Source organism: Phocoena sinus, chromosome 20 (assembly GCF_008692025.1).
Source record: "Phocoena sinus isolate mPhoSin1 chromosome 20, mPhoSin1.pri, whole genome shotgun sequence".
Lineage (NCBI taxonomy): Eukaryota > Metazoa > Chordata > Mammalia > Artiodactyla > Phocoenidae > Phocoena > Phocoena sinus.
In genome coordinates, this window is record NC_045782.1 from 35,286,098 (window position 1) to 35,417,726 (window position 131,629).

The window sequence follows — 131,629 nt, forward strand, 5'->3', positions numbered from 1 at the left end:
TTCAGCATGAACTGGGGCAAAGGTCAACAAAGTTCAAGCTTTACTTGATTGAAGTCGGGAGGGTCAACATCTTCACTCACTCCATCCTCCACCTGGGCAGGGGCCTTAGCTCCTACAGAACTCAAAGATATGTATCAGATTGTCATGCAGATCCCTTGAGGAGGATCCAGGACTCTGTTTTATAGCTGAGCTATTGTTTCTTGACGGCTTTTCCTTTTTTCCTGCATTCCCTCACTTTCCTTAAACTCATGAATTACTGAGACCTGTTAACGATAAGCACCGTGGCCTGGATCAGATCACAAAATGGCTTAGGTCAAAAACGGCCTCTCTCATGTCAAGAAAGCCATGCCTGATCTCTTTCTCCAGGGACCCCCTACATTTACAGCACCTACTACGCGCTCTGTTAGCACACACGTGATCAGTATAATAAAAGGAAGTGCAGGATGTGTAACAGGGCAAGAGATGATGTCCAGGCTGAACTTGCTCAGCAAATGGGGTGGGTGTGGTCCTGAGAAGGAAAGGGCCCCCTGCAGGGGAGCAGGAGGAAAGGGTGAGGCGTGAAGACAGGGCTGTGAGATGAAGTGGAGCAGCAAACCAGTTGAAGGAGCTGGGGCACTGGGAGTTACTGGCAAGGGTTTTAAGGGTCAGGTTTGCAGATTTAAAGCCTTGCTTCCCCTTTGTATATATGGAAACATGGCACACGTTTGCCCTATTCATCAATGTACCCCTAGCCCCTGGCACAGAGATTAGGGTACTTCCTGGCTGACCCTCGCTCCCTCTCTGGTTTCCAGTCCCACTGGCCTCCAGGTCACTCAGGGCCTTTGCATTTGTGCCCTCTCTTCTCCCAGGAGTGGAGCCAGGGAGACTAGCCCCAGGCCTGGGGCTGCCCACCTTCTCCCCACCCACACAGCCCCTTTGTGACCCCCCATGAGTTAGGTGTGCCTGGGTTTGAACTCAATTTTTCCTGCTGTCAACATTCAACCATAAGTGCTGCGATCTAGTACGATACCCAGCTCATAGTATGTTCTCAGTAAATAAGTTTCTTTCCTCTCTAAACATAATCTTCTCTCCTCCTCACCACCAGGGTGGGAGGGCATAAGGGTGGGGTGGGTGTGGCTAGGAAAGGACTCAGCGAGCGAGGAGAAAGTGGGTTTTTTATTTACCACACTACTTGCAAAGGGGCAGAGAGTTTGGTCCCCAACTTAGTGTTTACAGGGTAGGGGAGTGGGAAAGTCGGCAACTCCCTGTGACCTGTAACGGGAGCAAGGGTCCCAAGGAGCGGGGCGCAGTGACTCCGCCTGGAGGGCAGAGGGCACCTAGCTATGCGCACGTGGGAGAGGAATTGCTTTTCCTCGGCGGGGTCAACCGATCCCTGCTCTCGGGCTTAGGAGAGCAGAACGGAATAAGGGCTGGAGATGGTGGTGCATTTCTGCAAATCTCCGGGATCAGAGCTCTGGAGGCGGCGGTGGAGAAAGTCCACAGCCCGGGCACTTGCAGGTGTGTGCTCGGGACTTACGTAGAGGCCCGCAGCCGCTCTAATGAGGGTGCCCCCCACCCACGCCCCTCTGAAGGGACGCGTTCCACCTCCACTCTCCTACCCTTCCCCGCAGCTCCCAATTCCACCTTCGCTTGCGCTCCGGGAGCCTCCGGGGCAGCCGGGAGGCGTGGCCTGCGGCGGCCCGCCCCCTTAATGTTCTCCGGCGCCACTGTGATTGGACAGCCCCTTGTGACGTCAGGGGACTGCGGTGGGCCAGGGTGCTGCGGCAGCCGCAGCGCCAACCGCGGCTTGGGCTCCGGCTCAGGCTCCCGGGTATTGAAAGGGGACGCGACGGCGGCCCGGGGTGGGGATGGGGGGCAAGTGGAGAGAGCGGTCCAGATGCACATCACCCATGGCCCCTCGGGAGTGGAGGGACTCGTGAGAGCCGGAGCCCAAGAAATCCGGGGGCGGATAAGACACCGCGTCCCCTTCAATTCCGTAAGCACCCCCTTACTCCATCCTGCGCCCAAAATACCTCAGCTAGCCCCTCTCCCCACTCTTTACACCTCCAAACTCAGCCGGGACAGACGTCTGCAGCCACCGCTCCCCACGTGAGTCCTGGTTTCCCGAGGTGGGGAGTGCTGGGGTCCCAGTGTGGGGTGGCGGCTGCGCTGAGTCTGAGAGCGCTCTTTCACGCGCGTGTCATTGGGGGAGTCTCCGGGGCGGAGGAATGAGTCCCCCTTCTCCTACCCCAGGAACGGGCTGTCCGGGTTTAGGTCCGTCCCCGACTCGGACAAGGCTTAGGAATCCGTGCTCCCTTGCTCCCTGCCACCCACGAGTCCCCTCGACTCCCGGGCTGCCCGCCCGCCGCCCCTCACTGGAGCGAAGCACCCGCCAGCTGGGGGTGTGCCAGAGTGCCTGCTTTCCAGCCACCTCTAAAAATATCTCTCCCCCCACTCCACCGTCAGCTGCCACCTCCTTGCCCATTGAGGATCCCCCTCCTAGCTTGTCCACCCAGGCAGGGCGAGACCAGAGGTGACTCAGGGTCTCAGCTTCCTCACTGGCACGAGAGCTCCAGGACTTCAACCCAGCTAGTCAGGACTGCAAGCTCACAACCCAGGGGGGCAATAGGGAAAGTTCTGGCTGCAGTTTTCCCAAGAGGCAGTAGAGACCCCTGAGTTCTAATCTTGATTCTGATGCTGTGTGACCCAGGATGTTAGCTTGACCTCTCTGGGCCTTTCCTATTCACTGCTGGTCGTGGTGAGCAAGGAATAGACCATGATGAAGTTGGGAGTGCTGTCTGGGGGAGGGAGAGAATTCCATCCTAGTGGTGGCATCCGGTTTCTAGTGGTTGATACTAAGAGGATGCGTTACTATAGTATCTCTGGGGTCCTGGCCCCCACCGCATCCTTATCCTGCACGTTTCTCGTAGAAAACCGTTTAAAGCTGCTAAAGCTCCATCCGTCCATAAGAGGGGCCTTTCAAACTTAGGGCCTATTCTTGTTTCCCTCCCCCATCCCCAGGTGTCCTCCCACCCTATTCCCATAGATGTAATGTAGCAGCACTTGTGTAAAAAAGGTGAACGGGGTGGGTGGGGAGGGGGCAGGGGGGAGGAGAGAAGCAGTGCTTTTAGGTAGGACTAGAACGTGGACTCCCTGCCAGCCTGATGAAACCCTTCTCTCTCTACTCTAGCCTGCAGGAGAAGCTCAGAGGTCCTGTCCCCCTTTCCTCTGAGGGACGCTTTTTGGTGACCACAAAAGGTTTTGATCACTCAGGACAAAGCTAGCAGAGGTGAGTGCCTTTTTGAATGTCACGGGAGGCAGATCCAAGCGGGGCCTGGGGTCCCTCTGACTACTCTGGGGTAGGGGTGGGTATCACAGCATGGCCGCCTCAGTTTCGAGGGGAGAAACCCAGGATGCCTGGCTTTCTGCTGTGGGGACTAAAACAAGGGCAACTCACCAAATAAATGTTTAACTGATTTCCCTAAATACTAGTATTAGATGAAAAAAATGTAACTGTTTCTTTTGCTATGAGAAGTTTTGAACATGATTAAAACCCAGTAGACTATTCCACCAAATTTAAAAAAGAAAAAGAACCAAGGGCAGTGAAAGTTGGCTTCTGGGTGGCTCCTGGAGACCCTTTTTTATCTTTGTATCTGCCCGGCACATGTCTGTCCATGTTTGCTTTTACAAGGGGAGTGGCATCCCTTGACCTTTTCTCTTTGGATTTGCCTGGCCCCTGGGGAACATGTGATATCAGCCAGGATTCTGGAAGGCTGAAACTCCCTCTAGATGGGGCCTGGGGACAGCCCTCCCACCTCTAACCCCCCTAAACGTGCCCTTCCTTCACCTCACATGCCTCCCTCCCCTTCTCTCCCATTTTCTTTTTCTTTTCTTTTCTTTTTTTTTTTTTTTGCGGTACACGGGCCTCTCACTGTTGTGGCCTCTCCCGTTGCGGAGCACAGGCTCCGGACGCGCAGGCTCAGCGGCCATGGCTCATGGGCCTAGCCGCTCTGCAGCAAGTGGGATCTTCCCGGACCGGGGCACGAACCCGTGTCCCCTGCATCGGCAGGCGGACTCTCAACTACTGCGCCACCAGGGAAGCCCTCTCCCATCTTCTTGAACTGTGTCTCTTCAATTCCTAGATTACAAGTTCTTAGGGAAAAGGCTGAAACCCACATCCCATCCCTATCGAAAGGGTTTAACGCATGTGTGGTCAGGGAGTGGGGAGGGATGGGGTACCTCAAGATGGAGAGCGAGAGAGCCCCTCCCTCCTGGGATATCCCAGTCTCTGTCTTGAGGGCTACAGCTTCTCCATGCTGTCCTGGGATGCTCTGGGGAGAGTCAACTTGACAAAGTCAGAGGGGTACCCAGTGTCACCCACTCTCACCACCAGAGGGAAGCAGCCAGCCAGACCTTTGCTCCTTTGCTCCTTAGCCTGTCTAGTCTCCTGGCTCACAGTAGCTTTCCAGACCTGTCCCAGCTGCATCTAGTCTCTCATTTAACCCCAGGATGGAGGGGAGGCACTGGAGTTGTGGGTTTGCAGCTGCACTGGTGAAGCCCCCCACGAAGCCAAACCCTGTCCCCAAAGTTACATAGCAAAGTCCGGCAGAAATTTCAACCCGACTCCTGCTGACTGCCAGCCTCTAGAAGCACCAGGGAGGAAGACAGTCCCAGATCCTGTGGTGCCCAGGGGTCCCGGCCCTCCAGCTGTGGTGCAGTGAGCCTGGTCATCTGCCCCTTCCCCTTTGAGGGCAGAGGGCAGGCAAGGCTGTGGCCAGGTTTTCATGAACCAGGCTCTGTGCCATGGAACCATCATAGCCTTGGGCAAGTTATTTAACCTCTGAGCCCTTCTCATCTGCTGAGTTCATGGGATTGTGATGAGCAGGGAGAGAATGTGAGTGAAGATGATTTGTAAACTATGATGCACCATACACAAGAATGGGGCAATGACCATACAGAGAAAAAAGCACTGGTCTCAGACTGAGATCTGGTTTTGAGATCTCTCTCTGCCACATACAGTGGGTGATGTCTGCACAAGTTGGTTAAACTTTCTAGGTCTCCAATAATATCATCTGTAACCCTTCCAGCATCGTAGGGGATTGTTAAGAGGGTGCCCAGCGAGGGCTTTGTGGTCCTTAGCCTATCTGAGGGGCTGTTTTTACTGAGTGGTTCCTGGGGCTCAGGAGAGGGGTTAGGACAAGGAACAAAGCCACCTGACTGGGACCCTCAAACGGACCTTGTGTGGTTGTTAGGAGCTCTGGACGACAGCTGGAGGCCAACAGTCCCTACAGGTGGTGCCCAGGGTGATGTACTGACAATGAGCGGGTGTTTCCCAGTTGCTGGCCTCCGATGCCTATCTAGGGTAAGTGGGTCCCTCCAGGGGTCTCTTAGGATGAGGCCTCAGATCCCATGTTCCCATCATGGGGAGGGAGGAGCCCTATCCAGCCCCTTTTAAGCCTGCCCTCACCTCTACTGCACCTCCACTAATCCCTGGAAGCTTCCATCCCAGGGGTGGGGCCCTGATGCTTTACATCCTCCACTCCAGGGATCGTGGGCCACTGAAACTCACAGATAGATGTTGGTGAGACCAGAGAGTGACTCTAGGGATGGAAGTCAAAGGGACAATTCTCTTAGGGAGGCAGATAGCAGGTTCAAATCCCAGTTTGGAAATCAGGAGCTTGGCCTTCTGTTTACAGGATGTACCAGGCCATAAACATCACAGGAATATTGGAAAGGGAGTTAGGAAGAAACCAGAAAGAGGAGTGGCTCTGTCTCAACTAACTGGGGTTGGGGGTTGAGAGGCAGAAAGGCAGCATGGTGGATATTCTGAAGCTGTACGTAATCTGCTCGCTGCCCCTCTGTCACATAAAGCTGCTGGCAGGCAGAGAGGCAGGGCCAGGCTGCAGAGGGCTTCTGCTCTCCATTTGCTTGCCTTCGCGCCCTCATACTTGCCTTGTCGCCTCCCATCCTCTCCCTTGTGTTTCCCACCCGCCCCCCACAACATGGTTAACCCAGGGTCTTGACTTCTCCCTTTGTGGTTTCCCACCCCCCCCCACAACATGTTAACCCAGGGTCTTGACTTCCTGTTTTCCTTCCTCCCCGTGGCCCCAGCATGACTTCCTCCTCTAGCCCTCTTCTTCCCCACTCCTGCCTCATTCCCCCCCCCCCACCCATGTCCCCACTACCTGCTCCCTCCTCTGCCTTTTCAGCCACTGCTGCTCTCTTTCCTCTTCCTTACCTGTCTCCCAGGTATGTCGTGGCCTGGTGTGGGAGGCTCCGACTTCCCCAAGCCCCACTGCTTCTCCTGCTGCCCGCTTGCTTCGGACTCTCGCAGAAACCCCACCTGCTGACAAGTTCCTCCCGGGGAATTGGCAAGTGATTAGTGATGAGCTGTCAGCACAGGGCCCTAAAACTCCCCCGAGAAGTTGTGTCCCATCCTCGGATCCCTGCCCAGTGCCACTGGCTGGAGGCAGCTCACAGAGAGCCTGCCTGGATTTGGGATAGTCAGTCCACCTACCTGGCTCTTCCAAGAGCTAAAATCCAATTCTCTGGCCAGTGCAGAAGCCCAGGCCCCTAACTCTCTAGGCCTGGCACTGATCGCCCACATGCTTTGGGTGGTGCCAGCAAGTCTTCCCTGGCTCCTCCTGTCCACCAGTCCCACAAGCCATCGGATGTGCATGGCCAAAAAGGGGAACGAGGAGGCTGCTGCATTTGGATGAATGGGTGGTTTCCCTTAACTATGTTAAGGAAGAGGGAGTAGAGAGTCCCTCCCACCCTCCCTGTATCCAATGGACAGCTGGGGTCACTGGAAGTCTCCAGAATACTCTAGTCCAGAAACCTCACCAAAGGAGCGCCTCCTTGGAAGCCGCTCTGCCACTCTTTTAAACTGACCCTCGTTAAGCCCCCATAGCCCCAGATGAGAGTAAAAGAAGCAGGTGCCAAAGAAGCCCTTCTGGGTTCACGAGGAGGACGGTCCCCTGAGGATAAACCCCAGCGCAGTTAACCGAGAGGTGCAAGGGGGTGGGCGGGGAAGGCTGGGGGTGGGGACGGCGTTGCTTAACCAGCCTTGGGTCCTCCTCAGGTCTTGGATGTGCCAGCGCCTCTGGCCGAGGCCCGCTAACCAGCCTCTCCCTGGCCGGCTCCCGCCGCGCCCCCTCTCGCTTGCCCTCCTCCTCTCCCCTGCTCCCAGGACGGCGGGATGGCTGCGCAGGGCGCACCACGCTTCCTCCTGACCTTCGACTTTGACGAGACTATCGTGGATGAAAACAGCGATGACTCCATCGTGCGCGCCGCGCCGGGCCAGCGGCTGCCTGAGAGCCTGCGTGCCACCTACCGCGAGGGCTTCTACAACGAGTACATGCAGCGCGTCTTCCAGTACCTGGGCGAGCAGGGCGTGCGGCCCCGGGACCTGCGCGCCATCTACGAGGCCATCCCCCTGTCGCCCGGCATGGGCGAGCTGCTGCAGTTTGTGGCCAAGCAGGGCGCCTGCTTTGAGGTTATTCTTATCTCAGACGCCAACACCTTTGGCGTGGAGAGTGCGCTGCGCGCCGCCGGCCACCACGGCCTGTTCCGCCGCATCTTCAGCAACCCGTCGGGGCCCGACGCTCGGGGGCTGCTGGCGCTGCGGCCCTTCCACGCGCACAGCTGCGCTCGCTGCCCCGCCAACATGTGCAAGCACAAGGTGCTCAGCGACTACCTGCGCGAGCGGGCCCACGACGGCGTGCACTTCGAGCGCCTTTTCTACGTGGGCGACGGCGCCAACGACTTCTGCCCCATGGGGGTGCTGGCAGGAGGCGACGTGGCCTTCCCGCGCCGGGGCTACCCCATGCACCGCCTTATCCAGGAGGCGCAGAAGGCCGAGCCCAGCTCCTTCTGCGCCAGGGTGGTGCCCTGGGAAACCGCCACCGAAGTGCGCCTCCATCTGCAACAGGTGCTGAAGACGTGTTGAGGACGTGGCCTGCAGGGGGCACCCGGGCGGGGAGGGGGTGAGGGGGTGGGGGTCGGGAAAGACAAACCTAGCTTTATTACCCCCTTTCCCTTTCGCTTTGTTACGATCCTCCGGGAATTTCCGGAATCCTAGTTTCGTCCATCTGGGGACTGAAAGAGGGGTTCGGAGCTGTCCCCGCCTATGCAGTTAACCCAACTCTGCTGCCTCCCCCAGTTCCACTACAAGCAAATTCCGGAGTCCGCCCCACCCGGGTGGTGCGCATACCTAAGCAGGCAGCAGCGTTTCCAAAAACCTGGTCCTCCCAGCTGGGAGGAAGGGGGTCCCTGGCGGGGTAGAACATCTCCCGCTGCATTGGTTTAGTTAAACCAACTAAACCTTTAACTAAAGGTTTAGTTAAACCTTGGGCTGCATGACCTCCCACCCCCAGTCTTCTGTCAAGGGGACCCAGGCCCTGCACTCTCCACCACCCCTCCCCCGCACCGGACTCCCCGCGGAGCGGGGTGGCGCTCTCTGCCGACGGTCCCAGGCCTAGATCTTGTTTTACCTACTGCGACCCTACACTGTACTCCTGGCCTCCCTTCCCCCCGCCCCCGCAACCGTGTCAGCATCCCCACAGGAAAAAAAGCCAGAGGGCACAGACACCTCCTTGTGGTCGAATGAGGTAGCACACTGTCCGGGGCTCGGGTCTGGCCAGCCAGGGACCTCACAGACCCCGAAGATATCTCCTCGCACCCCAGCCTCGTCTATGCAGCAAGAAACCAGGAACTTAACCAAAGTTGCCCCGCCGACTGGGCCCTCTGAGTCCCCCTTCCCCCGTATGGAACAGAAAGCCATGATGTTTTAAAGCAGAGCCAGCGGAAACCCAGGCCCTCCTCCCTCTTTTGGTGTTCAGAGCTATAAGGAGGTGAAGGGGCTTCCCTGGTGGTGCAGTGGTTGAGAGTCCGCCTGCCGATGCAGGGAACGTGGGTTCGTGCCCTGGTCCGGGAAGATCCCACATGCCGCTGAGCGGCTAGGCCCGTGAGCCATGGCCGCTGAGCCTGCGCGTCCGGAGCACAGAGAAGTCACAACAGTGAGAGGCCCGCATACCGCAAAAAAAAAGAAAAAAAAAAAGAGAGGAGGTGAAGGTGGCTGAGATCTCTTGCGCCGCCAACTGAGGGATGAGGGCGAGGTGATCTCTGCTCTCAGAGAGCCCCACTTAAGTGAGGGAGCTGGTCCCCACTCTTGGGAGGAGTGCCCAGCTTGGGGAACCAAGACTAAATACATAACAAAGCAAGCAACAGGCAAAAGAGCAGGGTGCAGCCCATCTCTGCCGAGGGGCACAGGGGTCGAGTGCAGAGGGCTCAGTGAGCACCGAGGAGATGGGGGATACTGCTGCTTAGGGCAGGCAGGGGGGGCCCAATTAGCAGGAGCCTTACAATGGGTTTGCCTTTCAGTCCCTCGGTTCCCCAGCCCTGCAGGGCAATCAGGTCATCAGAGTTTTATTCAAAGTTGGCACTTGCGGCTGGAGACCCTGTCATGCATGGCGTAAGGGTCCCCTGTGGATAAGGTCACCAAACTCCTTGGTTTCCAGTTCTTTCCTGTCTCCAGCAGGCCTCTGGAGAAGGAACAGACACAGCTCACAGCCCAGGAGGTGTGCAGGCCTGGTCCAGTCTTGACTGTGGAGCTGGCTTCGGTGTGGGACTCAAAAAGAGGCTCACTCAAGGCTGTGCTTGGGTCAGCATCCCAGAGAGCCCAGACTGTCAGCAGCTGGGTTCCACATAGTTCCCGGGGAAGAATCCAGACCCCTCTGAGCAGACACCCTCACACCAGCCATCGGAGTAGCGGCGGGTGATGCAGATAACGGTGCCCTCAGAGAAGGAGAGTTCGTTGTCCTTCTGGCGGGTGTATGGGTACAGCGTCACCACTGCAGGGCGGGAGGAGAAGGTGCCATGAGATGTGCCTCCTGCCCTGCCACAGGGATGCTGGTGCCCACATACTGGACCCTAGGGAGCAACGTGGGGAGTGGAGCAGGAAATGCCTTCTCCAAAGCCCCGGGACTCCTCCCCAGCTGAGATAATATTCAATATCAGGCCGGCTGCTTCTCTTCTCTATGGGGGTGTGGGCAACAACAGGCTCACCCCTTTGCAGCTGGAGGGGAGAATGGCTCTGGGCTAGAAGAGCGGGCAATCCTGACCCCAGGATCTGGCGCCTTTCAGTCCCAGGAGTCACGTACCTTTCTCCAAGTATGCATCAGGGACCCAGCTGGGTTCTTCAGGCCCAAAGCCTGGTGGTGGCGGAGGTGGTAGCCCCAAATCATCTACATCCAAGGGTGGAGGAGGGGGCAGGTCCAGGGGCATGGGCAGCTCTGGGGCTGGGAGGGAAAGCAGAAAGGCTGCAAGTGTCACACAGGCAACCCCCTCCAGGCCAAGAAACTTCAGTGTTGGAGAGCAGGGCCCCAGGATCTACCCATTTTTTGCAATCTGCTTTCAGCCCCCGTTCATCCTGGTCCTCCCACAATGCCTCTAGCAGGTAGTAGGTGCTCAGTAAATACGGTTAACATTGAACAGTTGTGGGGCTGTCAGACTCTGCCACTTGGCTGAGTGAGCCAATGCACTTAGTTTAACCTCTCAGGCTCAGCTTCATCTATTAAATGGGAGTGTGAAGATCCTAGGAGGTTAAGTAAAAGTGAGAAAATGGATGAGAAGCTTTGACCCTGGGGTCTGGTATAAAGCGGGGGCTAAATTATGTTAGTTCATTCCCTCCGCCTCCTTTCTTCCCGTTACTCCTGCCTTGGACAAAGTGGTCACTGACATAGACCCAGTTGGACCCAACAAGGGTGAGGGTGGGGAGAAGTATTGGGAGGTGAGAACGACCCCAAAGTTGAGCTAGGAGGAGAGGGCAGAGCTCCTTACCTGTTGGGGGCAGGCACAGTTTCCCCAGCGGAGGGGGCGACAGGAAACCTTCGGAGGCAGCAGGTGGAGGGGGTGGGGGTGGGGGTACTGCCTGCTCCTGGGTCGTGGAGACCCCACCGACACCTTCGGCGCTGCTGAAGACCAGAGAAAGCGGGCGCTCGGCTAGATTGGGGGCGGGGGGGACACCTTCCTAACTCAGCACCCAACTGGCCCCGCCCCCTTCCGTCATAAGCCCCGCCCCCGTGACCCTGAGTCCTCTTAAGCCCCCGCCCTTCGCGACCACCCCCAACCTGGACCTGTGCAGCTCACCCGGCCGAGGCCAGGGAGGAGGCAGAGGAGGCGGCGGAGAGTTTGCCGTCCAGCACCACGGGGAGCTGCACTGGCTCGGGGATCCGGGGCGCTCTCCTGGGGGTGGGCAGAGAGAAGGGGTGTCGTCAAGGGGAAGGCATCAGGCGGGCAGGCGGTCGGTGCGGGGAGGAGGTGGCAACTGGAGGAGGAGGAAGATTGGCGCCCGGCTTGAAGGGGGCTGTGGAGGAGTAGGGTTTCTGGATGGGGCGGCGCAGGTGTGAATTGCGGGGAGGCCTCACCCCAGGGTGGCGGAGCCGGGTGTGGCAGGCGCCTTGATGCTCTTTCGAGACAGGGTGCCGGTCCGCGACAGCTGTGTGCTCAGATCCTGCGGGGGAACAGGGGGCGGGGCTGACAGCGGGGTGGGGGGGGGCCTGCAATAGCCCCCTCATCCCAGAGAGGAAATGCGGGAGGGGCAGACGAGAACTGGGAGGGAGAGCGCGGACACAGCAAGTTCCCGGTTCCACTTCCCAGCCCCCCTCTCCCACCCCGCCCCACCCACTCTTGATCGCTGCCTGGATCCCAGGCCTCAAGTCTGCCTAGGCTCAGACAGGCACGGTCAGAAGGCCACTTCCTCTGCATAGCCTCAGCGGCTGAGCCCCACCCGCTCGCAAAAGCATCTCAGCGCTCAGCTTGGTGGTCCCTGACTCTGAGAAACCCCAACGCCAGTGCGCGGTTGAGGAGGTAGAGGTTGACTTAGAAATGTCCCACCTGTCATTTTCGCAGGCCTGGGGAACTGGCTTTGGGGAGTTTGGGGCAGAGAGGAGCAGAACATTTAGAGTGTACCAGTGACAAGGTGCAAACCCACATGCAAGAGAGCACCTCTGTTAGTGACAGGGTTTCCCCTACCTAGAGTGGGTGCATGGGGGATGATGTCCTCTGCTATCCTTCACAAGGGACAAGACAAAAAGGGACTCGAGCTCAAGCATAAAGAATTTAAGTTGGACAGAAGGAAGAACTTACTGGTGAGGCCTGGTGACTGAAGGAGGGAGTGTGCTTTCTCTTTCTGGGGGGAGATGGCGTGTTAATGATATCAAGGGGCCATTTAGATACAGGGGAACATCCAATCTAATCTGGAATGTTGGAGTGTGGGGACAAATAAACAACAAAATGTGATGGGGGGGTGTCCTCTCCCACCTCTCAGAAGGACATGGGTTGTCAAGAAAATGCCAGAGTCGTTCACCGTGTCCTCCTTTGAGTGGCTGCGTCCCAGCCCCTTCCCACCCAACAGCAGCCCTGGGGTGACTGTTCAGTGCAGTGACCTCAAACCTCCAGACAGAGGAAGTTGCCGATCTCATGTGGCTGGCCCGCCATTCTCATGCACACCCTGACATTCTCCCTCCCCCCTCTTCCCTTTCACACACACCCGCCACCCACAAGGAGGGGTGGGGTACCCAGATGTCGCAGCAGATCGTGTGATACAGAGTAAAGGTCAGTCATGAAGAGAGGGGTCATGAAGAATTTTTAAGGAAGAAGGGGGTGAAGGGACTCCTCTAAGGAGGCCTTGTGGAGTAAGGTAGCCACTTAGGGTGGTGGCTTCAGGGAGTGAGGACGGAAAGGGACTGCAGCTTGGGACAAGGACATGGTTGTGGAAGAAAACTGAGGGTCTAGAGAGAAGAGAGCCGTGAGGCAGAAGAGGGTGGGGGGACTTCCCTGGCGGTCCAGCGGTTAAGACTCCGCACTTCCACTGGTCAGGGAACTAAGATCCCGCGTGCTGCGTGGCACAGCCAAAAAAAAAAAAGAGAAGAGGGTGGGCTCTGGAGAAAGAGGAGGAGCCCCTCTCTCTACCTTGACTCCGTGACCGATGTCATCCAGGCAACCGAAGTTGAGGGGTCTCCTGTAGTAGGGCGTGAGGGGAGGCAGGCTCTCAGGGGCGATAATTTTCTGGCTGGGGGGCAGCCGCTGGACGGTGGCTAAGGTGCCAATCTCCCTTCGGGCCACCTTCTCCATGTGCATGTTCACCATCTGCAAAGACGGGGTTGGAGACGACAGTGGGGTAGCCTCTGCACAGCACCCTTCCCCTTAAGACTTTGGGGTGGGAGGAGGGACCATCGGAGGCAGGGAAGTCCGGAGAAAGAGTGAGTTTTGTCCCCAAGGGCAGGCAGCATTTGGGGAAAGGGTTGCCAGTTGAGAATGGAACCACTCTGGAGCAACTTCCTGGTGGAAGAGAACAAGGGTTATTATTAGCTGAGCAGGAACCGAGGAAGAGAAAACACAACACCCCTGGGGATGCTGGGAAGAGACTGGGCTGGCTTGGGAGCAGAAGGAGATAAAGTGGAGGTGGCTGAGAATTGTGGCTGGATCAGCTCTTCCTTTGGGGGGACAATAATATAAGTGAATTAACTTCCTCTTGGAATGTACTGTGGAGAAACCTACAGCACTGAGAGGGCGGGAACTCCGATCTGCTGGGGTGAGAGGAAAAGACACACCCACACCGAACATGTGAGTGATACACAGTCCAGACCAACGTGTAGCTGGATCTGTGCGTGTGGTTTATGCGGCAATTCCTTGGCCAAGGATCCAGGAAGGAAGGGGGAGGGTGCGTATGCTAGATGGGCTGGGGTTGCTGTGTGGTGGTGGCAGTGCTTCCAGGGCTGAGGATGACCTTGCCAAGCAAGCACTCTGAGTCTGGGATATTTATAAAATCACCACCCGTGTTTATATGGAAACAGGGTCCATTTTCCTCTTTCCTGTCCTATGCAGCCACCGTGATAGGGAGAGCCTGCTTTCTACCATGTAGGATAGAAGTCAGAGAAAGATGAAGTTCTGCCATCAGGGAGTTCCTGGTCCGATGGGGCAGCAAGGCTCACCCCTGAGACACAGCCACAAAGACGAGAAGGCTCAAAAAGTCTGGGGAGTGCCAGCCTTCTGTGATACAGGTGGGCATTTGGACATGGAGGGAGGCAAGAAAGAAACTTTGCTGCAGAAGGTGTCCAGGTGGGGCTGAAGAGTTGGGGTCTGAGGCGAGCAGCCTTCCCACAGCCCTTACCTGGCCCAGCGTGCTCACACGGGCTTCCACCTGCCTCAGGGCGGACGCCTGAAGGTCCAACATACGCAGAGTGTGTCCAGCCAGGTTGCCCACCTGGTAGGCCACACTGGCCAGGGCCTGGGTGGTGAAGGCCATGGTCTCCTCCAGCGCCTTCCGTTTGTCTGTGGCCTGAAATACACACAGCCCTGGCCTGAGGCCAGCATATTCCACTGGGGCCGCGGCTGGGTGGGCTGGGATGGGATGGGGTATAGGAAAGGTGGGGGCTGAGTTGGGAGGAAGTGGCAACCCTCAGATGTTTGAGGAGGTTTCTATAAGAATGATGTGGTAGGAAGGACTCAGGGGACATCAGGAGAGTGAATCTGCAGCCCTGAGGACTGGGTGCAAGGGAAGGAAAAGGCACCCTGCTCAAATAGTCACACAGGATTGGCTCCACCATCCTCCTGAAGATATATTTTGAGGGGGGGCGGCGGGAGCTAAAGGGTGAATGGTAGAAAGGAAAGAGGAAGTCAATACTGGCTGGAAGAGATATTCTCAGACTTGAAAACCAAACAGCCAACCTCATGCCCCCATCCCAGACCTTCTAACCAGAATCCCCTGGGCGCGAGACCAATGAATCTGTACCTCTAAAAGTTTCTCAGGCGACTCCTGTGCTCCTGGTTTATCTCCAGTCTTCAAGCTGGTGTTTGGGAAGCAATAATCTGATCCATTTTATAGATAAGAAACTGAAGCCCAGGAAGGGTGACTTCAATCATTCATTCCCTCCAACAGCTTCCCAACACACTGAGAATAAAGCAACTTCTAACCGTGGCCTATATAGGGCCTCACAAGGCTGACTCCTGCTTTCTCTCTCACCCTCATTGCCTTCCACTCTCCCTCACTCACGCCCCTCAAGCCACACTGGCCATTGGGTCTCTCTTCCTGATCAAGCTAAGATTGTTTCTACCTTAGGCCTTCTTTTTTTTGGCTGCGTTGGATCTTTGTTGCTGCGTGCAGGCTTTCTCTAGTTGCAGCGAGCAGGGGCTACTCTTCACTGCGGTGCACGGACTTCTAGTTGCGGTGGCTTCTCTTGTTGCGGAGCACGGGCTCTAGGTGTGCAGGCTTCAGTATTTGTGGCACACGGCCTCAGTAGTCGTGGCACACGGCCTCAGTAGTCATGGCACGTGGGCTCTAGAGCACAGGTTCAGTAGTTGTGGCACACGGGCTTAGCTGCTCCGTGGCATATGGGATCCTCCCGGATCAGGGATCGAACCTATCTCCCCTGCATCGGCAGGCGGGCTCTTAACCACTGTGCCACCAGGGAAGTTCCTCTACCTCAGGACTTTGCACTGGCTGTATTTCTTTCTAGAATCCTTATTAAATCTCAGCGCTTCAGAGACACCTTCCCTCACCACCCTAAGATCTCCTCCAGCCCACTTCTGTATTGACTCACTATCAGATTTACTCTGTTCTCTTTTCTTCATAACACTTACCACGATCAGAAATTATTTATCTATGTACTTTATTATCTATACTCACACACACACACACACACACACACACACACACACACACACACACACAAATGTAAGCATTGTGAGGGCAGGGAGCGCATCTGTTATATTCTGTATCCTGTCCTGGAATAGTGCCCAACACACAGACGGTACTTAATGAATATGTGTCTGTGAGTTACTCAGCGGATTGAATGCAAACCCAGACACTTGCTGGGCATCTTCCTGCTGCGTGCCCGGCACTGTGCCAGGTGCTGGCCAGGGCCACACTTCCAGTCAGTGGCGGTGGGGTGGGCAGGGAGTGGCTGAAGACAGAAGAGGGCTTTTTTTTCCGTCCCAGATCGGACTGTGCGGGTTGGGACAAAGCTTCTCCGGTCATTTGCTTCCCCAGACAGCTTCCTCATCTCAGGTCAGGGACATGGAGGGTAGTGGGCCAATCCATGGCAAGTCTGGGGAGGGGCCAGCGGAGTGACCAGCAAGGCTGCACGCTGAGGTCTCCTTGCTAAGGGCTCTCAGGTACTCCTCTGGGCCTGCAGTGGAGAACAGACCTAGAACCTGTCCGAGAAGGGTGCTGAGAGAGACCTGGGTGCCTCCAGTGTAGCCCAAGCCAGGCTTGAGCCAAAGGGCAGGCCTAGAACCTTCTGGACAGCGCACACACACACACACACACACACACACACCCCCTCCATGCTTTTCCCCTCAGGTGCTCCTCCCTGCCTTTCTGTTCCAACTGAGGGAAAGAGCTGCTCGTTTGCATCTAATTTACATCTCATCAACATATGTAACCAAATGCCTTGAAAAGGCAAAGAAATCAAACCAGAAAGCATAGCAGGTCTTATTCTAGTCCAAGACCTTCCTTTAGTAGGCAAGGAAATGGACAAAGGCCCAGAATGGAGCAGTGACTACTTCTCTGGTCTTAGCTGGCCTCGCCTGTACTGTCCCCTCCCTGGACTGGCATATGGAATTCATCACTGGATTTTTCCTGTCAGTCCAAACAGGAAAAATGTCTGCTTGGGCCCAGCTCTGGGAGGCTAGAGCCTGGATGCCTACTGACCCCTGGCTTTGGTCTTAATCGAAAGTGAGGTCTGGAGAGACAAAGGTCTGGGATCCATCTTCATGGCTGACTGCTTATTCATCATGCAAATCACCCTGTCTACAAATCCAGTGGACCCTGACGGAGAACTCTGCAGTTCACCCCAGCCTGCCCTCCCCCATGCCCCATGGGTTTCCTGACACCTGGTTGGGGTGGAGGGAGGGGTGAGGGAGGGAGGGTGTGGGAACCAGGCTTTGTTTAAGACCAGTTCTGAGAAGTCATCCAAACCCTTCCTTAGCACTTGCTCCCCAGACAAAGATCGTCAGAGAAGTCAGGAAAGGTAACTGGTTGTGCGGTCTAGTGGTTAGTGTTCTGCATGGAGACATAAATCTACAGATTCTGACCTGGGTCAGGGCTTCCGATGCCCTGAGTGTTTTTGCAAGGGCTGCTTCACCTCACTAGAATTGACGTATCTATATGTGTCTTCCATCCTTCTGATGAAAGATGGTGAACAGGTGATGACGGTAACAGCTGCCATTTATCCTGCCCTTAAGGAGGAGGCGCTGGGCTAAATGCTTTAATACATTATTACATTTAACCCATATGACCACTGTGAAGGAGGGTATAAGAATCAGAGAGGAGGGCTTCCCTGGTGGTGCAGTGGTCGAGAGTCCGCCCGCCGATGCAGGGGACACGGGTTCGTGCCCCGGTCCGGGAAGATCCCACATGCCGCGGAGCGGCTAGGCCCGTGAGCCACGGCCGCTGAGCCTGCACGTCCGGAGCCTGTGCTCCGCAACGGGAGAGAGGCCACAACAGTGAAGGCCCGCGTACCGCAAAAAAAAAAAAAAAAAAACAGAATCAGAGGGGAAACTTGTCTCAGGTCCAGGAGTGGAAATTGAACTCAGCTCTTTGCGACCTCAATTCCGTGTGTACACTGTGTGCAAACGAGAACCCATCTGGAAGTGCTTTGATATGCGCAGAAGACACTGAAGGAATGGGAAGGCCAGCCTCCATCCCAGTCCATAGAAGGAACATGCCTTCCAGTGCTTGGAGAAGAGAGCTGGTTTACAAACCACATTCCAGCTCATCTGCAGTAGCTACAATCAGCCACTCAATACCTACACGCGGGGTAACATTTTCAACTAGAGGTTTGGGGGTGCTGCTCTGGAGTCAGAGTTGCCGGTTCGAATCCAGATTCTACCACTAGCTTAGAGACCTTGGGAAAGTGAGTTAAATTCTCCAAAGCTCAGCCTCCTGGTTGTGAAGTAGGAGTGGTCCTCACCTCACAGACTGGGGTGAGGACTGAAGGAGGCAATGAGAGCAGTTTGGGTGCAGAGCAAAGCAGCTTAATTTTTGTTACCATTGACTCTCTTTAATCTGCCATTTTCCCATAAGCACTTGCTCCTTATATTATTATTTTTTTCCACACTCCTACCGAGCCGGGAGGTCCCAGTGCAAATAACTGTCTTAAAATCATACAGCATGTCAGGGAGGGGAAGGCAGGGAGGAGAGGGCTCATCGTCAGAAGTCAGGAGTCCTGGGCTGATGCCCGCTCTACCGTTGCCAAGCTGTATGACTTGGACAAGTCACCTCACCTCCCTGAACTGTTGTTTCCTCATCTATGAAATTGGAATAATGATGCTGTCTCACAAGGTGGTTAAGAAGGTCAATGAGGGCTTCCCTGGTGGCGCAGTGGTTGAGAGTCCGCCTGCCGATGCAGGGGACACGGGTTCGTGCCCCGGTCCGGGAAGATCCCATGTGCCGCGGAGCAGCTGGACCCGTGAGCCATGGCCGCTGGGCCTGCGCGTCCGGAGCCTGTGCTCCGCAACGGGAGAGGCCACAACAGTGAGAGGCCCGCGTACCGCAAAAAAAAAAAAGGTTAATGAAATAACAGAGGTGCTCGATCGTTGTTAAGTTTCCCGTACTCCAGACTTGCGGTCCTGGGACAACCCCACAATTTAGAAAGCTATTCTAAAATGCCACCATCCTTATCTTTTGCCGGTAGCCTGTTCCCGGCAGTCTTATTGTCCATCTCCCTGCCTCTGAGTCAGACCCCATCTTTTTAACCTAGCGTAGTCTGACATCTCTCGGCTCTCCCTCAGATCTCAGGAGCAGAACTTTCCCTCAACCATCTCAAGCTCATGACAATGGGAAGTTCTTATGAAGTCTCACCCAGAGCCAGCCTGTACATGGAATGATGGCACCAACAGGTGTGTGAGGACAAGTCTTTGGGCCTCTGGATCTGAGTGAAAGGCTAGGAGGGAGATGAGCCTAGGATGAGGCCTGTAGCAGGACGGGGTAGCGCTGCCTGCCGGGCATGTCTGAGGCTCTGGAAGAGAGAAGGGGCACAGTGGGGGCTTGGAGAGCGTGAGTCAGCGTTAGAGTTCGCGGGACTGGGATGAAGCCGACCTGGAATGGGAGGATAGATCAGCCAAGGCCCAGGCCGAGCACCTGTCAGGATGGCGTCCGGGCCCCTGGAGGGGCTGGGCCGCCGGGGCTGCGCCTGCTCTGCTTACCTGCACGTAGTTGTCCTCGCAGTAGTCTGCGACTCGCAGCAGGGAGCTGTAGTTGCCCTGCAGGGCCTCCCGGCCCGTGGGGATCTCAAACTCCTGCAGCTGCTGCAGCTCCGCCATGGCCCCCCGCCTCTGCCTGGCTCCCCGGGGAGCCGCTGGTTTTGCGCCTCACCCTGCCCTTGACTGGTCGCCCCGCCTTCCCTCCCTCTCACTGCTTTTGGTTTCCTCTGCTTGAGAGACCCAAACCCACTTGCAAAGGGCAGACACGCTCATTCCGGCACAAGAGGAAGTTAGTCCCCGCTCCCTGGGCCTGTGCTTCTCTGTCCCCTGCCCAGGGGAAGGGGGAAGCTGGGGGCCCCTTGCAGGGGCCCAGCCCCCCAATCCCTCCCAGCAGAGGAAGCCAAGGTCGGGGCGCCTGTGATTGCTCCCTGGGCCTGGAGAGGAAACTGCAGCGGGGGCTGGGATGGGAGACAGGAGGAAGGGGGCCGGCCTGCTCTGGGGGTGGAGATGGATTTTCCACTCATGGAAGGGGAGGAAAGGGCAGAGGGTGGGGGCTTCCTTGGGAAGCTCGGGGATGAGTCACCAAGAGACAGGGGACTGGAGGGTGGAGAGGATATGGAGACCGGTTGTGCTGGGGGCCCTAGGGCAGTGGTGCCGCAACAATGGAAAACAGCCGATGCAGCAGCCAGGGAAACCATGCTAGACACCGGGAAGATACAGCCAGAGGTCCCCTGAGAATCATTATCAAGTCTCCGAAGGGTTACCTGCAATGAAGATCTGGTGTACGTACATGCTCCGTACCTGATAGCGGCAGGACAAGATGAAATTGACTAAGCGTAGAACAAGGGCCTCAGATGGGACAACAGGAAGGACTTGGCTTTGAGAAGCACTAAGTTTAAATTCCAGATTAACAGGCCGGTCTTAGGAGGCAGCGGTGGCTGGAGCCCTGAGCCCGCCTCAGGACGTCTGTGCTCCAGTTCCTGCATTCACGGGAGGAGACTCAGACAGGATGACCTCCGGGGTCCTGTCCTGATCTCAATTTCTTAGTGCTCAGAGCTGTGAGTGGGACTTGGATCCTGGAGCAGGGGAAGTTAGGATGGACTCCGGGCCTCCTCCCGGCCCCTCCCACTGGGGAGTCTGTCATTCATTCTAGAGTCAGGAGAAAGAAGAGGATCCCTCACTGACCACATCGGTCCCTTAACATCTGCTCCTTGAGAGGGTTTCCTGTCATTGGACGGGCGTCAGCCTGAGCAGGAGCTCGGTGACTATTAAATGGCACAGCCCTTGGGTGGTCCTGGGAGGAGACCAAGAGAGAGATCGGGACGTGGGCCCTGAGCTCGGGGACTGCTGAGGGAGACCCACACATGGGGCTCAAGGGGAGGCATGGAGGCAAAAACGTGTGGACACAGGTGTTAGAGGTGTGGCCATGGGCCCAAGTGCTGACAGGCACAGCATCCTAAGTGAGTACATTTTTACTGAATGAGTGAATGAAGATTGAGCCGGGAGAACCTTGTAAGGTGAAATGGTGGGGCTCGAAATGGGGACACAAGGCTTCTCTGGTGAGGGAAGTTAGGAGCTGGTCTAGGAATTGCCTCATTGGGAAGAAGAGCCTCAGAGCAGGCTCAGAGGTAGGGGAGGAGAGGGCTTGGGAGAGAAGGCCGGGGAAGGGGAGCAATCAGGGCCGGAGGGTGAGAACAGGGAAGCGGGCTGTAAGCCAGAGGGGTCACTACAGGAGGGGGGCCGACGCAGGGGGCAGGGGGCCTGCAGTGGTGGCAGTCTTGGAGGCTCAGGCTGCTGGATGGGCTTAGAACCTTGAGCCTATGATCAGCTTAGGCATCAGAGGTCTGGGCTTCCAAACCATCTGCTTTATCCAAAGACTTTCAGCTGCTGAGGAGCTAGGAGGCTCAAACTCCATCTCGTCTGGGTTGGGGACAAGATTTGAAGTGCACGTTCTTTCTTGGCAGGTAAGAGGGGCTAAGGTTGCACTGGGCTGGGAGCTAGCCTTAGAGTTATTGGGTTAGGCACTGGGCAGGCCTTCCTGATAACCCTGTAGTAGTGATGGTGATGATGATGGTGACGATAAATGTATTGCGTTCATTATGTGCCAGGCAGCGTGTTAAAATATTTTACATGCATTATTTTCTTAGTACTCACAATAATCCTATAAGGTAGGTAGCATTATTATACCCATTTTGCAGATGGGGAAACTAAGGCTCAAGGAGGATGAGCAACTTGCCTAAGGCCACACAACTTGGAAGCAGCAGAGTCACGATCAGAGTTGGAGTCTGGCAGATTCCAGAGTCTTTCTCTTAGTCCCTAAACTACTCTCTCTTCTGACAGGACCTGGAGTTTCCTGAAAACTTCTACCTGTGTCGTTAGGTGGAACAATAACTTTGCTTCCCAAATCTGCCTCACCGAGAGAAACTCTTCTCTCCCTTCTCCATGCTCTGATTCCCTTTTCCTCCATAGACAGGTCTTATCTAAAGGGCAAGGATTGTCTGCGCCTCCCCCATGAGGCTGGGAGCATCCTCTCCTCCAGAGGCTAGACTCATAATGGGATGGGGGTGGGGGTGCAGTGAATCTATGGTGAGTAATGAGAATATACGGTGAGCAGGGAAGAGGGTAGAAGTTGAGGTGTGGGGAGTACAGAGGAGGGAGCTGGGGGAGCCCAGGGGATTTGCAATCCCAGCTGTGGAATCCTTTCCAGGACCTGGTCTCTCCAGGGCAGGATGGCCCAGGAGCTCAGTGAGAAGGAGCTTTTAAAGATGGAGGTGGAGCAACTGAAGAAGGAAGTGAAGAACCCAAGAGCTCCGGTGAGCCTCCTATTCCCTTCCATGCTTCCTCTTCTCCATCCCCTTCTGGTCCTCATGGAGCCGGGACACGAAGGAGGAAGTGATGGACAGCCTGGTTGTGGGCCTTCTCCAGGACAGTAGAAAGAGCAGGAGGTGCCTCTGGAATGGGATGGGAAGTGGAAGGAGGTCAGGGTTTGATCCCACAAAGGTGTGTAAGAGATAACCTCAGAGCCTCGAGGGCTCAATGTGTCCGGCCCTGTCCCTGGGCTGGGCCTGGCCAAAAAGTCCCTCAGGGTAAGAGTCAGGCTTTGCGGTTCTGGTCAAGGAATTCACACCTGCCTGTGCCTCTCATCTTTCTCCTCTCCGGCCTCTATCCCCACCCTGCCCAGAAGCCTGCTTTCTTGGGACTGAACAAATCATGAATCCCGAGCAACAGACAAGGGCTAGAAGCACACTTTACTTTCTCGCAGATTTCTAAGACAGGAAAGGAAATCAAGGATTACGTGGAGGCCGAAGCAGGAAACGACCCTCTCCTCAAAGGCATCCCTGAGGACAAGAATCCCTTCAAGGAAAAAGGCGGTCTGTATGATAAGCTGATTGGCACTGGAGCCCCTCATCCTGAATGCCTGCCCCTCCTCAGCCCCCCTCCTATCAGAATCAAGTATCCTGGGACGCCCGGGGAACCAGTGGATGTTCACCTTCTCTTAGTCACAGAATGAGTAAAGATGCCTGGCTGCATGCATCACGAATCCGTCCCCAGTCCTGCTTTGAGCTCTTCTCTCCCGTTACCACTGCCTGGTCACTGCTGACCCCCACTGGAAAACACTCCCAGGAAAGCTTCCCTGTGCCTCAGCAGTTGACACCTAAACTTTTGGGTCTGAAAGACTGCAGTTCCCTGAGACCTGGGACAGTCCTTGGGAAAACAGTTACTCCTCCCATTTCCCCCCTCCACCGTCTGCCTAGGAACCAGAACTCCCATTCAGAGCTTTTCGGGTGAGGACTGGAGCTGGGGCGTCCTTTCCCCCACCTCATGTCCGGTCCTGTGGAAGTCCCCCTGGTCATTTGGGTCTCCCCAGATGGCCTGGTGACAAAAAGAGCTCGTGAAGTCATGATGTCATGATTTATTGAATGTTATTGAGTGCCTGTTCCATGCTGGGCTAGGATAGAAAAGTGAGCTAAATTCAAATGGCTCTTATTTTCATGGAATTTAGCATAGAAGGCATGAAACAGGGATACAGTTTAATCAGTAAGTGCTGCTGTGGGGAAAAGAAAGTCAAGGGTGGTGCAGGAACACACAGCAGGTGGACAGTCAGGGCAATGTGAACTGTCAAAGTGAACTGTCGCAGGCAAGTGGGGGCGTGGGGGGTGAGGACAGACCTGGGAGGGGTGAAACATGGGGCTGGAGAGGAAGATGAGCTCAAGTCTAAAGGATCTCGCTGTGAGCTCAGGTAAGAACTTTCTTTTTGACCCTCATTGCAATAGGAAGCTGCTGAGGGTATTTAAGCCGCAGAAGGCTAGGTTTTGATCAGCATAAGGGAGGCTGGATCCTGCTAAGGTCGGGAAGACTAATTCCTAGGCCTTGTTAGCAAGATTACTGTCTAAAGGGGCCACAGACAGACGTTCATGATGCAATGCGTTCAGTGCAATGTCAGAGGGGTCTGCGTGAAGTATGAGGGGGACACATAGAAGGGCTATCAAATCCAGCTGAGTGGCTGCGTTGCATCCCGGGAGGGAGGACAGGAAAGGCCTTGAAAAGTAGGTGATACTTGGAGCTGAGTCCTAAGGGGTTAAGTTGTAAAGGGTGGATGGGTGGCAAATCTGGTTGAAGGGGCAGTTATGAACAGAGGAATAGATAAACGAGGAAGAAAAAAAGAACATGGGTTTGTACGCAAACACTCATCAGATCAGTTGTTGGAATGTCAAGAGAAAGGCCTGGATTTTTAGGATCTGCTGCTAGAGAGGTGGGGTTGGAGACCATCAGAAGGTCTTGTTTGCAGTACTAAACCACTAAATCTGCTGGGAGTGGGCTGGTAATGTTTGCATTTAGAAGGGAATAGCTTTTGACAAGATGGAAAGGAGAAAGAGTGGAGGCAGAGAGGGAGTTAAAGAGATGATTGTGAGCTCAGGGGAGAGGTGGGTTAGGGCAGTGGCTATAAGTCTAGAGGGGGAGTTCTTTGCGAAATAAAGTTTTCAGATCTTGACATCTCATTGAGAGGCGAGGGACAGGGGGTGGTCAAGGATGCTGACGAGTTTCTGGCTTGGAAGGTGAGAGAGAGAATTGAAAGCAAGTATCTGAAAACAAACCTAACATAATACATTGATCTGAAAACAAACCTAAAATAATACATTGATCTGAAAACAAACCTAACATAATACATTGAGCTGCAAACTCCCTCAGCCCCTCCCCAGTGGGCCACAGCCCTACGGTGTGTCCTGCTCCTACAGGTGAGGTCATGGGCCACTGGTCAGAATCCAGGATCTCCCGGGAACCGTCCACTCCTTTCCCAATTCCATAGTAACCCCACTATGCCATTCTGTGACCTCAATAATAAATTCAGCCACCCCAATATACTCTGCTTAAGAGCAGGAAAAGAAGAGGAAACATTTAAATATAATACTTTTTTTTTTTTAATGGGGAAGTGTTAATATTTCATATGCCTCCATCAGTAAGAAAGGAAAAACAGATGGGGGCTACAGTCACACGGGTGTAGGTCATGGGCTATGGCTTCCTTCTTGGTTGGAGTTCTTGGTCCAGGGGTGGACTCCCACCTTCTTTCCTCAGGACTCTGAACCCTTATCAGGGCTCCAGGTAGAGCAGTGGTTTCTTCTGCTCACCTTTGTTACCTGAAAAACCCAGTCTGCCTCCTGGTGGGTTTCAAGCTAAAAGACACAACCAAGGCAAAGAGTGGGAGAAGGATTTATTACTTACAACAAGTAAGGAGAACACCAGGGATCTTTCCCCAAACAATAAAATTGGGGAAGTTTTAAGCTAAGGATACGTGCATACTCATGAAGGGTCCACAGGAGTCCAAGCTTGAGCTGATTGAAGTCATGAGGGTCAGAAAAGGTCCCCATCATTATCCCTTAGGTTCTAGCTGATCTGGTGGTTGAGTCCTTCAGGCTAATCTACCAGTGAGGCAAAACTGGGCGTCTTTACAACTGATATATTATCTTTGATATAGTACAATAACTTCTCTTGCCTGATAACAGTTGTTTGCTTTTGCATTCTTTTGTTCCCTTAAGATCTTTAATTACTGAGACCTGTTCAAGGGCAAGCATTGTGGCCAGGCTTACATCACCAAATGGCTTAGGCCAAAAATGGCCTCTCTTATGTCAAGAAAGTCATGCCTGGTTCTCTTTCTCCAGGGACCCCTTACCTTATCTACTTACACCTTTACTCAGGGCACAGTGCCCCAGAGGTTCTCTAGGCTCCACCTGTACCCGCCTAGTCCCCCTAAGATGTGGTGACCATCATAGGACCTCAAGATCAGTGGTGGGCCCAACAGCTTGACTCCCTTTTCTGTCTGTTTTCCTAGTGCCAGGGTAGCCTTCAGTGACCAAAGGCAATCTCAGCTTCCATTTCAAAGGAATTAGTATTTTGTGCCCGGGTGACAACATTCCTTCCTTCACATTAGCAAGTTCAGAGGAGGAGAATGAGGGTGGGTCATTGAAGTCATCTGAGCCACCCTTCTCCACCTCCCCCCACCCCCACACAGACCTCTGAGCCTTTTGCCATGAAAGGAAAGCACCAGATGGTTGTTGTTACTGGTTCAGGTCAGAGCACGTCCAGCAGGCTCTTCACAGCGCCTCATCTTTGGAACATGGTATCTCCTCGCTGGCACCAAACTGGGGCTCCACCAGGCCGGTGCTCACTCTGTAAGGCCACCAACGTCCAGATGATGGACCAGATTGACAAACCCCCAGGGACTTTTGCTTTACTGGGATGGAGGAAGAGGGCCGTGAAAAGACCAAGCAGAGAGGGTCAGAGGTGTGAGGACACCAAGCAAAGACACGGTCATTGAAATTCTGATGACCCTGAGCAGTAAAATGATGCCAAGCCAGGAAAAGGGAGGAAGGTGGGTGGGATGCCCTCGAACTTCTGACTTCCTGGTCAGCTAACATCCAGCTGAATACTTTCCAAGTTTCACATTCTCTAGCACCTTCCTTCCACACCGCACGTTCACCGGAGACTCCCAGGATGAAATTCCCAGGCATGAGAAGGAGGAGAGGGGAAGAGGAGACAGCTAACTTAGTTAATTCCAGGCTCAGCTGCAGGGCTGGCTGCAGCTTGAAATCCTGCCTAGTGGGTCAGGTAGCTTCGCCTCCACCCCTGCAGCCCTAGGGAGTGGAGTCGGGGGTGCCCCCCCCCCCCCCCCCCCCCCCCCCCCCCCGGTCTTATCTGCTCAGCATGTCGGTGCCCCAGGCAGAGGGCAATTACCCAACCCTGACCCCAGGGTCTCTGGGAAAGTTAGTCAGAGCCCCCAGCCGCCTGCCACCCATTCCCCAGCTGAGCTTGAGGCCTGGAGACTTAGATCAGCTTTGTGGGTGTATTCCACCTGTGCCGTCACACGGGGCCCCCTGCTTAGAAGGGCCCTGTGCTTCGTTTAACACTCTGTTGCTTCCATCTTGAAATTCTCAGTTTTTGAACATGGGTCCCACACTTTCATTTTGTCCTGGGCCAACACGTGTCTGGTCCTGTGTAGGGAGACAGAGGCCCTGGCCTGCTGGACAAGGCAGGGTGCTTATCCAGGAGCAGGGTTTAAAGTGGGGTTCAAAATAGCATCGAAAGGCTCGTACTCCCTGCCCCCCTCCACCATTTCTGAGGGTTAGAAGCTGGGGTCGGTGCGGGGGGGAATGACTCTGCAGTAGTGTCTCAATGTCCCCCTGGTCCCTCTGACTTTTCTCTATGGGTGAAGGGGGTGACATCACCTGCAACATCGGAGCTGAGGAAACAAACCAGCGGGGCCAGGAGAGGAGAAAAAGGCCAAGAAGAGATGAGGACTCTGCCCACTGCCCCATGCCGTCTGATCAGATGCAAATTCCTCAAGACTCTACCTTCTACCCTGCTCACACACTCATCTGTCTGTCCCTTTGTTCCAACGGCCTCGCACTGAGCTCCCCTCATCTGGCCCCTCTGCTCCCACCCCCAACGCCTTGGCTGCAGTGTTTCTCTGTGGCTCCCTTGCTTACCTCCTGTAAGACCAAGTCAAGACTTGTGGGTTTAGCACCAAGGCCCTTCCCACACCACGGGTAAGGGTCCTGCTTACCCCTGAGGCCTCAGCTCTCCCCACTGCTCACCCCTCCTGCCCCCAGGGCTCCATCAGTGGAGCTTTTCTTAATTCCTCCACCAGCTCGTGCTGGGCTTGAGACACCTTCTGTATCCAGCTAATTCATGTAGAGTCACAACTAGGCTGAAGCATCCCTTCTAGGAAAGCTTTCCCAGATCCTCTCCTTTATGACTGAATGAATAGGTCATTCAAAATTAGGTAGTTCAGAATTTAAGAAAGAAGTGTAAAACGGCATACCATGAACAGTGCCTCCCTCCTCTTCTCCTATATCCCTCCCTGGAGAAACCAATGTTAACTGTTTCTCACATGAGCTCTCAGAGATGTTTTATGCAGATACAAGTCAACACATATAAACATTCTCCCTCTTTTTACACAAATGGTAGCGCTTCATGCCGTTCTGAGCTTTTGTCTGGATTTCTTTTTTTTAACCTTACCTAGCTGGACTTCACTTACCTTTGGTGTCTACATGTACTCCTGAGCCTATAACATTTCATTTTAAACTCTCCTTTAGTCTTCCATTTATTAGTCAAGTTTCAAGCTCCTTGAGGGCGGGGGGAAAATCTTTGATTTTTGTATTTCCAGCACCTAGAACATAGTAGGTGCTCAACAAATGGGTGTGGAATGACTGAGTGATTCCTCTTTATAGGCTTACTATGCGCCAGGCATTGTGTATTGAATATACACTGTGTCATGTACAAATGAATAAACCAAAGATAATGAATGGACAGCCCTGGGAATCTAGCATAATGGAGGGGCCAGGCTAGGCACAGACCCGGCTTCCCTGGAGGTCCTGGTGTTCTGCCCTCTGCTGGTCACTCCAGGCAAGGACAACATCCTGCAGGCGCTACCTTCCCGACAATGTTGTCCCTGGGGGCCCTTCTGTGAAATAAACCCATGGGAGGGGCTCCTCAGACTGCTGGCAAGGAGGAGAGAGAGGTTCTCCCCTCAGCTACTGGGGATGGAAAAGGGAGGAAAGGTGGTGGTGGTGGGGTCTCAGAGAGAGAAGTCTCAGAGAAGCTGAGCTAGGAGGGGAAGGAAGAGGGGGTGATAGTGGGTTCAGAAATATTAGTGAGCAGTTGTGAAATCACTTTAGTAGTTGTGACCAGATTTATTTCTCTTTAGTATTTATTTATTTATTTATTCTTTATTTATATTTATTTTGGCTGCGCCAGGCCTTAGTTGCAGCACACAGGATCTTGGTTGCGGCTCATGGGATCTTTAGTTGTGGCAGGCAGGATCTTTAGTTGCGGTGCGCAAACTCTTAGTTGCGGCATGCATGCAGGATCTAGTTCCCGAACAGGGATCAAACCTGGGCCCCGTGCATTGGGAGCGTGGAGTCTTACCCACTGGACCACCAGGGAAGTCCCGAGACCAGCTTTAAAAAAATAAAAACATAGAAAATATCAGAGTGCAATTTACATAGAATAAAGGTGAATATTGTTTCTCAAACTTTTATTTCAGTTTTGTGTATGTGTGGACTGGTTTGTGATGTAAAACAGATATCTTACTGAGGATCTTTGTACAAACAAACAAGCAAAACATGGTGAAAGCCACTGGAGACATGATGAGAAAGGTCCTGGGGAGTAAGTCCTCAGTGGGCATGAGGATTCCCAGCAGAATCAAAGCTCAGAGAAAACCATAATTCAAAAAGACACATGCACCCCAATGTTCATTGCAGCACTATTTACAATAGCCAGGTCATGGAAGCAACCTAAATGCCCATCAACAGACGAATGGATAAAGAAGATGTGGTACCTATATACATTGGAATATTACTCAGCCATAAAAAGGAACGAAATTGGGTCATTTGTAGAGACGTGGTTGGATCTAGAGACTGTCATACAGAGTGAAGTAAGTCAGAAAGAGAAAAACAAATATCATATATTAACGCATATATGTGGAACCTAGAAAAATGGTACAGATGAACCGGTTTGCAGGGCAGAAATTGAGACACAGATGTAGAGAACAAACGTATGGATACCAAGGGGGGAAAGTGGCAGGGGGGTGGGGATGGTGGTGCGATGAATTGGGTGATTGGGATTGACATGTATACACTGATGTGTATAAAATTGATGACTAATAAGGTCCTGCTGTATAAAAAATAAATAAAATAAAATTCAGATATTCAATAAAAATAAAAATCAAAGCTCAGGGCGAAAGGCAGGGCAACTTTTGTGGAGCTCAACCTCTATCTCAGTGCAGAAATCTTCCTACACCCCATGTGACAAAGACCTTTGAGCTCCCTGACTCCAGACTTCCAGGCACCAGAAGCTCAAAATTTCTCAAGCCTGTTTCATTGATGGACAGCTCAGACTGTTAGAAAGTTCTTCCCATTTGCCCCTCTAACTTCCACTCATGAGTCCTCATTCTCTGCCTCTGTTGCAACCAAGACTAGGAACAACTAGGCAAATAAATTGACAACTAACAAGTGCTCTATAAGTTTTCTTTTCCTTCCCATATAAGCATTTGTTTTTTTCTCAAGAATCTAACTTTCCATAGTCTTTATTATTCTGGTTATCTTTCTAGCAGTTAACATTATTGAGCCTATCATGGATGGGACACAGAGAAAAGGACTTTTTGCTTACTATATTATTAAGTCTTAGAGCACTGCCGTGCAAAAGGGACCGTTAATGTCATTTTACAGATGAGGCGCAGAATTTTTTTTCCAGCGTTATTGAGATGTAATTGACATATAACATTGTATAAGTTTTAGGTGTACAACATAATGATTTGATATACACGTATACATTGCCAAATGATTACCACAGTAAGTATAGTTAACACATCCATCACCTCACATAGTTACAATTTCAGAACATTTAAATTGCTTACCCAAATGCACCCACCCAGTAATTGGCAGGATGAAATTTATCAGTGTCTTTGTGTGATCCCTAGAATTGAACCTGATCCTCTGAATGTGGTTCAGCTGGCTCAGAATAGAGGATCTTTATCCTGACTCCCTCTCTGTGGACAGCTTTTGATCTCGGATTTCTCATCTGTGACCACGGCAGAAACATGTCTCTAGGCAGGTACTTTTTGACTTTTGTTTGTTTGTTTTCTTTTGTGGTTTTTTTGTTTTGTTTTTTGTTTTTTTGCGGTACGCGGGCCTCTCACTGCTGTGGCCTCTCCCGTCGCGGAGCACAGGCTCCGGACGCGCAGGCTCAGTGGCCATGGCTCATGGGCCCAGCCGCTCCGCGGCATGTGGGATCTTCCCGGACCGGGGCACGAACCCGCGTCCCCTGCATCGGCAGGTGGACTCTCACCCACTGAGACACCAGGAAAGCCCCCTGTTTTGTTTTTTAACTTATTGAAGTATAGTTGATTTACAATGTTGTGTTAATTTCTGCTGTATAGCAAAGCGATTCAGTTACACATACATATATATACATTCCTTTTCGTATTCTTTTTCATTATGGTTTATCACAGGATATTAAATATAGTTCCCTGGGCTATACAGTAGGACCTTGTTATCACTTTTTGACTTTTTAGATTGACATTCAGAATAGTGCATACAACATAATGTACACTTTAACAAAATTTTGTAAAGTGAAGAATCAATGTAACCTCCACCCAAGGACAAGAAATACAATAGTATCAGTACCCCTGGAAGACTGTTGCTGGCCCCTTTCCAATCATGGCCCTCTCTCTTCCCCAAAGTATTCCATATCCTCACTTATACGTGAATTACTCCTTTGCTTTGCTGATAATTTTACCATCTAAGTTTGCAGCTCTAGACAATATACAGTAGTTAATTTTGCCTGTTTAGAAATTTTATTTATTTATTTTTGGCTGCTTTGGGTCTTCATTGCTAAGTGCAGGCTTTCTCTAGTTGCAGCGGTGGGGGGGGGGGCTAATCTTTGTTGCGGTGTGCGGGCTTCTCATTGTGGTGGCTTCTCTTGTTGCGGAGAACGGGCTCTAGGTGCGCGGGCTTCAGTAGTTGTGGCTCACGGGCTCTAGAGCATAGGCTCAGTAGTTGTGGCTCTCTGCGGCCTGTGGGATGTGGGATCTTCCCGGACCAGGGCTCAAAGCTGTGACCCCTGCATTGGCAGGCAGATTCCTAACCACTGTGCCACCAGGGAAGTCTCAAGAAACTTTATACAAATGGAATAATTTATCATTTATCCTTTTGTATCTACCTTCTTCTGTTCAATACTTAAAAAGAAATTCACCCATTTCGTTGCATGTAGTTGTCCATTTGTTTTGTTGCTGTGTAATATTCCATTGTGTGGCCTTACTGCAAATTATTTATCCATTCTACTGTAGGTGGACATTTGAGTTCCAATTTTTGGCTATTATGTTGCCCAAAACTCTTACACGTGCCTCTAAGTGCACAAAAGTACACATTTCTGTGGGTATATGTACAAGAGTGAAATTGCTAGATCATAGGGTATGATATCTTCAACTTTAGTAGATATTAAACTGCTTTCCACCAATGTACTCTCCTTTGAGAATTCACATTATTCCATATTCTCAATAACATTCAGCACTGTCATTCTGGTGAGTGGTATCTCAATGGCATCTCATTGAGCTTTTAATTTGCATTTTCCTGATGACTGATGTGTTGCATCTTTTCGTGTGTACCGGTTGTTTTGGATTTCCTTTTTTTTTATGAAGTGCCAGTCCAAGCCTTTTGTTATTTTCCATTAGGTTGTTTGTCTTTTTTCTTACTGAATTTTAGGAGCTTTTAATATACTCTGGATACAAGTTGTCAGTTATGCATTACAAATATCTTTTCCTATTCTATGGCTTACTTTTCACTTCCTTTTTGGCGTCTTTTGAGAAGAAAAACATAGAATATCATATTAATATGGTGACATATATCAAACTTTCAGAACCTTTTGTGTCTTGCTTAAGAAGACTTTCCCTACCCTGAGGTCATGAAGATATTCTATGTTGTCTTCCAAAGCTTTATTGCTCTCTTTTTTCTTTTTTTCACATAAAGGTCTATAATTCACATGCAGTGTATTGCTGTGTTAGTGAAAACTGGGAGGAATTTAATTTCATATTTTTCCATATGGACACTCAATTGTCCCAGAATAATTTATTGAAAAAAGGTCCTTTTCCCCACTGTTCTGTTGTGCTATATTTGTCATAAATCACTGGTGCAAGTATGTGTGCAGCTCTATCTGGGCTCTCTATTCTGTTCCATTGGTATGTTTGTCTTTCTTTTCACCAGTACCACACTGTCTTAATTCCTATAGTTAATAGTTGATAATAAGCTTTAATATCTGTTAGTGCAAGTCCTCCCACGTCTCATGTTTAGGTATTTTTTAAGCTGGGATCGCTCATACTCACAAATTCATTCAAATGTTTAAGGAGTGTGTGGGGTGGGGTGGGGAGGAAGGGTGCTCAGGAGAGAGTTGGGGAGAGCAGAGCGAGGGTTCTGTTTCCACGGCACCCTCCCAAGGCGCGGGGCCGTATAACCACAGTGCCAGTCACCCTGTAGGGGGATCAGAAATGCGTGAGCGGGCTCCCTCGTCACTTGTCCCCGAGAGACAGACAGCTCTCAAAACCCAGATACCAATCCAAAGAAGACAATACTCCGTGTACGTCTCTTCCCCGCTACCCCAGAGGTAGAGCCTTTCCTGCAAATCACGTGCGCTTGGTCAGCACCCAAATCAGCGACCCTGGATAAATTCGCCAAAAGAGATTCGCTCAGCCCTGCGGGTGAACCCCATAGAGATTCCTATCGTCTGCTCGGGAGAAATAGCCCATCGATACGGCGGGAAACCGTCGCCAGAGATACCCTGACCGGCTGAAACGAATTGAAGAGTGGATTCCTTGACTAAGGGATTTTTTTTTTCCAACTGAAAGACAACCTCGCAGTCTACTGCCCGAGTACCGGACAACCCAGACAGACACACTTCAGTATCTGGCCGACTTCCGGGCGGACGGACCCCCAAACACACGCCCTCCTCCGCAATCGGTTATTCCCTCCCGCTCCCCTCGGCTCCCTTTGGCTATTTCGTTCGCTGTTTCCAGAGCAGAAGTGTTTGGCCCTTCTGCATGTTAGCCAATGGGGAGAAGCATTCCCGGCAGCTTGCGGGGCGGGGGTGGGGGTGGCGGTGGCGGTGGCGGTGGCGTTTCCTAGACCAGAAGGCTGCCACTGTTCCCCGCCCGAAGCGGAATCCTCGGGACCCCTCGGGCACCTTCGGCCGTCCCCGGCAAGCTAAAGTCACGCTCCAGCTCCCACAGACACTTACTTTTCCGCCCCGAGTCTCGCGCATGCGCACCGCGACCTTCAAGCAGGCTCTGAAATGAAAGCATCTTGAGAAAGAGGGAGGGACCCTAAATCGCGGTCAGGTAGGTCACGCGGGGGGCGCCGGCACAGCCTGAGATGGCCACTGCCGCCAGGGGCCTCCAAAATAGGAATTGTAGAACCAAAAGGTTTTAGAGAGGTCCCACCGAGATTTGAACTCGGATCGCTGGATTCAAAGTCCAGAGTGCTAACCATTACACCATGGGACCTGCTCGCTACTTCACGCGGCCGGGAGCCTCCTCAAGGCACATAGCGGGCGCGCCGGGCTGCCTTTCGAAAACGGCAGTGGATGCCGGGTTTACCGGCTCTGGGTCCTGGGCTCTGGTCCCCAAGCCGAACTGGCGGGCAGGAGCGGAGCAACGAGGGCTTCAGCGTCCCCGGCGTCCTATACGATCCCGGTCCCAGGGTGTCATTTCTTGCTGCCTCTCTCCCTGCTCTCCTCCAGGGGTCCTCACCGGGTTTGAGGAAGCCCGGTGGTGGTGGGGGGGGCGGCAGGCTGGAGGGGTCGGCCTTAGCGGGGCTAGGCCCGCGATGTTGGACCGGAGAAGGCCGGCTCCGACCCATAGACCCCGAGCAGGAGGCTCGGCGCTCGCATCCTGGGCTTCGTATTGTTTATTTATTTACTTACACAGCGACGACCCCGGGTAGGTTATTTTGGTCGAGCGGGGAGGAAAGCTGACTGGCACGTCGAGGGACAGCCGTTCAAGGCCCAGGTGCCCCAAGCGCGAATCGCCGCTAGGAAGTGCGCCCCACCTGATTCCTTGGCGTTACACATAGCCAGAGCCACCGAGAAATCTGCACAGAAAGTTCCGCTTCCATTTCCCCTCTCCTACTTTAAACGCTACTTGGGGGCATGGTTCCTTTTAACGTGTAGATTAGAATCAGATCAGTGAAAGAGACAATCCCTTTTGGACTTTCTCATAAGTTTTAGTGAAGGTGTAAAAGGATAATGTTTCTTCAGGTCAATCTGGCGACAGATAAAATTTTATATGCCATTTGCTCAGCAATTGCACTTTTGGAAATTTATCCCAAGGGACTACTAGGACGAGTGCCAGTTAGTCAAGGATGTTCTCAGCTGTGTGGTTTTTAATAGTAAAGAATAAAAATAAATGTCCATTGAGTGAAACTTGATTAAATAAATACTGACAATATCTATACAATAAATACTGTGGAGGAATTTAGGGGGGAATTTATTGTATTGGCATGAAAAGATATACTGTCCTAAAGAAACAAAACAAAAACAAAAATCTACTTGCCAATTAGTGTGTATAATAAAATCCAACTTATACACAAACAGAAAAGCTGAATGAATACACATGTAATGAATATTTGCCATTTATTTGCCCTCGGCCATCTGATTGACTCCGTTTCTTGAGAGACTCAACATTGCATGGGACTGGGTGACAGCAGAACTGTGCCCCAAGGTAGACACGCTCACTCTCCAGGCTTCTGGCAGCCAGAGTGAAAATGTGTGTCCTTAACTTGGCCAATTGGATTTAGAATCCAGAAGCAGGAACGTTTTAGAACTTAGTTGGCTGCCGGTGGTGGCTGTGCCATCCAGAGCCTCAGGGGCAGTGATGGCAGCCGTGCCATGTCCACTGGCAGCAGAAGTGGCATCCTAACTAGACTGTCCAGGATCCTGACCTTGGCTGGGTTCCTGGTTGCCTAGTTCCCCTTCATTCTTGTCCATCTTTCTGAGTTTGCTTTCCCTCTGGTGCTGTGAACTCTATAACGTCCTCCTAATAAGTTCCTTTTCTATGTAAGGTACCCAGAGTCCCTTTCTGTTGCATATAGTCAAGAACCTGCTTAGCCCAAATCCGAAAAGATCTGTTGATGACATTTATCTCCTGGGAGTAAACTTATGACGTCCTGTTTTTTTGTATTGCTTGAAATAATCGTTTATAATTCTTGTATATTGTCCGAAGAAACATTAATGATTTTCCATTTTGAAGAATGAACCAAATTCCCCTTCAGCTCCTATGAGATAAGGGTGTCCCTCTCTTAAGGCTGGAGTGACTTAATATCAAATTGACTTAACATCAAATGACATTAGCAGCTCTGGACCTCAGCTTTCCCATCTATTTCCTTCTCACAAGGGTTCTGTACTGGCTAGAGGGTATTGAAATTAAGTTTTCAAAAGCTACTGTAGAAAGCTACTAAAGGGTGATGATTGTATCCTTTGAAAGTGTATGATAGTTTCTCTGTCCGGTGTGAGGAGAAGGAATGACTGCCCTCCTATTCCCACTCTCCCTACTCCACTCCCTAGTTCTTTGCAGTTCCCTCCACTTTCTTTCTCAGCTTGAAAAAAATCTTACCAGCCCAAATGAAATCCTCCACTTGCTCCTTCCTCAAGGAACGTAAAAGGATCATCTCCCTTACTGCTTTTGTCATGACTCACTGGAATTATAAGGAATTGTGTTCTGTGGCTCAGTCTCTCCCATCTTCCCGCTCTCTTGCCCTTGGTTGGGCTGTGAATTCCTTGGGACTTGCTTATCTTTATGTGTGGCTAGTGCCTTAACAGACACGTCCCCTGAACCCCCTTAGAGGGCACAGGAGAACTTAGGAGGAAGAAACAACATTCTAATTTTGTGTTCAGAGACCCTTTATAGCATCATATTCTATATATATATATATTTAATGATAACAGAGAAAACGGAGACAATATGTAATCTCCCTGCCCCAGTGTGACTAGGTTCTTTTAATATAAATCCACTGCACGTGACATCCCAAAGATGGCATCCCATGACGTCTTTGAGAACAGACTCTCAAGCTTCCACACAAGGTGGCTCCTGAAGCTGGGGGAGCCCCGGGCTCTGCTGGAGGTGGGTATATTGTGGCTTCAGCTGTGGCATCCTAGCTGAGGGCTGAACTGGGGCAGAGTGTACCCCAGAAAGTACAATGAGGCCAAGGGTTAAGAAAAGAGGGCTGAAATCCAGGATTAGGGGCTTTAAAGATATTTTCCCAAGTTTCTTATGAGCCTGTAAATATATAGACAATGGAGTAGGGACAATAATGCTTTGAGGAGTCAACATGAAAAGTATTCATATTCACTCTCAAGGCTGCGTTCAGACAGTTTCCTGTATCCATGCTAGGCTGCTCACAGCTGGGATACAATGGGCCTTGCTCTGTGTCCTCGCCATTCAGGATAAGTGAGATCTGCCACAAGCCCCTACTTTGCCTTGGGAGCCCTGGTTTTGCCAGACAAGCCACCACTTTGTGCAGGGTGACAGCTTGCCCCTACCCAACCCCTCCGGGCCAGGCCCCCGCTCTGGGCCTGGCATTCCCCAGGCTCTGATGGGGAAATCTGACCGCTTAGTTGTTTGTTTGTTTTTTTTTAATTGAAGTATAGTTGATTTACAGTGTTGTGTTAGTTTCACGTGTACAGCAAAGTGATCAGTTATATATAATATATACATATATATATTCTTTTTCAGATTCTTTTCCCTTATAGGTTATTACAAGATATTGAATATAGTTCCCCGTGCTATACAGTAGGTCCTTGTTGTTTATCTATTTTATACATAGCAGTGTATATCTGTTAATCCCAAACTCCTAATGTATCCCTCCCAGGCCACTTACTTTTTTTGAACAACAGAAAAAAGCAGCATTCACCTTTTATCCTTTTCTTTCATGTTTTTACTTTCTCTTTTTAAAATAACTATCTTGGGACTTCCCTGGTGGCACAGTGGTTAAGAATCTGCCTGCCAATGCAGGGGAAACAGGCTTGATCCCTGGTCCAGGAAGATCACAAGTGCCGCGGAGCAACCAAGCCAGTGTGCCACAACTACAGAGCCTGTGCTTTAGAGCCCGTGAGCCACAACTACTGAGCCCACAAGCCACAACTACTGAGCCCGCGAGCTACAACTACTGAGCTCACGTGCCACAACTACTGGAGCCCGTGCTCCACAACAAGAGAAGCCACTGCAATGAAGATGGAAGGCAGCCAAAAATAAATTAATTAATTAAAAAATAATAATAATTATCTTTTCAGATTACAAAGGTAAAATATTTATGGAAAATGTAGAAAATACAGTCAAGTAGAAGGAAGATTTTTAAATAACTGCCATTCCAACAAGCACTTTTACATTTGATATTTCATCTCCTTTTTTTTTTTTTTCATCTCCTTTTTTAAAATGCATTTTTACAGTCTCGCTGTATATATAATTTTATGTTCTGCTTTTGCACTTAACATAATTAAAATGTTAAAAAATATTTAAATGGATAATACATGAGCATAATACAAAATTCAAAAGGTATAAAAGGAAAACACAGATAAATAAAACTTCCTGACTATAATTTTTTTCTGTTCTCCGAGGCAACTTCTGATATGGTCCTTCTAGAGATATTTCATTCTTACGCGGATATACATGCATATGCATAATCCATTTCTAGAAAAAGAAATCAAAACATTGTTCTGCACCTGGTTTTATTTATTTAGCACCATATCTTGAGCATTGTTCCACAACAGTACATATGAAATATACCTCCCTTTTTTAAAGGCATTTTATTTTGAGATATTCTTTACATTAAGGAAAATGCACAAATCTTAACGGAATCAATTATTTTTTGCAAATGTATACACTTGTGTAATCATCACCTAGATCAAGATATAGGGCATTTCCATCACTCCAGAAAGTTCCCTGGTGCCTTTTTCCAGTTTTTACCGAAATCACTACTCTGGTTTCTATCACCAGAAATTAGTTTTGCCTATTATTATAGTATACGTATACTGTTTTGCAGTATCTATCGCGTGTGGCTTCTTTTGCTAAACGTGTTTTCGAGATTCATTCATGTCACTTTATATATCAGCAGTATGTTTTTCATTGCTGAGAATATACCACAATTCGTTGGTCCATTCTTCAGCTGACGGACATTTGGGTTGTTTCCAATTTGGGCCTAATACAAGTAAAGCTACTATGACCATTCCTTTACAAACCTTTTTCGGTCTTGGGTATATAACTAGGAATGGAATTGCTGGGTCGTAGGGTAAGTGTACATTTAAGTTTATTAGGAACAGCCAAAGAGCTTTCCAAAGTGCTTGTACTATTTTACACTCCCACCAGCAGTGTATGAGAGAGTTCCAGTTGCTTCACATCTTAGCTAACAAGTGGTATTATTAGTCGCTTAAATTTAGCCATTCCTTTTGCTTTTAATTTGCACTTCCCTAATGGTTAATGACGTTGAACGTATTTTTTTACATGCTCACTAGCCGTTTGAATATCTTCTTTTCTAAGTGCTTCAAGTATTTTGCCCATTTAGAAAAAAAATACCTGTCTTTATCTTATTGATTTATAAGAATTATATATTTATACATACTTATATATATATATGGATCCATTATGGATATATATATGATAATTACATATATGGATCCTTTATCAAATATTTGTACTGCAGATATTTTCTTCCAGTCTGTGGCTTGTCTTTTCACTTTCTTTCTTTTTTTTTAGTTTTGCTAATTTAAAAAAGTATGTTTATTTATTTGGTTGTACTGGGTCTTAGTTGTGGTAGGCGGGCGCCTTCGTTGCGGCATACGTGCGGGATCTAGTTCCCCGACCAGGGAACAAACCCGGGACCCCTACATTGGGAGGGCAGAGTCTTAACCACTGTACCACCAGAGAAGTTTCTTCACTTTCTTAATAGTGTCTTTTGATGAGCGGGTTTTAATTTCAATCAAGTGAAATTTATCTTTTTTTTTTCCTTTTATGATTAATGCCCCTATGTTCTTGCATGCAGAGATCTGGGATATTTCCAAGCACACAGGATAGAAGAGGGGCTTGTGCAGTTAATACAGATTACTCAATTATACAATGAAAACTTTGATAATCTCTTGGTAAAATTTCAAGAGAGAGGTAGGCTTTATTTTTATTTTTTTTGTTTGTTTTATTTATTTTTTAAATTATTTTTATTTATTTATACAGCTGGTTCTTATGGGATGTAGGTTTTACATGGGAGAGTTGTCTGAAACTGGAGCAGGGAGGCTGAAGGGCAGAAAGGTAGCTGGAGGACCCAGGCAAAAGATTAAGAAAAAGAGCTGTATATAGACATGAATACTGTGAAGGTCATTAGATGTAGGTTTGAGCAGAAGAAATGGGGTAGAGAGCAGAGACTTCCTGGGAAGCTGGTGATCCTGATGTTGTTACTGGTGTCTGAAGCACAAACTATGGGCCTATCAAGACTGTAGAATATCAAGAATGGGAAATGGGAGGAAAGAATCAGGATATTGGCATGTGTTAGTCTTCATGTTGGTCCTATGAGAGGTAAGCTTTAGGCTGAGGCAGCCTGTTTTTTATTTTTGAGGTACGCGGGCCTCTCTCTGTTGTGGCCTCTCCCGTTGCGGAGCACAGGCTCCGGACGTGCAAGCTCAGAGGCCATGGCTCACAGGCCCAGCTGCTCCGCAGCATGTGGGATTTTCCCGGACCCGGGTACGAACCCGTGTTCCCTACATCTGCAGACAGACTCTCAACCACTGTGCCACCAGGGAAGCCCGAGGCAATTTGTTTTAAAGCAGGTGTAGTATGGTTTTGCTGAGAGTATCTTGCAATCCAAGTTTACTGGATGTCCTATAACTTGGAGCCTTGTAGGCCTAGAAAAGCTAAAATCTCCAACCCAAGAGAAAGCACCGGCAGAGACAGAAGACTTCGCAGGAGACCAATTTGAGTAAAAGACCAGCCTACTACACTGCAATGCTTTAAACATTTTCTGCCCATTAAGAGGAAAAACCTGGGGGCAAAGAGCAAATTGTAGATGGTCCTTCTGTACCTTAGATGACTGTTTTGAAGAGCATTAAGGCAGAGGCCAGGTGCAGAGAGACCTGTGGGCTTGGAATCCCTATTACATATTTCTGTCGGTCATAGGACACCTGTGCTCTGCCCCACCTCTGGGCTTCAACCTATATATGATAGTTTAAGACAGTTTGGGTCAAGTTTCTGGTACTTGCAGACAAATGCATTCTCATAGATACACTTGGTAGCGGCTTGTATATGTTGTTGGTCTATCAACAATCAAAAAACAGCTGGGGAGGTACCTTCCTGAGTCAGGGAGAGACAGTATCCAGAATGAGGCGGACCCCAGTCCCATTTCCACTTCAGCCACAGGAAATGGACACGCCCATGCACGCAAAAAAAGGCCACTAGCCCAGTAGCCAATAGGATCCCTCCTTTCTGAAAGTCTTAGGAATTTTCCTTTTCTGAGCAGGAGAGTGGGACTAAGTAGAGGGGAAACAGAGAGAGTGGACTTGAGCTCCCCCTGGAGGCCCACACGATTATTTGCACCAAGTTGTCCAGGAATTAGGAGTTGAGCCGCAAGTATCAGAGGCCCTTCACTGTCCTGGAAGGATACCTTTGTCATTGGTTTGGTCCAGGCTGCTCAGTTGTGTCTGAAATTGAAGGTTGGAGGGAGGCCTGTGCGGCGGTTATTTTCTGTGATCTGATTTTTACTTCCAAACCACGCAAATAAAAACCACCTTTTATTTACGCCTTTCTGTTTTGAAAACACACAGAATGGTTGTATTATTTAGGACACTTTGCTTATAAGTCACAGGAGCCAACTCAAATTTGATTAAGCAAAAAAGGAGAATTATAAGGGTATAGTGTTTCACAAAACCCCAGGGAAGGAGTATAGCCAGACCTCAGGAAAGAACCAGAAGGCCGTCAGGAGTCTCTCATTTCAGCTCCTTTTTGTGCTTATGTCGAATTCTTTTCTCACTGCACACTGGCTTTCTCGGCTCCCCGGTCTGCACAGTAAGGGGCTGCCCCACTGCTCCGGAGTGTGACGCCTGCCATCCAGCCACCCATAAAGCCCCACTGGGTATTCTCAGGCCCAATTCAAATTCCAGGAAAGACAATCTGCTTGGCTATTGGTACAGCTTCTCTTAATCCAATATATTTTGACTAGGGAATGGAGGCACACACTCTCTGGGTAGCTGATCTATTCCTGGAGAAGAATTCTTGGAGAACTGGCTCACAGTTTAGGCAAACACCCTCCACTTTAAGAACTCCTCCCTGCTGGAGTAGAAGGTTCCAGTTCTTGGGACAGGGAAGAGGATTTTCCTGGAACCTACCGATGGTAGCCACAGCACATCACAACAGTCCCTGCTGGGGGATGTTTTAGGATGCTACAATTGCCATGAAAACACACACCTCTATCTCCCTGTCTCAAGAATGCAAGAAATTCACCAGGAAGGCAGACATTTTTTTTTGGAACCAGGCATGGGACAAATTAAATGTTTGTCTAAATATTTAATTTACATTTTAGCTATGTTTATATATTTAACTATTTAAAAGCTATAAAAACTGAAGCTAGCAAATTGTTAAAATAAATGTTCTATCCTCTTACCTTGACAAATATATCTTTAAAAAGGAAAACTCCAAATTATTGTAAAGCTGTGATTTTTGTAGTTATTTTATTATCCCCCCTTTTAAAAAAAAATTTTTTTTTTTGGCCGTGCCCTGCGGCATGTGGTATCTTAGTGCCCCAGCCAGGGATTGAACCTGGGCCCCCTTCACTGGGAGCGTGGAGTGTTAACCCCTGGACCACCAGGGAAGTCCCTTTTGTAGTTACTTTAATTTTTAAAAACTTAAGCCATTAAGTGTTTTTATAAAAATAATTACAGTTTTTGCATTCAATAACCACTTAATTCCCAGCGTAAAGAATTGGTATTGGGACTTCCCTGGTGGCACAGTGGTTAAGAATCCACCTGCCAATGCAAGGGACATGGGTTCGTGCCCTGGTACGGGAAGATCCCACATGCTGCGGAGCAACTAAGCCTGTGCGCCACAACTACTGAGCCTGCGCTCTCACCCTGCGCACCTAGAGCCTGTGCTCCACAAGAGAAACCACCTCAATAAGAAGAGCGCGTACCGCAATGAAGAGCAGCCCCCGCCCCCCACCCCCACCGCAAGTAGAGAAAGCCCACGCGCAGCAACTAAGACCCAATGCAGCCAAAAATAAATAAATAAATAAAAAAGAATTGGTATCACACTTCAAGCATGATACATCTAGAACTACATGTATAAAAATTAGAGTAATAAAAATTGCTTCTATTTTATTTATTTTTTAAAACTATCCAATTTAGAATGTTTATTTTTGGCATGAGGCATTGAGGACTCTTTTACATTAAAAATTAAGGTAAGATCTTACTCCAATAAAGATCTATTAAAAAAAAACCAAAACAAAAGAAAATGTCTCATAGTATCTTGTTCAAAGATCTTTGCTTACTCTTTTTAAATGTTCTTAAGCCACACGTGCAATTGTTGTGAACAGCACACTAATTTTCTAGTACTTTTGGAACCATGAATTGAAAGGCAAGAAAATAGACACTAGGTAGTGGGCAAGACTCTATTGCTATTTATGTTATCTGAGAGGAAGAATTTGACAAATTTAAAAATGTGTCTTTTTCTTTTACCTAAGCACTTAGCTGCTCAAATATTACCAGCATTCCAAAGCACTGTCCACAGACTTGCAGGGCGTTTACACGCAGTCGCCTTTTGTTTTGAGAACATAGGGCAAAAGGAATGGAGAGGGCTTCCCTGGTGGCGCAGTGGTTCAGAATCCGCCTGCCAACTCGGGGTACATGGGTTCGAGCCCTGGCCCGGGAAGATCCCACATGCTGCGGAGCAACTAGCCTGTGCACCAGAACTACGTGAGCCCACGTGCTACAGCTACTGAAGCCCACATGCCACAACTACTGAAGCCCACACGCCTAGAGCCCGTGCTCCGCAACAAGAGAAGCCACTGCCATTAGAAGCCCGTGCACTGAAATGAGGAGTAGCCCCCGCTCGCCGCAACTAGAGAAAGCCCGTGTGCAGCAACAAACACCCAATGCAGCCAAAGATAAATTAAAATAAATAGATTTATTTTCTTAAAAAAAGGAACAGAGAAACATTTCTCTAGAGCCTGAACAGTGTTTAGTCCCAAGAGGGGATATTTAGGGAAACAGGTTATGCTGTCCCGGCGCTAAGCACTAGATCCTGAGTGACAGAGATGCCCAAATGTTCATCAGTAAATACATGTGTTTGTTCTTTTCCTCCAGTTTTATTGAGATATAATTGACCGACAGCACTGTATAGTTTAAGTAGAGCATAAATGATTTGTCTTAGCATACATCATGAAATGATTATCACTGTAAGTTTAGTGAAAATCTATCATCTCACATAGGTACAAAATTAAAGAAATAGAAAAATAATATTTTTTTCTGCGATGAGAACTCTTAGGATTTATTCTCTTAACCACTTTCATATATTACACACGGCAGTGTTCATTATATTTATCATGTGGTACGTTATGTCCCTAGTACTTATTTATCTTATAACTGGAAGTTTGTACCTTCTGACCACCTTCATCCAACTTTGCCTTCCCCCACCCCCTGCCTCTGGTAACCACAAATCTGATCTCTTCTGTGAGTTTGTTTGTTTTATTTATTTGGTTGCGCTGGGTCTTAGTTGAGGCAGGCGGGCTCCTTAGTTGCGGCTCACTGGCTCCTTAGTTGTGGCATGTGAACTCTTAGTTGCAGCACGCATGTGGGATCTAGTTCCCTGACCAGGAACCGAACCTGGGCCCCCTGCATTGGGAGCACGGAGTCTTAACCACTGTGCCAACAAGGAAGTCCCTGTTTGTTTGTTTTTAACATCTTTATTAGAGTATAATTGCTTTACAATGGTGTGTTAGTTTCTGCTTTATAACAAAGTGAATCAGTTATACATATACATGTGTCCCCATATCTCTTCCCTCTTGCATCTCCCTCCCTCCCACCCTCCCTATCCCAGCCCTGTTTGTTTCTTGTGGATTTTTTTTTGCAGTACACGGGCCTCTCACTGTTGTGGCCTCTCCCGTTGCGGAGCACAGGCTCCGGACGTGCAGGCTCAGCGGCCATGGCTCACGGGCCCAGCCACTCTGCGGCATGCGGGATCTTCCCGGACCGGGGCACCAACCCACGTCCCTTGCATCGGCAGGCGGACTCTCAACCACTGCACCACCAGGGAAGCCCTGTTTGTTTGTTTTTGAAGTAAATACATGTGTCTGTGATATGCAGGGTTCTCTAAAGCACAGGATCCAGGTAGGGGCTCGTCTTGCCTGGGTCTAAGGACAGTACTGAATGGAGCGATCCAACATTGTCCCCCTATATAGCTATGGTGTTGTACATAAAATACATACTATTGAGCTAAATGATCATGCGTGCTAAAGTTATAAAAACTTTATAACTATGTTTATGACATACACAATGGAATGAGGTATGTACTTTATTCCTGTTTGGGAGAATAAACAATGATTGCCAGTCTGTATTTGTATCTGAGAAACGCTAAATTGAAGTTAAGCCAATTTCTTTACAGCAGGACTTCTCAGAACCTTGAATATACTAATGTGAATTGCGACTGTCCAAGAGGGAGACAAAGCATGCAGTATTTTTCAAAATTATTTGACCACCAAAACATTTTTCATGAAGTTTTATTAATATCTCACAGACACATTTTCAGAGATCCTGAACTACCCTTGGCCGTCTTCAGTAGGAAAGAGTAGAAACCAAAAGGCAGAGCCAGTGCAACACTGGGAGACTCTCCTGACTCCCAAGATAACCGAGACAGCCTGCCTCATCATGACGGGTCCACTCTGCAGATGACATGGGTCCTGAGTGGTCAGCAACTGATCTCAAGGCCCTGGAATCTAGTGGCTTGGCCACTGCACTTAACACTGTTTATCATGGCACCTCAGCACAGGGTCCAAGTTCAATCCCAGGAATTATGGAATCTGTCTTTATGATAGGGAGTCTGATGCCAGGGAAACCTTTATTCCAGCAGTGAGCGGACTACCCCAGTGATCTCATCCCTCCAACTGCCTGCGTCCCATCCGTGTGCCGGACTCCAGGTGAGCTGACTCCCTCCTCGCCTGCCTGGTCCGCCTCTCATCATCTGATCCGATTCCACTAGTGGACTGAACTGAACCAGGCTTCCACCTTCTCCAGGCAAGGACCCTGGGTTATTCATATTATTTGAGTCCACAAGGTAGCACCAAAAAATTTGTGGATGGCAATGATGCTGGAGATGATCTGTGATATAATTTCCAGCAAATAACCCTCAAGGACCCAGCAGCCATCTTTTTGACTGAGGATACCAACCCATCATATACTCTTTCGTGTGAGATGAAATGAGATAATGTGAGATACTATATGTACAAATGTTTCATAAACGGTAAGACATCATACAAACAATAATGAATACAGTCTCCATTGCCCTGATCAGTGATTGGTCCATTTCTAATGATCCTCAGCTTTTGATTAATATTTCCAGTACCTGAGCCAGACCCATCTGCCCTGTCAGTCTTATCTAGAGTTCAAATTTTGATAGCCCATCCACCAGTTCCTCTGTTTTAGATACCTGCAACCGGTCAGCATAGCATTTTTCCAGTGCCCGGACAACCTTTACGTGGCACATTGGAGATGGTTCTTGAAGTAGTGGAGAGCCAACTTGAACTGGATCTGAGCTTTGGTGTTGGTCCGGTATACGTTGTAGCTCTTCTCCAGGGCTGCCAGCTCTGGGTCCGCCACTGGAGAACGGGGCTGGTGACCTACAATCACATTTGAGCAGGACCCCACAAGCAGGCTTCCGAGCCCATCAATAAAGAACTCTGCCAAGAGAGGGAAAGTGCGAGAAGGAAATGTGAGCTTCCGCCAGAGACCCAGGGCCACACTGCAGGTCTGGGAGGAGAGTCAGGGGGAGGGGACACAGTTTATACCCCTGGGGAGCTTCCGCCCCTGTGAAGTCACCTGCCCAGGCTACTGAGTTGGAAGGACAGACAATGATATGGGTAGAGAGACACAGATTGGCTTCCAACTGGACGGAACTGTGGACTCCAGGACTGAGAGGAATGAGAGGGGAAGGTCACCAGCTGCAGTTTCATAGGAGAGGATGTCTGGAAAAGAAGCAGCAGCAGCCAGGTGGGAAAAGAGGGAGGGACCAGAGCTGTAGGCAAAGGAAGGGGAAGGGCGTCTGGAGAAGCAGAACAGCCTGGGGGAGACAAGAAGGCAGAGAGGGTGGGGGGAGGCAAGAGAGACCACGAGGGACTTCCCTGGTTGTCCAGTGGCTAAGACTCTGAGTTCCCAATGCAGGGGGCCTGGGTTCGATCCCTAGCCAGGGACCTAGATCCCACATGCCGCAACTAAGAGTTCACGTGCCACAACTAAAGACCCTGCATGCTGCAACAAAGATCCTGCACATGGCAATGAAGATCCGGTGTGCCGCAACGAAGACCCAGTGCAGCCAAGTAAATAAATAAATATTCTAAAAAAAAAGAGAGACCACGAGCTCTCCATTTTAGGGAGAAAGGGTGAGCTCCCCATTTTGGGGAGAAAGGACAAGCTCCCCTGAGCAGTGGCACACGGCCCTCCCTCCTTGGGAAAAAACAGGCTTCTGAGATCTGTCCACAGCACAGCTCCCTTCCTCACTCTTCCAGCCTCCCCACCTGAATGAGCCACTCGCTGCAGGCGGGGGTCGAAGCCCACTCTTTGGAGCCGCTCTGTGTGGGCCAGGAAGAAGTTGACAACACCACTCGTCACCACGCAGCTGGGGAAGCCGTCCAGGGGCCGGAACGATCCTGACCGCCGGTGAAGACAGTCCCCATTCTCACTGTGCTCCAGGAACAGCTTAAACTGGAACACGTTTCCAAGCACACTGCCGCCTACCTAGCCGGTGGGCAGAGAAATCCACATTAGAGCATAGACTCAATATCCATGTAGCCGCTGTCAAGAAGCCTTCCTGGACTGAACCTCAGTTATGGCAAGAATCACACCCTTTATCTACCCTTCATACTACACTTACACCGAGTCCAAAGGGCAGACAACTCTGCTCCGTTTACCCTCCAGCAGGCTCACTCTTTCCAGAAGGTGACTCATTCCCTTCCAGTACAAGGAGTGCTGTTTAGGTGCAAGCAAGAGTCAGCCTGCTCGTGCAGGGGTCCCTGTGTGGACTTCCTGCAGCCAGTAGTTTGTCTCAAGCTGCCTTCGTTCCGTTCTCTGCTCCCGGCTCACCTCTCTGTGCTGCCCGTCCCTGCACTCGTGGGAGATGCATGCATCTAGCTGTTGGAGCCTGAGCAAAACAGGACAAGCAATTATATCTATTCCTGAACCATCATAATCACCCAGGGTGGCACAGAAGTCTGATTGTCTGCCATCACCTGTTCTTTCCCTCCCCCCTTAGTAAATGAACCCTCTTGAGTTTTAACTGGACTAAATTAAAGTCTAGCCAATTAACCCAATAAAGATGAAATTTTCCCACTTCCCTTGCAAGGTCTGACCATGTGTCTAAGTCCCGGCTGAAAGGATGTGATCCAGAACAGATGTCTGCAGCTTTTATAAAGATCTCAATCTTAAAAGAGGACTTCTTGTCCTTCACTTCCCCTCTCCCCATTTCTTCCGACCATGCAGCTGAGGACCACGAAGATGGACAAACAATGGGGAGGGAAGCTGGTCCAGGATGACCCTGGAAGAAGAGTCGAGTGCCAGCTTGCATTCTTACACGGGTGGGAACTGCACCTTCTATGTCATTTACGCTATTGTGATTGGGTCTCTAGAGACATCTTAGTCAAGTCAGATGCTTTGGGGACTGTCCACCTGGAGTATGAAGTAACTGTGGTCACTGTGCTACTTCTTATACATTTTCTTTCTTTTTAACAGCTTTATTGAGATATCTTTGACATATTAAAATTGTATATATTTAAGGTGTACAGCTTGATGTTTTGATATATGTATACGTTGTGAAAAGATCACCACTCAAGCTAATTAACAAATCCATCACCTCTACCTAGTAATCTCTGCAAATTTCAAGAATACAATGCAGCATTATTAATTATTGTCACCTTTTTCTTCTCTTTTCTATATGTGACTTGACTTTTGATGTTTTAGTTATTTTTTTAATGTCTTTAAGGCCACATAGTCTTTTATAGCCTTGTGCCATTTTCATTTTTGTAACGGTGTGTGACAGCACCAGAGTCCCGCTCACTTTCTCCGGCCACTCCAGGGAGGAGGAAGGTAGAAGTAATAAACACACCATTTTAAAAACAGAACAACGGTGAGTTTTAGGCGCGGGTGTTGGTGTAATTTGCTCAAAGAAAAGTAAGAACAGAGGCAGAAGCAGAACTCGTGGGTCTGATTCCCACGTGATGGTCTCAACCCCAGAGCTGTGTTGCATCACCTCCTGCACCGGGCCCTCCCCCGCCCCTTCAGCCCTCCCTTCTCTCTTTCCCTCCTCTTCTTTCGCATACTTTCCTCTCTTCCTTTCTCCTCCCCTTCCCCTCTCACTTGTCAGATTGCAATGGGGTAGAACCAGCAACTCTCCCTTACCACGTCCAGTTCCATCTTCTCTAGGACATCCACCAGCACCTCAATCTTGGTCTTGTCGTTGAAGAGAAAGTCATCGTCCACCCAGAGAACGTATTTGGTGGTGACCTGAGATATGGCCAGGTTCCTACCAGCAAACCAACCCTGTGAGTAGAGTGAGGTTAGATGGTGGTTGCCTGCCCTGCTACATATCAGCGTCACCTGGGAGCTTTCTCAGCTCCCAACAAGCAGGCTGCACCACAAACACTGGCTGAGAACCTCTGGGTTGAAGGGAGTCCATGTCTCAGAGACACTGGGAGAGGGACAGGGGCTCTCTGGATCAAAGACTGAGACAAAGGCAGAAAGTTCTTCCTTGGCCCTGTGGCTAATATGGACCGATGGAAGTCCCCTTTCACCCGAGAGAGTCTCTGTGGCTCTCCCGCCCTTTCCCCTCATGCAGCCTGGAAGCTGTTGGAGGGGGGGACACTCTGGTACGTATAATATCCACTATCCACTTCCTCCTGTGTGTGCTTGAAAGATGGTGCATGGGGGAGAGAGACGCTCCAGCGAGGGGGGAATTATAGGGATGAGAGGTTTCTCTGCTGTTGGACCTGCATGTCAGGAAACCTTAGACTGTCAGACACCTCAAGCCACTTAGAAAGCCCTCAATCAATTTCCACACCAAGTGTGAGGAGAGGCAGATTAACTACCCTGTTAATGCAGAAAAGGGAGAGTGGCCTGATTTCTCTGTGAATTTGAAATCAGCAAGGGGACTCCCCTCCCATGCCAGGACCCTGCTGCCTTGGGAGGGCCACTGAAGCAGCCCCATTCAGGGCAGAACCTGACTGTGGGCCCTCTTGTCCCGGGATCCAGGTGTCTCCCCATCTGGGAGGGACATACCTTCCCATAAGGCATGGTGTAATACTCCACGTGGCTGTCATTAATTTTCAGGGGCTCCTTGCTGTCATCAGCCACGATCACGGTCAAATCTGGGTAATACACACGAATACTCTGGAGCATGGTCATGAGCTTGTGGGGACGGAGGAAAGTTTTGGTGGCAATGGTCACCAGGTCTCTGAGCTTCCTCTCTGAGCAAGAAAGGGTAGATGTCAGAGCTCTGTCTTCAGGAAGCCTCACTGTCCTGACTTGCATCATTCTGGGGGCACGTGGGTCGTCTGGTGAGGTGGGGTCAGCTGAAGTTAACGCATGCTGAAAGCTACACCCTCACCTATTGTTTGTGGGTGAACGCAACAGAACCCAACTGCAGAGCCACTTTTCAGAATGACAGAAATCAGAAATCACTCTATAAACCCTTTTCACTACATGCGGCGGCATCACCCAGCTTCTCCTGGGTCTGTGGGAGTGAGTGGAAACGAGACAGGGAGACAAGAGTACAGCCATTTTGGAAAAAGACCAGTCTTGGGTAAACAAGCCTTGCAAACTAAAGAACAAAGGTGCTGCGGGCCCGAGTCCCAGAGGAAAAAAACCAGACTCACAGGAATAAAAGAGTAACTTTATCTCTGTGCCACTAAGAGTATACCTAGTTGCCACAAGACAAGAAGCTCAACTGCAAATTTTCACCTAATCTGCTCGTGGGCTTTGCTTACAGAACATTCTCGCGCCCTTCTTCCCCCTCACAGAAGGGCTCCCTACTCAGGACAGCCACCACGGAGCCACCTGCCGCTGACCAAAGAAGTTGGATGATTTCTGGAAATTATCCGTGCTCATGAGACAAACCTCCCTTTTGTTATAAAAGCAACTCTCCCCTTCTACTCGAGGAGTTGGCACTCTTTTCCCACCTTCTCTCTCTCTCTTTTAAAAAATTTTTGAATTTTATTTTATTTTATTTTTTATACAGAAGGTTCTTATTAGTTATCCATTTTATACGTATTAGTGTATACACGTCAAACCCAATCTCCCCATTCATTCCACCACCACCACCACCCCGCCACTTGGTGTCCATACGTTCGTTCTCTACATCTGTGTCTCTATTTCTGCCCTGCAAACTGATTCATCTGTACCATTCTTCTAGGTTCCACATATATGCATTAATATACGATATCTGTTTTTCTCTTTCTGACTTACTTCACTCTGTATGACAGTCTCTAGATCCATCCACATCTCTACAAATGACCCAATTTCGTTCCTTTTTATGGCTGAGTAATATTCCATTGTGTATATGTACCACATCTTCTTTATCTATTCGTCTGTCGATGGACACTTAGGTTGCTTCCATGTCCTCGCTATTGTAAATAGAGCTGCAATGAACATTGTGGTACATGACTCTTTTTGAATTATGGTTTTCTCAGGGTATATGCCCAGTAGTGGGATTGCTGGGTTGTATGGTAGTTCTATTTTTAGTTTTTTAAGGAACCTCCATACTGTTCTCCATAGTGGCTGTATCAATTTACATTCCCACCAACAGTGCAAGAGGGTTCCCTTTTCTCCACACCCTCTCCAGCATTTGCTGTTTGTAGATTTTTTGATGATACCCATTCTAACTGGTGTGAGGTGATACCTCATTGTAGTTTTGATTTGCATTCCTCCAATAATTAGTGATGTTGAGCAGCTTTTCATGTGCCTCTTGGCCATCTGTATGTCTTCTTTGGAGAAATGTCTATTCAGGTCTTCTGCCCATTTTTGGATTGGGTTGTTTGTTTTTTTAATATTGAGCTGCATGAGCTATTTATATATTTTGGAGATTAATCCTTTGTCTGTTGATTCATTTTGCAAATATTTTCTCCCATTCTGAGGGTTGTCTTTTCCTCTTGTTTATGGTTTCCTTTGCTGTGCAAAAGCTTTTAAGTTTCATTAGGTCCCATTTGTTTATTTTTGTTTTTATTTCCATTACTCTAGGAGGTGAGTCAAAAAAGATCTTGCTGTGATTTATGTCAAACAGTGTTCTTCCTATGTTTGCCTCTAAGAGTTTTATAGTGTCCAGTATTACATTTAGGTCTCTAATGTATTTTGAGTTTATTTCTGTGTATGGTGTTAGGGAGGGTTCTAATTTCATTCTTTTACATGTAGCTGTCCAGTTTTCCCAGCACCACTTATTGAAGAGACTGTCTTTTCCATTGTATATCCTTGCCTCCTTTGTCATAGATTAGTTGACCATAGGTGTGTGGGTTTGTCTCTGGGCTTTCTATCCTGTTCCATTGATCTATATTTCTGTTTTTGTGCCAGTACCATATTATCTTGATTACTGTAGCTTTGTAGTATAGTCTGAAGTCAGGGAGTCTGATTCCTCCAGCTCCATTTTCTTCCCTCAAGACCGCTTTGGCTATTTGGGGCCTTTTATGTCTCCGTACAAATTTTAAGATTTTTTGTTCTAGTTCTGTAAAAAATGCCATTGGTAATTTGACAGGGATTGCATTGAATCTGTTGATTGCTTTGGGTAGTATAGTCATTTTCACAATACTGATTCTCCCAATCCAAGAACACGGTATATCTTTTCATCTGTTTGTATCACCTTTAATTTCTCTCATCAGTATCTTATAGTTTTCTGCATACAGGTCTTTTGTCTCCATAGGTAGGTTTATTCCTAGGTATTTTATTCTTTTTGTTGCAATGGTAAAAGGGAGTGTTTCCTTAATTTCTCTTTCAGATTTTTCATCATTAGTGTATAGGAATGCAAGAGATTTCTGTGCATTAATTTTGTATCCTGCAACTTTACCAAATTCATTGATTAGCTCTAGTAGTTTTCTGGTGGCATCTTTAGGATTCTCTGTGTATAGTATCATGTCGTCTGTAAACAGTGACAGTTTTACTTCTTCTTTTCCACCTTGAATTCCTTTTATTTCTTTTTCTTCTCTGATTGCCATGGCTAGGACTTCAAAAATTATGTTGAATAATAGTGGTGAGAGTGGACATCCTTGTCTTGTTCCTGATCTTAGAGGAAATGCTTTCAGTTTTTCACCATTGAGAATGATGTTTGCTGTGGGTTTGTTGTATATGGCTTTTATTATGTAGAGGTAGGTTCCCTCTATGCCCACTTTCTGGAGAGTTTTTATCACAACTGGGTGTTGAATTTTGTCAAAAGCTTATTCTGCATCTATTGAGATGATCATATGGTTTTTCTTCTTCAATTTGTTAATATGGTGTATCACATTGATTGATTTGCATATATTGAAGAATCCTTGCATCCCTGGGATTAATCCCACTTGATCATGGTGTACGATCCTTTTAATGTGTTGTTGGATTCTGTTTGCTAGTATTTTGTTGAGGACTTTTGCATCTATATTCATCAGTGATATTGGTCTGTAATTTTCTTTTTTTGTAGTATCTTTGGTTTTGGTATCAGGGTGATGGTGGCCTCATAGAATGAGTTTGGGAGTGTTCCTTCCTCTGCAATTTTTTGGAAGAGCTTGAGAAGGATGGGTATTAGCTCTTCTCTAAATGTTTGATAGAATTCACCTGTGAAGCCATCTGGTCCTGGTCTTTTGTTTGTTGGAAGATTTTTAATCACAGTTTCAATTTCATTACTTGTGATTGGTCTATTCATATTTTCCATTTCTTCCTGGTTCGGTCTTGGAAGGTTATACCTTTCTAAGAATTTGTCCATTTCTTCCAGGTTGTCCATTTTATTGGCATACAGTTGGTTGTTGTAGTCTCTGAGGATGCTTTGTATTTCTGCAGTGTCTGTTGTAACTTCTCCTTTTTCATTTTTAATTTTATTGATTTGAGTCCTCTCCCTCTTTTTCTTGATGAGTCTGGCTAATGGTTTACCAATTTGGTTTATCTTCTCAAAGAACCAGCTTTTAGTTTTATTGATCTTTGCTATTGTCTTCTTTGTTTGTATTTCATTTATTTCTGCTCTGATCTTTATGATTTCTTTCCTTCTACTAACTTGCATTTTGTTTGTTCTTCTTTCTCTAGTTGCTTTAAGTGTAAGGTTAGATTGTTTATTTGAGATTTTTCTTGTTTCCTGAGGTAGGCTTGTATTGCTATAACCTTCCCTCTTAGAACTGCTTTTGCTTCATCCCATAGGTTTTGGATCGTCATGTTTTTGTTGTCATTTGTCTGTAGGTATTTTTTGATCTCCTCTTTGATTTCTTCAGTGATCTCTTGGTTATTTAGTAACATATTGTTTAGCCTCCATGTGTGTGTTTTTTTTTTTATGTTTTTTCCCTGTAATTGATTTCTAATCTCATAGCGTTGTGGTCAGAAAAGATGCTTGATATGATTTCAGTTTTCTTAAATTTACTGAGGCTTGATTTGTGACCCAAGATGTGATCTATCCTGGAGAATGTTCCGTGTGCACTTGAGAAGAAAGTGTAATCTGCTGTTTTTGGATGGAATGTCTTATAAATATCAATTAAATCTATCTGGTCTGTTATGTCATTTAAAACTTGTGTTTCCTTATTAATTTTCTGTCTGGATGATCTGTCCGTTGGTGTAAGTGAGGTGTTAAAGTTCCCCACTATTATTGTGTAACTGTCGATTTCCTCTTTTATAGCTGTTAGCAGTTGCCTTATGTATTGAGGTGAGCCTATGTTGGGTGCATATATATTTATAATTGTTACATCATCTTCTTGGATCGATCCCTTGACCATTATGTAGTGTCCTTCCTTGTCTCTTGTAACATTCTTTATTTTAAAGTCTATTTTATCTGATAGGAGTATTGCTACTCCAGCTTTCTTTTGATTTCCATTTGCATGGAATATCTTTTTCCATCCCCTCACTTTCAGTCTGCATGTGTCCCTAGGTCTGAGGTGGGTCTCTTGTAGACAGCATATATATGGGTCTTGTGTTTGTATCCATTCAGTGAGCCTGTGTCTTTTGCTTGGAGCATTTAAGCCATTCATATTTAAGGTAATTATCGATATGTATGTTCCTATGACCATTTTCTTAACTGTTATGGGCTTGTTTTTGTAGGTCCTTTTCTTCTCTTGTGTTTCCCACTTAGAGAAGTTCCTTTAGCATTTGTTGTAGAGCTGGTTTGGTGGTGCTGAATTCTCTTAGCTTTTGCATGTCTGTAAAGCTTTTGATTTCTCTGTCGAATCTGAATGAGATCCTTGCTGGGTAGAGTAATCTTGGTTGTAGGTTCTTCCCTTTCATCACTTTAAATGTATCATGCCACTCCCTTCTGGCTTATAGAGTTTCTGCTGAGAATCAGATGTTAACCTTATGGGAGTTCCCTTATATGTTATTTGTCATTTTTCCCTTACTGCTTTCAATAGTTTTTCTTTGTCTTTAATTTTTGTCAATTTGATTACTATGTGTCTCAGCATGTTTCTCCTTGGGTTTATCCTGTATGGGACTCTCTGCACTTCCTGGACTTGGGTGGCTATTTCCTTTTCCATGTTAGGGAAGTTTTCGACTATAATCTCTTCAAATATTTTCTCGGGTCCTTTCTCTCTCTCTTCTCCTTCTGAGTCCCTTATAATGAGAATGTTGTTGCATTTAGTGTTGTCCCAGAGGTCTCTTAGGCTGTCTTCATTTCTTTTCATTCTTTTTTCCTTATTCTGTTCTGCAGCAGTGAATTCCACCAGTCTGTCTTCCAGGTCATGTGTCCGTTCTTCTGCCTCTGTTATCCTGCTATTGACTCCTTCTAGTGTATTTTTCATTTCAGTTATTGTACTGTTCATCTCTGTTTGTTTGCTCTTTAATTCTTCTAGGTGCTTGTTAAACATTTCTTGCATCTTCTCAATCTTTGCCACCATTCTTTTTCCAAGGCCCTGGATCATCTTCACTATCATTATTCTGAATTCTTTTTCTGGAAGGTTGCCTATCTCCACTTCATTTAGTTGTTTTTCTGGTGTTTTATCTTGTTCCTTCATCTGGTACTTAGTCCTCTGCCTTTTCATTTTGTCTATCTTTCTGTGAATGTGGTTTTCATTCCACAGGCTACAGGATTGTAGTTCTTCTTGCTTCTGCTGTCTGCCCTCTGGTGGATGAGGCTGTCCGAGAGGCTTGTCTCCTGCCTTCTCTCTTGTGCACAAACTATCTCTTTTAATAAAAAGCTCTGTGTGCCTAAGAGTCTTGCAGAAGCGATATTCATTTCTATGGTATTGCTGCTGCCCAAGAATCTGGAAAGGGCTCAGTAACAGAAAGCGTCAAGTAAATCATGTTCAAGAGCATGGCAAATGAATCCTCACCTACGTTTTCTCTTCTCAGGCCACATGATAAGTTTGGTTCTTTTGTTATAGTAAAGAGAGAATCAGAGGCCTGAATTACCATAGGAGGTGGTCAACGTAGGGGACTCCCAGCCAAGTTGGTGGTATAGAATTTTGCTTTGAAATTCCATATTGTTCCAAACACATAGCAATGATAAAGGAAAATGCAGACATAGCTGTGCTCAAAAATAGACAACATTTCTTCCAAGAACAGATATCAACAGCTGTGAGCAGAGCTGGAGCTGGGCTTGCAGCAATCTGAGGTCAGAACAGCAGAGGAGGCTGGGAGGCCGAGTCTGAGTGTTTTAATGGAATAAAAGTGTCTCATAAGGTATGTGGGTCCATAGCCAGGCTTTTTGCTAGAAGCCATGGACTTAAGCCAGGCTGCACTCCCTCCATCTCTCACCACATACTACCTGCTGGGCAAGGAACCCCAAACATCCATCATCCCTGTACACAACTCTGGGTGCAGAGATGACACCACATCACAGCCAAGCCCTGTGCCAAGCCACCCTCAGGCCCAGCAACTGGCACTTCAGTGACACCAATATCACTAGGGGACAAGGACCCCAACACTCCAGTATGAAATGATGGACTAGGAATCTTGGGCTACTGGGAATAGAAGCAATTGTAAAGCTGTGAGATGGGAACAAATCAGGAGAGAGAGAGAGAGAAAAGAGGGAGAAAGAAGGAGAGAGGAGAAAACGAAACAACAAGCAAAAGCCTCCTACTCAAGATGAGCCACCAGCAAAAATTCCAAGACACTCAAAGAAAACTACAGCCAGCAAATCTACCCTGCACAGTGTGTATCTACCACTCTAGATAGACACAATAATAGAGGAAGCTGAAAAGGATTTAAAATGAGAATGTTTAAAATCTTTAAAGTGACAAATCACAGAATCACCTATATGAAAAAGAAAATATGGAACAAAAACAGGCATAAATGAAACGAGAATATTTAGATATGAAACCAACTTAAAATTACTGAAGATAAATGTAAAGAACCAAAAGGGAGACCTGACTTCAGATATTTAAAAATTTTTAACAAACATAAGAGAATGCTATGAACAGCTCTATGACAGAAAAAAAATGGCAATTTACATCAAATTTAAGACAACTTTACAGAAACATTTAAAAAATTGACTCAATGTACATACAGATCAACAACCATTAAAGAAACAGAACTGATAGTTTTAAATTTCTTCCCTTTCTCTCACTCCTTCCCATCCACATTCCCATCCTTAACCACCTTCCCCAAAACTTGGACCAAAAAAAAAGACATAAGGATCAGATAAGTTGTAATAAAACTCCAAGAGGTGTATTATTCCTATTTTATTACAATTCACTTCAGCAAACTGAAAAAAGGAAAGCTATCCAACTTGTCTTACGAAACTTGTATAATATTGATAACAAAACTGGGCAAGGACATTACAGGAAAAACTAGTCTCAGTTTTGAATACAGGTGCAAAAATCCTATATAAAATTGCATCAAATTTAATTCAGCATTTAATCAACTAATACATTGCAATCAAGATGGGTTTATTCCAGAAATACAGGAACAATTTCAACAGCAGAAAATCAATAATGCAGAAAATCAATAATGTAAGTCACTACATAAACCCAATTAAAGGAGAAAAATTATTTCAATGGGTACAGACAATTTATCTGATAAAATTCAACACTCATTCATATAAAAACTCTCTGCAAGGAAATAGAAAGTAGAAATAGAAAAATTCTTAGCAGCAGTAATAGAAGGAAAGGAACTTCCCTGGTGGTCCAGAGGTTAAGACTTCGCCTTCCAATGCAAGGGGTGCAGGTTCAATCCCTAGTCGAGGAGCTAAGACCCCACATGCCTCGCAGTCAAAAAAACAAAACATAAAACAGAAGCAATATTGTAACAAATTCAATAAAGACTTTAAAAAAATGGTCCACATCAGAAATAGAAGGAAAGAAGGAAACTTTCTTACCCTGACACATCTACCACACTCCTACCCAGCAAACATGAACGGTAGAGCATTCGAATGTTCTTAAACTCAGGAACAAGCAAAAGTGCCTGCTACCACTGCTATCATTCAACACTGTACCGGAGATTTTAGCAAAATGCAGTAAGAAAAGAAAACTAAACAAATGATAAGAACTGGAAAAGAAGAGACAAAAATTATTATTTGTTCAAGAGACTCCATGTTAAAAACAATCACTAATATGAGTGCAAGAACGATGCTGCTTGTGTAAGTTCAACATTCAAAAATCACTAATGTCCTATATACCAACGGCAACCAATTAAAATGTAGAAGAAAAAGATCCAATTTATAAAAGCAATAAGAAATATAAAGTACCTAAGACTAAATCCAATGAAGTGTGCCATTCCTCTACAAATAAAACTAGAAAATAAATTATTGAAGAACCTATGAAGAGACTATGACATGGAGATTATAACGTGGAGAGGTATACCAGATTCATGGTTGGGAATATTCAACTTCATAAAACTGTCAATTCATCTCTAATTAAGCTACAAATTCTATGAAATTCTCATCAAAATCTCAAGGGATTTTGGAGGATCTTGATGAGCTGATGCCAAAACGCTAATGAAAAAGTAAAAGACCAAGAAGGGCTGAGAAAATTTTGCTAAATGAAATACAGTCATCCTGAAGTACAGAATTTATCCCCACTAGATACAAAACCTGTTATAAAGTGTATGGAAACGTTGTGGAATGAGAGCCCAAGGATAAATAGATCGATGTGACCTAAAAAAGGTTCAGACCCCTGCATGCATGAAAGCGGGTATGTGAGGGGCCGGCTGTACGAGCAGTAGGCAGCTGCACCACTAGGTCTGTGGTGGTGGGACAACAGGCTCTCCATACACAAAAAATTAGGTCCTCTTCACATGCCACACGTAAGTATCTAAATGTAAGAACCAAACATGTGCAACTTTTGAAAAAAATAGGAGAGTATCTTTATGGCTCCAACGTAGGGAAGAATTTCTTGAATAAGGCACAAAAAGCAAAAGGTAGAAAACAACGAATCAATTTTATTAAAGGATAAAGCTTTTAATAACAAAAGACCCTGAAGCAAAATCAAAAGACAAGCCATGGACTGACAAAAGGTCAGAAACTAGAACTTCATGCCATACAATGTAACTTTTATGAGAAGTTCAAAAATGCATTGTACCACACTGTATATGCTGTGTGTGTGTGTGTGTGTGTGTGTACACATCTGTAAGAATAGAAATCTACATATTAAAATGTACAAAAACAGGGGGCTTCCCTGGTGGCGCAGTGGTTGAGAGTCTGCCTGCTGATGCAGGGGACACGGGTTCGTGCCCCGGTCCGGGAAAATCCCACATGCCACGGAGCGGCTGGGCCCGTGAGCCATGGCCGTTGAGCCTGCGCGTCCGGAGCCTGTGCTCCGCAACGGGAGAGGCCAAAACAGTGAGAGGCCCACATACCGGAAAAAAAAAAAAAATGTACAAAAACAGGGAAAAGAAAGATCATGACTGCTGGAAGAAGGGAGGGGAAGAAGATTGTGGTGATTTCCATTTTATTGGTAACACTTTATCTTTAAAACAAATCTGAAGCCAGAAAGGGATTTTTGTGAACTCCTTGTACTTATTTCTTTTATTTTTGAGATAGTTATGATGTTAAGCCCATACTTTAAATCCCTCTCCACAGATATTTAATACTATTACTTTAAAATAACAATTTATATTTTGAAAAGAATCTATTTGAATAGATTACATTTTGAATATATAGGTAATACAGTTAAAAAAAAAGTCAACTGTTCAAAATTCTAAATGTATTGAAAGTTATACCATGAAAATACTTCTTCCCATCCCTGTTCCCAACTACTTGGTTTCTTCCCAGGAGTTTACCAGTATTACTAATTTCTTGTTTATTTTTCTGTAATCAAGCAGTTATGTCTTCTTTCCCCCTTTCTTTTTACAGAAAAGGTAGCTTACTCTTTACTCTTTTCTGTACATCTTGGAAAGCATTTTGTATCAGAATAAAAACCTCCCTGCTCCTGTTTTCCTCCTCCGTCCTTCTGAATGGCACTGCGTGGCATTTCATTATACCAATGGACCACACTTGATTTAACCAGTGCCTCCCACTTTTAAGGTTTTTGGCATTGCAAACAATGCTGCAATAAATACCTTCAAACAAATGTCATTTCACACAGATGTAAGCATCTTAGGATAATTTCTAGAAGCCACACGATAAGCGGCTGGACCAAAGCACACATACGTTTAAAATGCTGACAGGACTTCCCTGGCGGTGCAGTGGTTAAGAATCTGCACTTCCACTGCAGGGGGCGCGGGTTCCATCCCTGGTCAGGGAACTAAGATACCGCTCACAGTTTATGTTTCCCTACTCTTCCAACACAATATGAATGTAGTTTTCATTTGCACTTTTCTTAGCATGAAATTGAGCATGTATTTTAATGGCTAAAAGTATTCTTGAATTTAACTTTTTGTGAATTGGCTTATTCTTTTCTTATTGTTCTTTTCTTATTCATGTTCTTTTCTTATTGATTCACAAGTGCTCTTAAGTAAAATTAGACCTTTGACTTTAATGTGTGTTGAAGATACTTTTTCCCAATTTGTCCTTTGTCATTTGACTTTGCATATGGTAAGTTTCTGTCATAAAAATATTAAAAATTGTTATGTATTTTATGTTTTTAGTCTTTTCCTTATGGCCTGTGGGGTTTGTGTCATATTTAGAAAAGCCTTATACACCAAAGTTTTATTTATTTATTTATTTATTTATTTGGCTGTGCCACACGGCATGCGGGATCTTAGTTTCCGGACCAGGGATTGAACTCATGCTCCCTGCAGTGGAAACACGGAGTCCTAACCACTGGACTGCCAGGGAAGTCCCTCCAAAGTTATTTTTAAACTCCATGTTTTTTTCTAGTACTTCCAAAAAAATAGATACTTGCCTATTTGGAATTTATCTTGGTATGAGCTGTGAGATAGATTCAACTTGTTCTTTTCCACATAGTTACACAGTTATCCTGCATGTTTTCTTGAATAATCCATCTTTTCTCCCTTTAATTTGAAAAGCTATCTTTATCACATGGTAAACTATCAACATGTCTATTTCTAGATTTCTAATTTGATTCCATTGATGTACATATTCCTGCTCTAGAACCACTCTATCTTTATAATTATTCTTCTCCTCCATCTAAGATGGGATCCCTTCTGAATCTCACCAATATTCTATAGGACCCACCATGAAGCCCCAGAGACAAGGGCCTTACCTGGTCCAGGATCATATAACTTGGGCATAACAGGAAGGTGGATGGCCACTGGAAACTTGGCCACTGAGGACTTGGACTCCAGACTCACTGGAGAGAGAAATAAGGTCAGGTTGGGTGCACTGTGTCTGGGTCACTCCCCCCGCTGCCCGGGAAGCCGACGGGATGCAGGAGTGCACTGGTGGAATGAGACTGAGGACCGCATAGTCTATGGCAGCATGGCTCATGACCTGCTGCGCATCCCTGGGGCAACCTGTTGATCACCTCCAAAACTCACATTTCCTCCCTGTAAGAATCTGTTGGGTAAAGTGGGCTTGGAATCAGAGGGATGGATTAAATTTGACTTTGCCTTGTTATCTGAAATTCCTTGGGTAAATCACTTCACCTCCTTCTCCATCTACAAAACCAAGATAATACTACCTGCCCCATTTTATACCTCACAGGGTCATTTTGTGATAAAAAAATGTTTGAAAATCTGAAGTGAAGAGAACTTTGCCTCTAGTTTGTGCTCATGGGAAATCTGTCCCACACTTCATTTTTTCTGTTGGTGTCCTGGGAATGCATCCTGTGTAGCTGCTCAAAATGGGAACGGGTGCCTTGAATTCAACCAGAAAGAAACTGGGGCTGCCCTGCCGGCGGCAGGAGTTGTTCTCCCAGGAATTCTGGGGATGGGAACGGGGACTGGGATGGGAGGAGGAAGACAAAGCCACTGACCTGGGGGCTTCTAGTTCCCCACATCCCTCTTTCCTGTTAGTGCCCAGGACAAGATACTGATGCATAGACTGCCCCCCATCTACTGCAGCCAACATCTTCAGGTTTGCTTGCTACTGAGAATGAGAAACAGAACTGGATGGTTTCTAGGGACACAGCATGAATGATCTGTCTTCGTGGAGAGTCGGGCAGGCATTTTGCCTGTCCTTTCCTTCGAGTCACTCTATGTGGTCAATGGCAACGTGGGGGATAGCACTGGGTACAGTAATTGGGAAATTAGGTGTTTAGAGTTAGAAACAGGAGCTAGAGAGGCAGGCTTCCTGGAGGAGGAAGACTTTGAGGGCCTGATGGTGTTTTTCTGGGTCCCTAAGCATTTTGGACAGGTCCCTAAGCATCCAAGGACAGCCTCTCACCTACATCCACCCTGCAGCGCTGATACTCTGTGCTTGTGTATGTCACGTGCTGGAGTATGAAATTCAAAAGCTTCCGGTTACTGGTCGAAATGTTCAGCTGCTTCTGGCCTCTGCCCTGTACCACACTGTCTGGGATGTCAGCGAGGGTGTTCAGTGTCCCCAGAGAAGCTGTCAGGGTGACCTAGGGTAGATGAGATAGAAAGACGAGGTGCAAAGAACAGCATATACCCAGAATGGCCAGCAGGGAGCAGAGTGCATAAACACGAGAGAAGAATGATCACGGGTGCCCCTGAAACCTAGGGTCTGGCTCTGCGGTTGCTGCCCCAGCCCCAGTAAAGAAGAATCAAGTCCTAGGACCTGGTGTGTTCAAGGGCCATTTCTGAAGCATTCTTAACTCTTGCCTTGCAGGATACCATTCTTAAAGATTTCTTCCTACCCTTTCCTACCCGGCTGCTCATATATCTATCTATCTATCTCTCCCTCTCTCTCTCCCTCTCTCTCTCTCTCTCTCTCTCTCTCTCTCTCATTTATTTATTTATTAAAATTTATTTATTTATGGCTGCGTTGGGTCTTCGTTGCTGCGCACGGGCTTTCTCTAGTTGTGGCAAGGGGGAGCTACTCTTCATTGCAGCGCGCAGGCTTCTCATTTCTCATTTCAGTGGCTTCTTTTGTTGCTGAGCATGGGCTCTAGGCATGCAGGCTTCAGTAGTTGCGGCACATGGGCTCAGTAGTTGTGCCGCACGGGCTTAGTTGCTCCACGGCATATGGGATCTTCCCAGACCAGGGATTGAACCTGTGCCCCCTGCATTGGCAGGCAGATTCTTAACCACTGCGCCACCAGGGAAGCCCCATGGCTGCTCCTTTTGAATTCCGTTTGCCGACTCCTTGTCTATCTGACCTCCAAAGAGAGTTTTTCAGGGTTTGGTTCTGCATCCTCTTCCCTTCTTAATCTACCGCTTCTCACTAGAGGAGGCAGCAGCTTTAAATACTATTCATATGCTGATGGTTTAAAAATGTACATCTTCAGGGACTTCCCTGCTGGTGCAGTGGTTAAGAATACGCCTGCCCGCAGTGGTTGAGAGTCCGCCTGCCGATGCAGGGGACACAGGTTCGTGCCCAGGTCTGGGAAGATCCCACATGCCTCGGAGTGGCTAGGCCAGTGAGCCATGGCCTTTGAGCCTGTGCGTCCGGAGCCTCTGCTCTGCAACAGGAGAAGCCACAACAGTGAGAGGCCCATGTACCACAAAAAAAAAAAAAAAAAAAAGAATACGCCTGCCAATTCAGGGGACAAGGATTCGATCCCTGGTCTGGAAGATCCCACATGCTGTGGAGCAACTAAGCCCGTGCGCCGCAACTACTGAGCCTGTGCTCTAGAGCCTGTGAGCCACAACTACTGAGCCCACGCGCCATAACTACTGAAGCCCGCGCACCTAGAGCCTGTGATCTGCAACAAGGGAAGCCACCACAATGAGATGCCTGCGCACCGCAATGAAGAGTAGCCCCCGCTCACCGCAACTAGAGAAAGCCTGCATGCAGCAATGAAGACCCAATGCAGCCAAAAATAAATAAATAAAGTAAATAAATAATTTTTTTTTAAGTACATCTTCAGCTCCTATCTTTCTGAAATCCAGCTGCTTTGTTGGTTGCTCTGCTAGGAAGTTTCACAAGCAGCTCAAACTGATATCTTCAAAACTGAACTATGTTTTTTTCTCGATAAACCTGTTTTCCACCCCGTCCCTGGCTCTCCTTGCCTTGTGAATGGCACCTCCACCCACTCAGCTGTTCCAGTCCCCAAATGAAGTCATTCTTGTCCTGCTCTTTCCCCAACGCCTACAGCCAATCCATGAGTGAGTCCTGCCCGGTCCACCTTCAACATGTAGCTAGAAGCCATCTGCTTCTCTCCATCCCCACTGCTACTCTTTCCCTTGCCTTCTTGTCTTTTGCGACAGCCAGTTATCTTTAGGAAAAGTAACCTAGATTATGTCATTCCTGCTGAAAATACTTTAGTCATTCGAGAGATACTTTCTGAGATCCAAACTACAGGCACTGGGAAAAGAGCAGTGAATAAGACAGACTCCCTGCCTTCAAGAAGCTTATAGTCTAGTGAGGAAGAGTGGCAATAAGCATATCATGACACATATAAAGTAATTCAGGTATGATAAGTGCCATGAAGAAGGTAACACAGAGTAGAGACAAAGCGACAAAGGTGTAGGGGGCAGCGGCGGTGAGGGGAGTTGCGGGGAAGGTGTCCAGAGGCGCCCTCTGGAGGACAGAGCAGCTTTGCTCAATCACCACCTATTACAGCCTCGTGTGGCATGCAGGAGGAAAACTAAAACTATATTTCCCAGACTCCTTTTCAGTTAGGGTCTGGATGTGATTTACATCCCACCCCTTAGACATACTTGCATAGACCTTGATTTGGAGCTATCTTAAATGGGAAAGAAGGGCAGGCCACAGAGCATCCACCTTGCTGGCGCTGACCCGAACAGGGGCAACACAGCCCGGCTGTGGCGGCAGCTTCCTTGTAGCTGAAGGCAGCAGGACCCTTGGTGGCCCAGTCCTCTGGAAGTCCTCCCTGGAACTCCAGCTACCCCACGGCTGGAAAATTCATGACTTCTATAGGCACCCTTCCCCCTCTCCCCACCATGGACTCACGTCTAATATTTAATCAGGATAGAGACTCTGTCAAAATCTGAAACCGGCTACCATGGGGGGAAGAGGGCACAGGCAGTGAGCAAAGGACAGGATGCCAAGTGCAAAAGGGAGCTGGGAAGGTGACCCTTGCCTCATAGATGGGAGCATCTGGTCCTTCAAACTGGAGACCTGGAGAACACAGGAAAAAGGACAAAAAACAACATTTGAGAGGATGCCAAGGACTCCCTGATGCTCTCACCTTCCCGGTCCACTCCTACACATCCCTCCAGAGTCCCTTTAAGTGTCACCTATCCAGGGAGTTTGCTGACCACTCCCCTCTCCCCAGGGCTTTATTAGATGGTGTCCCATGGTCCTTCTCAAATTCCAGCAGTTCTAAAGCCTCCAATGCCCACCCTCAGTTTTGGATGGGCGCTGTGAATTAATCCAGTCCCTTCCAGGTATCTCTGTTACTGAAGGGAAGGAAGCAATAGATAAATAATGAATCATCTTTATATGAGTTTCCTGGAATGGTCAAATTCATAGAGACAGAAAATAGAATGGTGGTTGCCAGGGACTGGGGGGAAGAGGGAGTTACTGTTAAATGGGTGCAGAGTTTCAGTTGGAAAGATGAAAAAGTTCTAGAGGTGGTTGCTGGTGATGGTTGCAAAACAATGTGAATGTACTTAATGCCACAGAATTAGACACTTAAAAATGGTTAAAATGGTAAATTTTATGTTATGTATGTTTTACCACAATAAAAAAAGAACTATCCAAAGTGGCAAATCATTTTTTAAATGACTTTTCAAAAACACTAGCAATTCATCCCAAATGATTTTATTTTAGAATCTATCTCTGTTCTTATAATATGATCAATTCAAGCTCTAATTCAGACATATTCTTCTTATGTGGCCTTAGATAACTCTGTGAAGTTGGCAAAATAATATTTACCTCACAGGGATGTGGTGCTGAACTAAGAGTGTGTAAAATTCCCTCGTAGAGGGGAGTTTTAACTGGCATAAATATTCTTTGCCATATGCACTCCCTGGAGATGGGCTCATGCTTTGCCTGCTCCCGTGATGCTGGAGGCCACCAAAAAGCCAATTATGTCCCAAGATTCCTCGATGCACATAGATTTCTGTCCTCTTCTATGTTATCTCGGATACCCAGGGAGGTCACAGCTACTAAGGGCGGTTCCCAGTGGTGGAAAGAGTGAGGCTAATGAAATGGTTTCATTTCATTAAATGAAACCATGTCAAGCTTCATTGTGCTGGGTACACAGCAGGTACCCTATGAATGACTGTTCCCTTCTGCTTCCTCCTTTTGCTTAAGAAGGAATAAGAAAGTTGCTCGGGTCTTTTCTGAACGGAGATGTACCTACCTGGGATGGGAACTGTGTGCAGGGGCATCACTTCCACCCCGTGGACAGGGTACCCAAAGGGCAGGTTGGGCTGAGCCAGCAGGGGCGGTGGGCGAGGCAGCCCTTCTCTGCAGAGAAACAAAACCATTGGCAGCTGCTTTGACGCCTGTCCCTAGTTAGTTCTTAAAGTGATGTTTGTACCCAGAGCTTTGTGCTGCCAATGGTGAGAAATTGAAAGTAGACTGGCCCGATCTGCCCTCCATTTTCTCTCCTCCTTTATTCCTGCCCCTCCGTCCAGCCTCTAATTCCGCAAAGGAATTGAAGCAGATTACAACAAAGCACATTCAAAATCAAAATCACGGGCTTCCCTGGTGGCGCAGTGGTTGAGAGTCTGCCTGCCAAGGCAGGGGACACGGGTTCAAGCCCTGGTCTGTGAAGATCCCACGTGCCACGGAGCAGCTGGGCCCGTGAGCTACAAATACTGAGCTCTGCGCGTCTGGAGCCTGTGCTCCGCAGCAAGAGAGGCCGCGACAGTGAGAGGCCCGCGCACCGCGATGAAGAGTGGCCCCCGCTTGCCACAACTAGAGAAAGCCCTCGCACAGAAACGAAGACCCAACACAGCCAAAAATAAATAAATGAATAAATAAAAACAAAAAAATCAAAATCACAACCAGCAAAACAGAAGAAACAAAATAATCAGACCATATCGGCCAACCCAGCAGCAGTTGCTAAACACCAAAGACACATCTGAACTTCCTGGTAGGCAAGGTACAAAGTAATTGACAACCAATACGCTGGACAAAGGGCAAAGCAGACCAACTCCTGAACGGTGGTAAAACTTTTCTTGTCACTGAACAAATATATAAAACTTTATCTAGGAGTGGATGTTGTCTCAATATTTTTAGAGCAACCACAGTGACCATTTCCAGGTGGCTTTGTTGTTGTAACAACCTTCAGTCAAACGCATAACACAATCCAGTGATATTTTGACTGTTTGAGGGACTAAAGGTAATACGGTTGTTAGGTAGGCTTCAGGGATCCGCTTAACCATGGAAATCATTTAGATTACCTGGAAGAAAGATTAGACTCCTGAAGTATTCACAGGAACATGAAAAGGACAAAATTTTTAAATGGAAAGGTACAGAAATAGGCAATTAACAGAAGAGGAAATACAAATGGCTAATAAATATATGGAACACGCTCAGCTGCAATATTAATCAGGGAAATGCAACTTTAAAAACAATGCAAAAAACAATGATACCTTTTCCTTGAAGCTTTAAAATTTTATGATAGCCAGTGTTGATCAGGTAGAGAGTATGTAAATAAGGTACTACACGTCCCGACTCTTCATGAAAGTGTGAATTAATATTGGTCCTCTTGAAGGCAATCTGGCCACATTTATTAAAAGCAGAAATAAGCATATCCTACGACTCAGTAATTCAGATGCTAGGTAAGGGGAGAAACTTGTGGTTGTCAACAGTAGCACATGCATAAGGAGGTTTGTTTCAACATTGCCTGAAGTGAACATCCTTATACACATCTTAATAAATGAATGAAAGAATGTAAGTATAATGTAATATTATTACAAATTATGTAAATGCAATAATGAAAATTTTGCAAAAATCTGAATATCTTTCAATAGGGGAATGGCTTAATAAAATTCATTGCATTCATATTCATAGTTGTATAGCAATTAAAAGGAATGAGCTGGATGTATCGAACGCTCTTAAAAATGTATCATTGAGGCTCCTGGTGTTGCTTGAGTGCTCATTTGGTGCACACCTGGTACCTCTTTTGTGAAACGGCAGCTGAGGAGACTCCCGGCGCTCGGATGACGGACAAAAAGCCCAAGAGTTTGTGCATCTGAGTATAGTTTATCCAGAGTGTAATTACAACTGGGGGTGGGGGGCGTCCCTCAGACCGCAGGGGAAAATGTGAGGATCTTGAGCCCTTGAAGGGTTGAGGTGAGGAGAAAGCCCCAAGCAGGATCTTCTTTCCTGAGCATGGGGGACTGACTAGCAGAAAAATTTCCCAGAGCCGGGCCTCTTGGATACCCCTAAATTAGTAGACAGCGTATCAGCCATTGAAAGCAGGTGCCTCAATGACTTGGCCCAGCCCGCTGTCCCCTGGAAAGCTTGGACACTTTGTGTGAAAGGGGCTTGTAAGGCAAAATCTTGCTTACTCGCTTGCCTGCCGCCAAGGGACACACAGCCATTGATATTCATGTATAATAGTGGCGCGTGAGATCTGGTTGTACTGACGCAGGAGAGTCAATTGTTGAATTTTCAGGAGCTTTGAAAGCCAGCTTTTAAACACAGCCAGTAATAAAAATTAAATTATATACAATTAAAATTAAATACAATGGGAACACAGGTAATAAATACTCAAAACTCTCCACTTCCAAATTATTTTACTACATTTTCCTATTATTCTGCTCTTGAGGTTATTTTTGTCTATTGTATCTGTATGGTGGAGATGTTTTATAACTGGGATTCAGTGATGTCTTGTCTGTAGCTTGAAATCAGCCACAGTGTGATTGAAACCACAGAAGTTGGCAGACACTACAAGCCACTATCAAAAGCCCATTGTTAAACATTTACACCACTGTTCATACTCCCCACCCCCAACATACATAAACACACCTCCACACACGCACGCAACACACAAACGTCCACCCCTCTTCTAAAAACACAAACTAATACACTGTACAAACTTTCTGCACCTTGATGCGGAAAGGTGCAGATCTACTTCACCTTCTAAAGGTACAGCGGGATCTACTTCATTCCTTTTTAATGCCTGAAGCTTCATCCTCCAAACTGCTTCTCTTCCCTTAGGAAGTGAATCACACCCAGAGCTCTGTCCAGAGTCACACATCACCCTATGCCTCTTATTCATTCATTTCTTGACTTGCCTGGCACAGTGCTAAACTGAGGACAAAGAGATCAATCAAGTCCCTTTCCTGGAAGGGTGAGAACCCAGAGCCAGACTCCAAAAGCTAGAATACAAAGTCATCTGTTCAGTTACAGAGGTCAGGCCAGCTCTGAATGTCACCTTTTTCTTGAAGTTCCTTTTTCAATTCTCAGAGCTAGATGCTGTTCTCCCTCTGAAAACCTACCACATCCCTCCCTCTGACTGCTATTACAACATTGAGCTTGGGATTGAACTCTTGAGTTCCATGCAATTTGCTGAAAACACTCCCTGGGCCACAGACTGCTCGTGTGCTCTGTGATGATGGTGGCGCAGGGAGGATGTGGTGGGGAGAGTGGCCACTTGACCCCGGGGGGAGGGCACAGTCTGTATCCCTCTGTTATACTGTACCCTCATTGAGAGATGTTGTCTAGATCAGATTGATCTTTTTTTTTTTTTTTTCGGTACGCGGGCCTCTCACCGTTGTGGCCTCTCCCGTTGCGGAGCACAGGCTCTAGATGCGCAGGCTCAGAGGCCATGGCTCACGGGCCCAGCCGCTCCACGGCATGTGGGATCTTCCCGGACCGGGGCACGAACCCGTGTCCCCTGAATCGGCAGGCGGACTCTCAACCACTGCGCCACCAGGGGAGCCCGCATTCCCAAGTTTTATAAATCTTTATTGAAGGACTATTTCCTCAATTCTCTTTACTTGGTTTATTCCTAATAGTTCCTTCCAGGGACCCTGCAAGAGCAGGAGTGCCTTCCTTCTCTCCCTGGACCCACACCCTCAGGAGACAGTAGGGAGAGCTTCTGTTCCACCTCAGGGCCCAAGAGCCCTTATAGTCTGCATTACCTCCTCTGAAAGTGTTCAAATTCAGCCTGTCTCCTCACTTTCACCGCCGGGAGGTCACTCTGGCCATAGGCGTCCTCAAAGTTATAGCTTCCCTGATGTCCCGAGGCTTCACATTTGCACTGGTTTTTCGGGAAGAGCCTAGAACAAGATGAGGACTAAGGTCACGGATTGGGTGGGTGGGCTGGTGGGTAAGGCGGGGCCTGAAGCCTAACCCAGTGTGTTGTTCCCCTCAGACTCTCCTTTCCCATAGCCACCGTCCGGGTTGGGTTGAGACTCTAGAATGTCAGCAGTGGCTGTTCCCAAAGACACAGGGAGGGGAAGGAAGGGGAAAGGGCAAGAAGGCCCTTCTCTCAAAACCAACGTATGGCTACCAAAGGGGAAACGTGGGGGGAAGGGATAAATTAGGAGCTTGGGATTAACATAGACACCCTACTATAGATAAAATAGATAACCAACAAGGACCTACTGCATAGCACAGGGAACTCTACACAATATTCTGTATATAACGGAATCACTTTGCTGTACACCTGAAACTAACACAACATTGTAAATCAACTAGACTCCAATAAAATAATAAAAAATAAATTTTATAATCCAAAAAAAGGCCCCCTCTCGAGTCATCTCCTGCACCAAACTTCTGCCACACTGCGCGGCTTGTGAGATCTTAGTTCCCCGACCAGGGATCGAGCCCAGGCCCGGCAGTGAAAGCTCAGAGTCCTAACCACTGGACAGCCAGGGAATTCCCCAAGCTTCTTTAAATTTGAGAGTCGTAGGAATGTCAGTGGCATCTCAGCAACCCCGACCAGAAGAGGAAGCCAGAGGGAAAGAAAGGCAGCATCTTTCCTGTGGTTTGGGTTAAACAGGCCCTCCAAAATCGTAAGGGACTTCGCTGGGAACAGAGTCCGTGCCCTGCAGACCAAGCCTTTTCCTGGTTCCGTGGTTTGGAATCACGTTCGCAATCAACACAGGTGCAGGAAGGTAGGGAACTGGCTGTAAAGTGGGCACAACAGGACACTGTGAGCCACAGGAAGGAAAGGTCAGACCAAGGTGGAATAACTTGTTATCTCACCAGATTCCATCATAGGCAAAGAGGCTCCTGACATGTTCCTCAGGTAGAAGCTTCAGCATCCCGGCAGCCGGAGCAGGGTGAGAGAGCCGTGGTTTGTGGTTACTGGACTGTGTATAAAGGTATACACTTCTGAACATAAATAACACAGTGCCCAGGGTCAAGAGTGAGACCGACATCTTGAGCATCCACAGACATCTACAGCTGTTGCGACACAAAAGAGCAAAGGCTGTTAAAGTTATTTTTCTTGATTATGTAAACAAAAAAGACTTGATTGTGTAATATAGACGGGAACAGTAACTGGAGGAAAAACGTCAGTTAAACCTGTATCTTACACTACTTAGCAAGATTGATTTCTGTTAAATAGAAGAGTAAAGAATCAATTTGCAACAGAGAGACTCAATAAAAAATCAGAAATAAAAGAATAGGCGGGGGCTTCCTTGGTGGCGCAGTGGTTGAGAGTCCGCCTGCCGATGCAGGGGACATGGGTTCGTGCCCCGGTCCGGGAAGATCCCACGTGCCGCAGAGCGGCTGGGTCCGTGAGCCATGGCCGCTGAGCCTGCGTGTCCGGAACCTGTGCTCCGCAACGGGAGAGGCCACAGCAGTGAGAGGCCCATGTACCGCAAAAAAAAAAAAAAAAAAAAAGAATAGGCAAAAAGAGCCCAAGGGGAAATAAAGAGTAAGGTTTGCAATATTAATGTCAACACAGTTGAATTCGAGGCAAAAAAATTAAGTGGGACCAAAAGGATCACTTATCATGATCACATGAATGATCCACAAAACAGATGTAGAGGTCATGAACTTTATCCATTAAATAATAGCATTAAAGCACACAGAGCAAAGAATGGCAGGATATGGAAGGAGAAGGATTACAAATACGAAGATAGTCATAGATTCTAACATTCTCACATCTAACACTCTAAAATCTCAGTCCTTAACGGATCAAGTCTCAAAAATATATAAAGCAATAGAGCAACTAAATTATAGAGCTCATATTCTGTTAAAAAGCTTTTAGAACATTTACAAAAATGGGCCACTTATTTGAACACAAAGAAAACCATAATAAAAAAAAAAAAAAAGAAAACCATAATAAAGTAGAAATCGTTCAGATTATACACTCCACACTCTGACAAGTACAATCAAAATGAAACCTATAATAATAAGCCCCCTCTCCCAACAATGTGGAAAAAAATTTTTAAAGCTTTCCAAAGCAAGTGTTTGAATCAAGGACAACATTAGAACAAAAATATAAAACTAATGGAGGTACTATACTACATACAAAACTGTGGAACACACTAAAACTATACTGAGTGGAAAATTTGAAGCTTTAAATACAAATTTCTGATCACAAGACATAAAATAAATTAAACAATCAAATAGGAAGTTTGAAAATAGATAACAAAATGAATCTAAGAAAAGCAGAAACAAGAACTTAATAACAATGCAAATGGAAAGTGGCAAGTTAGAAAAAATCCTGAAATGAAATAATTGCTAAATCTAAGCACTGAGGAGAAAAATTTTGAGATACCTGCCTACTTTATAACCTCCCTGCTCTAAGACTCTTCTCCTGACCCACAGAGGTGACACCTATGAGTCTAGTTGTACCACACGATGCTCCCCTGGCCATGGCTGATTGGACCAAGGGTGGACACCTCTGACCTGGGCTGATCAGCCAGAACTTCTTCCCAGGAATCGGGAAGCAGAGATATTGATCAGTTAAACCTGGTCCCCTGAACTGAGAATAGAGGGGAGGAGAGAAGGGAGAGAAGATAGAAGATGAGCGACACAAGAAGCCTAGATCTTGAATAGCTAGATGAAAGAGATGACTTTCCAGAAAACCACAAATAACCTAAACAGATCTGTAAAAGTGAAAAAAAATTGAGGAAGTTGTCAAAGGCCTATGTACTCAATAAAGTCCCAAATCCATGTTTCATAAGTAAACAACTCAATGCCGATTTATAAAAACCAGTTTTAGGGACTTCCCTGTTGGTGCAGTGGTTAGGACTCATGCTCCCAATGCAGGGGGCCCGGGTTCAATCCCTGGTCAGAGAACTAGATCCCACGTGCATGCCGCAACCAAGAGTTCGCATGCCACAACTAAGGAGCCAGCAAGCCGCAACTAAGGAGCACACGTGCCACAACTAAGGAGCCAGCGAGCCACAACTAAGACCCAGCACAACCAAATAAATAAATTAAATAATAATTAATAAAATAAATTAAATAAATAAATTAATTAAATAAATATTAAAAGTTTTACAACGATGCAAATGTAGGTGTAGATGAATAATGATGTAAATATGCTAAACAAATATTAGCAAATACAGTACAGTGGTATCCTAAATGAAAGATTCACCATTAACAAATGGAGTTTTCTCTAGGAGAGCAAGGATGTCTCAGTGCTATAGTGTGGCTGAACCACTCTGACTCCATTTTGTCAGCTTATCTTAGGCCCACAGTCCTACTCGCTCCCCTTTCTTTTCTTTTCTTTTTTTAAAGAATGACAGCGTCATCAAATTCATTACACAATTTTCAACCTAACAAAAAGAAACAAATCACCGACAACAGAGGAACGTGGTCTTGACCTTTTTGAGGGTTGGGTTTTTTTCCTTTTGCCGTCAGGAAATAAAACTAAGAATTATGTCACTGAGTACAAACGAAAGTGGGGAGAAAAAAATTCTCCAGGTAAATGGCTTTTCTGGTATTCTATAGTTTTTTTCTCCTTAAACTGTTACCTGCTCCCTTTTCCATGTCATTGAGCCTACTCACAAGGAATGTGCCCAAGAAAGGTAAGTTTCCTATCAACTTTTCCCCTGGCCTTTTCAGCCCTGGAAGGACGCCTTTTGTTGACGCAGATGGTTAATGGTCATGAGACTCCCAAGGGGAGGGGAAAATAACCCGGTTCCCATCAATATGGACATGATTCTCCCTAGTAGTCAGATTCTATTTTTAGCTTTGGCCCTTTAAATCCCCCTGTACCCTTTTCTGCAGCACAGTGCAGCTTTGAATGTCTATGGATCAAATGCCTCTGGGTCCTCTGCCAGATCCAGCCCATAAGTAAGTTACCCACAATAAACTTTATAACTGCACCTCATGGAGTTGCCTGCTTCGTTTTCCGGTATCAAAGTTCATTCTCAGTTAGAAGGATATTATTCGATGTCTCTGCCTCCCAACAATCACATAATTTATTAATAAATTTCACCAAGAGAAAATTCAGGTCAGGAGAAAACCCAATATGATTATTTTGACAGATGATTTTTTTTTAATAAATTTATTTATTTTTGGCTGCGTTGGGTCTTCGTTGCTGCACACAGGCTTCTCATTGCAGTGGCTTCTCGTTGCAGAGCACAGGCTCTAGGCACGCAGGCTTCAGTAGCTGTGGCTCGCGGTCTTTAGAGCGCAGGCTTAGTAGTTGTGGCGCACAGACTTAGTTGCTCCGTGGCATGTGGAATCTTCCCTGACCAGGGATAGAACCCGTGTCCCTTGCACTAGCAGGCAGATTCTTAACCACTGCGCCACAAGGGAAGCCCTTGACAGATGATTTTAAAAGTATTTAATAAAATCCAACATCCATTCTTAATTTGTTAAACATCCCTCATTTAAGAAAGGACCAAAAACAGTCTCCCAAGGCAATAGAAAAGCAAAAATAAACAAATGGAATCTAATCAAACTTACAAGCTTTTGCACAACAAAGGAAACCATAAACAAAACAAAAAGACAACCTATGGACTGGGAGAAAATATTTGCAAATAATGTGACTGACAAGGGCTTAATTTCCAAAACATACAAACATACAATTCAATAACAAAAAAACAAACAACTCAATCAAAAATGGGAGAAGACCTAAATAGACATTTCTCCAGAGAAGACATACAGATGGCCAAGAGGCATATGAAAAGATGCTCATCATCGCTAATTATTAGAGAAATGCAAATCAAAACTACAACGAGGTACCACGTCACACCAGTCAGAATGGCCATCACTAAAAAGTCTACGAATAATAAATGTTGGAGAGGGTGTGGAGAAAGGGAACTCTCCTACACTGCTGCTAGGAATGTAAATTGGTGCAGCCACTATGGAGAAACTAAATCAGAGCTACCATATGATCCAGCAATCCCACTCCTGGGCATATACCCAGACAAAACTATAATTCGAAAAGATACATGCACCCCTATGTCCATAGCAGTACTATTTACAATAGCCAGACCCCCTGGAAACAGCCTAAATGTCCGTTGTCAGATGAATGGATAAAGAAGATGTGGTGTGTGTGTATATATATATTATATATATATATATAAAATATATACACACACACACACACACACACACACACACACACAAAATGGAATATTACTCAGCCATAAAAAATAAAATAATAATATCATTTGCAGCAACATGGGTGGACCTGGAGATTACTGAGCAAAGTAAGTCAGAAAGAGAAAGACGAATACCATATGATATCACTTATATGTGAAATCTAAAATATGACACAAATGAACATATCTATAAAATTGAAACAGACTCACAGACATAGAGAACAGACTTGTGGTTGCCAAGGGAGAAGTGGGAGTGGGGGAGTGAAGGACTGGGAGTTTGGGATTAGCCGATGCAAACTGTTATATAGAGAATGGGTAAACAACACGGTCCTACTGCATAGCACAGGGAACTATATTCAATATCCTGTGATAAACCATAATGAAAAGATATGAAAAAGAATATATATGTACAACTGAGTCACTTTGCTGTACAGCAGAAATTCACACATTGTACATCAACTATAATAAAAAATTTTTAAAAAGAAATGACGCCACACTAGTAACATGGGCACACCTAACATCTGGATCTTGGTTCCCATGCAGTATGTTCCCTTCTAAAGGAAATCAGAGCCCCCTGGAGAAATGGTTGATTCTGGCTTTGGGGCAAGGAAAACTCAAAGCAAGTCTGGAATATCCTGTGGTGTCAGAAAGGAAGGAAGCTATCTAAGAAGACCACAGTTATGTCCAAAGAAAAAGAAGCCAGTTTAGGGTCTTCTACCAGCCATATTTTGGGACAATTGATACATCAACAAGAACAATGGCTATAATTAACTATAACACATTGAATAAAATTAAATAAAACCCATGAGGCTTCCCTGGTGGCACAGTGGTTGAGAGTCCGCCTGCCGATGTAGGGGGACACGGGTTCGTGCCCCGGGCCGGGAGGATCCCACATGCCGCGGAGCGGCTGGGCCCATGAGCCATGGCCACTGAGCCTGCGCGTCCAGAGCCTGTGCTCCGCAACGGGAGAGGCCGCAGCAGTGAGAGGCCCGCGTACCGTAAATAAATAAATAAATAAATAAAACCCATGAAGCTAATGATACCCAAGGGGAAAAAATGCAAGGGGTGAGTGGGGTACTTAAAAAAAAAAAAATTTTAATTATAGAAAAAAATCCAAGTAAATACAAAAAATAAAGAGAAAAATAAAATAAATTTTACTGTACCCATTACCCACCTTCTACTCCTGTACAAAATGGATTTATCTATTTCTTTACCTATTTTCCTCACTTCTCAAATCATTTTGAAGAAAATCTTGACATCATATCATTTCATCAGCAAATATTCTATCTCTGAAGGGTAATGTGGTAGTTTTGTACTCAAATGAACCGAGCTGGAACCATGTTTCCTTGAATTCCCTTCCCTGTGTAACGCCAGGTTAGTGATGGCCACAAGAGAAATTTGCATGAAATTTAGAGGCACTGCAGGTACTGGCAAGTTCCATCCACTTGATCCTCTTTCCCTCGACTCTGGGTCCAGCACTCCTTCCCAACTACTGGTCCTGCTGACCAGCTACCCCAGGTTCACTATCAGAACTTCCTCTGAGAATTCACAGTAGTGGTAACCGTGAGGGACAAGCTTTCATATACTACTCCAGCAACTCTGTTTGTGGCTGTACTCCAGATGCTTCTGAATTCTTTCTTTTTTTCTTTTTTAAAATTTATTTATTTCTTAAAATTTTGGCTGCATTGGGCCTTTGTGGCTGCGCACAAAAAAAACTTTCTCTAGTTGCGGCGAACGGGGTCTACTCTTCGTTGTGGTGCGCAGGCTTCTCATTGCGGTGGCTTCTCTTGTTGCAGAGCGTGGGCTCTAGGTGTGTGGGCTCAGTAGTTGTGGCACACGGGTTTAGTTTCTCCGCGGCATGTGGGATCTTCCCAGACCAGGGCTCAAGCCCAGGCTTGTCTGCTCACCCGCCGGGGCGGGCGGGGCTGGGAGCTGAGGCTCGGGCTTCGATTGGAGCACAGGGAGAGGACTGGGGTTGGCGACTTGAACATAGCCTGAAGGAGTTAGTGCACCACGGCTAGCCCGGAGGGAGTCCGGGAAAAAGTCTGGACCTGCCGAAGAGGCAAGAGACTTTTTCTTACCTCTTTGTTTCCTGGTGCGCAAGGAGAGGGTATTGAGAGCGCTGCTTAAAGGAGCTCCAGAGACGGGCGCGAGTCGCGGCTAAAAGCGCGGACCCCAGAGACAGACATGAGACGCTAAGGCTGCTGCTGCCGCCACCAAGAAGCCTGTGTGCGAGCACAGGTCACTCTCCACACCCCCCTTCCAGGGAGCCTGTGCAGCCCGCCACTGCCAGGGTCCCGGGATCCAGGGACGACTTCCCCGGGAGAACGCACGGCGCGCCTCAGGCTGGTGCAACGTCACGCCGGCCTCTGCCGCCGCAGGCCCGCCCCGCACTCCGTGCCCCTCCCTCCCCCCCGGCCTGAGTGAGCCAGAGCCCCCGGATTAGCTGCTCCTTTAACCCCGTCCTGTCTCAGCGAAGAACAGTTGCCCTCAGGCGACCTACACGCACAGGCGGGGCCAAATCCAAAGCTGAGCCCCAGGAGCTGTGCGAGCAAAGAGAAAGGGAAATCTCTCCCAGCAGCCTCAGAAGCAGCGGATTAAAGCTCCACAATCAACTTGATGTACCTGCACCTGTGGAATACATGAATAGACAACGAATCTTCCCAAATTGAGGAGGTGGACTTTGGGAGCAAGATATATTATTTTTTTCCCCTTTTCCCCTTTTTGTGAGTGTGTATGTATATGCTTCTGTGTGAGATTTTGTCTGTATAGCTTTGCTTTCACCATTTGTCCTAGGGTTCTGACCATCCAGTTTTTTATCTTTTTTTTTTTTTTTTACTTTTTAAAACTTTTTTCTTAATAATTATTTTTTATTTTAATAACTTTATTTTATTTTATCTTACTTATTTTATCCTCTTTCTTTCTTTCTATTTTTTCTCCCTTTTATTCTGAGCCGTGTGGAGGACAGGCTCTTGGTGCGCCAGCCAGGCGTCAGGACTGTGCCACTGAGGTGGGAGAGCCAGGTTCAGGATACTGGTCCACAAGAGACCTCCCAGCTCCACGTAATATGAAACGGCGAAAATCTCCCAGAGATCTCCATGTCAACGCCAAGACCCAGCTTCATTCAACGAGCAGCAAGCTACAGTGCTAGACACCCTATGCCAAACAACTAGCAAGACAGGAACACAGCCCCATCCATTAGCAGAGAGGCTGCCTAAAATCATAATAAGGCTACAGACACCCCAAAACACACCACCAGACGTGGACCTGCCCACCAGAAAGACAAGATCCAGCCTCATCCACCAGAACACAGGCACTAGACTAGTCCCCTCCACCAGGAAACCTACACAACCCACTGAACCAACCTTAGCCACTGGGGACAGACACCAAAAACAACAGGAACTACGAACCTGCAGCCTGTGAAAAGGAAACCCCAAACACAGTAAGATAAGCAAAATGAAAAGACCGAAAAACACACAGCAGATGAAGGAGCAAGGTAAAAACCCACCAGACCTAACAAATGAACAGGAAATAGGCAGTCTACCTGAAAAAGAATTCAGAATAATGATAGTAAAGATGATCCAAAATCTTGGAAATAGAATAGAGAAAATGCAAGAAACATTTAACAAGAACCTAGAAAAACTAAAGAGGAAACAAGCAATGATGAACAACACAATAAGTGAAATTAAAAATGCTCTAGAAGGGATCAATAGCAGAATAACTGAGGCAGAAGAATGGATAAGTGACCTGGAAGATAAAATAGTGGAAATAACTACTGCAGAGCAGAATAAAGAAAAAAGAATGGGGTTTCCTTGGTGGCGCAGTGATTGAGAGTCCGCCTGCCGATGCAGGGGACACGGGTTCATGCCCTGGTCCGGGAAGATCCCACATGCCGCGGAGCGGCTGCTCCCGTGAGCCACGGCCGCTGAGCCTGCGCATCCGGAGCCTGTGCTCCTCAACGGGAGAGGCCACGGCAGTGAGAGGCCCGCATACCGCAAAAAAAAAAAAAAAGAAAAGAAAAACGAATGAAAAGAACTGTGGACAGTCTCAGAGACCTCTGGGACAATATTAAACGCAGCAACATTCGAATTATAGGGGTCCCAGAAGAAGAAGAGAAAAAGAAAGGGACTGAGAAAATATTTGAAGAGATTATAGTTGAAAACTTCCCTAATATGGGAAAGGAAATAGTTAATCAAGTCCAGGAAGCACAGAGAGTCCCATACAGGATAAATCCAAGGAGAAACATGCAAAGACACATATTAATCAAACTATCAAAAATTAAATACAAAGAAAACATATTAAAAGCAGCAAGGGAAAAACAACAAATAACAGACAAGGGAATCCCCATAAGGTTAACAGCTGATCTTGCAGCAGAAACTCTGCAAGCCAGTAGGGAGTGGCAGGACATATTTAAAGTGATGAAGGAGAAAAACCTACAACCAAGATTACTCTACCCAGCAAGGATCTCATTCAGATTTGATGGAGAAATTAAGACCTTTACAGACAAGCAAAAGCTGAGAGAGTTCAGCACCACCAAACCAGCTTTACAACAAATGCTAAAGGAACTTCTCTAGGCAAGAAACACAAGAGAAGGAAAAGACCTACAATAACAAACCCAAAACAATTAAGTAAATGGTAATAGGAACATACATATCGATAATTACCTTAAATGTAAATGGATTAAATGCTCCCACCAAAGGACACAGACTGGCTGAATGTATACAAAAACAAGACCCATATATATGCTGTCTACAAGAGACCCACTTCAGACGTAGGGACACATTCAGACTGAAAGTGAGGGGATGGAAAAAGATATGCCATGCATATGGATATCAGAAGAAAGCTGCAGTAGCAATTCTCATATCAGACAAAGTAGACTTTAAAATAAAGACTATTACAAGAGACAAAGAAGGACATTACATAATTATCAAGGGATCGATCCAAGAAGAAGATATAATAATTGTAAATATTTATGCACCCAACATAGGAGCACCTCAATACATAAGGCAAATACTAACAGCCATAAAAGGGGAAATCGACAGTAACACAATCATAGTAGGGGACGTTAACACCCCATTTTCACCAATGGACAGATCATCCAAAATGAAAATAAATAAGGAAACACAAGCTTTAAATGATACATTAAACAAGATGGACTTAATTGATATTTATAGGACATTCCATCCAAAAACAGCAGAATACACATTTTTCTAAAGTGTTCATGGAACATTCTCCAGGATAGATCATATCTTGGGTCACAGTCTAGCCTTGGTAAATTTAAGAAAATTGCCATCGTATCAAGTATCTTTTCAACCACAACACTATGAGACTAGATATCAATTACAGGAAAAGATCTGTAAAAAATACAAACACATGGAGGCTAAACAATACACTACTTAATAACCAAGTGATCACTGAAAAAATCAAAGAGGAAATCAAAAAATACTTAGAAACAAATGACAATGGAGACACGATGACACAAAACCTATGGGATGCAGCAAAAGCAGTTCTAAGAGGGAAGTTTATAGGAATACAATCCTACCTTAAGAAACAGGAAACATCTCAAATAAACAACTTAACCTTGCACCTAAAGCAATTAGAGAAAGAAGAACAAAAAAAACCCCAAATTTAGCAGAAGGAAAGAAATCATAAAGATCAGATCAGAAATAAATGAAAAAGAAATGAAGGAAATGATAGCAAAGATCAATAAAACTAAAAGCTGGTTCTTTGAGAAGATAAACAAAATTGATAAACCATTAGCCAGACTCATCAAGAAAAAAAGGGAGAGGACTCAAATCAACAGAATTAGAAATGAAAAAGGAAAAGTAACAGCTGACACTGCAGAAATACAAAGACTCATGAGAGATTACTACAAGCAACTCTATGCCAATAAAATGGACAAACTGGAAGAAATGGACAAATTCTTAGAAATGCAAAACCTGCCGAGACTGAACCAGGAAGAAATAGAAAATATGAACAGACCAATCACAAGCACTGAAATTGGAACTGTGATTTTAAAACTTCCAACAAACAAAAACCCAGGACCAGATGGCTTCACAGGTGAATTCTATCAAACATTTAGAGAAGAGCTAACACCTATCCTTCTCAAACTCTTCCAAAATATAGCAGAGGGAGGAACATTCCCAAACTCATTCTGTGAGGCCACCATCACCCTGATACCAAAACCAGACAAAGATGTCACAAAGAAAGAAAACTACAGGCCAATATCACTGATGAACACAGATGCAAAAATCCTCAACAAAATACTAGTAAACAGAATCCAACAGCACATTAAAAGGATCATACATGGGCTTCCCTGGTGGCGCAGTGGTTGAGAGTCTACCTGCCAATGCAGGGGACACAGGTTCGTGCCCCGGTCCAGGAAGATCCCACATGCCGTGGAGCAGCTGGGCCCGTGCGCTATTGCCACTGAGCCTGCGCGTCCGGAGTCTGTGCTCCGCAACGGGACAGCCACAACAGTGAGAGGGCTGTGTACCGCAAAAAAAAAAAAAAAAAAAAAAAAGGACCATACACCATGATCAAGCGGGGTTTATTCCAGGAATGCAAGGATTCTTCAATATATGCAAATCAATCAACGTGTTACACCATATTAACAAATTGAAGGAGAAAAACCATATGATCATCTCAATAGATGCAGAGAAAGCTTTTGACAAAATTCAACACCCATTTATGATTAAAAACCCTGCAGAAAGTAGGCATAGAAGGAACTTTCCTCAACATAATAAAGGCCATATATGACAAACCCACAGCCAACATCATCCTCAATGGTGAAAAACTGAAACCATTTCCACTACGATCAGGAACAAGACAAGTTGCCCACTCTCACCACTATTATTCAACAGAGTTTTGGAAGTTCTAGCCACAGCAATCAGAGAAGGAAAAGAAATAAAAGGAATCCAAATCGGAAAAGAAGAAATAAAGCTGTCACTGTTTGCAGATGACATGATATTATACATAGAGAATCCTAAAGATGCTACCAGAAAACTACTAGAGCTAATCAATGATTTTGGTAAAGTAGCAGGATACAAAATTAATGCACAGTAATCTCTGGCATTCCTATACACTAATGATGAAAAATCTGAAAGTGAAATTAAGAAAACACTCCCATTTACCATTGCAACAAAAAGAATAAAATATCTAGGAATAAACCTACCTAAGGAGACAAAAGACCTGTATGCAGAAAATTATAAGACACTGATGAAAGAAATTAAAGATGATACAAATAGATGGAGAGTATACCATTTTCTTGGATTGGATGAATCAACATTGTGAAAATGACTCTACTACCCAAAGCAATCTACAGATTCCGTGCAATCCCTATCAAACTACCACTGGCATTTTTCACAGAGCTAGAACAAATATTTCACAATTTGTATGGAAACACAAAAGACCCCGAATAGCCAAAACAATCTTGAGAACGAAAAATGGAGCTGGAGGAATCAAGCTCCCTGACTTCAAACTATACTACAACGCTACAGTAAACAAGACAGTATGGTACTGGCACAAAAACAGAAACATAGGTCAATGGAACAGGATAGAAAGCCCAGAGATAAACCCACGCACATATGGTCACCTTATCTTTGATAAAGGAGGCAGGAATGTACAGTGGAGAAAGGACAGCCTCTTCAATAAGTGGCGCTGGGAAAACTGGACAGGTACATGTAAAGGTATGAAATTAGAACACTCCCTAACACCATACACAAAAATAAGCTCAAAATGGATTAAAGACCTAAATGTAAGGCCAGAAACTATCAAACTCTTAGAGGAAAACATAGGCAGAACACTCTATGACATAAATCACAGCAAGATCCTTTTTGACCCACCTCCTAGAGAAATGGAAATAAAAACAAAAATAAACAAATGGGACCTAATGAAACTTAAAACTTTTGCACAGCAAAGGAAACCATAAACAAGACCAAAAGACAACCTTCAGAATGGGAGAAAATATTTGCAAATGAAGCAACTGACAAAGGATTAATCTCCATAAAATACAAGCAGCTCATGCAGCTCAATATCAAAAAAGCAAACAACCCAATCCAAAAATGGGCAGAAGACCTAAATAGACATTTCTCCAAAGAAGATATACAGACTGCCAACAAACACATGAAAGAATGCTCAACATCATTAATCATTAGAGAAATGCAAATCAAAACTACAATGAGGGCTTCCCTGGTGGCGCAGTGGTTGAGAGTCCGCCTGCCGATGCTGGGGACACGGGTTCGTGCCCCGGTCCGGGGGGATCCCACGTGCTGCGGAGCGGCTTGGCCCGTGAGCCATGGCCGCTGAGCCTGCACGTCCAGAGCCTGTGCTCCGTAACGGGAGAGGCCACGGCAGTGAGAGGCCCGCGTACCACACACACACACACACACACACACACACACACACACACACACACAAACTACAATGAGGTATCACCTCACACCAGTTAGAATGGGCATCATCAGAAAATCAGGGTCTGGGGTGATGCTGAGGGTGGAGGAGGGGTGGTGAGTAATGGAAGATGCTGGGAGAGGGGTGTTTAGAGGGTTGACCCAGAGAAGGTTGCCCAGAAGAAGAAAATTAGAATTCCTGTAATTTCTCGGGGGCTTTGGGTAGGTTTCTTGGGGGCTGGTTTTGAAGCCAAAATCTGACTCTTAGTAATGGAAATTTTGGTGTGTGTGTGCGTGTGACTCTCGTTTTCCAGCCCTAAGTCAATGAATTTTTTGTACACTGTTACATTAAAATCCACTGGTATGACTTGGACTTTGAATGCATCTTTTACCTACTCATGATTTTATTACATTATACATTAGTCATATGGAAAATATTGGTTAACTGAGTTATGCTGATCCCCCAAATGCTTATGCATTTATTTATTTATTAGCTGTGTTGGGTCTTTGTTGCTGCACACTGGCTTTCTCTAGTTGCGACGAGCAGGGGCTACTTTTCCTTGTGGTGCTCGGGCTTCTTATTGTCGCAGCTTCTCTTGTTGCGGAGCACAGGCTCTAGGCGTGAGGGCTTCAGTAGTTGCAGCACGTGAGCTCAGTAGTTGTGGCGCATGGGCTTAGTTGCTCTGCGGCATGTGGGATCTTCCTGGACCAGGGCTCGAACCCGTGTCCCCTATATTGGCAGGCGGATTCTTAACCACTGCGCCACCAGGGAAGCCCTGCTGATGTATTTTTAATGCAATATCGAGAATTCACATTCATTAATATCAACACCAATCTCATCAGAAAAGTCTCTAAATATTAAGACTGTCAAGCTCATTGCGGTGGAAATAAGTTTTACAAAGTTCTAATTTTTTGGAAAGCTTGAACTTTATGATTGGCAACTAATACTGGCAACTGGTGCATCACATGGTCCATTTTTTTGAGAAGACATCTACCCAGTACAGAAGTCTGAACAACCAGCTTATTCTTATTCATTCTTATTCTTTCAAGCAAAAAACATTTCCTTTAAAAAGCATCTACTTCAGGGGCTGCCCTGGTTGCGCAGTGGTTAGGAATCCGCCTGCCAGTGCGGGGCACATGGGTTCGAGCCCTGTTCCGGGAAGATCCCACATGTCACGGAGCAGCTAAGCCCGTGCACCACATCTACTGAGCCTGTGCTCTAGAGCCCGCGAGCCACAACTACTGAAGCCCACGCTCTACAGCCAGTGCTCGGCAACAAGAGAAGCCACGGCAATAAGAAGCCCATTTACTGCAACAAAGAGTAGTCCCCGCTCACTACAACTAGAGAAGGACTGGGCGCAGCAACAAAGACCCAACGCAGCCAAAAACAGAAAAAGAAAAAAAAGATTTCCATTAAAAAGCAGCTACTTCAGGGTCTTCCCTGATGGGCAGTGGTTAAGGATGCACCTGCCAGTGCGTGGGACACGGGTTAGAGCCCTGATCCAGGAAGATCCCACATGCCACGGAGCAGCCAAGCCTGTGTGTCACAACTACTGAGACTGTGCTCTAGAGCCCGCGAGCCACAACTACTGAGCTCACGTGCCACAACTACTGAAGCCTACGCGCCTAGAGCCTGTGCTCCGTAACAAGAGAAGCCACCACAATGAGAAGCTCACACACCACTATGAAGAGTAGCCCCCTGCTCGCCACAACTAAAGAAAGCCCTCCTGCAGCAATGAAGACCCAACACAGCCAAAAATAAATAAGTTTTAAAAAAAAAGAAAAGCAGCTACTTCAGCTCGCTACTCAAATTGCACAAGCACTTTTTCTTGAGACAACAATCACTGCACTTCAGTCTCTGTCAGGAATGTTTTACGTGTACCTATCATCAAAAAATCTACTTAAAGGGGCTTCCCTGGTGGCGCAGTGGTTGAGAATCTGCCTGCCAATGCAGGGGACACGGGTTCGAGCCCTGGTCTGGGAAGATCCCACATGCCACGGAGCGACTGGGCCCGTGAGCCACAACTACTGAGCCTGTGTGTCTGGAGCCTGTGCTCCGCAACAAGAGAGGCCACGACAGTGAGAGGCCCGTGCACGGCGATGAAGAGTGGCCCCCGCTCGCTGCAACTAGAGAAAGCCCTCGCACAGAAACGAAGACCCTACACAGCCAAAAAAAATAAATAAATAAATGAATTAATTTTAAAAAAAAAAAAAAAAAAAAAAAAATCTACTTAAAATTGACACTTAAAAAAAAAAATCAATCGATTTTACTGTTTCATCAAGGATATTCTGAAGTAAACTGGTTTTTTTCCCTGAGTGTGGTGGGAAAGTACAACTCCCACCAGTTCAAGCTAAGGTACCAGCAGCAGTTTTGCCCATCATTGCCTTTGCATCATCAGTGCAAATGTCAGCACAGTGAAAAAAGCAAGTAGCATCTTACTATTATCATGAAATAGTTGTCACCTTGCAGACTCCCTGAGGGTCACTGGGACCTTCGGGATTCTACGGCCCACAATTGGAGAAGCCCTGCTCTAGCGCATTCTTCTACAGGCTTTTCCTTCCCTAATTTTAGAAGCTCTTGATGTATAGAGATATTCACCTTTTGTCTGTGGTGTAAATAGCTAAGGTTGTCTTTCCCAATTTGTCACTTGTCTTTTTTCTTTAAAAAAAATGTTTAATTGTGGGAATAAACATAAAGTTTACCACCTTAACCATTTCTAAGTGTACAGCTCAGTAACGTTAAGTATATTGTTCACATTGTTGTACAATGGACCTCCAGAACTTTTCCCTTTTTTCTTTGCTTATATTTTTGCATGCAAATATATTTTATCAATTTTTCTGTAATTGAAATCTTAATCTTCCATTGAAGGAAAAAAGCTCCTCTTTATAAAAAAAATGAAAATTAATGTATGTAGGAGAAATGATAGAATTAGAGAAATAAATCACCACTTTGCTACCGCCAATGTAATAAATGATTCTGGCCAGGACCATCAATGCATGTTAAAACCAGCGGGTGGAAAGCTGTTGGGGAGCAGGATATTGAATGGTGCCAACGTCCAGATTGCTTACTATTTACAAAGAGAAAAAAACTCACCTTTACAATGGAATGATCAGGTAGTCACTACCTTAACCATGTGATCCAAATGAACATCACTAATAGTGAGACAGCCTAACAAAATGTCCCCCTGATATGACGTGATATGAAGCACACAAATCACTTATGGAGTATTAATGCCAAAACTGTTCAATCAAAATGTAATCAAGACTCAGAGACCTCACTACCAGTTTATAGGAAATAACAGCAGATAAAAAAGCAAACTGAATAACACCATCAACAACTATCAGACACATCAGGACATGGAACGTTCTGTAAGACAACTGGCCTGGACTCTTCAAAAAGACAATGCTATGAAAAGAGAAAAAAGAAAAAAGTGGAGGGATGGGATAGCTTTTGATAGTTTAAGGAGACTAAAAAGATCAAACAACAAAATGCAATGTGTGAACTTTGACTGGATCATTGTTTCAAAAAACAGTTTTGAAAGACATTTAGCACTAATTATTAGAGAAATGCAAATCAAAACTACAGTGAGGTACCACCTCACAGCAGTCAGAATGGCCACAACTTAAAAATCTACAAATAACAAATGCTGCAGAGGATGTGAAGAAAACAGAACCCTCCTACACTGTTGGTTGAGATGTAAATTGGTGCAGCCACTACGGAAAACAGTATGGAGGTTCCTCAAACTAAAAATAGAGTTGCCATATGATCCTGCAATCCCACTCCTGGGCAAATATTCGGAGAAAGCTATAATTCGAGAAGACACGTGCACCACAATGTTCACTGCAGCACTATTTACAATAGTGCTATTTACAATAGCCAAGACATGGATGCAATCTAAATGTCTATTGATAGATAAATGGATAAAAGAAGATGTGGTATATATGTATATAACACACACACACACACACACACACACACACACACACAATGGAATACTACTTGGCCATAAAAAAGAATGAAATAATGCCATTCGCAGCATGTTGATTGGACCTAGAGATTATCACACTAAGTGAAGTAAGTCAGACAAAGAAAAATATCATATGCTAATCATATGTAGAATCTAAAATATGACACAAATGAACTTATCTACAAAACAGAAACAGACTCACAGGGGAGTTCCCTGGTGGCCTAGTGGTTAGGATTCTGTGCTTTCAATGCCATGGCCTCAGTTCAATCCCTAGTCATGGAACTGAGATCCCACAAGGCCGCACAGAGCAACCAAAAGAAAAAAACACTCACAGACATAGAGAACAGACTTGTGGTTGCCAAGGGGGAGGGGGGTGGAGGAGGGAAGGATTGGGAGTTTACGATTAGAAGGTGCAAACTATTATATATAGAATGGATAAGCAACGAGGTCCTACTGTATAGCACAGGGAACTATATTCAATATCCTGTGATAAACCATAATGGAAAAGAATGTAAAAAAAAGAATGTATGTTATGTATAACTGAATCACTTTGCTGTACAGCAGAAATTAACACATCATTGTAAATCAACTATACTTCAATAAAATAAATTTAAAAAGCCATTTAGGGGACAATTGTGAACATTTGAGCATGGGCTGAATATTAGATCATGTTAGGGAATTGTTCATTTGTTTTAGGTGAGATCATTATATTATGATTATATAGGAGAATGCTGTTATTCTTAGAAGTCTGCTCAAGTATTTACGGGTGAAGTGTTAAGATGTCTGAAAATTCTTTTCAATGGTTCAGCCATTTGAAAGTAGGGGTGAGAGAGAAAGCAAATGTGGTAAAATATTCCTCTAGGTGGATCTAGGTGCAGGGTGTATGAGTATTCAGCAACATTGTCTCAAGCTTTCTTTAGTTTGACGATTTTAAAAATAAAACTTTGGGATTTATAAGCAATTAAGTAAAAATTCCTCAGGTAAAATATGCATAGGTGGATGCTTTCTTAACATGGCAAAAGATTTACCTTTCAAGCCAAAGCCAGCATTATGCAAAACTCCATTATATCCAGGGACAAGATAAGAATGCCCACTGCTATTTTTTAATATTATCATGAAAGTATTAATAAATGCAATAAAATTAGCTTATGGACTAAAAAAGATATATAACTAAAAGGGTAATTAAAAATATAATTATTTACAATACATAGTAATTGCATATTTGGAACAACTAAAATGTTTTAAATGGGAAACTATTAGAAACTGAGATTTTAGTAAGGTAGCTAGTTACAAAATAAATATTTTAAAAATAATAATAATTATAGTTATAATCTAGTGAGCACCTACTATGTTTTACCCCTCTGCCAAGAGCTTTGTGTGTATTTAATTCTCACAACATAATAAAGACGTTCCATTACTGCACCCAATTAACAGATGAATTAGCTGAGGGCGAAAGCAGCTTGCACAGTTGGTTGGTGTTAGATGCAGGATTCAAAACCAGACCACACTTTTTTTTTTTTTCAGACCACACTTTTAAACACTACATTACCCAGTTTTCTATAAGCCAACAACCATGAGTCAAAACGTAATGAGAGGGATTTCCCTGGTGGCGCAGTGGTCAAGAATACGCCTGCCAATGCAGGGGACACGGGTTCTATCCCTGGTCCAGGAAGATCCCACACGCCAGGGAGCAACTAAGCCCGCAAGCCACAACTACAGAGCCCACACGTTGCAACTACCGAGCCTGTGTGCTGCACTACTGAAGCCCACGCCTAGAGCCCATGCTCCGCAACAACAGAAGCCACCACAGTGACAAGCCCACACACCACAATGAAGAGTAGCCCCCGCTCTGTGCAACTAGAGAAAGCCCACGCGCAGCAACGAAGACCCAACGCAGCCATTAATAAATAAATAGATAGATAGATAGATAGATAAATAAAAGAATTAAGAAAAACCAGTATATTAGGGAAGTACAAATAAATGGAGATAAATTTCTTATTCTTGACTAGAATAATTCCACACTGTGAAAATGGAACTTCACCCTATATTAATGTATAAATTCAATACAATAACTACATAAATGAACACACAACAAAATTTTTTTTCATTTGTCAAAATGACTCAAAATGAAGTAACACATGAGAATAGCAAGGAAAATATTATACATAAGGAGAGCCATACTACTAGAGAATAAAATTATTGTAAAGCTAGAGTTAACTAAAAGCATGTTACTGATTCAAGAATAAGCATATAGGTAAATGGAATAAACCAAAGTCCAGAAATACTTGGAACTTCCCTGGTGGTCCAGTGGTTAAGAATCCGCTTTCCAATGCAGGGGACGCAGGTTTGATCCCTGGTTGGGGAACTAAGATCTCACATGCCAAGGGGCAACTAAGCCCACACACCGCAACTAAGCCTCTGCGCAGCAACTAGAGAGCTCGCCGCGCCACATCTACTGAGCCCGAGCACTCTAGAGCCCAAGCACCACAACTAGAGAGAAGCCCACGTGCCGCAACAAAAGATATCGTGTGCCGTGGCTAAGACCTGATGCAGCCAAATAAATATTAAAAACAAACAAACAAAGTCCAGAAATACTTGAGTGTAATTTTATGTGGAATTTTCACTATTTTGTTATATATTTCTGTAACATCTGAATTTTCTAAAATGGCATTCAGAATAAGATAGATATATTTAAACTATTCAAGTTACAGACATGCCCGCAGAAAAAAGGCCTTTACTTCCTCTTAGTCAAGTTTCAACCATCTGATCGTCCTTTCAGCTTGGAGTTTTGATTTATCAAAGCTGGTTCCAGCTAGGGACAGCATTTTGTGATGCAGTCATTAATAGGAATTGTTCGGTAGGAGATTCCTAATAAAATGTTCAACAGCCGAATTTTTAACAGACGACTACAAATGTTCTACACTGTTAAAATCACACTGCTTATGTGGGGATATTAAAATTATAATTGTATGGGTCTGCTATGCTGGTTGGACCATATCTGAGAAACATTCGAAAAAGGGCCAAAATCCAATTTATAAAGTCAGTGAGAAATAAGGAAATGAGCTTGTCATGTGTATCAGCTGATGGCAACTTGTCCCTTCAAGCCAGGTGAAGCTGTTAACCCTGCCAAGTGGTTCTCCTAGTCCAAGTACAGAGAGCTTTGGGACCAGGCAGAAACTAGAGAGGCAGCCTGAGTCCTCAGTCAAAGGTGGTGATTCTCATTGCCCCAAAGCACTCTTGTACCCGAGCAAGTAGGGTCTGATGTTAAGCTGTCTCTGGAGACAGTGGAAACCAATTAGTCAAGATTTTCCTTCTGTCTAAAAAAGTAGTCTCATGAGTCTGCGTGCTTTATTACAATAATCCCTTTGTGAACCATGACACTTTGACAGCATAGAAACATCTACAAAGAGAAAGATTTAAATATTGAAAGATGCATCAGAACTTTTTAAAATGTCTGCACAGTGAAAAAAAAAAACTGAAATCAAAAGGGTAGTATTAGACTACTGAAATGGTTCCTAACAAATATGAGAGCAAAGGTTTAATCTTAATTTACCTATGAGAAAAGCACCAAGACACCAAGTAATAAATGGGCACAGAATATGAAGAAATGACTGACCAAAGAATAAGTACATTTAGCAGGTGGACACACAGGAAAATATTTGTTCTCACCTATAAGTTAAAAAGATTGATATTGAAAATAACACTGAAGTAGCTTTTTTTTTTTTTTTTTTTTGCGGTACGCGGGCCTCAAACCGCTGCGGCCTCTCCCGTTGCGGAGCACAGGCTCCGGACGCGCAGGCTCAGTGGCCATGGCTCACGGGCCCAGCAGCTCCGCGGCATGTGGGATCTTCCCGGACTCGGACACGAACCCGTGTCCCCTGCATCGGCAGGCGGACTCTCAACCACTGCACCACCAGGGAAGCCCTGAAGTAGCATTTTATGCCTATTAAGTTAATAACCAAAAAGGGTGGGACTTCCCTGGTGGCACAGTGGTTAAGAATCCGCCTGCCAATGCAAGGGACACTGGTTCGTGCCCTGGTCAGGGAAGATCCCACATGCCGCAGAGCAACTAAGCCCTAGCGCCACAACTATTGAGCCTGCACTCTATAGCCCGTGAGCCACAACTACTGAGCCCACATGCCACGACTAAGAAGCCTGTGCGCCTAGAGCCCGTGCTCCGCAGCAAGAGAAGCCACCGCAATGAGAAGCCCGCGCACCACAACGAAGAGTAGCCCCCGCTCGCTGCAACTAGAGAAAGCCCACGCGCAGCAACGAAGACCCAACAAAGCCAAATAAATAAAATAAATATGTTAATTAATTAATTAATTATAAATAAATAACCAAAAAGGTTTGGTGAAATTGTGGGCAAAGGTGATATATACACACTACTTTTAAATATTTTAGTCAGGAATTTTTGGTTGCAAGTAATAGAAACTTAGTCAAATTATTTACATAACAACTATGAGTTATTATGTAATTATATAATACCTATGAATCGCTTCACTATATTAAGAACACAGATAACATTATCCTTTTTTCCTTGAACTAAATTAGAATTGGCTATACCCCATCCTCTACTGTGATTGGTAGAAAGTCAGAAAAACATTCTGATGGAGCTCCTGCCTCCTCTACTGGCTAGTCTAAGAGCCTTAGAGGCAAAAGAGACTTCTGCCTCCAATAACAATTGATGGGCAATTCAGACCAACCTTCTCACTGATGACAACTAGAAAAGCTGAACAAGTACAGCAACAAATCTGCCTGAAAGGATCAGATGGCTACCAAGACAGTAAAGAATTACTGGAACTGCATTCAAGAGATAACGGAGGCTAAGAATGGAGGCTACTTTTTCCTCTGCATGTGTTTGCTGATTCCTAAGTGGGCGGCTCACAGGCTGAGCATGTTTATCTCAGCCCCTTGGGGTTAAGGGAATAAACGTTAGAGTCCAAGATCCACCGTGAGTGGAGATGGGCGGGGGGGCGGGGCAGTTCCTGGTGAATCCCCTTTGCTTTGCATTGGAACTCCAATGGCTTACACCTCGGAGGAGTGAACCAGAATCAGATAGGAATTCCCAGGCATGGCCATAAGGCTTCCCATCATCTCTTGAAGTTGGATTGAGGCAATCCCACATTGCTAGTGAACCCAGTGCCTAGCAGAACAAAACATAAATCATCTCTGGCAGAAGTTATCCTAGGTCTCAGATTATTTTCACGAACTATTTTGTAAAGACGTTGTTTGGCACATGTGGAGATAGCATTTTTAAAAAGAGGAAAATAAGGCAATAAAAACACAGGGCTTCAGATACTGGAGTTATCAGACATATATTGTAAAGTAAATAGACTTAGTATTAAAGAACTGTAAATTAACTATTGAGAATTTTAACACAAAATTGGAGAATACAAAAGGAAACAGACAGAAATTTTAGAAATACAAAATAAAATAACACTATTGAAAAGTTAAGTGGATGAATTTAACAGACAATTAGACAAGACTGGAAGATAAGTCAGACTATTAACTGCCAAGGCAGGCGGAGGGGCGGGAGGAATAAATTAGGAATTTGAGATTAACAGATATACGCTGATATATATAAAGAAGATAAACAACAAGGACCTACTGTATAGCACAAGGAACTATATTCAGTGTCTTGTAATAACCTATAATGGAAAAGAAACTGAAAAAGAATATATATATATATGTATATGTATAACTGAATCGCTTTGCTGTACACCTGAAACACAGCATTGTAAATCAACTCTACTTCAATAAAAAAATAAAATAAGAGCGGCAGACGGAGTGGGAGCTGCCGCCTGAGACCGAGGCCTGAAGAGATCTGAGACGCGCCCCAGGAGCGCAGTTAGGAGCTGAAACTCGCCTGGGTTTCATGCAGAAGGCCGGAGCAAGGGTGTAGAGAAGTGGCGCACAGGCGAGCGGGTCTGCAGTCCGTCCGGGGTCGGGCGCGCGCGGGTCCGGCGGACTGTAGTCAGAGCCCGCAGCCCGCCCGGGGCGAGTTACGCTGCAGGCGGAGTATTGAACACTAAGTAGTGGCTATGCAGATACAGCTTGAAGCAAATGCAGATACTTCAGTGGAAGGAGAGAGCTTTGACCCACAACCTATTTCTCGATTAGAGCAATGTGGCATACATGCCAATGATGTGAAGAAATTGGAAGAAGCTGGATTCCATACTGTGGAGGCTGTTGCCTATGCACCAAAGAAGGAGCTAATAAATATTAAGGGAGGGCTTCCCTGGTGGCGCAGTGGTTGAGAGTCCGCCTGCCGATGCAGGGGACACGGGTTCGTGCCCCGGTCCGGGAAGAATCCACATGCCGCGGAGCGGCTGGGCCCGTGAGCCATGGCCGCTGAGCCTGCGCGTCCGGAGCCTGTGCTCCGCAACGGGAGAGGCCACAACAGTGAGAGGCCCGCATACCGCAAAAAGTAATAATAATAAATAAATAAAATATAAGAGATTGTTAGTTAACTTTCCAGCAGATTATACGGGAAGCCAGAGACACTGAAATATCTTCTATACCATCAGAACTATTCAAAAACGAAGGTGCCCATAAAGGCATTTTCAGACAAGCAACATTTGAGGGAATCTGTCACCAGTATACTTGCACTAAAGTAACTACTAAAGGCAAATTACTCCAGAAGGAAGATCATAAGGAAAGAAGGAAGAGAAATAAAAATGACAAATAAGTGGGTACGTCTAGATGACTACTGACTGTGTAAATTAAGTGTTTTGTTCCTAAACAAAACAGTAAAAAAAATCATAAAGCACACTACAACCGAAAAAGGGTAAAGTAATGACATGTAAATCAGGAAAGGCAGCAAACAGATTAAAATCGTTCCAAGGTCTTCGCATTGTCTAGGAAGAAGATTAAAAATACCAAGTAATTTTAGACTATGATAGGTCAAGAATATGTTATAATCTATAGAGTAACTACTATAGAAGTAGTACAAATAAGAAATAATATTCAATAGGAAAATGGGATAATAAAAAAATAATACACAATAGCACAGAAAAAGAGAAGAACATAGACCAGGTAGAACAAATAGAAAGCACTCATTGAGTTAAATGCTCCAATTAAAACATAAGGTAATCAGACCGGATGGAAAAAAGAAGCCCAATTATACACAGTTTGCAGCAGACACAACTAAAACAGTGATATAGAAACACTGAGAGTAAAAAGAAAGATAAATATACCAAGTGTAACAAAGATAAAGTTGACATCTTTATATTAATATCAAATGAAGTAGACTTTTGAGACAAAAAGCCAAAACCACAAATACCTCAAGTTATAACATATTCAGTTCACAGGAAGAGATAACAATTCTTTATTCTAATAACATAGCCTCAAAATACATAAAGCAAAATCCTGAAAGAATTCAAAGGAGAAATAGACATATCCACAATCATGGTGTGAGATTTTAACATACTACCTGGCTCAGCAACATAGGCTCCTTTCAAGAGTAAACTTGCAATCAGAGTAAATATATAACATTCAGAATTGTTCAAGCTGGCTTAGGGAGAAGTTTGTGCCCCTAACCTAGTGGGTGCTACTCATTCCTCCATCTACGCAATAGTTGTGAAATAAACACTAATAGCACAGCGATTTTAAAGATGAAACCAAGCATCAGTTACTGCAATTCGGCCATTCGTGTGACCACTTTGAGTTTTTCACTAGTGTTTAAAATTTGAAACAGTGCAGACTGCCAAGTATATTTTGTCTGGTAAGTGTGAATTTACCACGTATGGATTAATTCATACATAAAATATTTTACCCAGTTTGCATATCTTTAAAAATTGTAGTTTTTTAAAATCGTCTTCAAATGAAAAGAAAGCAAGACAACGCTGATTATCATTGGTATTACATATTATTACTGAAAATAATTCTGTCCTATAGAGAAGGGGAGTATTAAAAAATGATCAGCTGATGATGTCAAATACGCTAGAGTCATAACTTCTCCAAGAGGTCGTGTCAGTTGTATTCCCAGTACCTAGTATGATGCCTCGCACGTGGTAGGGTTATCAAACTTTTGTGGAATGAGATATTATGAATAAAATGTCCCACACAATCAAAAAAATATTGGCTTTATCCCCAAATGGAGTTGGATTCCAACCTGCTCCTTCCATTGTAGTCCTTGGGCAAACTTCATTTCATTCTCCATTTCCACAACCATGGCATGGACATAATTCTTCAAAGAGTGCTTCGGTGAACACTAGTGGCACAGTCTAGAACAGGGCCTATACGTAACAAATCAGTGCACCACACTGAATGGAATGAAATGAATTTACCAACTAACAGCACTCTTGTCTGTATTTCCCATCAGTCTGAAAACTGTTTTTGGAGACACCCTGCTCAACAAAACGCTGCTTCATTTCCCCTGACTCATATGCCACGTGCTGCATTTGCCGATGAAGGTCCTGCGCTATTACCGAAGAATAAAAAATATGAAAATCTAGATTATTCCTGCCAGCTAGTCTAAGTCACTGGCATTTTAGTTTTAAATAAAACTTACTAACATGCAAAAAAACCCTAACATTTACTGAGTTTACTGCGTGCTACTGTAGTGATCATTTCCTGGGTTGGTAGGGTGTGTTGGAGTCAACTAGCCTATCTCGGACAAAAATCAGAAATACCTACTTCAAAGCCAGATACTTTTTTTTTTTTTTGCGGTACGCGGGCCTCTCACTGCTGTGGCCCCTCCCGTTGCGGAGCACCGGCTCCGGAAGCGCAGGCTCAGCGGCCATTGCTCACGGGCCCAGCCGCTCCGCGGCATGTGGGATCTTCCCGGACCGGGGCACGAACCCGTGTCCCCTGCATCGGCAGGCAGACTCCCAACCACTGCGCCGCCAGGGAAGCCCCAAAGCCAGATACTTTTTAATAAAAAAGAAAACTAAAAAGGCAAAGAAAATAAATAGTTTCTTCGGAGGAAGAAACGTTACTTCCCCACGGCCACAAAGGTCAGCCGCCTTAAGATCATAGAGATGTAAATTAAACAGCAACAACATCATTTAAAACCCAGACCTTTGGTTCACGGTTCCAGCTGCCCATATGTGAAAGGAAAGTCAAGTTTGCCGAGGACTTGCCAGCGTTAAATTCGTTGGCACCAGGAATGTGGGGTGAGGCAATGAGGAAGGTGCTGGAATGAAAGCCTTAGCCAGGGACTTTCGGCGACACGAGGGCTGCCTCCTTCCCCTCGCTCCGCCACAGCCTCTGTACAACGTGTGCTTCATTTTAGTGCTCATAAAACATCATCTGACCAGCACGTTTTTGCATTGTCGGGAGACACCTTCCTTGTTAGCGTTAAATGATCGTTCTAGTTTTGAAAAAGAAAAAGTAAACTTTGGGGATAAAAGGCACAAAATGTATTTCTGATCCTTCTTCCTGGTTTATAAAAACTAAATGAGCCCTCCAAGTCTACTTTTCCCCCGTTAATTAACATGCTATTCCTTAGAGGCTTTAGCGCCCGGAGCCCCAAAACAGACGCTCACTCTGCCTCGAGGCTGTCGCCTGAACCTGAAAACCTACTTTTCGAAACCCCTGACTCCAAAACCCAGGGCTGTTTTCTGAAGCTGCGTAAGACGGAGCAGCCTACGTTTCCCGACTGCCCGGAGCCCGCGGTCCTCTCGCCGGGGACCCACATCACCAGGGACCCATATGACCAGCCCTGGTCAGAGCGTCCGGGTTCCAGGCCTCCCCCCCACGCTCGGCACCACAGCGCTACGCACTCCAAGCACGAGAGGCAGCCTCCACGTCGAATTTTCCACCTCGAAAACCAGTGCTCCCTGGAGCGCCGCGCTGGAAAACGAGCAGGGGCTCTCAATACCGTCCCCAGGTACTGTCTCCTCGCTGCCCCACCTACGCAGGGGACCGGTTGGACTTAATTTAGAGACCGGCTGCCCCCTCCCTCGGCCCTGGCTTCCGCGGCCCCCGCACCTGGCCGCTTCCCGACGGCGCGTCCGGCTGGCCAAGTCTGACCTCCCACTTTTCTCTGCTTCGGGGACACTCACCCGCACGAAGTCATCCCGAAACCCGCCGCCTCGCACGTTCCGAGGTGGTGGAGCCGGGCAGCCACCCCGCCGATTGTCCAGCCCTTGGCACGGACCCGGGGTAGAGGAAGCCGCGAGAGCTTGGGTCGGACCTGTCACGTCACCACCAACCCCCGCCCACCTCCTGGGTCTTGCCTTCCGCCCAGCTTGGCGCCAGTCCGTCCCAGCATCTTTGTGGTCTTTTGGGGACGACCGCACCTTGCAGGATCTTAGTTCCCGGACCAGAGATCGAACCCAGTGCCCCCTGCAGTGGAATCCCCGAGTCCTAACCACTGGACCGCCAGGGAATTGCCGAAAAGGTGACAGTAATGACCACAGCCCCTGCTTGTGATAGATACTAGGCAAGGGCTTGGGGGCTAAACGCTTTATTTACGTTGTACCATTTATTCGTCGCAACAGCCCCAAGAGACGAGTGCTGTTATTAGCCCCACTTTTAGGATGGGGAAACTGAGGAGAAGTGGGGTGATCAGCTAGTAGGTGGAAGAGCTGGAATTCGAAGTGAGTTCTGGGTGACTCGGAAGCACCGGGCGAGTGGAGCAGTTTCTGTCCCTTGTACGCGGAACCCCCACACCGGCCAGACGCCACCTTGTTGGTGGTCCGAGGTGAAAGAAGGGGCCTTTCTGCGGAGAACCGCGTGGACCCGGCGTTTTACCCCGAGGCACCCGCGCTTCCCTTCTCCCGGGCGGGTCACCAGCCCTGGGCTGTCGGAGCCCGTCCTCGCAGCGCTCTTCGAACGCGTAGCGCACCCTACCCAAGGGCTGCAGTCCCGCTCCCGCGCTTCTCTCCCAACTTCCCAGACTCGGTCTGGGACCACTTCTCCCGCTCGGTGGGTAAACGGAGTTCCCGCTCCACCTTAAGGAGCAACAAAATCCCTGCGCCCACCTCTAGCCTCCCTACCATCGCGGCCTCTCGCTTTCCTTCCCATTGAAACCGTATCCACCTGTCCGCGAGCCTCACTGCCTCCCGCGCAGCTCAAGCTAGAGTTCCGTCTTTGCCCCGCCTCCACCTCGCTCCGCACTCCACACCCCACCGGAACAGTTCCGGCAAAAGACGCGGGGAGGACTGGAGTGGGTTGAAACCCTCTAACAGCCACTTAATGCCTCTGTGTCTGGACGAGTCAGGGGAATTTCACATGGAATTAGCATTTGCCGGAACCTTTTCATAAGCCAGGTGCGGTGCTGGGCGGCTCCCTGTGCTTCATCTCAAGTGCGATTGTACTGTATTTTACTATGACCCAGCTTAAGTCACAAACATAACCTTGCTTTAAACTAGACAAAACAATGGCACTGGGCTTCCCAGGTGGCACCGTGGTTAAGAATCTACCTGCAATGCAGGGGACACGGGTTCGAGCCCTTGTCCGAGAAGATCTCACATGCCACGGAGCAACTGAGCCCCTGCACCACGCTACTGAGCCTGCGCTCTAGAGTCTGCGAGCCACAACTACTGAGCTCATGCGCCACAACTACTGAAGCCCACACGCCTAGAGCCCATTTTCCGCAACAAGAGAAGCCACCACAGTAAAAAGCCCGAGTACCCCAACGAAGAGTAGCCCCAGATCGCCACAACTGGAGAAAGCCCCAGCGCAGCAACAAAGACCCAACACAGACAAAACTACATAAATAAAATAAATAAATTTATTTTTTACAAATAAAACAAAGGCATTTAAAATGCTTGCAAAATGACCGGTGTTTCTATGTGTATATAGTACGTCCTTACTTATACCCTGCCGTGTCCCAAAAAGGAATTTAAGACAGAGACATAAAATAGAATGTCGTGCAAATAAAAGAGAAAAATGACAGTCAATCAATCAAACAAAATAAGTCTGGAAAGAGATCTGCTACCAGAGGGATCTACGACCTTGCTGCAGGTGAGTCCCAAATTCGGCTCAGAGCTTCTCAGCAGCCAGCAGAAAAGAGAAACCCTGCTGGAGAGAGTTCTGAAGCTATTATAGGTAACTATTTTCTAGGAATAGCTGTGAAAGGGATACTATGCTTCCCCGGGCAAGACTAAACAGCAAAGCGTTGTACGTTTTACTATTTGCCACGTACATGTAATAAAAACACCTCACCGTTTACCAAGGGCTTTCACATGCATTGTCCTTCTTAATTCAACGGATAATAAAGCTGTGAACCGCTTCGCAGATGTGAACACCCAGCCTGTGAGAGATTTCATGACTTGTTCAAACTTTTGTGGCCAGCCTCGAGCTAGGACTTGCACCCAGGAGTTGTGTCTCTAAGGCCAGTGCTGACTCCACTCTACCGCCACCCCCCCAGCTCTATCTAAATGGGGAGCTCTTCTTGTGACTTGGAAGTGGGACTGGATTAATTCAGCCAGATTAACTCTTGCCTCACAGAAGTATTGTTGAACCGAGAAGGACCCTGTGGGGTCCTCCTGGGCACAAAAGCCTTTTGGGTGTCCCCTATTTCTTTTCTTTTTTTGAAACTTTTTATTTTTTTTTAATTTTATTGAAGTATAGTTGATCAGGTCCCCCATTTCATATTTGCAGGATAAAGGCTTCAGCCTTCTAGACCTTCCCTGAGTACCAAAGAGCAGATTCAAATAAGGAGATAGGGAATGCAGAAACAAAGGAGGAACTCTCAAGAAACTATAGTGCAGCGATGGGGCAAGATCCTGGTTCCCCCTCAGGGAATATGCATAACAATACCTTTGAGTTCTTCTACAGGAAGTAAGGCCCCCACCCAAGCGGAGGTGGTAACTTCAGGCTGAACACAAGATTCTGTTGCCAACCAGGGTTCTTGGTCTTCCCCCATCAATAGAAATTGATTAAGAGGCCAAACAGGAAATTCAGGCAAGGCTTTATTGGGGCCCCTGCTGCAGCAGGGAGGGGGAGCGAAAACAAGTAACAGGTTCCCTTTCCGGCTCCAGAGGAGAGACGAGGCGGGATGACCTGGTCCCTTACAGGGGGTGAGGGTAGGGGGTGTGTCCAGGGGTCTAGCCAAAGGGGTGGCTTAGGAGGTTTACCCACCCTTTTGGCTGTGTTGAGTGCAGGGGGCATGCGCAGTACCCTGCTTTTGCTCCCAACATCCTGGTATTTGCTCCCACTCTTCAGAGATGGCAGCTGGGGTTTTTTTTTCATCTTTTTGTATCTTGTCCATAATTTGCCCCAACTGCACACGGACACAGTTGTTTTTAGTCTCTTATAGTTTGTATTTTGTTGCTTGAGGAGACTTTTGTCCAGGTGCAAGCACTGCAGCAAAGTGTCCCAGGTCCCAAATCCCAGCCTGTCTCAATTCCTGGAACACCAACCATTACCTCACTACCAGCCAATCGGAATAAAGTCACACACACTGCAGCCCGCACCCCAAATTTTGCCTAGAAAATCTTCTCCCCCAAAACCATTGGGGAGTTAGGGGTTTTGGAGCACGAGCCATCCATTCTCCTTGCTTGGCTCTGAAATAAACCTTTCTCTGCTCCGAACTCCAAAGCCTCAGCTTGGCCTCATTGTGCACTGGACACAGAACTTTTCTTCGGTAACATTGTGACCTGTGATTTTGGTTCCAGGGTGCATTCTTTGTGATGGGCAGGAAGGGAAAGTTAGCTAAGTGAGGACGTTTGCTGGTTTTCAGCTTGATTAGCCAGGGGTTTAAACACCAGTTCCCCATGGCAAAAGCCTGGCTGTGGTCCCTGGGTGTCTAGACCCAGAGCCAAGCAGTGTTCGCTGTTGCCCTGAGACATAGGGAAGAAACGGCCCCTCCCGTCTACCTGGAGCCCTAACATGTGGCCAGGTCTGTGCACATCTTACACCAGGTGCTGTCTGGGCCAGCCTGAGGGTAGCCTCTCCCAGGATGACTTCAGGCTTTTTCATGGTGGCTGGTTACTATATATTTTACCACCATAACAAGACCTCCACTTCTCCCTATGTGTGGGCCCATTTCTGGCTGTCACTTGATAAATTGGCAAGTTCTTAAGTCATTTGAACCTCCTCTGTGCTTGGTTATTCTAGCCACTCCTAGTGTCCATTACACCCACCTCCATTACTGGTGTCACTGGGTCAAAGGCCAAGCTCTTTTTTTAAAAAATTGATGTATAGTTGATTTACAGTGTTGTGTTAATTACTGCTGTACAGCAAATTGCACAAACTAGGCACTGTTCATTGACTGAGTGGATGATTACCTTGAGTGGTGGAATTGCTTTCTTATCCACATAGTCACTAGCCCTTCCTCCTCCCCAAATCTAGTCCTCGCTGATGCTCAATAAATGTGTGCTGAAATTATTTTTATATATTTATTTAGTTAGTTTTGGTTGCACTGGGTCTTCATTGCTGCGCTCCGGCTTTCTCTAGTTGCAGCGAGCAGGGGCTACTCTTCGCTGCAGTGCGCGGGCCTCAGGCTCTAGGCGCACGGGGTTCAGTAGTTGTGGCTCTCGGGCTTAGTTGCTCTGTGGCATGTGGGATCTTCCTGGTCCAGGGCTCGAACCCGTGTCCCCTGCATTGGCAGGTGGATTCTTAATCACTGAGCCACCAGGGAAGTCCTATGTTGAAATTAAAAAAAAAAAGAAGATGGGGGTCAGCTGTTCTAAGGACTGAAGGAGCAGGGACAAAATACCCTGGTGTTGGTTTGCAAACTGGCCCGTGTACACGGAGGGCAAGAAGCGACTGAAGAAAGCAGCAGACCACTCCAGACTGGTAGCTGGCAATTTTACTAAGCAAGGGAACTTACAAGGCTTGTCTTGAGCAGCAGCAAGGCAAGTAGATCTCAGCATCCATCTGCCAGAATCTTAAGTTTATATAGCGGCCTTAACAGAGTTCAATCGTATACGGTTGTTGATGGTCCCAACACCACCTTGCTCTCTCAAGGCTGTGTCCTTGGAATGGCTCTCGCTGTGGGAACAATGTACAGAGTGTACCTTCCAAGGACAGGGGAGGGGGCGAGGAGCTGCCTACGTCCACCTCGAGGGTCAACCAGAGGCCATGTCCTCTTGATTACCTCCTCCAACACCTGGCTTGCCATAATCTCAAAAGGCAAGTGGTGTCATTTGCTCCAGAATAAGAATTAAGCTCTAGATATACAGGGTTGGGCCCTCAAGGAGGCAAGGTCCTAAATAAATTAGGCTCTGATCTTGGTGAGGCTCAAAGGTTGTTCAAGGTCTCACATGCTATTCCTTCTCCCCGAAAGACTCCTCCAATCCTCCATGCTTCTTTTGTCTGGCTTTTATTTTCAGTCTCTGGTTAAATGTCACTTCCTCAAAGTGGCCTTTTCCAGAGCAGGTGTAGCTAAATCGGACTCCTCGTTCGACCTGTTTCTTTGACTTTAACCTTTGTTTTTCGTTGCTTTTGTTATTATAATCATACCTGCCTCAGGAAACCCTGCCCACCTGTGAATGGCTGCAAGAAAAAAGAAACTAACACATCTCCTCCCTGAAGCTGGCCATTCCAGCAGCTGTTTTGCAAGACTGATGGCCCTTTTACTTTTTCTTCCTTACTGCCTCTCCCTCTCTGATACTGTAAGAGAAACTGGCAGCCAGACCCATATAAGATGGTTTTTCAGAGACTCTAGTCTGCCGGCTTTCCGAATAAAGTCATATTCCTTGCCTCAACACCTCCGATTCACTGGCCAGTCGTGCGGTGAGCAGAGCGAGCTTGGACTCGGTAACACAGGGACCAGGTCAAATTCTTCTTTTGGTGTCCTTGTAGCACCCAGTACTTCCTGGTCGCCGTCCCGGGCAGAGTTTGTAAGTTATATTAATGTGCTCGTGTGCGTGTGTGTGTGTGTGTGTGTGTGTGTGTGTGTGTTTGCTGCCTGTTTCCAACATTCCCTGAAAACAAGGAACATCACCACTTCTGTTTTGCTCTCCAGTTTATCCCTAGCGTAGGAGCTGGCTCATAGTTAATGTTCAAAACTATCTCATGGAGAAAGGAATGAACGCGTTTTGCTTTACCAATTTGATGCTCAGAACAATCTCGGGCCTTCAGTGTTGTGTTTGTCTCATTTTCACATGAGGAAAGTGAGCTCAGAGACTTGTGAGGGGAGGCAGAGGGACTGGAGCCGGGTCTGCTGGATCTAAAGCCCCTATACCTCCCCTGCTGCCTGTGTAGAAGGGAGGGTCCAGGTTAGTGATTATGGGAGAAACAGAAAGAGACAGGAAGAGACAGAAAGAAAGTCAGGAAGGATAGGACCAAGTCTGGAACAGTGAAGCGAGGACTGAAGTGGAGGATACTGCCTTGCTGTCTTTAGCCTTAACCTGACAGTCAAGAAGTGCGTCACTGGGAATTCCCTGGTGGTCCAGGGGTTAGGGCGCCATGTTCTCACTGCTGAGGGCTCAGGTTCAACCCCTGGTTAGGGAACTAAAATCCCACAAGCTGCATGGTGCGGCCAAAAAAACAAAGGACCTCACTGATGAGGACCGAGGGGAAAAAAATGCAGACTTGAAAGGCTACGGATTTCTTCTCAATTGTCTTCTGAATTCTCTGGATGCCTTCCAGAGGCAGAGTGTACTGGTTAAAAGGTGAACTCCAGAGCCTGGCTCTGCTCCTGCCCCCTACCTGCTGTGTGGCCTTGGACAAGTTATTCAACATCTCTGTGCTTCAGTACCCTCAGCTGTAAAAATGTAGATGATAATATCACTTACCTCATGAGATTGTTTTAAGAATTAAGTGAGTTAATACATGTAAAGTGCTTCAGACAGTGCCTGCAAGTGGTACTCTCATAGTAAGTGTTGACAATTATTATTTGAAGGGCAGCTTTTTTTTTTTTAACATCTTTATTGGGGTATAATTGCTTTACAATGGTGTGTTAGTTTCTGCTTTATAACAAAGTGAATCAGTTATACATATGTTCCCATATCTCTTCCCTCTTGCAGAAGGGCAGCTTTTTTTTTTAATTTTTTAATTTTTTTTTTTTTATACAGCAGGTCCTTATTAGTCATCAGTTTTATACACATCCTTGTATACATGTCAGTCCCAATCGCCCAATTCATCACAGCAGCACCACCACCACCACCGCTTTTCCCCCTTGGTGTCCATACGTTTGTTCTCTACATCTGTGTCTCAATTTCTGCCTGAAGGGCAGCTTTTGTGCTTTGAAGTCTCTGTAACTACTAGGGTTTAAGTTAATATTTTTAAATTTTTATTTTTTATTGAAGTCTAGTTGATTTACAATGTTGTGTTAATTACTGCTGTATAGCAAAGTGACTCAGTTATACATATATATATACATACATATATATATATTCTTTTTCATATTCTTTTCCGTTATGGTTTATCACAGGAGATTGAATATAGTTCCCTGTGCTATACAGTAGGACCTTGTTGTTTATCCATTCTATATCTACCAGTTTGCATCTGCTAATCCCAAACTCCCAATCCTTCCCTCTCCCAACCCCTCCCCCTTGGCAACCACCATTCTATTCTCTATGTCCCTGATTCTCTTTCTGTTTCATAGATAGGTTCATTTGTGTCATATTTTAGATTCCACATATAAATGATATCATATGGTGTTTGTCTTTCTCTTTCTGACTCACAAATTAATATTGAATGTACTGAAATCACAACTACAAGCTCCATATTCAATGAACAAATCTTATTATCTGTGGTGGAATGAATTATGGGTTCCAATACTTCACTCCCCTGTAGAGTTCTACATCACATGCTTGCCATGGCCTCAGGGTGGGCCAAGCCCAGCAACCCTGGGTTCAGTCATAACATTTGCTTGAGCCAAGTGGATGTTAACAGAGGCTGAAACATGTTTGTGTGGATCGGCTTTTTCTCCTGAGTTCCAGTGATCTGCCCTTAGAAGAACACGCCCCAGGTAGCTGTTGTCCCTTTAGCTTTTGACTCTAGAAGAAAACCCAGGAAGGGGATTCAAACCGAACCCATGGCCAGGAGCCAAGACTAACTGACGAGCAGTCTATAGCAGAGTCACCTAGCTGAGCACAGCCTAGGTCTGCTGAAACGTAGTTGATCTTTGGACTCCACAAACTTGAGAATGAATGCTTGTAAGCATTTCTGGGATTTTTTTTTTTTTTTTTTTTTTTTTTTGCGGTACGCGGGCCTCTCACTGTTATGGCCTCTCCCGTTGCGGAGCACAGGCTCAGCGGCCATGGCTCATGGGCCCAGCTGCTCCACAGCATGTGGGATCTTTCCGGACCGGGGCACGAACCCGTGTCCCCTGCATCGGCAGGCGGACTCTCAACCACTGCGCCACCAGGGAAGCCCTGGGATGGTTTTTATACAGCACTATTTTGACAAAAGTCAACTAAGACATATTTCTATCAACAAGTCCAGTACATTTTAATCCTAAGTTTTAAGGGAAACTTCGATTAATATTTAAAGTTCCTTTAATAATCGTATGCATCGGTCAATGTCAAGTTCACAGTTGGCTCACTCCAAAGGGTTTGGCTGAAGGGAGTTAGAATAGGAATTATTCACAGAGATGTGGGTAGGGTTAAAGAAACCAAAATGAGACAGTGAAACCTTTGGGTGATTAGCAGCAGCAAGAAGCCGTTAGTTACCACCTTAGGCTGAGGGGCAAGAGGTGGAAAGAGGGATATTCGAATGACCTCCCACTCCAGAGGACACCTAATGGCATTGTCCCCCCGTAATCTGACACCCCTGGGAAAACTATTTGCATGGTCCTTTAGTTAATTCAGAGGCCCCATGGAGACCCAAACGGCCAGGTGAATGAGTGGGTACAGCTTGTTTGCAGTTTTTTATGAACACTTTACACAGGTGCTTCATTCAACCGGATGGCACTGCATAATCCTCAGGTTACCTGTAATACCACAGGGTTTAGTTGGGCACCTGGTGGCAGACCCAGGCTCGGGAGAAGCAGAAGCACCAAACAGAGGTGGTGAGCTGGGTCTGTCATCTGCTATATTAGCTATACCTCTTGTCTTTGAATCACCTGCAAATAAGATGTTAGAAATATGTACAGCTATATTAGAAACCATGATAGATATGAGGACTAAACTCATATATAAAAGACAACCTATTGGGAATTCTCTGGCAGTCCAGTGATTAGAACTCGGTGCTTTCACTGTCCAGGGGCCGGGGGTTCGATCCCTGGTCAGGGAACTAAAATCCTGCAAGCTGCAAGGTGTGGCCAAAAAAAAAAAGACAGCCTATCAACTTGGATTATTAAAATGAGCTATATGATCCTCGTAAGGCACATCCCAAACCAAAATAAAACAAAACAAAAGGGGCACAGGAAGGTTAAACATAAAATGATGGAAAATATTTACTCGGCAAATAGCTAACTAAAAGAAAGCCGGTAGAACAATATTAAAATCAGACAGGAAAATCTTAGGCAATGAATATTAACAGAGACAAGGAGCAATATTTTGTAAAGATAAAAGGAACACTCTTAAAAGAATAGATAGTAATCAGGAAATCTTCTGTCTCCTTATAACAGAACCTCAAAAATGTAATTATAAGGAGAAATTAACAAGCATCCAATTATAGTTGGAGATTTTAACATAAACAGTTCAACCAGACAAAATTCTAGTGAGGATTTACTAGAATCGAAAAATCCAGTTAACAACCTTGATCAAGTGTGTGTGCGCGCACGCACGCTTATGTACACTGACATATATACACATACGCACATATATGTACTCAAAAGATAGAGAATATACATTCTTTTTAAGCACACACACACATTTATGAAATGGACTGTTTACTGTGCCCCCCAAAATCTCCAAAAAGTCAGCATCTTATAGACATTCTCTAACCACAGTGCAGAGCAGTTAGAATCTCACACACACACACACACACACACACACACACACACACACACGCCAGGAACCCTTATTAATTTGTAAACTGAGACACATACTTTAAAATGATGCATGCCTTAAAGAAGAAATCTCAATGGAAATTGCTAAATATTTAGAAGTGAACTATGGTGTGGTTCTGGTTTTTACCAGTAAGCTGAACTAACTATGGAGGGAAAACACCACGAAATGGGAAGATTGTGAAAAAACCTAAGGGTGGAGGGGTGGGTGGAAGGTATAGGACAGCAGCTTTGGCTCGAGGTTAGCCAAAGGTGGTTATAGAAACTCAAGGAGGAGCTATTGGAGTTATGCCATTACCTTGGAACAACTCGTGCCTGGCCACACCTGTGGCGACTCAGAGCTGTTCCAGGTGTCCTCAGAGTAAAATCAGGACAGCACAAGCAAGTGAGGGGCTAAGGAAAACAAGAAGGCCAACCAACCTGTATATTCACTTCTCTCCCCAAACCTCCAGGAGACAGTTTCAGTTCCTAATTCTGTGAAACCATGACTGTGCATTTCAGTGAGAACATTCCTCCTTGTTCACTAGGACCTTCACATCCCCAAACACAAGGTCGTGGCAGATGGGAAGAAAAATTATTCAAGCAAATTTTTATGTGTAATAGTAAGAGGACTGCTTCATCCTTCACTCCATGGTTCCCCAATCCGTGCTTCCAGGCTAAGGGGAAGAAGATGGCATACACTGGCCACAGGTTTAAGGCATATGCCCTTTAGACCCAAGCGAAAGGGAACCCTGACTTGGGCCATGAACTTCAGAGGCCCTGTTGTGTTTCTCCTGTGGGGGCACTCTCATGGGAGGAAGAGTCTGGGCCAAGGGGATGTACCAACCCAGAGCCCACACACACTCAGGCCACTCTCTAGGTGCCCAGGACCCTGGAATTCCCTGCCCACTTCCGGAATCTGCACAGGCCTCTTCCCTAGGAATGTGTCACCACCATCAACATATACATCCCTAGACTCACAGAGTGGCCAAGCGTTAGCTATTTGCAGGGCGTGTGGATGGCGCTTGAGATGTGAAGGTTTGGTCTATACAAATTTACGGAAAGACAAAGGCAGTGGTTGGAAAGGGAAGGGGCTAGACCACGGGCTGCAGCTGGACGTTGGTTTGCTTTGCACTACGGAGATCCGAAAACTCTCAATTCAAATTTGAGTTTCCCCTTCTAATCTGTGCCTCTTAATACCCTACACCTATTTTGCCCCTCCCCCTATCCCTGTCCCCTGTGGTAACCTCTAGTTTATTCTCTGTATCTGTGAGGCTGTTTCTGTTACACTTGTTTGTTTCGTTTTTTAGATTCCACATATAAGTGAAAACATACAGTATTTCTCTTCCTCAGTCTGACTTAGTTCATAATACCCTCCAACTCCATTCATGTTGTTGCAAATGCCAACATTCCTTTTGATGGTTAATATTCCATTGTATATATATATATATATACCACAACCTCTTTATCCATTCATCTGTTGATGGGCACTTATTTTTTATTAATATTTATTTATTTGGCTGCGCCAGGTCTTAGTTGCTGCGGCATGTGAGATCTTTTAGTTGGGGGCATGCGGGATCTTTAGTTGCGGCATGTGGGATCTAGTTCCTTGACCAGGGATCGAACTCCGGCCCCCTGCATTGGGAGTGCAGAGTCTTAGCCACTGGTCTGCCAGAGAAGTCACTGTTGATGGACATTTAGGTTGCTTTCATAGCTTGGCTATTGTAAATAGTGCTGCAGTTAACACAGGAATGCACATATCTTTTCATTTTCTTTGGATAAACACCCAGAAGTGGACTGCTGGATCTATGGTAGTCCTATTTTTAATTTTTTGAGGAACTTCCATACTGTTTTCCATGGAAGCTGTACCAATTTACATTTCCACCAGCAGTGTATTAGGGTTGTAAAGTACAGCACAGGCCATATAGTCAATATTTTGTAATAACTTTGTATCGAATTGCCATTTGTACACCTGGAACTAATATTGTAAGCCAACTATATTTCAATAAAAATAGTAATACAGAAATAGAGAATAGATGCACTGGGGCTTCCCTGGTGGCGCAGTGGTTAAGAATCCGCCTGCCAATGCAGGAGACATGGGTTCGAGACCTGGTCTGGGAAGATCCCACATGCCACGTTGCAACTAAGCCCGGGCGGGGCACCACAACTACTGAGCCTGCTCTCTAGAGCCCGTGAGCCACAACTACCGAGCCCACGTGCCACAACTATTGAAGCCCTCGCACCTAAAGCCCGTGCTCCCACTAAGAGAAGCCACTACAATGAGAAGACTGTGCACCACAATGAAGAGTAGCCCCTGCTCGCCACAACCAGAGAAAAGCCCACGTGCAGCAACAAAGACCCAGTGCAGCCAAAAATAAATAAATTTATTTAGTTTTTAAAAAAAAGGAATAGATGCACTAAAAAATTGAGTTCCAATTCACTATGAAAGTGTATTTGTTAAGGTAGGAGGGCAGAACATTTTATATTTCACTGTTAGCCTCATTTGTAACTTAGAGTATTCAGACACATGGTATGTCTGCCTCCTATATTCTTGCCTTAGCCTCGCCACTGGGCCTGTACTGTGTACTGTGTACTGTGCGCTGTAGGACAGAACTCCAAAGGCACAGTGCTGTCTCCCAGCTAGTGTGTGACTGAGTCTTCAGCAGACCTTTCTGCTGTTCTGTCAAGCCGCTGCTTCTGTGATGGGGCCACTTGTTAAGACCAGGAATTCTGTGAGCATGAACCCACTATCATACTTGCTTCACCACAAAACGTGTCCCCTGGTTGGCATTCCACATTTTATGGGGGACATCATGGTGATGGACGAAGCATTCTGTACAGGGGGTTTGGGCAGAAGTGCTGAGGGTAGGCGGGCAAATCTGTACCCGAATGTGTCTTATCCCCATGTGGACAAAGCACTGCCCTCCATGATGGGGAAGGGTCCAATGTAGTCCACCCACCTTGCCTCCAGGTAGCCAGCTGGTTCCCAGGGAATTGGGGGAGCTTAGTATTAGTCTCTGCTGTTGGCAGGTCCGGCACTCAGCAGTGGCAGAAGCCAAATCAACATTGGGAAGGGAAGAACGTGTCTCCAGTATGGCCGCTTTGTACCTGGGCCCATTGAGCAAGCACTAGGGTGACTGGGCAGGGAACAACCCCATGCCTGGTATTTACATCAATCCTAGTTAGGACCCTCCAGAGCAGAAAAGATCTGATATAATCAACCTGCCTCTGACTGGCAAGTTGGTTTCCTAAAGACGGTACCATTTTGAGGGTTTAGCCATTGTTTCTGCTGCTGACAGGTCAGACACGCAGAGGTAGCAGCAGAACGTAGACCAGCCTTGATGATAGGGGCCCATGCACAGGGCCATGCCTAGCTGCATCCCTGCCATTATGGCTACTCTGCTCATGGGCCCATTGGCAAGCATGGGGTGGGGCTGGGGCAGGACAGAGGCTGGCTGGCATCCACTGAATTAGTGTATCCACTGAGTGCCTCTGAGGTGGATGCCCTCTTATGGTTATTGATGGAAAACATAAATATATGCACACTGATGCCCACTCCCACAGGTCCATCCACACACATCTCTAGACCTCCTCTCTCTAGTCTTTCAATCTTGCTTCTTCCAGACCCCAGAGCATCCAGCCAAGCTATTCTTTATTATCCAGACATTCATGTATCTCTTAACCTCTGACCACTTTACCATCTATACTATGACACTGCCATTAAGATACAGCCTGTATCAGTTAGCTTTTGCTACGTAAAAAACTTCTCCAGTCTGAATGGCTTAAAAACAACAAGCACTTATTTTTTCTCATGATACTGTGGGTAGACTGGGCAGCTCCTCTGCTCTGGACTGGACTCAGCTGGAGCTGGGGCTGAATAATCTGAGAGCCTCATGGCATGTCTGATTGTTGGCAGGCTGAGTGGTCTAAGGAGACCTCAGCTGGAATTGAGGACTCTTCACATTTAGGAACCCTTCTGAGGGAGAAAGGTTCCTAAATTCAGTGAGGGCAAACCCTTCCCGAGTCTCTGCTTTCATCACTTTTGCTAATAATGTAACATCCTACAGAGCAAGCCACCTGGCCCAACCCAGATTGAAAGCGTGAAAAACAGGATCTACCTCTTGATGGAAGGATTGACAGTCACAATGAAAGGGGTGTGCATACAACCCTCTGGAGGAATTTGTGGCCATTACTGCAATCTACTACATGGCTTTAAGACAAAGAAAAACTCAAGTGTGTGGCTATCACACCCTTTTAAAAAGACCTCTGAAAAGATTAAGGCAGGGCCTAATAAATCCATTCAGCTAGACAGAAGGGTTCCTGGAATGATTAACTCTAAACTCACAGAACAGTGATATGCCAGTTCTTTTTCTGTTTGTTTTGCCTTTTTTTAAAATTTATTTTATACCGGAGTATAGCTGATTAACAGTGTTGAGTTAGTTTCAGGTGTACAGCAAAGTATACATATAAATGTATCTATTCTTTTTCAAATTCTTTTCCCCTTTAGGTTGTTACATAATATTGAGCTGGGTTCCCTGTGCTATACAATAAGTCTTTGTTGGTTAACCATTTTGTTTTAAACCTTAATTTTCTTTACTTTTTAAAATTGGTTAATTAATTAATTTATTTTTGGCTGCGTTGGGTCCCCGTCGCTGCACGCGTGGGCCCTCTCTAGTTGCAGTGAGCAGGGTCCTCTCACGGTGGTGAGCTCTCTTGTTGTGGAGCATGGGCTCCAGGCGTGCTGGCTCAGTAGCTGTGGCACACGGGCCTAGTCGCTCAGCAGCATGTGGGACCCTCCTGGACCAGGGATTGAACCCGCATCCCCTGCACTGGCAGGCAGACTCCCAACCACTGCACCACCAGAGAAGTCCCCATTCATTTTAAATATAGCAGTGTGTACATGTCAATCCCAAACTCCCTAACTACCCCTTCCCCCCACCCCCCGGTAACCATAAGTTCGTTCTCTAAGTCTGTGAGTCTGTTTCTGTTTTGTAAATAAGTTCATTTTTATCTTTTTATTTTTAGATTCTGCATGTAGGCGATATCATGATATTTCTCTTTCTCTGTCTGACTTACTTCACTCGGTAAGACAATCTCTAGGTCCATCCATGTTGCTGCAAATGGCATTATTATTATTCTTTTAATGCTATACTGTATGAAACTCTTTATTTATTTGGTTGCTCTGGGTCTTAGTTGTGGCAGGCGGGCTCCTTAGTTGTAGCTTGTCTGCTCCTTAGTTGTGGCACGCGGGCTCCTTTAGTTGCAGCAGGCAGGCTCCTTAGTTGCGGCACACCAACCGTTAGTTGCAGCATGCATGTGGGATCTAGTTCCCTGGCCAGGGATCGAACATGAGCCCCCTGCACTGGGAGTGCAGAGTCTTAACAACCGCGCCCCAAGGGAAGTCCTGCAAATGGCATTATTTTGTTCTTTTTTATGGCTGAGTGATATTCCATTGTATGTATATACCACATCTTCTTTATCTGTTCCTCTATCAATGGACATTTAGGTTGCTGCCATGTCTTGGCTATTGTAAACAGTTGATATGCCTGTTCATAAATATCCAATATTAAGTCTAGAGAGCATAAAAGAATTGTGAGCATGGCTTCTGGCCCATGAAGTTATCTGAAATCAAATACATAAGAAATATTCATTTCTGGCAGTTATGTTGACAAGTGGCCCCAACTTGGACTGAAAGAGACAGGAGATGTAAAAGAACTTCAATGCCCCCAAGTTTCTACTATGAAAGGAAAATCAAAATGGGAGTCTGCATTGCTAAGAGCACTCTCCACAAGCAGGACACTAGGCAAGTGTGATGTATGCACTTCTCAGCCTGGATGGAATCTGACCTTTTGACCTGACGAAGTCACACAGAACACCTGCCAGAAACTCAGCGTATGTATTGGACCCTTACACTAGAATAACTTGTGATAATCTATCTACTTATCAGACACCTACCCTACAACAACTTGGGATTCCTTGAGGACAAATATTTTCCGATTTTCGTCAAAGTCAATCACAATTCTCACCAGGCAACTTTTAACAACATAGTGGCTTTTTGTATTTATAAACACCTGACTCTCTCTTCCTTGGAACACTCTTTCAGTATTACCCAAATCTGTGCCTCTCAAATTGCAATTCTTTTTTTTTCTTTTTAATTTATTTACTTTATTTATTTATTTTTGGCTGCATTGGGTCTTCGCTGCTGCGCGCGGGCTTTCTCTAATAGCAGCGAGCGGGGGCTGCTCTTCGTTGCGGTGCGCGGGCTTCTCATTGTGGTGGCCTCTCTTGTTGCGGAGCACAGTCTCTAGGTGCGCGGGCTTCAGTAGTTCTAGAGTGCAGGCTCAGTAGTTGTGGCACACGGGCTTAGTTGCTCTGCGGCATGTGGGATCTTCCCGGACCAGGGCTTGAACTCATGTCCCCTGCATTGGCAGGCAGATTCTTAACCACTGCGCCACCAGGGAAGTCCTCAGTCGCAATTCTCAAGACCCCAATTAAATAAATAAGTAAATTCTTTTCTTATTTGCAGCTCCTGCATTATTATTTTCATTGACACTGAAGACAAGAAGGTTAATAAAGCTTCTCCGCCAACACAGGGGGCATATTTTCAATGCCTTCTTCCAAAGTGACCAAGGAGAATGAGAAAGGAAGGATCTTGTAAATACTGAGCTAGGTCCGACAGGAAGGACGCCCAGGTGGTAAACACTCCACTGAGAATGTCACAATGCCAAATGCAATGGTCCCTTCTCCACACTCATGCTATTTGTCTTCTTAGGAGCTTTTAGCAGTTGACTGCTCCCTCTTTCTAGGAACCCATTCTTCTTTTGGTTTCTACTCCACCACATATTTCAGGTTTCCCTCCTACACCCTGGCAGCTGCTTTCCAGTCTTCTTTACTGGCTCTGTTATCTGCTCAAACTCAAAATGTAATCCAAGGTCATTCCTGAGAGTCCTTTCTCCAACTATACAGTATCCCTAGGAAATTTCATCCAGATCATGGCATTAAATATCATCTCCATGCCAATGACTATCAAATCTGTATCTCTAGTTCTGACACTAACCACCCAGAGTTAGCACAGACACCACAGGTTTAAGGGCACGATTTCCCAAACTGCTCTTACTTCATATGCCAAGTGCAGGGGTGTCCAGACCACCCGCACTTCTGACCAACTGGCTACAAATTCAGAGGTCACCACACCCTCTCAGATTCAATAATTTGCTGGAATGACTCATAGAACTCAGGAAACTCTATACTTACTATTACACTTTTCTTATAAAGGATACAAATCAGGACCCGCTAAATGAAGAGACACATAGCAGAAGGTCTGGGAATAAAATCAGATGAGCTATTCTCACTCAGCTTAAGGCTGAGCTAGTTTGTCCTGCATTCCCTTACTCCGGAAAAACATGGTTGTATATGTTAGTCAGCTGGGCCTGCCATCACAAAATACCATAAACTGGGTGACTTAACCAAAAGAAAGTTCTTTTCTCACAGTTCTGGAGGCTGGAAGTCTGGGAGCAGGGTGCTAGCATGGTCAGGTTCTGGTGAGAGCTCTCTTCCGGGGCCTGCAGACAGCCACCTTCTTGCTGTGTGCTCAAATGGTGGAGAGAGAGACCAGAAGTTCTCTTGTATATCTTTTTTTTTTTTTTTTGGGTGGGGGGCACACCGTGCAGCATGCAATGTGGAATCTTAGTTCCCCTACCAGGGATCAAACCTGAGCCCCCTGCAGTGAAGTGTGGATTCTTAACCACTGGACCGCCAGCGAAGTCTTGTGTATCTTCTTTTAAAGGCACTAATTCATTCTTTAGGGTCCCATCCTCACGAACTCATCTAAAACTAATTACCTCCCAAAGGCCCCATCTCCAAATACCATTACACTGGGGGTTAGGGATTCAGCGTATGAATTTGGAGAGGACACAATTCTTCCACGGCACTGTAGTTTTTTGTTATCTTATTTTTCTGCGAGACCTAGATCTCTTACACACATCTTGGTGGTTTGTGATGTCCCCCAAAAGCATGTCCTAGGTGACTGAGATGGGACCTGAATGTCTTGGACCTCTTTGATGTTTGCTTGGGTTCTCTTTCTTCTACTGTACTGTACCCTTTGTTGTAACAAGTATACTTTGCTAAGTCTCATGAGTCCTTTCAATCATCTGGTCGTGTGTAACTGCTGCATCCTCTTCCTGCTGAGCCACCTGTTTGGCTTCCACCGCTTCTGTGAACACCTTCCTGAAGGTCAGATGCGTCTAAGGGGAGAGAGTGAGCACGAGATGAGGCAGAGTAATGGCTTCGACAGCGCTGCTGCAGGGCCCGCATGGCCGCTGGAGGAAGAGGCCACGAATGGCTCTAGCAGCTGGAGATAATGTGAGGTCAGAACGCCCTTCCACCTCCACATCCGTGCCCAAACTGAGTTCACACCCCAGAATCCTCAGCTGCCCGAAGTGCTCCTGTACCTCATTCTGGCACCCTCAGGTAGAACACAGCCCACGGGCACCAGAAGGTATCTACTCGATTGACCACCTCCCTAGGGGAGGAGACCTGTGGGTCCCAGGACCCCCACCACTGACTAGTGCTCTTCCAAGGTCCTTTGATGGCCTGCTTGAAGCCCCCAGAGAAGCCAGATGGAAAACTGAGCCCCTGAGAGTGAGGGATGCAGCTGGTTCTCAGGGATTCAAGAGTGTGCTGCTCTCTGCTTATGACTTAACCAGTCCACTGCTTTCTCACAGCATCTCCACCACAAAACAGGAAGAGGACTAAAGAGACGATTTCCAAACCATGATTTTGCAAATCATGGTTTTCCCTATGTGTGAGTGCTTCTGATAAAGGGTTGAAAAGAAAGAGAAGGCAGGTAGAGGTATTGCTTCGGGTGAAGGTTTAGAATTCTGATTATGCATCGGTCTTCCCTAATAACATAAATAACTAAGAGACTTGGCTAAAATAAATGTCCCTAATGATAGTGCAAACAGTGAGAATAGATCTCAGGACTCCTAATGCCTAGCCTAAAGCAATTTACTAACTAACACAATTTTTTATTAAAAAAGAAGTAAAGGGGAAAACAGCTTTCGTTCTTCTATCAAATTCTACTTGCTTTATTTCTTCCCCTACTCTCCTAACTTCTGCTTTTTCTAATATAAGTAGTTCAAAACTTCTACTGAAGACTGCAGTGTGTTCCCTGTTTCTTCCAGAATTTTTAACACCCTCAACTCCCAAACTATGCCTGTTCTGTTCTGTCTGCTGTTTCTACTCTTGTTCAAAGTTTGAGGACGAAAACCCAATCCTGAGAAATGAAAAGTGAAATATATAATTGGAAAATAAAATTTCTCTCTAGAAGGGCCAGCTGAAGGCAGCAAATTTCCCATAAAATCTAATTTTATTCTCATGCTTCTTAGATATGGTTTCTTGTGGTCAGCCCAAATTTCCCCATCCAGAATGAAAAGAGCTTGGCAAACAATCTGAGCTGTTCTGAGAACAATCTGAGATCCCAGACAGACCATGTCCTATAAGTAAGGCTACACACACTCCAGGAATAAAGTAAAAAAAAGACTCACTCTAACAAAACCTAAGTCAGGGTTACCTATTAGCAATTTAACTGCCTGCCAAAACCAAATGTAATATTCTTTATGGGAAGATAAAATAATCCAGAACCTCTACAACATATTATCCCAATGTCCAATACACAATACAAATTACTGGACGTGGGGGCTTCTCTGGTGGCGCAGTGGTTAAGAATCCACCTGCCAACGCAGTGGACACAGGTTTGAGCCCTGGTCCGGGAAGATCCCACATGTCGCGAAGCAACTAAGCCCGTGTGCCACAAATACTGAGCCTGCGCTCCAGAGCCCGTGAGCCACAACTACTGAGCCCATGCGCCACAACTACTAAAGCCATGCGCCTACAGCCTGTGCTCTGCAACAGGAGAAGCCACCACAATGAGAAGCCCGCGCATCGCAAGGAAGAGTAGCCCCTGCTATGCGCAACTAGACAAAGCCTGCACAGCAACGAAGACCCAACACAGCCAAAAAATAAATAAATGAAATAAATTTTTAAAAAAAATTTTGTAAAATGAAAAAAAAAATTACTGGACATGAGAAGGAAGAAAGTAACTCATAACCTGTAGCTAAAAGCCAATAGAAGCAGCTTCTTCATTTTATTTGTAGCTACTTCAGCTCCTCACTCCATGATACCCTAAACTTCTCTTTTTACACTTTGAGTTACCTCTTTTACCATTTTATACCTAGCTTCACCTAGTTAACAATTCTTTTTTTTTCCCCATTGTTGAGGTATAATTGATATATAACATGATGAGGTATAACTGACATATTAGTTTCAGGTGTGCAACACAATGATTCAGTATTTATATATATTGCAAAATGATCACCACAGTAAGTAGTTAACAGCTGTCATCATCCACGGTCACAACGTTTGTTTTCTTGTGATGAGAACCTCTAAGATTTATCCTCTTAGCAACTTTCAAGTATGCAATACGATATTATTAGCTATAGTTACCATGCTGTACATTGCTTATAACTGGAAGTTTCTACCTTTTGACTCCCTTCACCTTTTTTGACCACCATCCATCCTCCACCTCTGGCAACCACCAATCTGTTCTCTGAATCTATGAATACGTTTTTTTGGTTCTTTGTTTTTCAGGTTTTTAAAGATTCTACATATAAGTGAGATTATATGGTATTTGTCTTTCTCTTTTTTTTTTTTTTTTTTTTTGCAGTACGCGGTCCTCTCAGCGTTGTGGCCTCTCCTGCTGCGGAGCAGAGGCTCCGGACGCACAGGCTCAGCGGCCATGGCTCACGGGCCCAGCCGTTCCGCGGCATGTGGGATCCTCCCGGACCGGGGCACGAACTCGCGTCCCCTGCATCAGCAGGCGGACTCCCAACCACTGCGCCACCAGGGAAGCCCCTGTCTGACTTATTTCACTTAGCATAATGTCCTCAAGGTCCATCCTTGTCACAAATGGCAAGATTTCTTTCTTTCTTTCAATTTATTTACTTATTTATTTTTGGCTGCGTTGGGTCTTCATTGCTGCACACAGGCTTTCTCTAGTTGCAGTGAGTGGAGGCTACTCTTCGTTGCAGTGTGCGAGCTTCTCATTGCAGGGGCTTCTCTTGTTGCTGAGCACGGGCTCTAGGCACACGAGCTTCAGTAGTTGTGGCACACGGGCTCAGTAGTTGTGGCTCGCAGGCTCTAGAGTGCAGGCTCAGTAGTTGTGGTGCACTGGCTTAGTTGCTCTGTGGCATGTGGAAGCCTCCTGGGCTGGGGCTCAAACCCGTGTCCCCTGCATTGGCAGGCGGATTCTTAACCACTGTGCCACCAGGTAAGTCCCCAAGATTTCTTTCTTTTTTACGGCTGAATAATATTATGTTGTGTGCATGTGTGTGTGTGTGTCTCACATTTTCTTTATCCGTTCATCCATTGATGGGCACTTAGGTTGTTTCCATATCTTGGTTATTGTATATAATGCTGTAATGAACATAAGGGCGGCATGATAACAATCTTAATAACAATTATATTAAGTTCTATCTTTTCAAATAACTATTAAGATTTCTGTCTCCTCACTGGACCAGCAGCAAAAAGAATAACAACAGCAGTGAGTTGAAACACATCAATTACGTCAAAATTCATGAACTCATAATAATACTTTTCAAAAACATCTTTGGCTTTGGAGAATGCTTAGAAACCAACTTGTTATTCAGCAAACAGGTAAATAAAGGTGAAATTTTAAGCATTTATCCTGTCTTTCCCGTATGAACTGTTCCTCAGGGCAACCAAATAGTTGACGAGGGAAAAGTTTTTATGATAGAAACATTCCAGTTAATAAATAAAGAAGGAATAATAGAATTAGAAAATAGCTAATGGAATAATGAAACTAGGCAGTGATTGTAAGCAGCTGCTAAAAACATTAGGTGAAAAGCTGCATAGTTTCACTCTTACGTGTGCATAATAGTAATATGATTTTTTAAATGTCTAAATAAGTCTTAAGACTCTTTTAATAAAATAAAATTTCTAAGTGAAAGGAAGCAATGACAAGATGCTGAACACCATCAGCCATCTCAGAAATGTAAACCAAAACCACACTGAGATACATCCACTAGGGTGGCTGTAAGCAAAAAGACAGACAAAAATAACAAGTACTGGAGAGGATGTGAAAAAACTGGAAGCCTCATACGTTGCTAGTAGAAAAATAAAATGATGCAGCTACTTTGGAAAACAGTTTGGCACTTCCTCAAAAAGTTAAACATAGGGCTTCCCTGGTGGCGCAGTGGTTGAGAGCCCGCCTGCCGATGCAGGGGATGCGGGTTCGTGCCCCGGTCCGGGAAGATCCCACATGCCGCCGAGCGGCGGGCCCGTGAGCCACGGCCGCTGAGCCTGCGCGTCCGGAGCCTGTGCTCCGCAACGGGACAGGCCGCAACAGTGAGAGGCCCGCGTACCGCCAAAAAAAAAAAAAAGTTAAACATAGAATTACCATATAACCCAGCAATTCCATTCATAGGTATATACCCAGAGAAAAAGTATATATGTCCAGACAAAAACTTGCACAGGAATGTTTACAGCAGCATTATTCATAATAGCCAAAAAGTAGAAACAACCCAAACGTCCAGCAACTTCTGAATAAACAAAATGTGGTATCTCCATACAGGGCAATATTACTTGGTAATAAAAAGAAATGAAAAACTAACTTATCTACGACATGAATGAACCTTGAAAACATTATTACGTTAAGTGAAAGAAGCCAGTCATAAAGACCACATATTGTATGACTCCATTTATATGAAATGTCCAGAACAGGCAAATCTATAGAGACAGGAAGTAAGTTAGTGGTTGCCAGGGGCTAGAGGATGTGACCTCTAATGGGGTTTCTTTGGAGGGAGGGACCAAAATGTTCTAACGTTAGATTGTGGTAATAGATGAATATACAAACACCATGGAATTGTATACTTAAATGGGTGAATTTTATGTTATGGAATTATATGGGTATATGGGACTATATGGTTACCAAAAGCAACCAAACAAACAAAAAGAAGCAATGGGGCTTCCCTGGTGGCGCAGCGGTTGAGAGTCCGCCTGCCGATGCAGGGGACACGGGTTCGTGCCCCGGTCTGCGAAGATCCCATGCCGCGGAGCGGATGGGCCCGTGAGCCATGGCCGCTGAGCCTGCGCGTCCGGAGCCTGTGCTCCACAACAGGAGAGGCCACAACAGTGAGAGGCCCGCGTACCAAAAAAAAAAAAAAAAAAAAAAAAAAAAAAAAAAAGGAGCAATATGGGGACTTTCTTTTCATGGTGATTAATGCTGCATCTTACAACTGATATCATTTTGGCATTGATTAAATATGGTAGCTTGTTTTCTTAATTATCAAAGCAATCCTGGAACTTAAGTATTAATAGCCTTATCTTGCAGATGAGTGAACAGTTGTGGATTTGAGGTTAGGTCTACATGGCTCCCGCACTCTGCCTAAGAGTTTGAGTGATTGCAAACCCGGGGTTAGCGCACGGCAGGAAGGACCCTAAGTCAAGGCTGAGCCTACAGGGAAAGCAGAGCTGATTTTGACCCTGGGAGTCCAGGTGGAGGAAACAGGTGCTGGTTTCTTCTAGTCTGGTCAAGAAGATAGTTCCTAGCTTGGGGACATGAAAAAAATAGGGCTGGCGGCAGAGGTAATCATCCTAAACTCAGCAGTCTCCTCAGGCCCCAGTCCAGGTGCCGACTCCTCCACGGAGTAAACACTATGGGCTCCGCCCCCAACCCGCAGTGTCAGGGCATCTTAGCTCTTCCCCTGGGGTTGGGGTCAGGGTCGCATATCAGGTCTGACTCTCCCTGGGAAGGCTTCATTCACTCTTCTGTCGGAACACTACAGCCAGAAAGAAGGCTTCTTCTCTCCTCCTGGTGCAGGGGCTCTTCCCTCGCGGCAGGGCTGGTTCTGTCTCAGGAGAAGATTGCAGATGTCTCACAGGAGAGCGGGGCCTAGTAGACAGCTGTTTGGACAGTTTCTGGACCCGCCTTCCAAGCCATGCCTTGAGACTGGCTTAGAATTTTGGCTTCAAACAATTAGTAAACCTATAAAAGCCATCTCGGCAAGGAGGAGAGAAGGCAAACGAGTTAGGTGTTTGCATCTAAATGTACTGTTTCACCTCCACATGACGTCCAGAAACCAAGGACCCTCTGAGCAAGACCCTTAATCCTGGAGAGTGAAAATAATATGTAAACCCATCCTGAGTTCCCTCTCTTTCCTCCCTTCTCTGGATTAGGTTTCCAGCCTTTATCAGTTTCTTAGCCTGTTTTGTCCCCCACCCCAACTCCCCCCCAGATCTGCTGTTATCACCTATTTTCCCTTCCTGAGGCTCAGTTTGTGCTCAGTGACATGGGTAGATTCGTCTCTGCCCTAGAAACCACTGCTGCTGGGAATGTTGCCACTTCCTTGTTCTTTCCAGCCTCCTGCAGGAGCGTCTGCTCAAAGCTCCCTGCCTCATCTACCGCTTCCCCTGCTGAACTGTCAGGACTCTGCCCTGGGCTCTCCTCACCCTGCATTCTCCCTTCGGAGTGGGGCAGAGGTAGGGCTCTCCGCTTCAGTCAGGAAAGGAAAGACACAACGGTTCAGCCGATTGGAATGAAAGATGCAGCACCTGGAATCACATATCTGCACGGGTCAGGCTCTCAGGTGGAAAGACGGGAGGTAGAATCTGCACACAGGTACCATCCCTCTCCTTGCCGAGAGAGCAGCGAGACCCACTTGGTGGGATCGCCCCACTCTGCCTTGTCACACTGCCTGACTGAGCCTCATTGACTAGCCTCTCGAGGTCTAAGATGGTCTCTCCCACCGACCCAGGTTCTTCCCTGCCTTCCACAGCCACGTGATTATATGACCAGTCTCTGCAGGGATCATTCCACCCTTTATCCAGTCCTCCCCATGTCTTGCCTGCATCACACACTCAGCCTCAACCCTAGATGGCTCAGCAATTTCTTTCTTAATATAACTTGTACGATCCTAGACCATCTCACCCTGTACCTTACCCACTATGTGAGCTCCACCACTCTGTGATCTATGCCAGGACTAGCTTAGGAGTTGTCACTTGCATTCTTGATCATTAACTTCAGTGCCCATAATTGTCCAAATCCAGCAAGCATGGGCAGGGGGTGGGGGGTGGGGGCAAAAGAATCACCGGGTTGGGTTGGCGGTGCCTGATCTTCTCTGTTACTCTCCAATTCCAGTGGTCCAGTCTCCCAGGGGTAGATGTGGAAAGGAACAATGTGACCTGAGAAGGGTTCATTATGTGGTTTGGGTCTCTTACAGCCATTCTGGGTCTCCTCCCCTCCTCCCCAACCTCATAATTAAGCAATTTATTTAAACGGAAGGTACTTTCTAGAAAATTGCCACATTCAGAGACAAAACTGCCTTTCTTAAGTGTGATTTGCTGGAAGCTGAACCTCGGTTGTCTGGTTAGTTGTCTTTTCCAGTTTTTCCTTTAAGAGTCCATAGTAGGGGGGCTTCCCTGGTGGCACCGTGGTAAGAATCCACCTGCCAATGCAGGGGACACGGGTTTGAGCCCTGGTCCGGGAAGATCCCACGTGCTGCGGAGCAACTAAGCCCGTGCGCCATAAGTACTGAGCCTGCGCTCTAGAGCCCGTGAGCCACAACTACTGAAGCCCGCACGCCTAGAGCCCGTGCTCCGCAACGAGAAGCCACCGCAATAAGAAGCCCGCGCACCGCAACGAAGAGTAGCCCCCGCTCGCCGCAACTAGAGAAAAAGCCCGCACACAGCAACGGAGACCCAATGCAGCCAAAAATAAATAAATAAAATAAATAAATTTATTAAAAAAAAAAAAAAAAGGAGTCCATACTAGGCGTCAACGGCACTTGCAGCCAGGGGGTGATATGGGGCACGAAAGATCCAGTGAATGTTCCAGGTGCTGCCCACTGCTGCTGTACTTTTCTACTGCAAAGGCAATGCCATTGTCTGATTGTATGTGTTCAGGGAATCCAAAAACATTACTCAGTCCATCTAAGAGTCCTTGAACAGTATGGCACCCATCTCTTGTGCAAACAGAGATGGTTGTGCCACCCCACGAAGATATCCATGGACCCCCAAAGGTATCCACATCCTAATCCCTGGAACCTGTGAACACATGTTACCTGGGAAGGTGAACTGGAGTTACAGATGGAATTAAGGTTGCTGAGTTTGAGGTGAGGAGATTATCCTGGATTTTCTGGGTGGGCCCAATGAAATCACAAGGATCCTTGTAAGTGAAAGAGGGAGGCTGGAGGGTCAGCGTCAGAATGATGCACGTGAGAAAGACTGGATGGGCCACTGCTAGCTTTGAAGATGGAAGAAGCCAGGAGTCAAGGGTGTGAGCACCCTCTAGAAACTGGAAAAGACAGGGAAAAGGGTTCTGCCTCGGAGCTTCCAGGAAGGAATGCAGGCCTGCCAACATCTTGATGCTGGCCTGGTGAGACCCATTTTGTATTTCTGAACTGCAGCATTGTAAGATAATAACCGTATGTTGACTTAAGCCTCTAAACGTGCGGCAACTTGTTACAGCAGCGACAGGGAAATAACACAAGTCTCCTGCAGCCAGTGCCCTCAAGAAACAAAACAGGGGGCTTCCCTGGTGGCGCGCCTGCCGATGCAGGGGACGTGGGTTTGTGCCCCGGTCCGGGAAGATCCCACAGGCTGCGGAGCGGCTGGGCCCGTGAGCCATGGCCGCTGAGCCTGCGCGTCCGGAGCCTGTGCTCCACAACGGGAGAGGCCCCCACAGTGAGAGGCCCACGTACCGCAAAAAAAAAAAAAAAAAGAAAAAAAAAAGAAAGAGTAGGGCCCTACACGGTCTGCTTGCCAGGGCCAGCCCTGTCTGGTACCCTTAACTGTACACTCTGAAGTCCCCTTTGCTACTCAACTATGTAGCTGGCAGTCCAGGCACATTTTCCAGGCTTCCTTAGCCTTCTGGGCTGGAATCACTAGGCCTTGTTTTAGGGCCCAGTTCTGAATTGTACATGGATGACCACACCCTGTGTGACCGTGTGTATGCACAAAGCTGTGGTCCTCACCTGGGCAGTGCAGACCAGCTTGTCGATTCCACCCATGTTCATCCTTGAAGGGTCTCTTTCCCCACGGGTCATGAACAGGGGGTGTGGCTCTTGTGCGATCTGCTGCCATGGTGTTCGGCCCCACGGGGCCTGAGACTTGTTGATCCGGTCAACTCCGGCCAGGCACCAGACCACACTGCCAGTCCCATGAGTTAATAAATAGATCACAAGGTACATTTTTGGGGGGGTGTTTTCAAGACAAGCACCGAAGTCTGCACTCTGCGTACTGAGCAGAATTCCTTTGCCCATGCAGTCTGCAACCATGTTCTAGGGCTGCCACAACAAAGTACCACACACTGGGTGGCTTAAACAACAGCAATTTATTTTCCCACAGTTCTACAAGCTAAAGGTGCAAGATCAAGGTGTCAGCGAGTTTGGTTTCTTCTGAGGCCTCGGTCCCTGGCTTGCACACGGCCACCTTCTCGCCGTATCTCCATATGGCCTTTCCTCTGTGTTGCACATCCCGGGTGCCTGTGTGTCCAAATTTCCTCTGTTTATAAGGACACCAGGCAGACTGGATTAGGACCCGCTCTAACACCCTCATTTTAACTTAATCACCTCTTTAAAGCCCCTCTCTCCAAATGCAATCCAGTTCTGAGGTACTGGGGGTTAGGGGTTTTGTTTGGCTGTGCCATGCAGCTTGCAGGATCTTAGTTCCCCGACCAGGGATCGAACCCCTGCACCCCTGGCATGGGAATTCTGGGGGTTAGGGCTTTGACACATGAATTTTAAGGGGACACAATTCAGACCATAACAGTTTCCAAGAACTCTGGTTGGGTTTCTGGTCCCAGATTCATGATGGGGTTAATCTTCCAGCCCTGTTCACTCAGAAACTGAACCATCTTATCTAAGGCAGTCGGTATAGTGTCCTTAGCCCTTCCAGTCAGAATAATGTCTCCATGTAATGGTACTGGACCCTGCTGGTGAGATGTTAGCCTTTTTAGGTCTCAATCTATCCACTGGTGACAAGTTGTGGGAGAGATTAGGCCGCCTTGCAGCAGCCCAGTGACAACACTGTAACCTAAGCCACGTGAAGGCAAATCGGCTCTGATCATCTGGATGCAGTGGGATGCTGGAGTCGGCGTTAGCCACGCTCCCCCACAGTGTGTGAGGCTGCTCCAGTCTGCACAGTGGGGCATTAGGCCACATTGAGCTTGTAGGGGTCCACAGGAAGATGCCAGGTGCCAAGGGCTTTTTCACTGACCACAAGGCTTATTATAAGGTGATAATACTTTGGGTTTTCTTCATTAATTAATTGATTGATTGATTTTTGGCTGCGTTGGGTCTTCGTTGCTTCACGCGGCCTTTCTCTAGTTCTGGCGAGCGGGGGCTACTCTTTTTATTTTTTTTTAAATCTTTATTCGAGTATAATAGCTTTACAATGGTGTGTTAGTTTCTGCTTTATAACAAAGTGAATCAGTTACACATATACATATGTTCCCATATCTCTTCCGTCTTGTGTTTCCCTCCCTCCCACCCACCCTATCCCACCCCTCTAGGTGGTCACAAAGCACCGAGCTGATCTCCCTGTGCTATGCGGCTGCTTCCCACTAGCTATCTATTTTACGTTTGGTAGTGTATACTATGTCCATGCCACTCTCTCACTTTGTCACAGCTTACCCTTCCCCCTCCCCATATCCTCAAGTCCATTCTCTAGTAGCTCTGTGTCTTTATTCCCATCTTGCCCCTAGGTTCTTCATGACCTTTTTTCTTAAATTAGATTCCATATATATGTATTAGCATACAGTATTTGTTTTACTCTTTCTGACTTACTTCACTCCGTATGACAGACTCTAGGTCCATCCACCTCACTACAAATAACTCAATTTTGTTTCTTATTATGGCTGAGTAATATTCCATTGTATATATGTACCACATCTTCTTTATCCATTCATCTGTTGATGGACACTTAGGTTGCTTCCATGTCCTGGCTATTGTAAATAGAGCTGCAATGAACATTTTGGTACATGACTCTTACTGAATTATGGTTTTCACAGGGTAGATGCCCAGTAGTGGGATCGCTGGGTCGTATGGTAGTTCTATTTGTAGTTTTTTAAGGAACCTCCATACTGTTCTCCATAGTGGCCGTATCAATTTACATTCCCACCAACAGTGTTCCCTTTTCTCCACGCCTTCTCCAGAATTCATTGTTTCTAGATTTTTTGATGATGGCCATTCTGACCGGTGTGAGATGATATCTCATTGTAGTTTTGATTTGCATTTCTCTAATGAGTAATGATGTTGAGCATTCTTTCATGTGTTTGTTGGCAATCTGTATATCTTCTTTGGAGAAATGTCTATTTAGGTCTTCTGCCCATTTTTGGATTGGGTTGTTTGCTTTTTTGATATTGAGCTGCATGAGCTGCTTGTATTTTATGGAGATTAATCCTTTGTCAGTTGCTTCATTTGCAAATATTTTCTCCCATTCTGAGTGTTGTCCTTTGGTCTTGTGTATGGTGTCCTTTGCTGTGCAAAAGCTTTTAGGTTTCATTAGGTCCCATTTGTTTATTTTTGTTTTTATTTCCATTTCTCTAGGAGGTGGGTCAAAAAGGATCTTGCTGTGATTTATGTCATAGAGTGTTATGCCTATGTTTTCCTCTAAGAGTTTGATAGTGTCTGGTCTTACATTTAGGTCTTTAATCCATTTTGAGTTTATTTTTGTGTATGGTGTTAGGGAGTGTTCTAATTTCATACTTTTACATGTACTTGTCCAGTTTTCCCAGCACCACTTAATGAAGAGACTGTCTTTTCTCCACTGTATATTCTTGCCTCCTTTATCAAAGATAAGGTGACCATATGTGCCTGGGTTTATCTCTAGGTTTTCTATCCTATTCCATTGATCTATATTTCTGTTTTTGTGCCAGTACCATACTGTCTTGATTACTGTAGCTTTGTAGTATAGTCTGAAGTCAGGAAGCTTGATTCCTCCAGCTCCATTTTTTGTTCTCAAGATTGCTTTGGCTATTCGGGGTCTTTTGTGTTTCCATACAAATTGTGAAGTTTTTTGTTCTAGTTCTGTGAAAAATGCCAGTGGTAGTTTGATAGGGATTGCATTGAATCTGTAGATTACTTTGGGTAGTAGAGTCATTTTCACAATGTTGATTCTTCCAATTCAACAACATGGTATATCTCTCCATCTATTTGTATCATCTTTAATTTGTTTCATCAGTGTCTTATAATTTTCTGCACACAGGTCTTTTGTCTCTTTAGGTAGGTTTATTCCTAGATATTTTATTCTTTTTGTTGCAATGGTAAATGGGAGTGTTTTCTTAATTTCACTTTCAGATTTTTCATCATTAGTGTATAGGAATGCCAGAGATTTCTTTTTTTTTTTTTTTTTTTTTTTTCAGAGATTTCTGCATTAATTTTGTCCTGCTACTTTACCAAATTCATTGATTAGCTCTAGTAGTTATCTGGTAGCATCTTTAGGATTCTCTATGTATAGTATCATGTCATCTGCAAACAGTGACAGCTTTACTTCTTTTCCAATTTGGATTCCTTTTATTTCTTTTTCTTCTCTCATTGCTGTGGCTAAAACTTCCAAAACTCTGTTGAATAATAGTGGTGAGCGTGGGCAATCTTGTCTTGTCCCTGATCTTAGTGGAAATGGTTTCAGTTTTTCACCATTGAGGACAATGCTGGCTGTGGGTTTGTCATATATGGCCTTTATTATGTTGAGGAAAGTACCCTCTATGCCTACTTTCTGCAGGGTTTTTATCATAAATGGGTGTTGAATTTTGTCAAAAGCTTTCTCTGCATCCATTGAGGTGATCATATGGTTTTTCTCCTTCAGTTGGTTAATATGGTGTATCACATTGATTGATTTGCGTATATTGAAGAATCCTTGCATCCCTGGGATAAATCCCACTTGATCATGGTGTATGATCCTTTTAATGTGTTGTTGAATTCTGTTTGCTAGTATTTTGTTGAGGATCTTTGTATTTATGTTCATCAGTGATATTGGCCTGTAGTTTTCTTTCTTTGTGACATCTTTGTCTGGTTTTGGTATCAGGGTGATGGTGGCCTCACAGAATGAGTTTGGGAGTGTTCCTCCCTCTGCTATATTTTGGTAGAGTTTGAGAAGGATAGGTGTTAGCTCTTCTCTAAATGTTTGATAGAATTCGCCTGTGAAGCCATCTGGTCCTGGGTTTTTGTTTGTTGGAAGTTTTTTAATCACAGTTCCAATTTCAGTGCTTGTGATTGGTCTGTTCATATTTTCTATTTCTTCCTGGTTCAGTCTCGGCAGGTTGTGCATTTCTAAGAATTTGCCCATTTCTTCCAGTTTGTCCATTTTATTGGCATAGAGTTGCTTGTAGTAATCTCTCATGAGTCTTTGTATTTCTGCAGTGTCAGCTGTTACTTTTCCTTTTTCATTTCTAATTCTGTTGATTTGAGTCCTCTCCCTTTTTTTCTTGATGAGTCTGGCTAATGGTTTATCAATTTTGTTTATCTTCTCAAAGAACCAGCTTTTAGTTTTATTGATCTTTGCTATCGTTTCATTTCTTTTTCATTTATTTCTGATCTGATCTGATCTTTATGATTTCTTTCCTTCTGCTGACTTTGGGGTTTTTTTGTTCATCTTTCTCTAATTGCTTTAGGTGCAAGGTTAGGTTGTTTATTTGAGATGTTTCCTGTTTCTTAAGGTAGGATTGTATTGCTATAAAATTCCCTCTTAGAACTGCTTTTGCTGCATCCCACAGGTTTTTGGTCGTCGTGTCTCCATTGTCGTTTGTTTCTAGGTATTTTTTGATTTCCTCTTTGATTTTTTCAGTGATCACTTGGTTATTAAGTAGTGTATTGTTTAGCCTCCATGTGTTTGTATTTTTTACAGACCTTTTCCTGTAATTGATATCTAGTCTCATAGCGTTGTGGTCAGAAAAGATACTTGATACGATTTCAATTTCTTAAGTTTACCAAGGCTAGATTTGTGACCCAAGATATGATCTATCCTGGAGAATGTTCCATGAGCACTTGAGAAAAATGTGTATTCTGTTGTTTTTGGATGGAATGTTCTATAAATATCAATTAATAAGTCCATCTTGTTTAATCTATCATTTAAAGCTTGTGTTTCCTTATTTATTTTCATTTTGGATGATCTGTCCATTGGTGAAAATGGGGTGTTAACGTCCCCTACTATGATTGTGTTACTGTCGATTTCTCCTTTTATGGCTGTTAGCATTTTCCTTATGTATTGAGTCGAAAACTTCCCTAATATGGGAAGGGAAATAGTTAGTCAAGTCCAGGAAGCACAGAGAGTCCCATACAGGATAAATCCAAGGAGAAACACGCCAAGACACATATTAATCAAACAATCAAAAATTAAATACAAAGAAAACATATTAAAAGCAGCAAGGGAAAAATAACAGACAAGGGAATCCCCATAAGGTTAACAGCTGATCTTGCAGCAGAAACTCTGCAAGCCAGAAGCAAGTGGCAAGACATATTTAAAGTGATGAAGGAGAAAAACCTACAACCAAGATTACTCTACCCAGCAAGGATCTCATTCAGATTTGATGGAGAAATTAAAACCTTTACAGACAAGCAAAAGCTGAGAGAGTTCAGCACCACCAAACCAGCTTTACAACAAATGCTAAAGGAACTTCTCTAGGCAGGAAACACAAGAGAAGGAAAAGACCTACAATAACAAACCCAAAACAATTAAGAAAATGGTAATAGGAACATACATATCGATAATTAGCTTAAATGTAAATGGATTAAATGCTCCCACCAAAAGACACAGACTGGCTGAATGGATACAAAAACAAGACCCATATATATGCTGTCTACAAGAGACCCACTTCAGACCTAGGGACACATACAGACTAAAAGTGAGGGGATGGAAAAAGATATTCCATGCAAATGGAAATCAAAAGAAAGCTGGAGTAGCAATTCTCATATCAGACAAAATAGACTTTAAAATAAAGATTAGGGCTTCCCTGGTGGCGCAGTGGTTGAGAGTCCGCCTGCCGATGCAGGGGACACGGGTTCGTGCCCCAGTCCAGGAAGATACCACGTGCCACGGAGTGGCTGGGCCCGTGAGCCATGGCCGCTGAGCCTGTGCGTCTGGCGCCTGTGCTCCGCGACGGGAGAGGCCACAACAGTGAGAGGCCCACATACCGCAAAAAAAAAAAATAAATAAAAAAATAAAAATAAAGATTATTATAAGAGACAAAGAAGGACACTACATAATGATCAAGGGATCGATCCAAGAAGAAGATATAACAATTGTAAATATTTATGCACTGAACACAGGAGCACCTCAATACATAAGGCAAATACTAACAGCCATAAAAGGGGAAATCGACAGCAACACAATCATAGCAGGGGACTTTAACACCCCACTTTCACCAATGGAGGCTACTCTTCTTTGTGGTGCGCAGGCTTCTCATTGCGGTGGCTTCTCTTGTTGCGGAGCACAGGCTCTAGGCGCGTGGGCTTCAGTAGTTGTGGCTCGCGGGCTCTAGATTGCAGGCTCAGTAGTTGTGGCGCACGGGCTCAGCTGTTGCATAGCATGTGGGATCTTCCCAGACCAGGGCTCGAACCCATGTCCACTGCATTGGCAGGTGGATTCTCAACCACTGAGCCACCAGAGAAGCCCCAATAACACTTCTTAAACATCTCTGACTCCATTAGCTTCTTGGTCAGTATAGTGACCTCCTACCCCTTCTTCGGCCCCTACCTCATAGCATCCTGTATTGGTTCACAGTCATAAGAGTAGGCCAGGGAAGCCTGTTGGGCTCCTGACTGTGGACTTGTCCCACTACCACTGTTCTAATTGTGGCATTTCCCCATTGGGAACATTCTTTGTAGTCAAAAGCAGTATCAGTGACAACCACTTGAGCGTGTATTGGCCAAAGGGCCCACTCATCGAGTTACAGTTGTCCACTGTCCAAGCTGAGAGTTAGTCCCAAATCCAGTGGCAGTAGCTTTCCAGCCATGTCCCTGGGTGTTTCCTGG

General features: G+C 46.1%; 4 protein-coding genes and 1 non-coding gene across 13 annotated transcripts; 2 read left to right on the plus strand and 3 right to left on the minus strand.

The window, feature by feature from the left end:
* Positions 1-1,768: 1,768 nt before the first annotated feature.
* On the plus strand, positions 1,769-8,916 carry PHOSPHO1 (phosphoethanolamine/phosphocholine phosphatase 1). Of its 3 annotated transcripts, XM_032616937.1 has the most exons (4): positions 1,769-2,088; positions 3,170-3,268; positions 5,232-5,341; positions 7,169-8,916. In XM_032616937.1, exons 3-4 carry the CDS (start codon positions 5,297-5,299, stop codon positions 7,925-7,927), a joined length of 804 nt encoding a protein of 267 aa, XP_032472828.1. In that variant the 5' UTR covers positions 1,769-2,088; positions 3,170-3,268; positions 5,232-5,296; the 3' UTR covers positions 7,928-8,916. The 3 variants fall into 3 exon arrangements, with proteins under 3 accessions (XP_032472828.1, XP_032472829.1, XP_032472830.1); XM_032616938.1 differs by lacking the exon at positions 5,232-5,341 and having other exon boundaries at positions 1,770-2,088; XM_032616939.1 differs by lacking the exon at positions 5,232-5,341 and having other exon boundaries at positions 1,770-1,975.
* Positions 8,917-9,389: 473 nt separating this feature from the next.
* On the minus strand, positions 9,390-19,618 carry ABI3 (ABI family member 3). 4 transcript variants are annotated; one of them, XM_032616934.1, is made up of 8 exons: positions 19,189-19,618; positions 14,153-14,320; positions 12,952-13,128; positions 11,406-11,491; positions 11,128-11,223; positions 10,819-10,949; positions 10,140-10,277; positions 9,390-9,830 (listed from the first exon to the last, which is right to left on the minus strand). In XM_032616934.1, the coding sequence occupies exons 1-8, from the start codon at positions 19,303-19,305 to the stop codon at positions 9,667-9,669; spliced, it is 1,077 nt and encodes a 358-aa protein (XP_032472825.1). In that variant the 5' UTR covers positions 19,306-19,618; the 3' UTR covers positions 9,390-9,666. The 4 variants fall into 4 exon arrangements, with proteins under 4 accessions (XP_032472825.1, XP_032472824.1, XP_032472826.1 ...); XM_032616933.1 differs by having other exon boundaries at positions 10,819-10,952; XM_032616935.1 differs by lacking the exon at positions 19,189-19,618 and adding an exon at positions 14,774-15,196 and having other exon boundaries at positions 10,819-10,952.
* On the plus strand, positions 13,148-23,097 carry GNGT2 (G protein subunit gamma transducin 2). 4 transcript variants are annotated; one of them, XM_032616942.1, is made up of 4 exons: positions 19,889-20,446; positions 21,014-21,149; positions 21,893-21,998; positions 22,448-23,097. In XM_032616942.1, exons 3-4 carry the CDS (start codon positions 21,915-21,917, stop codon positions 22,694-22,696), a joined length of 333 nt encoding a protein of 110 aa, XP_032472833.1. In that variant the 5' UTR covers positions 19,889-20,446; positions 21,014-21,149; positions 21,893-21,914; the 3' UTR covers positions 22,697-23,097. The 4 variants fall into 4 exon arrangements, with proteins under 4 accessions (XP_032472831.1, XP_032472833.1, XP_032472834.1 ...); XM_032616943.1 differs by having other exon boundaries at positions 21,062-21,149; XM_032616940.1 differs by lacking the exons at positions 19,889-20,446; positions 21,014-21,149 and adding an exon at positions 13,148-14,042.
* A 10,564-nt stretch (positions 23,098-33,661) lies between these two features.
* Positions 33,662-33,733, minus strand: TRNAQ-UUG. The gene has a single exon. It is a non-coding gene; the product is annotated as a tRNA-Gln (tRNA).
* Positions 33,734-45,573: 11,840 nt separating this feature from the next.
* B4GALNT2 (beta-1,4-N-acetyl-galactosaminyltransferase 2) lies at positions 45,574-97,895 on the minus strand. Its single transcript, XM_032616712.1, has 11 exons — positions 97,819-97,895; positions 71,141-71,341; positions 70,072-70,209; positions 66,333-66,439; positions 65,106-65,143; positions 62,321-62,501; positions 61,200-61,286; positions 49,732-49,919; positions 48,856-48,996; positions 46,980-47,199; positions 45,574-46,145 (listed from the first exon to the last, which is right to left on the minus strand). Exons 1-11 carry the CDS (start codon positions 97,830-97,832, stop codon positions 45,940-45,942), a joined length of 1,521 nt encoding a protein of 506 aa, XP_032472603.1. The 5' UTR covers positions 97,833-97,895; the 3' UTR covers positions 45,574-45,939.
* Positions 97,896-131,629: the final 33,734 nt, after the last annotated feature.

Excerpts from the sequence above, each read along its gene's own strand:
- ABI3 (XM_032616933.1), bottom strand. The coding sequence starts at position 19,305 with ATGGCGGAGCTGCAGCAGCTGCAGGAGTTTGAGATCCCCACGGGCCGG. Across the intron at positions 13,129-14,152 it reads GTGTGAGCACGCTGGGCCAG|ATGGTGAACATGCACATGGA; the intron begins GTAAGGGCTGTG and ends CCGTCTTTGCAG. Across the intron at positions 10,278-10,818 it reads ACTGTGCCTGCCCCCAACAG|CCCCAGAGCTGCCCATGCCC; the intron begins GTAAGGAGCTCT and ends TTTCCCTCCCAG.
- B4GALNT2 (XM_032616712.1), bottom strand. Across the intron at positions 65,144-66,332 it reads GCACACAGTTCCCATCCCAG|GTCTCCAGTTTGAAGGACCA; the intron begins GTAGGTACATCT and ends TGTGTTCTCCAG. Across the intron at positions 62,502-65,105 it reads CAGATGCTCCCATCTATGAG|GTCACCCTGACAGCTTCTCT; the intron begins GCAAGGGTCACC and ends CATCTACCCTAG.
- PHOSPHO1 (XM_032616937.1), top strand. The coding sequence starts at position 5,297 with ATGAGCGGGTGTTTCCCAGTTGCTGGCCTCCGATGCCTATCTAGG. Across the intron at positions 5,342-7,168 it reads GCCTCCGATGCCTATCTAGG|GACGGCGGGATGGCTGCGCA; the intron begins GTAAGTGGGTCC and ends CCCTGCTCCCAG.
- GNGT2 (XM_032616940.1), top strand. The coding sequence starts at position 21,915 with ATGGCCCAGGAGCTCAGTGAGAAGGAGCTTTTAAAGATGGAGGTGGAG. Across the intron at positions 21,999-22,447 it reads TGAAGAACCCAAGAGCTCCG|ATTTCTAAGACAGGAAAGGA; the intron begins GTGAGCCTCCTA and ends ACTTTCTCGCAG.